The sequence below is a fragment of the Electrona antarctica genome (assembly GCF_951216825.1).
Source record: "Electrona antarctica genome assembly, chromosome: 22".
Lineage (NCBI taxonomy): Eukaryota > Metazoa > Chordata > Actinopteri > Myctophiformes > Myctophidae > Electrona > Electrona antarctica.
The window spans coordinates 30,094,166-30,207,048 of NC_136805.1; the positions used below are offsets into that span (position 1 = coordinate 30,094,166).

General features: G+C 43.9%; 2 protein-coding genes across 4 annotated transcripts; both read left to right on the forward strand.

Annotated features, from left to right (window-relative positions):
* The first annotated feature begins 3,260 nt into the window (after positions 1 to 3,260).
* Positions 3,261 to 98,905, forward strand: dnmbp (dynamin binding protein). Of its 3 annotated transcripts, XM_079492966.1 has the most exons (21): positions 3,261 to 3,527; positions 25,648 to 25,701; positions 37,087 to 37,253; positions 40,613 to 40,735; positions 45,970 to 47,665; positions 47,972 to 48,209; positions 48,744 to 49,077; positions 57,321 to 57,350; positions 83,469 to 83,704; positions 86,279 to 86,378; positions 87,427 to 87,574; positions 89,471 to 89,488; positions 91,001 to 91,200; positions 91,957 to 92,087; positions 92,520 to 92,624; positions 92,776 to 92,904; positions 93,373 to 93,708; positions 94,289 to 94,480; positions 95,579 to 95,777; positions 96,058 to 96,752; positions 97,980 to 98,905. In XM_079492966.1, exons 3-21 carry the CDS (start codon positions 37,109 to 37,111, stop codon positions 98,163 to 98,165), a joined length of 5,241 nt encoding a protein of 1,746 aa, XP_079349092.1. In that variant the 5' UTR covers positions 3,261 to 3,527; positions 25,648 to 25,701; positions 37,087 to 37,108; the 3' UTR covers positions 98,166 to 98,905. The 3 variants fall into 3 exon arrangements, with proteins under 3 accessions (XP_079349092.1, XP_079349093.1, XP_079349094.1); XM_079492967.1 differs by lacking the exon at positions 57,321 to 57,350 and having other exon boundaries at positions 3,262 to 3,527; XM_079492968.1 differs by lacking the exons at positions 3,261 to 3,527; positions 25,648 to 25,701; positions 37,087 to 37,253; ... (3 more) ...; positions 48,744 to 49,077; positions 57,321 to 57,350 and adding an exon at positions 59,109 to 61,054.
* Positions 98,906 to 101,392: 2,487 nt separating this feature from the next.
* On the forward strand, positions 101,393 to 111,133 carry habp2 (hyaluronan binding protein 2; the record flags this gene model as incomplete). Its single annotated transcript, XM_079492330.1, has 11 exons — positions 101,393 to 101,455; positions 103,247 to 103,343; positions 105,023 to 105,139; positions 105,398 to 105,514; positions 105,941 to 106,112; positions 106,696 to 106,787; positions 107,209 to 107,455; positions 107,897 to 108,039; positions 108,485 to 108,622; positions 109,943 to 110,088; positions 110,925 to 111,133. 11 exons carry the CDS (start codon positions 101,393 to 101,395, stop codon positions 111,081 to 111,083), a joined length of 1,491 nt encoding a protein of 496 aa, XP_079348456.1. The 3' UTR covers positions 111,084 to 111,133.
* Positions 111,134 to 112,883: the final 1,750 nt, after the last annotated feature.

Genomic DNA, 112,883 nt, shown 5'->3' on the forward strand with positions numbered 1-112,883 from the left:
CCTTCTACTGCGCCAGTTGTACATTTGAGGATACTCCATCCTGTCTGATGTTAATCCCTTTGTCCTCTGATCTCGTCTGATCTGTGATTATGACCTTGAGCCATTTCAAAGCAAACACTATGACTTACGTGTACTGTATGCTTCATATTTCCAATAGAGAAAACATTCCTGTAAGATCCTGAGAGGATTCTTATAGAAATTACTGTAAAATCCTCAGTGTTAATATATCCATGTGTACAATATACCCTTTCCTGGTCCATTTGGTTCCATCTGTACTCTCACCGAGTTAAATTAACACTGACATTTTTTGTGTAGTTCCTCTTAAAGATTCTGTAGGCCACACGCCTAGTAAACTACTTGACCACTTCATTATATAGTTAATTATACACTTAATTATAATATTAGTTGATAGCCTATGCTCTTTCTTTCCCTTCCACAACAAATCTCGGCTCATGTCTGTGTGATTGTTCTCTCCAGAATAGGGATGCTAGGGTTCAGCCAGGTGGTTCATCCTCATCCTATAAGATCCGGTAGCTATACTGTTGTATTCTGAGAACTTTAGCCCAAAATAGCCGATCTACAAGCTCACAAGGCATTGTGTATTGTATTTTTTAGCAAAGAGGTTAGGTGTAGAGGGAAAAAGAGTACAAAATGAAAGGTAACATTAGTCCAATACACTGATGCACTGTCAAACAAGTCTATGAAGCTATGAAATCTATGACAAAGTTTAATCTGCAGCACAATTTGATACAATAATGTAGTGTGTGTGTGTGTGTGTGTGTGCACGTGCGTGCGTGCGTGCGTGCGAGCGTGCGTGTGTGTGTGTCCCAGTTTCATCTCTGATAATAATAAGGCCCCTGGTAAAATGTAGTATCAAAACAGCTAATGTGTGATGATATAAGCCTATAAGTACCTGAGGGAATGGACAGACACTCCTAACATGTGCTGACCTGCAGGTAAGCTGTTAGTAACTATTTCAACATTCTGACAAGTCTTTCTTTGACCTTTCTTTGGAGAACTAAACATGGAGAAGCAGCATTCTGTTTTCTGTTTGTTGATAACTTGCTACCTTTTACTGAGATTTTTGATTAATTGTGCTGAACTTATTATCATATTTGGTCTGTTTTATTTTATCTCCTTGTTTTTATTTTCAAGTCTCTTTAAGGACCCTGTTGTAAACAAGTGTAATGCTTTATGGTGTCCTCCACATGCAGTAACAGTTTTTGTATTGAGTTGTGCTTTCGTTTGAAATGTACCCATTCTGCATACTGTTAATAAATTAATTCAATCAATCAATCAATCAATCAATCAATCAATCAATCAATCAATCAATCAATCAATCAATCAATCAAAGCTTTTAATAACTTTGCTCTTTTATAATAAAGTGTTTCTTTCACTTTTTTTCCACTTTTTACAGCACTTTGAATTGGTTTCTTGTAGAAGTATACTTTATAAACTTGCCTTTCCCTGTTTCCTGAAGCTACAGTGTTTTCACTCAGGCATTAGTCATGGCCACCACCACCACGGGGCTTTGGTTGATGTCAGCGTGGAGAATCCTAGAATCCCATAGCCCGGAAAGGCCAGGTGCTGCAAATGGCTGTTTGGTTGTCAGGCAACCGTGATTTCTTAATTCAGTGGTTATCAAACATTTTCATGTCAAGCACTGTCTGAAATGTGCCAGCCCAGCAGCCAGGGAGCCCATAAAAGAAGATTTTTCAAATATAGCAGATCTACAAGCTAACAACGTATACCATGGGAATTTGTTGTGAGCGCAGTTGTATGGGGCTTAACTAGTTAAACGCTATACACTTAAGTTAGCTCTGTAGGCCTACTTGGTCTGCTCTTGTTTGTTTCCTTCTTCACAAATCTGTTTTATTTTCATTCGCATTCGGCTCAAAAAGAAAAGCTTGGGGAAACCCATTGGAAGATCTGGTATAGGAAATGGGAGCCAACTTGTATTTCACTAACCAATAACAGTGTAGAGGGGCTTCGTTCCAAATTTGGTGATGTCAGTGTTCTCCGTTGTTTTCTACCGGGGAGGAGAGGGGTGGGGAGGAGGGGGGGCGGGCGCTCAGATCGGTGAACCAATAGGATCCACCACCTGTTCTCGACCGGCACCCGCCCCTCTAGACCAGAAACCACACAGGCTGGGCCAGGCTTTTGCTGCATGAGGAGTAGGGGACCCCCTGGGGGCCGGTGTCCAGGGGCTCTTGACAACCAGGGGCCTGTCAGCTGTCGCCCTACTTTAGAATGTAAATAGACAACCAGATGCTCACCGTAGACGTATTAGTCAATAAAGTGAAAATAGTAAAAGGTGCTCCTGGATCAGATGGGATAAGACATCAGATTAAAAAAGGGAGGATCCGGGCACTCAGTGTTAAAAAGAGGGAACAGCCTTTATTTAAACCAACAACCTAAATGGTCTTCATCAGGGAAAGCGGACATGGCAACATAGTGACAACTAAAGATACAATTTAATTTAAAGATATATTATATTATATTTATTTATTTGCGACCGAAGGTGGCAGTTAACTATGAAACCTTGCGTTTTTGACACCTAACCCACAATCCCCGTCACTCTGTCACGACACCTAACTCAAAGTGGTTATATTAAATTATATTAGGCCTATATTATATTATATTAGCCTATATCTATATTATATTATTATTAACCTCGTGTCACCAGGCTTTCCCCCTCAGAGGATCGATCACATTTCCACATTTCTTGACCCACACATGCCTCCCCCACAACTGCCAATTCTGGGAAGCGTGGAGTCAGGGTAAGACCTGGCCTTTGGCAGGCTAGATTAGAAGATGCGGCCAGGGGCCTCCTTTAGTCCTTGGCGGCTTGGCCCCTGAGGGGTCCCCGTGCTCCAATTTGAGAACCAGTCTAGTTTGAGTGTTGCTGTCTATGTGTGTAAGCTACAATGTGGAATCTGGTGCCTCTTTTATGCAACTGTTATAAATGTACGGTAAACTAATTTGATTTTAATCGATTATGTAAGAATTTTTGCATTAAATAAATATATCCCCCAAATCACGTATAAGACAATAATCAACAGTCGCTTGCTGAGATGCTGCCCTATTGATTATTACTAAATTAGATTTTATAGTGACGTTGCATTTTGCCGCCCAATTAAATCAATCGACTACAACCAAACGAACCAATCACAGCGCGAGCGTCCCTCCGAGCCATGGGAGCTGAAGTGCTGTAATGAGATGACAGCTGATGGTTCTCGGGGGCAGTTTCACTGACTGAGCTCTCCCGCTGCACTGCGTGACACTCTGGACACTAAACAACACTTTGACTTCATAACAGCTCAATAAAACAACGTTAACAATGAGATCCTGGCTGGAAAAATGAACGTGTTTACATCTGTATGGACTGGGATGAGTCTGACTTGATGCTGCGCACTCCAGAAAGGAAAGAAAAAGTCCCACATCACCACACGTAAAAAGTTGGATATGATTCATGGGTGCTTCTAACGGATCCATGCATTTGTTCCACTCTAAACGGCTCTAAACAGGTAAGAAACACATACGAAGAATGTCACATTTTGGTCTTTTGATGTTTTTTTTGCTTAGGGAAGGCGTAAAAAAAAGCACATTCCCATGACGGGGGGACTTCCATCCCGATCACTGGAAAGAGACACATTGGAAACTTCAGGTTTTTTCTTTGAACAAATGACTGTACCTATACTAGTTAACAGACTGTTAAACAAGACAGCACTAGTTTCCTCTCCCCCACCTGTTGTTTACACATGAAATATGTGTATAGCTCTTTTTAGAAAGCCAAACGGTGAAGGACTGACAGCAATAGACTACTGACAGTGGTTTTGGGGCGTATGTATATTTTCCAGAGTTTACTAACAGTTGCAACTAGAACCCAGTGAGGTGGACATTATGAATGGAACTCCACACATAATGTGATTGGAAAAGTAGATGATCATCACTTTATAGTAAATTTAATTTACACAAGGTCATTGAAATGTGTAGTTATGTCTGTCCTATACAGTACACATGATACACTTTATATGCACACAGCTTTGCTACACATAGGCCTACTTTCCTTATTAGCCGTAGAATGGCTGTGAACTGATATTACCGGTACCTACATTGCATTGGCCTTGGATAAAGAAGACGTGTGTTTTTTTTATCAAGTCTGACTTTTATCAGACTGGATTAATAAGTCAGACTCAATAAAAAAAAATACATCTATGATAGTTGATCCAAGGCTAACATTTCATGTATTCCATGAATTTAATGAAATATATTGAATATATCACTGCTGTGAGCAGTGATGCTCATTTCTTAAGCACCTTTTATATATTTTCAAGGACCCTTACATTACCCTGACTTTTTAATCTCTGTCTGGGACCCCAATCTAATTGCTAAGACATAATGCATAAGTCTGTCTGTCTGTCTGTCTGTCTGTCTGTCTGTCTGTCTGTCTGTCTGTCTGTCATGCATATTCTGGAGGGAACATTCCGCATTGCGACACTTTGTGCATTTGTACATGTGCTATTTGTGACACAGAGAATTGGTGTTGACAAAAAAAAGCGGTCCAAGAAGTAGAGAGATATTTTGGGGGACCACCTGGAACCCCCTCAAGGACTCCTGGGGGTCCCCACATTGAGAGCCACTGCATGAGAACTCAGGTTCAGGCACATTCTTTTTAGGGCTCAGTGCCTTGCTCAAGGGCAGAGTTGGTGCAGCCGGAAGGGGACTATAGATGTACTACCAGCCACCAGGTTTGTGGAATAAATTGACATGCACATTGGAACAACTTAGTGTCAGGCTGGAATCTGACTAGCGACCTTTCCACTCCAGTCACTGATCAGCCTCGCTAGTCGCTAGACGTACGTGAATCCATCATTTGTTTCATCTGTGAGCGTGGTGAGTTGTTTATCCATGCATTCCACTCAGGATGCTATGCACCATACTATGCTCAGTGTTATGACTATACGTAATTATACATTAGAGCATTTGGTTCTCAAACTGTACAGGCCAAAATAGTCATATTTGAACAAGCACTTGGAATTGTTGGCATTGCATTTTGTTTGACTCGGTTCCACAGATGAGGTGTAGCTTTTTTACCTCCTGGTGGTCCCAGTTTGAGAACCGCTGCATTAGAGGAGCAGTGGAGTTCACTGCTGTTCTTTAGTCTATATCAGGGGTGCCCAAAAGGTAGATCGCGATCTACCAGTAGATCACAAAGGCTGTGCAGGTAGATCACAAGACATGCCCCTAAAGAGTATTTCATTTAAATATATTGAAGAAAAAAACCGATAAAAAAAACAAACAAAACATTTCTCCCCCTCTATTTCCCATTCCAAGTGCATTTGTCTTATACTGTACAGAATGTAACACGAACTCTACTATTCCGAAGCCCCCTCAGGTACATATTTAAACTATTTTCAGCAATGGTATAATAATTGATTTGGTGGGTAGATCTTGCCGAGCTGGTCATTTTGAAAGTAGCTCTCAAGTCAAAAAGTGTGGGCAGTGGGCACCCCTGGTCTATATACTATAAACTATACCCTTACCAATCGGAGAACCCGTCGGCGGAATCTGTCTTGACTCTTGACAGATCATACAGTTACTATTCTTATACTAACAATTAACAAATGGGTTGCTTTCAAGTGTAGGCTACTGTCTCAAACAGTGTGTTCAATGACTCAACGGGGCATGTGTCTCCACTGATGGCTGGGTAGCGCTATACGTGACCTTCTGGGTCATGTGTTGTTGCGTCAAGGTCAAGGGTGATACTTAGTTGTCTCGACTGAAAATAGAGTAATCATAACGCACCTAGGGCTGTCACGATTACACATTTAAGTTGACGATTAATTGTCACACAATTAATTGCGATTAACGATTTAATTGTGTTTTGTTTTTGCATTGAACATTGGAACGTTACAATTTGTATTTCTGTTTGCGTTTTACGTAGGCTTCGTTGTCACAAATCCCGCAGGGCAGATATGAGAAATAACTGAAATCTAAAACTTTAAATCACTGACACATTTAATTTTAATTTAATTTGTTTCTTTCCAAAAGTTTGATCTACAAGCTTACAACACGTGTACAACACTAACTTTATGACGTGTTGTAAGCTTGTAGATCAAGTGACGTGTTGTAAGCTTGTAGATCTGCTATTTTTGAAAATGTATGGACATTTTTCAACCTGGAAAGTGGAAACGATTATGCAAAAATAATTGCGATTATGTCAAATAATCGCAATTAGGCCTGCCATTATGTAGTAATTGTGACAGGGGCCTAAACGCATCGCCCGGCGACGTGCTATGACTCCATTGTTTGACTTATATATGGACCGCAATGGTCCATAAATCCAGCTTCAGCAGCTGAATCCAGCTTCAGCTTTTTTGTGTTACCATCCTTGTTGATGTTTTAAAGGTATTTGTTAATGCTTGTCCATTAAGTATTCTGTTTAGAGCTGGGACTCGATTAAAAAAATTAATCTAATTAATCAGAGGCTTTGTAGTTAATTAATCTTGATTAATCGCATTTTAATCGCATATCAATATTCAACCCGAGAACAGTGAGAAACCTTTTTTTTCAAATGTTTTTTGGTATCCCAGTGAATAGTGACTGATTGATTGATTGATTGAAGAATGTATTAACAGTTTGCAGAATTACAGTACATTTCAAGCACAAACTCAATACAAAGGCTGTTAACTGTGAGTGGACGACCCAATTAAGCATTACACTTGACTACGGGATTCCACTCATTTTCAACATTTTACTGTCATTAATATACCTTAGAGTTGTTGTGTGGATATAATAAGAAAGTCCCCCCCCATTCTGTGTTGCCTAGAACTGGAGGTCTGAAAAAAAACAGTAACATTATGAAGTACATTTTTGTGATGTCACTGAGATGTACTAAATAATGTTACTGTCACAATTACTACATAATGGCAGGCCTAATTGCGATTATTTGACATAATCGCAATTATTTTTGCATAATCGTTTCCACTTTCCAGGTTGAAAAATGTCCATACATTTTCAAAAATAGCAGATCTACAAGCTTACAACACGTCACTTGATCTACAAGCTTACAACACGTCATAAAGTTAGTGTTGTACACGTGTTGTAAGCTTGTAGATCAAACTTTTGGAAAGAAACAAATTAAATTAAAATTAAATGTGTCAGTGATTTAAAGTTTTAGATTTCAGTTATTTCTCATATCTGCCCTGCGGGATTTGTGACAACGAAGCCTACGTAAAACGCAAACAGAAATACAAATTGTAGTCCACTTTTCATTTCATTTTATTCCTCATAAAAGATGCCATAACCTAGTCCTGTATCTCAAACTGTCAAATCAATATTTGATTAAAAAAAACGCTGCTTATCAACTAACCAGTTAATCGATCGATAAGGTTATCATCAATGATGTTTGTTTGAGGTTTGTAACGGCCAAGCCTCAGCAAAGACAAACAGCTGAGATTTGTCAGTCTTGACATTTCAACAGTGATTGAAAGGCTTTCTGTGGTTTTGGTGCAATCATTTGGCTGGTTGAAACTAATCTTTAGCAAGCATTTCAGTTCTCCTTTCTTGACATGTCTATTTTGACATGACTTTATTTTTGGTTGTGGTTAAAGAAGCATGCATTGCTCTTTCTTATGGCGGTTCTCTTATCAATCACACGGTAGTGCTACACGATTTTTGCTTAAATGTGAATTTTGATTTTCCTCCACAAGAATTGAGATCGCGATTCTCATTTTTTCCATGACAATATTTATTGTCTTCAGTCTGTAGTTGCTGAACATTACTAAATTCAAACTTTGGTACAAAACATAAGAGTAACTAAAATAAATTGGACAGCCAACTAGTGCTGCACGATTCTCGCTCAAATTTAGAAATGAGATCACATAGCTGTCTGAATCTAGATCGCGATCTTCTTTCGATTAATCGTGCAGCACTACCACACGGCGACGGTACGTACGGTACAGGATGGCAAAAAGTTCCAAATCTGAAGTAGACGCAGACGAACAAAGCCAACATTGTCGCGTTTAATCATTGAATACATACATTTCTTTCTCTGTTCAGCACCGCAGGCCTCTTTCCATTCTCTTTTGAGGTACTAGGAGAACTGTGACTCGCCTTGTGTTGAAGTCAGTCTCTGTCAACTGACCCTAGTTGAACTCCTCCCTGCTGGTCATGACATGCCATTAAAATATCCATTATCAGGGGTTGACACTAAGGTCTCAGACGCACTTAGTACAGGTCATGTTCTACTTGACCAAAGGTCATGCCCACTTGCCCGAAAAGTTAATCGCGATAGGTAAAAATTTAATTACCGTTCATTTTAACACGTATGTTTTTATTTTACTTGCATATTCTGGGGCTAGATATGAGATGTGAGATATGGATAAATATTTCAATATTACAATAAATATTTCAATAAATATTTCAATAGCTATTTTTATTTCAATAGCTATCGTTCAGCTTGTAGATCTGCTATTTTTGAATAGCCAGCATGTAAATGGATACAGTACGCACTACATGGTTAACAGTTTAAGGGCCCCAGACGGAGATCACCGAGTTCAAGTTCACGGTCAAGTTGCCCGAGACGGAGATTGATAAATAGGACGGTGATTAATGATATCAAAACCGGTCGCATCGCTCCACAGTCTAGGAGCGCTTGTTGCCCAATCCTCGGTGTTGCACAACAGTGACACGTCATCGAAAATGTTCCCTGCCTGTTTAGCGGACGACAACAAAAATCTTAAAACATTCATAACTCGCGATCTAAATCATCCCGTCTAATTATGAAAAAAGATCCTGTGTTAGACGGCGGTCCAGTCGCTAGTCGCTATAGATTTATTCTTACCTCCCGTTGTTGTCGATCGACTCTAGAGTGGTGTGGCTATTGTCACAACAACGTCCGGTCCCCCGGTAAAAGTGGTCCGGGCGCTATAAATGATGGGCACATTTTATTAATGGATTAAATAGGTCCGGGCACTCAAGGTGTTATTAAAATGATTGTGACGCTACAATGACTACTTTTAGTGGGAACCCCCTGGAACCCTCCAAGGATCTCTGGAGGGATTCGCTTCTAAAAACAAGGGTTTTCAGCAGGGACGGATTAACCCCCACGAGGGCCCCTTTGCCAGTAATTCTTTGGGAGGCCCCATAGCACACGTGCGTGTGAACATTTTGTGTTTTTTATCATTATTTTTACCTATATTTAACAAAATCAATGGCCAGTACCGTGCGGTCCAGTTTCCCCGAAGGGCCCCTGAGAGCCAAGGGCCTCTGGGCCACGGCCCCACTGGCCCAGTGGCTAATTTGGCCTTGGTTTTCAGGTTCCAATCAAGTCAGCCATTGTGGGGGCTGGCATATTACAAAGGATGCTAAACAACATTCTCTTGTCTCTCTCTCTCTTCCACGCTCTTTGTGATGTCGATTAAAAGGTCTATTGTTTAACCACGTGAACCCTAGCGTTCCTATCCTGGGGCAAACATTGGGCAACAACAGCACATAGTAAGCTCTTGGTTGATCTTGTAGATCGGTTTACGTTTTTGGGGTAGGCCAGGCTAATAATAATAATAATGAATTGCATTTTTATAGCGCTTTTCCAAGTGCTCAAAGCGCTTTACAATGGTTAATTCATTCATACATTGGGAGGTGAAGCGGCGAACAGTCGACGCCAGCATCCTCACTTCCCACATTCACACACCAATGGTGGCAAGCTCACACCAACCGACTCATTGGAGGCAATGTATGGTTCAGTGTCTTGCCCAAGGACACTGGACAGGAGGAGCCGGGATTCGAACCGCCGACCCAGGGATCATTGGACGACCTGGTCTACCTCCTGAGCCACAGCCGCCCTGATATATAGTAGTCTGCTGGGGGGGGGGGGGGGGGGGGGGGCTCCGGTCAATGAAGTATGCATGCCAAAACAGGATACTGATCATCAAACCGTTGCTGTACTGTACTGTAGTGTTGATTTCGTCAACTAAAACTATGACGAAAAATGTTTGTTGCCAGCTGACTAGACAGCTTGGGACACAATGCTGCTCAAAATAGACACATTTGGCTTCATAATGGCGTTTCACATTGTCACAGTTCACAATAGCTACTGTCTGACTGTAAACGTGACCCATTATAGTTCATTTGTGGTATGATGAGGAGAATGAATGCCAATGTTTCCATAAACATTACTTTTTTTTTTTTAAATTATCCCATCTTTTGTTGAAATTAGCTGTAGTATCTCGCTGATAGCAATTTGCTAGTGATGAAGAGTGTTGCCAAACTTGCCATATATTATCTGCTTATTATAAGTGACCTTGACCTTGTTTTTCTGTACAGCCGCTTGTACAGCTTGTGTTACTGTTGGTAGTTGCGGGTTGCGTTTTTTTGGGCTTGTTTCTAAAGTGTAGTTGCTTATTTGGGCTTGCTTCCTAATGCTGTTTAAACGAGTGGTTCTCAAACATTTTCATGTCAAGGAACCCCCAAAATAATATGTATTTCCCTGTGGACGCCCATCTAAACATATTATAAAGATCAAGATCTTTGGAAAATAGCAGCTTGTAAATCTGCTATTTTCAAATAGCCTGTCCATGTTTATTTAGGGATAAAGTGGTTTGCAGGGGAACCCCCTGTGTGAGTGATCACATGTGGCCTGGTAGTCTTCTTCTTTTAGACTTGTTTGTCAGCTGTCTGCTTGTTTCTCTCACAAAATGGCAACACTGCTCGTGACTGATGAACTGCTCATTGTGATTGGACAAAACAAAACAGGAGCTTGTCTGTGTCAGTTGAGGAGTGACGGTAAAAACAGAGGCGACAGTATACAGTAGAGCTGACATCCTCAGCTAAAGAAAACAAAGTCAAGGACTTTGTCAACTGAGCCACTTAACTACCTAACCACTAAAGCACAAAAAAGGTTAAATATCATGCGCGCTCACAGCACATTGTGTTACGCCGTGTTGTGAGATTGTAGATCTTTTGGCAGCAGTTTTGTAAAGATTTACAGAAAATGGGGATGCCAGGGTTTAAAGTGGTTAATTGGTTTAATTGACAAATCTGTGAGTTTCCCCGCAATGCAATGATGCAAACATACCTCATTATATCTCACAATTACCTGAGAGGTGCTGATGATGTTGAAATAATTGATTCAGAAAGGAAATAACAACAACAAACTATCAAGACAGGGTGTAATAACTTAAATTGAATTTCATCTATGACAGGGTGTAATTCGTTAGTTGCTGCGAGAGTGAGGTCTAGCCAACACCAACTCGGGATTCCTGGATCGCTGCCCTCCACAATTTCCTATCCAACATCAGGTTCTTGAGCTCTGCAGTGTTGTCAGCCAAGCTGTCGTGCCGCGGCACGTCTACATAGGTGGCACGCTTCTTTCCCCCCCTGGCAAGTTCTGGGTGTAATAACTTATATTGAATTTCATCTATGACATGTCTATGACATATGAATCAATACTTGAGCCAGGTTTCAGCCTGTTTCAACCCCATTCACTATTCCAGTTTCCACAAAGTTCTCAAAGTGGGATCCAGAGACCCTCAGGGTTCCTTAAGGGGTCCTAAATGGACCCTTACAGGTCTGTAACACAGAGGGCTTTGAAATGGGCCCTTATACGGGTCCATCTGTATACTCTCAGAGTTATGGGGGTGTTTAATAACCACTACACTATTCTATGAATATGATTTCTATTTCTTTTATGCTGCCACCACCACATTCTGTCATGCATTTTGACTGTAAAGATACACTCCTCTTCCCAGGACAGAGCAGTGCGCTTCGACTAAAACTATGACGAAAAATGTTGGTCGACTACTTTTTTTTCCACTGACGAAAACGAAATAAAAACCAAGCTACAGTATGATCACTAAAACTAAAAGACTAAAATATTGACAATTTCATTAACAAATAATAATAAAATAAAATTACTAAAATGTTATAGGGAAGGACTAGTGGAGAAGAGATCCAGTAGTGTGTCACTGAGCTTGTAGATCGGCTATTTTCTGCATGCAACCAAGTGTAAAATCAGCCATTACGACGCTATCAAGGCCCGCCAAAACACATTTTTATCGACAAAATCAACTGTACATTTATTCAACTAAAACTAGACTTACACTGAAACATTTCACTCAAACATTTCAAATGTGATTAAAACTAAATGACATTTCATTCAAAAGAGCTGAAACTGACTTGCTAAACTAAATTGTACAGCACCGAGCACTAGTCATCAATGTCATGTTTGATCTAGCCTGGAACTCACCTATGCTTTTTATGGCATAGGCAGCTCCCGGCAGGATCCGCCGGAAGAAACTATGCGCAGCTGCTAGACATGAGACTGATTAATTAGAGCGACAGAGAGAGAGAGGAGTGTGTGTGTGTCAATTTAACAAAGGTGCAGACGATCAGAAATCAGCAGAGAGTGAGTGATGTTTGTATATGCCGAATTGAAGTGGACTCGGACCCAGACTTTTTTTTCCTCCCTGGAAATAAAAACGTCTGTGTTTCCGAGGCTATGTTTGATCCTCCCGGCTGTGTGTGGCTGTGACAACCCAGTCATTTATGACCTGATGTTTACCATAGATAGAACTTGAGTTGGTCCGATACAGCACAGCTGCCGATACTGCTGATATTGGTATCGGCCAGTATTACAGTCTATGCCAGTCCCATACCAAATGGTATTCATCACATGATGACATTTCATTCACATTGAATATTTATTTTGAATGGTTCAGTTGACGTTGCACAGCACTACTGTTTTTATACCTTTTACAGTACTATTTACGGTATTATTGTACTAACTTGAAACTGCACTTTAACAATTCTTTATGGAATATTTATTTATTCCTATATCAGTGCAATTCTGGGTCCATTTGGTTCCATTTGTAGTGTACACTCTCAGAGTTACAGACCTGTAAGGGGTATTAAGTCCCTGGGCTACTCTTTTTTTTTTTTTTTTTTTTTGGCTTTCGCCTTTATTTTATATTTTTTATGGAGGGGCAGACAGTAGGCTGACAGGAAATGGGGAGAGAGATGGGGGGGATGACATGCAGTAAAGGCCGTCGGGATCGGGAGTCGAACCCGCGGCACACTGCCAGACTGGGTTACCAGCCCTGGGCTACTCTTTGAGATGTCTGGATTATACTGTCCTAGATGTGTTTAAATCACACACTGGTATGGCAGAGCTACTCGGAATCGACCGATACGCAAGTTATGGAATTGGTATCGAGAAGGAGGAAATGGTACATCTCTAGTAGAGCTGCTAGGCTATTTGTGTTAATGAAGCAGGTGACACAATGGTTATGCACAGCCACAGTTGATAGGTTCAAACGTTGCAGTCATCGGTAAATAAATGCTGCATGTGAGGCTTGTAAGGGCCGATTCATACTCCTATTTTAGAGCCGAATAAAAGTCGGTTCGGCTCTGTAGAGCCTACAATGTGACGTCATTTGAGGTCCGGGGGGCGGGTACCGTCCTAAAGTCGGCTCTTCGGTGCTACTGAAAATTTCTGACGAGCCGAAATCATTTCGGCACTACAGCGCCGAAACAGCGGTAAAATAGGAGTATGAATCGGCCCTAAGCACTCTGAACGCGATATATCCAAAGCGCTCCTCCACTCGTAAAAGGCTTTCTGTGAACAAAGACACTGCCCCCGTAACTCTCAAGTTAATTATGTTCATCAGCGGAGGGCGTTGGATATGAAATGCCTGCCAGAGAGAGACCCCAGATCACTGCCTGTCCATGTACACCTGTTGAATTATTGAGAGCCTGGTATCTCGTATCGGTGGTGATGATGATGGCGATATTTGACCCCGTTTGTGTGTCCCGTTTGCACACGTTACACGACACACAACACATCACCACCTGGTCCAAACACACACATTCATGTCTAAACAAGTAGACTCGTCAGGACTGTGATATCCATTGATTAGGCGTCACCTATTGCACTCACTCTAAGACCAGAGGAGATATAGGGTAAGATGAGATTAATCAAACTATATTCTTTGTTCCTTTTATTGTTTAAATTGCTAGATTAGGTTTTCACAGCAGTGATGATTGAATCACAATCACATACAACAGTATAGGGATGGGAATTTGAACATTTTTCTTTGTAACTTTTGGAATGTGGGCGGTTAAGCGTTTTATGACGTCATATCAATGAATAAACATTGATATGACACATACGTTAGGTCTGTGTGGCTGTCTTCTTCTCTCATCAAATGGTTATGATTTATTCCATCAATATTCTATTTCTATCTGTTCATATTTTGTAATTGTTTTGATATGACTTAATTTTGGGTAAGTAATTTGGTCCTAAACGGCCTTCAAAGTCCAGTTTTTGGTGAAGAAGTGACCACCGAAAACTACAACATGACGTCACGCTGCGGTGGTCACCCTCACACAACACATCTCTCTGGTCACCTCTTCACCGAAAACCTGACCATGACTACGCCTTTAGAGACACACATGGTTAAACCATGTAACCGTCCCGTCCCTACGTGTAGAATATACGCGTAGAATTTGTAGAAGATAGATCAGAGTATAGTAGATGATATAATATAGCAAATAATATAGCAATCAAATACAAATAAATAAACAAATCCACTAACAAGCCATGTTATGACATATTTAGTGCATAGTTGCATCACGATTCACGGCTAAAGTGAATTGTAGCTTGGATAAGTCTGAATTTATTCTCCTTTTTATGGCCTTATGTAATCTTCCAGAGAGTTCTTGGCAGGTCAAACAGAAAAAAAAGAACAGCAGCATTCTTGTCATTCTGCTGCGAGCCGAGCTTACGTTCAAGTGGATCCAAGCACAGGCAGCGAGGGACTGACTGAATGTGAACAGGGAAATGATAAGAATGAGACATAATACGCTCTGAGAAATCTGCTCCGTAGATACTCAATAACAACATAAACACTATAGTATGCCCATTCTGGGCATGGCGTTCAATGAGAAGTTCACACCGTGCCACACCACGATGCATTGTGAGCTCGTAGATCGCCTATTCTCGCTATTTCTGAAAGAGCGCTTAAATGGTTAACAACACAGGTTACAGGTAGGATATTTTGATAACGTAACAGGATGTCCCGTTCGACCTTGAGGCCTATTCATACTCCAGTTTTAGGCGATAAGGTGACCACCGAAAACTACAACATGACGTCACGCCGCCGTGGTAAGAGACTCACCGTTCACCCAAACACATCTCTCGGTTTTACTAACCATTCTATAAAATGTCTTCTACATCCTGACAGTTTTCTGAAAAAGCTGTTTCTATGTCAGTCGTTCTTCGATTTTTCAAAAATAGCAAACCTGCAAGCTCGTAGCGCGCCACTCGGTGGCGCGCTATAAGCTTGTAGATCTGCTATTTTTCAATAGCTAAAGCATAACATAATGCTGACACCAAAAGGGGTTCCTGCCCAAAATGGGTTAAGAGCAGTGGTTTACAGGTGTGCAGGGGTTGCATTGTTTTTGGCTATTATAAAAAAAACATGTCCCAAAACATGTCTAACATGGCGTGAAACGTTAGAAAAATGTTAGAAATGCAGTGCTGCAGCTGTGCTGCACGAGCTGCATGAGTGTGGGCCTAATCTATACAGGATGTCTGATGTCATGTGACAAAAATTATACCGGTAGATCTACAAGCTAACAACACATTGCACCATGGTAAGTTGTTGTTGTTGTTGTAGATCTGCTCTGTTTTTCACGTGACGCCTTCTCTCGACTCTGTCTTGGGACATTGGTAGCACACGTAAGAGCATCATTATTGCACCGTGTGAGAGTAGCCTGGCTTGGCCAGACTCATACCATGGATTCACTGATGCTTCCGCCCTGGTTATGACCCAGTCATAACTGGGGGTAACCGGGGGGTAACATACTTTGATGAAGTTTTGAAAATGCATTGCTCCTCCGGATTTTGTCCTTTCGTCAGTGTAGTTGTCCCATGTCCTGGTGGTTGTATATGCTTGTTACCTCTGGACGGATGCTGTAATAGCACAGGCTGACTATGTAGGTCAAACACACATCCTAAATAAAAGTGTCTTGTCGGTTTGCCGTCGTATGTATATACCGTCGCAGTGATCTGAGTGTGGTGGACTGGGATTTTTCTGTTCAAATTATGTATTTTTTTCTTTTGGCGGATCCATAGGATCATGTTGGGGGATCCCTGGTTTTTAATATGATCATTTTGGCCGTCCCCAGTTCAAATACGATTATTTTTTTGGGGGTCCCCAGTTCAAATATAATTTGGGGGTTCCCCAGTGCCCCCCCCCCCCCCCCCCCCCCCCCCCCCCCACTGAACAGGAGAGTGGTCACTGGTGCAGTGAGTTGTGTTGTGAGTCAGGGCGGATAGATTATCATACTGATGTTTCTTTTTTTCCCGTGAGTTCATGTGTTTTGGTGAAGTCTCACAGGAGAGAGACATGATGTGCTTACGTAACCACGGGGCTCATATGAGAGCTATTAGTCGTTCTCTTCCACGTTGTGTGGGTGTGGCGGTGGAGCTTCATCATCATCATCATCATCATCGGTGATTTGCAAGAGAAATAAGCAACCAGGTCTATGAAAACAAGCTCAAAACAAGCGACTACTAGGCCACATCGGACATTTGAAAATAGCCGATCTACTATTTATATTTTTAGATGGAGTGTTCGTGGACAGATCCATAAAAAACTCACTTTTAGATGTGGGGGGGGGGGGGGGGGGGGTCCTTTACATGAGAATGTTTGAGAACCACTTTTTTAAACAACTTTAGGAAGCAAGCCCAAATAAGCAACTACACTTTAGAAACAAGACCAACTACACTTTAGAAACAAGACCAACTACACTTTAGAAACAAGACCAACGACACTTTAGAAACAAGACCAACGACACTTTAGAAACAAGAAAGAAAAAAAAGGCAACGCTGATCTTCATCATTCATCACCTCATCATCATCATCCTCACCAGGCACCTCTGGGGTCCGTCTCAGGGAACCCCCCCCCCCCCCCCCTCCCTCCCCTCCGCCTCGCAAACACTTCCCAGTCTCCTTGGCGACGGAGGCGGGGCCAGCTCTGAGCAGGGACTCGGCCAGCTGGGGATTGGTCGTCCTCTCTGTGTGGAAATGTTGATACAAAAGAGCAGTGATGGAAGAAGTACTCTAAAAAGAAATACTCTGTTGAGTCTGTTACTCGTAAAAGTTTGGTATTCCTAAAATGTACTACGGCTAGTCATTATGCAGAATGTACCATTTCACAATCAAAACGTATACATATAATCTTTTGAAAATGGCCGATCTACAAGCTTATCTCACAACGCGTCGCAATGAGCTTGTAGATTGACCATTTTCAAGTGGGGCTGAAGTGGTTCATGCTTGTTTTGTAATACTATTCAAGATCTACAAAGTAACTATAGTTACTAAAGCTTTCAAATAATTATAGTGGAGTAAAAAGTAAAATATTTGCCTCTGAGAAGTAGTTGAGTAGATATAAAAGTATTGAAAATTGGAAATGTTCCACTAAAGTAAAAATTCTTCAAAACATAGGTACTTAAGCACTTGAGTAAATCTACTTAAGTTACTTTCTAGCACTACAAAAGAGCAGCTCCACCCTTTGTGAACGACATGTGAACCAACGGCATTAATATTCAATACATGCACGTCAGGGAGAGAGGAATGAGAAAACATTCTTTCTCTCTGTGTGTGTGTGTGTGTGTGTGTGTGTGTGTGTGTGTGTGTGTGTGTGTGTGTGTGTGTGTGTGTGTGTGTGTGTGTGTGTGTGTGTGTGTGTGTGTGTGTGTGTGTGTGTGTGTGTGTGTGTGTGTGTGTGTGTGTGTGACTGTGTGTGTGTGTGTGTGTGTGTGTGTTCACATTGGGACCACATTTTCCTCAGACTTTGTGAGCATGACCACATTTCACAAGTATTGAAAAGTGAGGAAAATCCAACAAATCAAGGACAATTTGCTGCTCTCAGGAATCAGGATCGAGCCTGTTTTTCCTTCCTTTCTTTTTTTGGCATTTCAGCTTCATTAGAGAGAGAGGGAGAGAGAGACACAGAGACAGAGATAGAGATAGAGAGCATTGCTGCATTGTATGCTTTGGCAATACTGTAGTTATTACATTCATGCCAATAAACTAAAGCGAATTGAATTGAATTGAATTGAATTGAATTGAATTGAATTGAATTGAATTGAATTGAATTGAATTGAATTGAATTGAATTGAATTGAATTGAATTGAGAGAAGAGGTTGACATGCATCAAAGGGCCTCGGGTTAAACTTGAACCTGGGCCAGCAGTTTAAGGACTACAGCATTATTCATGTGGTAACAGACAGTGGTATGCACTCTTAACACGCGTGAGCCACCTGGGGCTGTTCTTTTTTTTTTTAGGGTTATAGGGTTACAATTAAGTGAACTTTATTACTTTATTTATTCCCTGTGGGGAAATTGCACCTCTGCGTTTAACCCGATCCCTACCATTTGGAGCAGTATCTCCAACATGCAGATAGGCCTGTCAATTATTACATCATCCTAAAAGTCAGATATGTAATTTCTAATATATAAATGTTCCAACATTGTCCAACGACAGAATCACAATACAATTCAATCGTTAATCGTGACTATTTGAGTGACAATTAATCGTCAAGTAAAGATTCATCATCTTAACAGCCCTACGTACATGCAGGACATAGTAATAATCATTCTCAGTGGTTGTCAAACTCTTTCGCATCAAGGACCCCCAAATTGATTATGTACTTGGCCCTCCATCTCAAACATGTTTGGGCCAGGGACCTCCAGAAGCAAAGTTTGAGTTAAACATGTTTGCTTTAAAAAATATATATATACTGTACTGTATATGCAAAGATTTGCACAGACTTTCACAATTGTTCAGAAATAGCTGATCTACAAACTCATAGCGCAGCACGCTATGATCTTATATATCTGCTATAGAAACAAAAATGTGAGTTAAAAACGTTTGCTTTAAAAGAGATACTAGTGTATATTCAAAGATTTGCACAGACTTTCACGATTTTTCTTTAATAGCAGATCTACAAGCTCATAGTGCGGCACACTATGTTCTTGTTAGCTAGGGGCCGATCAAGGGGCACGATCAGTGTCATTTTCTATCGTGAGAGGCTAAACGTGTGATGGCTTTGTCGTTCATATCAGAAAGTGTGGGTTTTGGGAAATGTATAATACAGAACGGATGGTTGTGTGTGTGTGTGTGTGTGTGTGTGTGTGTGTGTGTGTGTGTGTGTGTGTGTGTGTGTGTGTGTGTGTGTGTGTGTGTGTGTGTGTGTGTGTGTGTGTGTGTGTGTGTGTGTGTGTGTGTGTGTGTGTGTGTGTGTGTGTGTGTGTGTGTGTGTGTGTGTGTGTGTGTGTGTGTGTGTGTGGACACACACACGGGCAGTGTGAGTGTGAATACGGGCAGAACATGCACACTCAGGAAGGCCCGGGTTGGTTCCACATCAAAACATTCTTTGTTTAGTTCAGTTCATTAGCACATTGTAATATAAAATAGAGACAATACATCAAAAGTAGACAAGTTATTGTGCAAGGAAAGGAAGAAGCCGATAGGCTTATTTGGAATCCTTTCCTTAACTAATTCACTGCCAACTCATAAATCATAAATTTCCACCTTTTTTATTATTTTTATTTTCCTTACCATTCAAGTAGTCACAGAATATTTATCTCCACTACGATCGCACTCTCGACTGCAGATCATCACAGAGCACCTGTGCGTTGTCCCCCAATGCAGTAGTAGAGTGTAAAATGGAAACATTAAAACTTTTAGTAGCTGAATAACCAGTAAGACGCCCTGAGGGTGCACACATCCGACTGGGTGACGGCAGACTGCTGGGTGAGCGCTGGCGCTTTGGCATGGGGGGTCAGATCAACATATGGAATGAATTCTGTACTGGCCATACTGTATATGGAGTGTGTCTTAAGTGTATAGGGTTTGATGAGGTCAGATCAACATATGGGATGTCAGAACGGGTCAGCTCCATATATGGAGATCTAAGGGTGGCAGCGGGGGCTGTGTCTTGAGTGTACAGGGTTTGAAGAGGTCAGATCAACATATGAAATGTCAAAACAGGTCAGCTCCATATAGGGAGACCTAAGGGTGGGAGTGGGAGCAGTGTCTTGAGTGTACAGGGTTTGATGAGGGCCCAGGTAGGGCCGGGTCATAATGTTCGGGCCTGTTGAGAACTAGTTTTTGCCGGCTGCCGGGCGCGGCTGCACTGACAACTTTGGGGTAGGCCCAAAGAGACATCGAAGAGGAAGGATGGGTGGGGAGGATCAACATATGGAATGTCAGAACAGGTAAGCTCCATATATGGAGATCTAAGGGTTTGAGGTCAGATGTAGAGCAGAGCGTGTCACGAGGCGTGATGGACTGATGGCCATTTTTGGCGTGTGTGACATGTCACAAGGCGTGATGTCATCTGAAACCTATGGTCGCAATAAACTGTGCTTCAAAATGTCAAGTGTTTTTTGAGTGGTGTAAACCACTCCTACAACTGGCTTTGTTAGTTTGTCTGTCTGTCTGTTCGTACCAAAAAATGATCATGGTTGCTATGGTCACCCAGTTCACACGGGTGTGATTTCATTACGTCAGACATTACGTCAGACCACAGCTGATCAGTCTATATAAGACCTTACACCACTCAGTTCACACGGGTGTGTTTTTTTATTGATTGATTGATTGATTGAATACTTTATTAGTTCATTTGGGCTGAAAGGATAACACAAATAAGTCCTGGATACTTGTTATCCTATGCATTCAATTAATCAACAGAGCATAGACATACTAAAATATGAATACATGTCATCAACAGATACAAATGGCTACAGTATATTGTCAGAGGAGAAAAAGAAGAAAAAACTGGCAGTGTATAACTCCTCATTTCAAGGGGATTTAATATCTATCTCCCCTTTAGTTTTCTGACAGATGCTTTTTCAGGCCAGTGTTGAAAGAAGCCAGTCTGATTCACTTCATTGAATTGATGGTATTGGTGTCAGGGCATTCCACATTTCGGTGGCAGAGTAGTAGAATGAATATTTTCCCACGTTTGTGCTGAATTTCATAACGGACAGTGAGCACTGTAGCTGAAGAAAGCATGTTTCCTACGTCTCTTGTGGAGTCAGGTGGTGTCTGGCTCCGCCATGGGAACACACAGCAGGCCTGCCCTACCTACTGACATCATGTGTGGGAGACTGTCTTTGCTTCTTCCTCTAAACCAGTGGTTCTCAGCCTTTTCAGGCTGTGACCCCCCAAAAAAGAATCTTTTATTTTAATAATAATCATTTATTTTGAACTGGGGACCCTCCAACTGACAAGCACTTGGAATGTAGGAGGTGAGGCATTCAATTTAGTTTGATTCTGTAACTTCCACAGATGAATATTGTGAAAATAGCCAATCTATAAACGGCTATTTTCACATTTTTCTTTTTCTTTATTTGTTTTATACTTTTGATGCAGTAAAGGTCTTTCTTTCTTTCTTTCTTTCTTTCTTTTTAAGGTCTTAAAAAGGGACTCGATGTTGAGAAGAACCAGTGGTTGCTCTAAATGCTTTCTGAAATGGTCTGTGTTTTTGTGCACATTGGGTTTGTTTGCAGTTTGCTCATCTGCGGTAGAACGGGACAGATTTAGGAAAGAAAGTGAAACAGCATTTGGCAATTAAAGGGGATTTTTACTTTGGTTGCTAAATGTGTTCTTTTTTGCCCAGCTGGCTGAGCAGCTGCTACGAACTCACTATAATAAAGCACACTTCTCTCTTTAACCGCTTCAGCAGTGCACTGTTTTATACCTCTGCTATTCAAAGTATAGCTAAGCCAACGTATAACTAATTGTAGAGCTTGTAGACCGGCTATTTTAGAATTATTTGTGAAAACTCTTGAAATAATGTGAATCATTTTCACCTATAATGACATGCCCAAAATGAGGGGACACCTGACCAGGGTTAATGTGGTTAATAATATTAATAATATTCTCTGGTCTGTTATGTATAATGTGGATGAATGACTTCATCACTCCACTGATATATGCTAGTATGTTTTGATTGATTGATTACTTTATTGGGCAAAAATATAAACAGTGGCGCTATAAAAACCATTGTGAAAAGGGTGCCATTTCTTCTTACACCTTGGATGGCAATTGGATGATGTGAGGCATTTTGTTACAAAAACCTGTTGGTGGCACTATAACAGGCCAATGTTAAAGGGGTGGGATATATTCCTCGGCCTAGTAGGAAAGTCTGTGAAAGATTTCACGAAAATTGCACGCTGCGTTCATGATTTGAGGCTTTTTGTTCAAAACGGGCCAATCCTGCAAATTCTGAAAGACAATGATGATCACTATAACAGGCCATTCTGGAGAATTTAGGGCAGATGTTCATCGTTGGCATCCAGGGAGTGTGTGTGGAAAATGTGGCATCGACCGGGTTAATGGTGCCGGAGATTAGCTGTACACAGACGGACGGAAACACACACACACACACACACATGGACACACGGATGGACACACAGACGGACACACGGACGGAGTGCAAAACATACTCTCTCCCCATGCCTTCGGCCTGGTGGAGACAACAAACTTGGACTAAAAAGGATTACACGAAAAAGTCCTGGGGGTTTCCATTGTGGTCTATTGTGGTCCTATTCAATTAATTATCACATGAGTATGGTACATGCTGGAAAATATATTAAATAGCTATATTTACAAAGGAGAAGGAAAAAAAGAAGAACAGGGAAAACGGGGAATCTTTCTGTATTTTGTCATAATTGTCTCCACCAGGCCGAAGGCATGGGGAGAGAGTATGTTTTGCACTCCGTCCGTGTGTGTGTCCGTCCGTCCGTGTGTCCGTCCTTCCTTCCGTCCGTCTGTGTACAGCTAATCTCCGGCACCGTTAACCCGGTCGATGCCAAACTTTGCACACACACTCCCTGGATGGCAACGATGAACCTCTGCCCCGCATTTTCCAGAACGGCCTGTTATAGCGCCACCATGAGGCAGCTTTTCACATTTTTACCTAAAACTGCACCGATCTGCGTGAAACGTTGCATGCACACTCCCTAGAGGCCAAGGACAAACCTTTGACCTGCAATTTCCGCATCTGCCTTTTATAGCGCCACCAGGAGGCCGACTTTTGTAAAACACATTTTTTTACATTACTCCTCCAGATTCTGTCCAAAAATCTCACAAATCGTTACACAGTATCTCTATGGTCATGTGCTCAAGTTGGATCTGTCCCATATTTCATATTCCATCCTAATTGGCTATAATTGGCTTTCACAGTTTGCAAGATTGCCCCGTTTTGAACAATAGCCTCAAATCATGAACGCAGCATGCAATTTACGTGAAATCTTTCACACATTTTCTTACTAGGCTGAGGAATATATCCCACCCTTTTCACATTGGCCTGTTATATCGCCACCAACAGGTTGATTTTTGCAAAACACATTTTTGGAACAAAATGCCTCAAATCATCCAATTTCCATCAAAGGCAAACATGTTTATATTACTCCTAAACATTTTGCCAAACATCTCACACAGTCCTATCCTCCTGGTGGAGACCTGTGCCCAGAAGGGCACTTCTTCTAGTTATGTATCATTTACCCATGATGCTGCATCTCAAGGGGATGTCCCTTCAATAAAATTCTGAATCTGAAATGATGGCACATCTGTGCAGTCGACCTACAAGCCTCACATCGGTGCAGAGTACAACACTCACTGTTGACATTACTGCCCACTATTTCCCAGAGCATGGTGGAAACAAATGGATCCACCCGAGTCTTAACATAAACATAACATAACGTAACATTTTATTCACTAACAAAGTTATGGAGTACAGCTTTATTGCTGTTCCACAGTCATTCACGCTAAGCATCCCATTTTGACATTTTCTAGTTTTACCCAAACATTGAAACTATAGCATACAGCATTTGGTTCTCAATGTAGGGGCCTAGCTGGCCAGGGGAGCCCCAGCCCTGCGCTCCTTGTGGGGGTACCAGGGGGTCGCCAGCAAAATCATTTTAACCACTTATCCATTTACACGTTGGCTATTCAAAAATAGCAGATCTACAAGCTCACGGTGCATTTCGTACCATGCTGCGAGCTTGTACATCTGCTATTTTTGAACATTTTTGATTTTTTTTTAACACATCTTCTCTTCTGAGGGTCCCTGGCACAAAACATTTTCAGATGGGGATTCAAGCAGTGTTGTTTTCGTCGACTAAAACTAAGACGAAAAATCTTCGTCGACTACCTTTTTTCACAGCAGAAAACTAAATGGAAACTAAATGAAAACTAAGCTATGGTGACAAAAACTGAGACTAAATGTATAGACAATTTCGTCAACAAATAAAAACTAGACTAAAATGTTAGGAAGGGACTAGTTGACAAGAGATCCAGTATAAGTCATTTTACACTTGGTTGCATGCTGAAAATAGCAGATCTACAAGATCACAACACGTCGCAGCGCGACGCGTGGTGAGCTTGTAGATCGGCTATTTTCAGCAAGTATAAAATCTGTCATTTCGACGGCATCAAGGCCCACCAAAACACATTTTAGTAGACTAAAACAACTGCAGATTTAGTCTACTAAAACTAGACTAAACACTAAAACATTCCAGGTGACTAAAATATGACTAAAACTAAATGGAGTTTCATTCCGAAGACTATGACTAAACTAAAATAGAGATTTGCTGCCGAAAACAACACTGGATTCAAGGCCAAAAAACGGTTGATAACCATTCACCGCAGTACTACAGCATGTGACAGGGTTATGTCATCATGACACAAAGCAAGTGTTGTCCCCTGGGAGAGATGATGTATACTTGAGCACGTACGTACGGTAGATGGGCTATTTTCGGCGTGCTTATGAATCACAGGCTCTGAACAAGCATGGCTGCTGTTGACAACTGTCAGCCAGACATGTGTGTGGAGGGAAAAAAAAGACCAGACAGTGAAGAGAAAAGCGGGACAAATGTTTCTGTTGTGTGCAACGTCCAGAACCATCCAGCCACCTGTTCTGGGCTGCGCTGCTCTGAGTCCAACCAACCAAAGCAGGGTTTATTTTTATTTTAGTGTTTTTTTTGTGGATGCAGCATTCTGACTAGAAAGGACACAACAATGAGCCATCGATCGGTTCAAACAATCAGGAATATCAAAACCTCCGTCCGCCCAACCCCCCCCAGCGCACTCCAGAAGATTCCACCCACCTGCGCGTGTGTGTGTGTGTCTGGCAGTCTGAATGTGATGGAATGTATGTGTGTGTGTGTGTGTGTGTGTGTGTGTGTGTGTGTGTGTGTGTGTGTGTGTGTGTGTGTGTGTGTGTGTGTGTGTGTGTGTGTGTGTGTGTGTGTGTGTGTGTGTGTGTGTGTGTGTGTGTGTGTGTGTGTGTGTGTGTGTGTGTGTGTGTGTTGGGGGGTGGGGGTGGGGTCCTGGCTACACTATATTGGCATCAGATGTCCTGCCACCCGTTCAATAAAAACAAAGGCAGTCAGCAAATGTCTCTGCCTCCCACACACAAATGCATGCATGCATGCATACACACACACACACACACACACACACACACACACACACAGTCACACGCGCGCACACACACGTTGCCTCTGGTAGTTTACAGTGGATTCTATCAGATGCCAACTGTTGCTTGTTTTCTATCTTTTTTCAGTTGTGATGTCAGCCCGCATGGAACGACCTCTGAACCACATGAATACAGTGTAATGTGAGTATCATACACACACACACACACACACACACACACACACACACACACACACACACACACACACACACACACACACACACACACACACACCTTGGACAGATTAAGCCAGTGGTTGTCTAATTTATCAGGCCGCAAGCCCCCAAAATAATCCTATTTGAACTGGGGACCCCCCACCCTGACGAGCACTGTAGGAGTTAGTAGTACAGTACATTACATTTAGTTTGACTCGGTTCCACACATACTCTTTCTTAAATAATATTACACAATTTGGCCAATGTTTGACCATTTTATAGTACAGTTTGTTGATTTCTTTTATACATTTCTTTTCTTTTTAGAGGTATTAAGGTTGTTAATTGTCACTTTAGAAATGTGCCAATATCTTTTATACACTAACTTATGTTGGTTTGTTTACTGTTGAGAGAGAAAACAATGTTACACATTAATCAAGTCACCTGGGAGACCCCGTCCCCCAAAAAGAAAAGAAAAATAATAATAAAACAATAATAATTTGGGGAACCCCCTAGGGGTCCCGACCCACAGTTTGAAAACCACTGGCCTAATCTATACTCTGTTTACTTTCAGCTTGCCGAAAATAACTGATCTTTTTGGGAAGTGACACTCTCTAGCGGCGGTGTCTAAGTTCACACAAACCCTACCTACAGCATCCCTGTTCTGGAGCTCATAATCAGCAGAACATCTACAGGCTCACAACTTTGTTCACAGCTTTGTTCTGTATATCAGCTATTGTCAGTGAAGAGATCTGTCATCGAGGGAAATACTAAGTGGACCTACGTAGTATAGAGCCCTGGGAAGCTCTCCGGTCATCCCAAGTATATACTGTAGGGTCTAATACCAGTCAGGCAAGAGTGGTGCCCAGGCCAGGGGCAGACAGTTGGTGCTTTGTCCCACTGTCAGCTGTGTGTGTGTGCGCGTGCGTGTGTGCGTGTGCGCGTGACAGCTGTTGACTCAACCGTCTGTCATAATCCCACTACTTTCCCCAGGACAGTGTCAAGTGGTCCACACCTCTACGTTCATTGGTCCATGTGGCTGTCCGGTTTAATAGACGTGTTTTGATACATGTTGTTGATACACGTTTTGTCCAGTGACGTACAGAGCTGTTCTCAAACATTTTCTTCACGTCCAGGACCACCCATATTGTTAAGTACTGTATTAGGCCGCGATCCCCCCCATTTCAAAAGTTCTTATTGTGCTAGGGACCCCCAAACCAAAGGAAAATATTTTAGATGTTTAGTTTAGTTTAGTTGTCCAAAACTGTTACTTTGTAGAACATGGAAAGAAGAGCCTGTGTTCCAATGGATCCAATATTGTTTAGTCATAAGCTCTTGTTAATACTTGTCATTCATTGGTTCAATAAATAACACCCATAGAAACACTACGTGAAAAGAAAAAATAAGTGATATTTAGATTAAGTCAAATCACTGAATATACCTTAAAAAATAATAATAATAAAGAAATAGCCTATAGGCTGTTTTTTGCAACTTTTGTGTGACACTGTGGTATGACGAATCAGGGTATTATTTTCGGTTTGTTTTTATGCAATCAAAATTATGATTACTGTAAACAAAACATCATCATGTGATAAATTGCATGGTATGTGAATGGCATAGACTGGCATACTCGTCGATACCGGCATTTTAGTCAGTAACGGCAGCTTCTATACTATCAATATCAGTATCGGAACGACTTTAAAGATTGCCCACTGTGTTTGGGTGTGTTGTTGAGGGTGTGTCCACGACTTCCTGAAGCTGTGTTACTTATGAGTGCATCATAAATGTTTCTATTGTGTTAATAGTTTTATGTCTGTCTGTTCTTAGGCAGTTTGCCCACTGGACCCTGTACTTTGGCATGTAGACTTGTATGTGAGTTTTATGGCCTGGCTGTGAACATGCACAGTGAGCTTGTTAGTTCATGAGACACAAACTGGGTGTTATGGTTTTGATTGAGTGCTGTTGTACTGTCTCTTTCTTATAAGTCAGTTAGCAGAAACACGAACGCACGTTACAGTAGCCCCCCCCCCCCCTTAGTGTACTCCCCCTTAATATGAAGTATTTAAGGGGGGAATTCCCCTCCCCATTGCAAAGATTTTATGTCAGGCCCTGAAGTTCACCTACTGTAGGTAAGCTCTTGATCTCGGTCTTAAGGTGCGTTCAGACTTGGGTGGTTAGAGCGGCGCGATTACATACAAAGTCAATGCAAAAACGAGAAACGGGCCCGGCGCGACCTGGCGCGGTACAAACTGGACGAACCGAGGCGAATATATATCTATATATATATTCAGGTCTGAACGCAGCTTAAGAAGGTCCAGGAGGATAGCCTGGAATCCAGACTCTGATTCGCTCAAGAAAAACAAAATCCACTGAGCGGACTAAATCAGTCTGGATTCCAGGCTACCTGTAGGATGTGTAAATGCTTGTTAGGTTTCTACTTATAACTTCCCTGTCTAAACGGCCTTGTCGTTCGTTACGCCTTGGCTTCATCATAACCTACTGGAAAACCAAGCAAATACAACTCTCTGTCTGTAGGCAAGTATGCGGAAAGAAATGTGAATTTAAATCCCCTCCCCGCTGACTCTCTCTCTCTCTCTCTCTGTCTCTCTCTCTCTCTCTCTCTCTCTCTCCCACCCCCCTCTCTCTAGTTACACTAATTACACGTTAGTTCCAGGTGCGGTGCTGTCTGAGTTGAGCTCAGGTCAAGTGAACCGACATTGTTGTGTTTGTGCATTCGCCTGCTACTTGAAACCCCTTCCTTCCTGTTGTGTCCAACTGTCCATTAATCGTCCCCGTGTTGTCTTTCCTCTGTCAGAGGCTGTGCACGTTCGCCCTTCACTGTCTTCCTCTCAGCTGTTCACACTGTCTGTTAATAAAGCAGTGTTCAGCAGCACATATTTATTTAGTTTTAAGCCCTACCCACACCAGAGGGTCACCATGCAACTCCTTGCAACATGCAACTACTTGCAACCATTATTCCCAATGGCATGCAAGGAGTTGCATTGGTTTGTTTTGTTGCAAGGAGTTGCATTGGTGTGGTTTGTTTTGTTGCAAGGAGTTGCAGCTGTTGTGGTTTGGGCCTTAGTCAAAGTCTGAGTTTGAATAAAATTCCTATAGTTTTACTGTTTTCGACATCTGATATGTTTTAGTCTATTTTTTGTGGACTAAATATCACAAGATTTCAGTCGACTGAATCTGCAGTTGATCTTGTCCAGGGGTTCTCAACATGGGGGTCGCAACCCCTATGTACACATTTAGTACATGCATAAACTTTCCTTAATGATTATATCTGGTTTCAGTATTTATTGATGATGTATTTTCTCTATTATTAAGGTTATTGTAGCGGCCAACGTTGAGAACCCCTGATTTAGTTGACTAAAATGTATTTTGGCGGGCCGTGTTGGCAATGGCATCGTATGCCTGATTTACACCTAGCTGCATGGCGATAATAGCAGATCTACAAGCTCTACAACGCACCGGCAAATATCATCGTTTTTAGTCAACAACATTCCTCCTTGTGAGGAGTTAAACCCTTTGATGTTCTCCATAAGAAATATTGAAGATCTCTGATCTCTCAGAAAACACTGCCTGGTGGAGACCTTACAGTATATGTCCAAAACTGTTACCTTTCAGGAAACGGAAAAGAACCTGTGTTCCCAATGTAGTCATTTAGTCACTCGCTCTTATAAGTATTACATATTTCTAAAATAGACCAGATATTTGTGTTACTTCATACAACAAATATATGACATTAAAGGAGTTGTTCAAATCATTGTCTTGCCACGTGTAGAAAAACGTTGACCACAAACCAGCTGTTGCCACAGGCGGGCGTGAAACGGTGGGCGTGAAACGCGACAGTTTCACAGGGCCCGCTTGTTGCTCTGGCTGTCAGGTGGAGCAAAACAACGCATTACCGATGTGGGCTATTTTGGGGCGAGTGACACAAACATAGTGTCTGACATAGCATGATTCAGGCAGCAGTGTCAGAGTGTGCAGACAGAAGGTTCATCAGATTGGTTTCATGAAGTCTGACTCTGAAGTTGAACAGCATAAAACTACATAGAAACTCTTATGGGGAAATCAGATTTCAGTCACATTCCTTATGCTTAATGTTTTTCAGACTGCATGAAACCAATCTGACTCCAATCTGGATAGAGAAGACACGTCTTCAGAAATCTGATTAGAATCACATTTCAAAGCACCCAGGAATGGAGGAATGTGGTTCCCATCTGATTAGCAAACATCAGTTTCTTTCCATGTGTTTTTTTTTTGCTATTCAGACGTGATAAAACCTGATTCCAATCAATCGACCTAAAATCTATGTGAACATGACCTAACAGAGTGCAAGAAGGAACAGATTCTACGCTCATAGTTGTGGTAATGGTGTACACTCCATGACATTGTTTATTTTCACACAGTCAAGATGGCAAATTAATGAACTTTCTTTTTCATTATTTTAGTTACACACATACTGTTGGAAATGTATTTGAGACATTGAGTCATTAATGTCTCTTATGATTATATACCAGACACACGCCCATAGAAAAGATGATGCTGTTTATTATTATTATTATTTATACTGTATATATTTTTATTTTTTGCAATTGTTGCTTTTTGTTAGAAAACAGACTGTAGAAATATCACAGAGAGAAGGGAGACATGAAGGGAGTCGGATTCAAACTCTGATCCTGGCAACTCACAAGTGTGCTGTATGCAGTTTATACTTGAATGTGATTGCATTCATTCTGTTGCATCCATGTGGTCAAACTAAAAGTCAAAACAGGTGGTGGGGGGTTATAAAATCTCAAGAGACACCTGTGTATGCATACTAGTAATTTGCGGATGCACGATTTCCGTATCCGCTCTAGACCCAGACTGATCCCAGTCTAATGGTGCGTTCACACGGGCAAATGTAAAAGATGCAGTCTAGCATTCATTGTCAATGGAAGCCAGCGACATGATGTTGCAAAGACGCAATAATGCATGTAACTGCTCCAAATCAACTCACACCATTTGAACGCACCATTTGATCACCAGTGAGTTAAAAGGCCTGCAAATGCCTGCAAAGTGCAGACATGGCCTGCACCAGTGACACACTAGCAGAGCAGCCACACATGCCACTAATAGGCTTGTGTGTTCAATCTGGCGTAGTGGTGGATTAGCATCAACAGGTTGTAAAGTCCCTGGCTACAGTTCAGAGAGAACTGTGTCATTCTCACTGTTTGGTGGATGCTGTGGTGGCGGGCAGAGAGGGGGTAACACATCTAGCATCTGTAAACCTAACGTAATGTACGCCTTACTGTATGTACTTCAACGTACGCTGAAGAGCAAAAATAGGTGAACTACAAGCTCACATTTATTGGTCAGTGTTTGCCCATGGTGCCATACTGACCAAAACCAGGACGCCAGGTTGAAATGGTTAACCCATTCTGGGCGGGAACCCCTTTTGGTGTTTTAACTAAGCATTATGTTATACTTTAGCTATTGAAAAATAGCAGATCTACAAGCTTGTAGGTCTGCTATTTTTGAAAAATCGTAAAAATGCGGCACAAATCTTTGAATATATCTTCTTTCAGAAGACTTTTGATTCAGGCCTAAATGGGTTAAAAGACCATATTATAATAATAATAGAGCATTAATAGTTTAGTGCTACAAATCCATATTAATGTGTGCAAAAAACCCATCAGGATTTCCAAGGTTAAAGCTTCTGTTCATAAACATACTACTAAGCCCACAACAAAAAACATGTGTTTTTAAGGACTGTGTGTGGATGTGACACAGGATGTGATCTTAACTCTGTTAGATATTGGCTGTCCTGAACTCAAATGACTTCATGCATTCTTTACTGGAAATGGATTACTAGGTTTCTCTAAAAGAGTAGAGGCCTTTCACTGAATGCTTCCAATGCAATTACCTTCTGATTCCTGGCTCTTGTAAACTTGTAAATTGTGAATGCATGATTAGGGCTGTCACGAATTACACATTTAAGTTGACGATGACGTGCCACACAAATAATTGGCGATTCACGATTTCATTGTGTTTTTGGCATTGGAAATGCCAAAAGAACAACACCAAAAGTGCGCAGGGCAGATATGACAAATAACTGAAATATACCAAGAAATGACATTTCTTTTTCTAAATTGTATAGACCTTAAAAAAGGTAAAAATGCCCTGGACGGTTAGCTCAACCGCCTGGGCACCTAGGCCCTCATTTATCAACCGTGCGTACGCCAAAATATGGGTGTACGCCGAAATTACCGCAATTTTCGGCATTTACGATTTGCGCCAAAGTTTGAAAATGATCTTGTGCCAAGACAAAACTCACGTCTGGTCGGGAGCTGTCGTATGCTTTGTCCTCACCTTTTTTTCTGTCGTAGAACAGCGGAGCAGCATTGTTTGACCAGCTGAGAGGCTGCCACAGGCATCGAAACATATGTATTCACTCCTAAAATGTTTATATAAAACTGTGTAGGTATGTATATGGGCTAAATGTAAAAAAATAAATAAAAAGTAAAGGAATACATCAACGATGTGTCTTTGTGTCATAGGAAATTAGTAGGAGATTTCCAACTTTACAAGCAAGCAATTAAAATCGCGCATTTAAAAACAATGTTGCAAGTTAGATGCGTAAGCCATTTAAACAGTGTTTTGCATGATGAGCGCATACATGTGAGGATTTGGGCTGTCTGTGCTGAAATATTTCCATGACGGGACGTTGGAGAGTATATGGTGCAGACGTGCAGTGCTGCAGCGCGGAGAGTCCCAACATGGGTAGCCTACTGTAGCCTAATCTACAGCAGGCCGATGTCTTTCTGGAGTTACAGTATGCGCAATCTCCTCCTCGCGTCGCTCGAATGCCAAATGTGCCGTGCCAGCGCAAGTGGGAACGCATCGGAGATAGTAGGCTAAGCCAGCCTGCAGCCCAGTCACCACTACCACTGTCCAGTGCCACATGAGGCTACGGTTTTGGCTGCAATATTCATATAATTGACAGTTGACAGCGAGGCAATTTAAATAGACTGTCGTCGAACGTGCATGGTCAATTGGTCACGGTGTCACGGACGGACCACCGTGATAGAGAGAGACAGACAGGACAGGAGATGCACCTTGCAAAACTGCAGCGTGTGTGCGTGCCTATTTGTTATATAATTCATGGTTCACAGGTTCAGGTTTTCGTTCACTAATATATCTTGTTGTATATTAAATGAATAAAGACTTTAATAATTTAATATACAACTAACAACACAGTGACCGTTGCTTGCAAATTGCGATATGTGCGTGCATGCGTGCGTGCGGGGGGTGAGGCGGCAGCAAGGGAAGCGAAGCGAGAGGAGAAACAGACAGGGTAGTCCTACAGCTTTATTTAATTCATGCAGGTTTATTTATTTAAGATACAACAAGTTGCGTGCGTCTGTGTGTGTGTATGGGAGGGGGCAGCAAGGCAACTTAGGTGACATTCACACCAGAAAGCTTTGCTGCGATTAAAACGAATCCTGCTGCGCATTGTCAGAAAGTGCACTTCGTTTGGCAGGTGAAACTTTTTTTCCCCTGTAACCATGGTTTCCAGGTCGTATTGCAGTTGTTCATGTCGCAAAAACGAGGGCGAGGCTAGATTTTATAGGGCGTGCCAGATTGATTTCAGCCGTCACATTTATTACTGCTAGGAATGAAATTAGGAAGGAACAGCTGTCTGCGATCACTTTGTAAATGCCGACCCGACGTGGGTGTACTACGAATCCTACACTCGAATTTGGGGCAGAATTTCCACTCGATTGATAAATGAGGGCCCTAGGCTGCAAAACCAGTCGGACGGCGTGCCGCGGACTCGACTCCTGAGCCCGACGGCCTTTGCTGCGTGTCCCTCCCCATCTCTCTCCCCCTCTCCTATCTGACTACTGTTCCCTATCAATAAAGGCATAAAAACAAAACAACAAATCTTGAAGAAAAAATATAAAAATAGCAGAAATAGCTGATCTGCTATTTCTGCTTTTTTATGTATGAACATCTTTCAACATGGAAACGATTATGACACAATCATTGTGATTATCTCAAATTATTGCGGTTGGAGACGATTATGTAGTAAATTGTGACAGCCCTATGCATGATGCCAGCCCTCCCATTAGCCACATTTAATATAGGATTGTGATATTATTGCTGCTTATACCCAAGTAAAAAGCACTTCTTCCCCCACTGCACAGAAATAAGGCATTTTCTTTTGAAAGTGGTTACTATGGGTACAGGGCTACAGGGCATGCCGAAAGAAAACATTCAGTACAAGGCCTCTCTCTTAATTAAACCGTAGCCTGCAGGGCATCTGCATATGTGCATGTGTGCGAGTGTGCGCTCGTGTCACTGACTGGGCTGATTTAAAGGTGGCTGACTTTAAACGTTGAGAAGCGCTGCGGTGCAGTCTGCCTGGACCAAAACAGCTGCTGGACAACAGTTGGCAAGGCAGCGCTGTTGGTCACGCGCGCGCAGCCACACACACACACACACACACACACACACACACACACACACACACACACACACACACACACACACACACACACACACACACACACACACACACACACACCTGAAATACACACACACCTGCCATACAGACACACATCCTCTCTGTACACGCTTTGATTAGCCTCTCTGCACTCTCTACTGAGGCAAAATAGATGATTCTTAGAAAGGCAGTTATCTCCCTGTGGTTACATGATGGGATTAAATGTTTGCCCGAGACCCAAACTATAGTGAAAATATCAGATCTACAAGTTATGATCACATATATGAGATCACAATGCATTGTTTGGGAAACGGTAGAGGAACGCTGATCAACATAACTTGTATGAAGAATAAAATATTTTCAACCTGCCGTCCCTAAGGCTGGGGTAGCGTCAGGGAGTGTTCCCTTTTTAATCAATGAAGGTTGCTCCCAGCTGCCGACGTTGCGTTGCTGAAAACATTTGAAGCGAGAAATATACAATGCAGTAACCAACCAACACTTTGTGTGTTGAGCTGGCCAGACGGCCAGCACAACACTGATGGAATAGTTTCGTTGCCATACTTGAAGCAGTAACCTATATTGTTTGAATTTATATTATCTAGCGATGCCTTTTCCACAACAGAAATTGTAAATACAAGTGTAGTGTCATACAAAAATAAATGTACTTTAAAAAAAAAAAACCCACATACAATGTAGATAGGATTTACTTTTACCCATAATAAATCCATGAATGTTGCTGACGCACCGTTTTCCAAAAGCCCGCGGTTGAGCAGGTCTCTTTATGCTGTTACGTTTCTGCTGATATTATTGTCCACTCAGTTTGTATGTCCGTGGGGGAAAAAAAAATATATATTTTGACAAAAATGTCCACCACACAAGCCAGCATGGCAATGACCCCTGTACAGAAGCGCTGCGGTGGGCATTATACGCCAATAACCCCACTGTGGCTTGCATACATCTGCTAATAAGCTAGGATAGGATTTCACTGTGTGGTGTCGTGTTCACACCCTCACCCCCACTTAGAATTATTGTCACCGTCCGACAGAAACCTGAACCTCGTATATCTCTCAACGTTTCCTCCACACTTCATCATACTAAAGTGCCGAGACAAAATGTGTGAAAAGAGCAGATCTACAAGCTCACGTGTGCTTGTAGATCTAATATTTCACTCATTTCAAACGTTTTAAAAATAATAATGAATTAAAAAAAGGTGCAGATTTTTGGACATACAAGGTTTCCACCTGACGGCAACAAATTATACACACGGACACACACAACTCTGTGTGTACATTCTGTTCTACCTTGGAGACACATGGTAACCTGTCCGTCCATCCGTCCGTCTGTCCGTCCCCATGGACGGTAGCTCAGAGCGTAGCATCCCCCCCCTCCCCTTCCCTCCCTCCCTCCTCTGTCTCACCCTCCCACTCAAGACAGAGAGTCCATTGACTCAGCAGCCAAAGCAACCGTCCACACCTGTGGTCTGTCTCTGTAGATCATTAGGAAACAACCACTTCTGTCTCTTGCACAAGCAAGGCAGCTCCCGACCCTCGCTGCTAAAGGAACACAATAAAGGCTAACTATTTATTAGATTTAATCAATTTAATGGATTCTAAAATAAAGAGATGAAGACAATCAATCTTTTATTAAAATCATCTTGACTATTTTGTATGTATAGCATTTGAGCTTCCCTGAGAGCAGCATTCAAAAACTGCCGGTCATAATTTCACCCCCCTCCCTATCTAAAGATTGGATAGTAAATTAGGATGTTGATATTAATTTTGTATTTATCCTTCGGGCCCCAAATCATACCCTAGAAAGCACTATGTCTATTTCAAACACATAGGTTTTTTGTGACCATACAAACCAACCATCCACAGGTGTGGAATCTGTGGATGCTTGGTTTGGCTGCTGAGTCAATGGACTCTCTGTCTTGAGTGTTATGGGGGGTCCCCTGGCATATCTTTTCAAATGGGAGTCCGCCGGATAATTGGTGTCAATTTGGGGGTCCTTGACATGAAAACCACTGTGGGGTGGGACCATGTGTGGGATTCGTGGGAACCACTGACGTGTAGTGAATCATCAGAATGTTTTCACCTCCTCATCAATCAACTGTGTGGAGGGAAACACCTGCTGCTGGACCTCATTTCATATGAGCCGCCATGTGGTGAAAATACAGAAGTACACTAACATTGTGACAAATTCATAATTCATACTGAGCTGAGTATGTATAAAGGTATAAAACATACTACAGGAGTTGACACACTAAGGTCTCACTGTCTTTGAGGCCCTTGCCTATAGGAATCACCTGTAAAATGGCACCGTTAAGGAATCGTAGATAAAATCCTAACGGTTCTGAACCATATTTGGGAGATTAGCTCTGGACACTGTGTGTGTGTGTGTGTGTGTGTGTGTGTGTGTGTGTGTGTGTGTGTGTGTGTGTGTGTGTGTGTGTGTGTGTGTGTGTGTGTGTGTGTGTGTGTGTGTGTGTGTGTGTGTGTGTGTGTGTGTGTGTGTGTGTGTGTGTGTGTGTGTGTGTGTGTGTGTGTGTGTGTGTGTGTGTGTGTGTGTGTTCCGCGTGCGCCTGTCTGTCTGTCTGTCTGTCTGTCATCTAGACAACTCCTCTGAAGAGCTGTAAAACAAAAGTGCAAACTGAAGCATGATATGCTATCATTTGAACTCTTAATGCCTCCATTTATATATTTCACTCTCACTTTCTCCTCCTGTGTGTGTGTGTGTGTGTGTGTGTGTGTGTGTGTGTGTGTGTGTGTGTGTGTGTGTGTGTGTGTGTGTGTGTGTGTGTGTGTGTGTGTGTGTGTGTGTGTGTGTGTGTGTGTGTGTGTGTGTGTGTGTGTGTGCGCGTGTGCGTGTGTTGTGCAGTGTGTCCAGCAGGGTATGAGTGATGGAGGCGGGTGCGGTGGTCCGGGCGTTGTTCGAGTTCCTCCCCAGCGTCTCCGAGGAGCTCCCTCTCTTCACCGGTGATGTCATCGAGGTCCTCAACGTGGTGGACGACTTCTGGTTGCTGGGCAACAAGGATGGGGTCACAGGTGAGAGGTCACATGACATAATGTATGTGCATGGTGGTGTGGATCCCATTGGGAAGGAACCATGAGAGTCCGTGGACCGCACTTTGAGAACCACTGAATGCACAGAGAATAACTCTTCCTACTTCCTGGCCCCTTCCCTAACTAGAACTTCCTCAAACTTTTACATTTCAAGTAATCCCGTGGTTAAAAGGTTTGAGAACCACTGTACACTAAACAGAACCAAGCCTTAATTAGTATCATCGGTAATACGTGCGAAGGACATCGGAAAAGAGGCCCGGAAGTAGTAAGAGTTATTTCCGAAATGGCGTATGTGCGATTGTGCATAGAGCCTATTCAGAACACAAAACACAGATTGACCCTTTTTATAGATGGCTACAGTAGCCTGCTGCTGATCCACACTGTAATAAAAGTAAACAAACAAACAAAACATGATGCTACTACAGTAGTTATGTTGCATACTGTACCATCATCCCACCTGTGTAGAGTGAGGCATAACACTAGAACACTTTCACAGGTAGTATAAAACCTCTTCACAAAACAAGTGTTATCATTCATTGCATCATTGCAGATATTTTTTTAATTGCATTTAAGGCCCAATACTTCTACAACTGCTATAAATTAATGCAAAACCTGTGATATCCAGTAATTCCAGTCATCGACACGCTACAAGCTTGCAGATCGTCTATTTTCGCCAAATATTCATCCCCCGAATACAGACGCTAGGGTTCATAATGGTGAACATTCAATATACACTGTATCACAAGTCTGTCAGGACTCTGTATGGCTTCCCCATCTCAACGTGAAAGTAGACTTGTGCCGTCATGTTTTATGGTGCTCTGATGACGATCCTATGTATGAGGAAACAGCCTAATTAAATGTGAGCTAAAGGTCACACATTTTTATTTTGTGTTGCAATTCTCTTTGTACATTTACTGGTCTTATTATGTTTGGTTTTTGGCCAACATTATTAATATAATTAATTATTCAAATATTGTTATTGAATTTTTCCAAAATTCCACAAACATCTAACAGCTATGAAACACCAGACACTAGTACTCAACACACAATGAAATGGGTACACATCCAATTACTGAATGGCCAAAATTGAAAAGAGAATCAGTACAAGACGTTGGCATGGAGAGCGGCATTGGTATTCCAAATTTAAAGTCGATAGTCGATCTCCTTACCCCCCCTCTCTTCTCCCGCCTTCTTTGTTCTCCCTTTTTACCTGTAAAATAACACTGATTCTGATTCTAGTGGTGGCATGAGTTTTAAGATCACATACGTTCTTTCTTCTTTAATAAACTGCATGCAGGTAGAATGGACACGGACTGGATCCCAAAGCAGGACTTTGCTATTCGCCTTTTTCTATCCTAGTTGTTTTTATCCTAGTGTTTTTAAGCTTTCGTGGAAATAGTAAAAATAAATAGATGATGGAATTCTACATCCAGTCAAAATATGCGTAATTCACACATGAATACAGAACGTAATCAAAACAATAACACATTTTTACGGCAATTCTAACGTTATCCAGGAGCTTGTGGAATGTGACAAACCCAAACAGACATCATGTTTAGTCCAATAGGAGACCTTCACACAGCCTGGCTGCCGCTGTAGAGCTCTGTTAAAATGTCATTTATTTTAGTGAAAAGGCATCTTTATGCAGTGGTGGAAAAGGTAGTCATGTTTTTTACTTATGTAAAAGTACCAATATTGCGATATAGAGATACTCTGTTACAAGTAAAAGTCTGTAATTCAAAAATTACTTAAATTACTCAAAAGTACCAAAGTATTGGAATCAAAATGTACTTAAAAGTACCAAAAGTAAAAGTACTCGTGCAGAATGTCCCATTTCAAGTTTTCAAATGTATAAACATCTTTTGAAAGTAGCAAATTTAAAAACTCACAATGCGTGTCATCGTGACACATTGTGAGCTTGTAGATCGGCTATTTTCAAATGGCCGAAATGTACAGTATATAGGACTGAAGTGGTTAATGCCTGTTTTTGTAACAATAATTAAAATCTACAAAGTAAGTAACTAAAGTTTTAAAATACATGTAGTGGAGTAAAAGTACAATATTTGGATCTGAGACGTAGTGGAGTAGAAGTAAAAGTATTAGAAATTGGAAATACTCAAGTGCAAATACCTCAAAATTGGTCTTAACCCATTTTGGGCGGGAACCCCTTTTGGTTTTAGCATTATGTTATGCTTTAGCTATTGAAAAATAGCAGATCTACAAGCTCATAGCGCGCCACCGAGTGGCGCGCTACGAGCTTGTAGGTCTGCTATTTTTGAAAAATCGAAGAACGACTGACATAGAAACATAGCTTTTTCAGAAAACTGTCAGGATGTAGAAGACATTTTTAGAATCTGATCTCAGGTCAGAATGGGTTAATTACAGTACTTGAGTAAGTGTACTTAGTTACTTTCCACCACTGTACGTCTGTTCTCAATTAGTTTTGCCTGGTTAAATAAGGCGTCTTCAATGAATGCTCCTGTTTGATGTCTGTGTAACTAGGTTACTAGGTCACCACTCAGACCATCGTCTTTTATGGTTCAGGTTTGATGACACAGCTACAGTATTTATTGTTCCTTATAAAATCCTGAGTGGTAATTTGAACACAACCCAAGGCGTGCAGATAAGGTCGAACAACAGTGGAGTTTTGCTTAATAAGCTTATATTTTACAGCATAGTCTCATCACAGATTCACAGCTAGACGAATGCGAATGAAAATAAAAGCCTGGGTACAGAGGCTATATCACAGCTGAATGACAGGATGTGCCACTCACTAGCAGTGTTGATGTTGACAGCAGATTTAGATTTTAGTTTAGTCATAGTCTTTAAAAAAATAATCATTTAGTGTTATTCATCTGAAATTCTTCATTTTAACACTAAAACGCTACCCAACATTATAGAGGGTGCACATGCATAAAGTGAATGTGAAATCGAAGTGACTTGGCAAAGTGAGTTTAATGTCGTTTAACATTGTTTAATGCAATCAGATAGGACTTTTCTGTTTGGATGTAGGGGCTATCAAGGTAGTAGTGTTTTGCCACTCAGTAGGCGTTCCCGCATAACTTCCGGGTATGATGATGATGATGTCACACGGATACCCTCTATACGACTTGTCTTTTTAGCCTAACATTTTAGTCTAGGTTTTATTTGTTGACCACACATTGTCCGTATATTTTGTCTTAGTTTTAGTCATCATGGCTTAGCTTTCATTTAGCTTTCATTTAGTTGAAAAGGTGAAAATAGTTAGTCGACGAACATTTATCGTCATAGTTTCAGTCGACAAAATCAACACTGATCACTTACGGTAGTCTTCCTACTCCCATGTGCTCGCTTCCCTCCAGGTCAGTTTCCCAGCACGTTTGTGGAAGCGGTCACCATTCCTGCTACCAAGCAGGGAGATGAGCTGTACGTGTGCATCAATGACTTCATCTCTACAGAAGCAGGCAGCCTGTCTCTCAAGAAAGGTACTGTGTACACTTATTAACACACCAGTTACACAATACACACACAATACGCAATCAATTTGATCATTTTAGGGACAAGGCCACGTGGTGTTGTACATTTTTGACAACATAACAAATGCCAGGACAGCAAAGGCTATGAAATAATACGAAACAATGATTTGAACCCATTTAGACCCAGTATGTAACTATACTGTACCTTTCAACCCAGGAACTAATTTTGGGGTTCTTGTTGCTATGTACAGTATATAGCAACAACTTATAGCAATATTTTTGAGGGGCGCTAGCCCCTCCAATACACTGCTTTTGAAGTTTACGTCATATGGCAGCCAAGTCTATGGGGATTTTAATGTTTGTTTAGGCCCTACATGACAACACATAAGACGTCATGTGGCCGATATAAATACATCTTGTAACTCATTTTGTTTCATTAAAAAGTCCATATTCTTGGCTGCCGTTTTTCTGAATCGTAGGTCAGGATTTAGAAGGCATGTTTAGAATCGGTGTAGGTCGAATAGGTCCTAACTCTCAGTGGAATAAATACAAGTAAACTGCATTTACAAATTACCAACATTATAGAAACTCCACAACCTGCTGGAGAAAATAATTAGTACATGAATTGATGACAAAATAGAGAGCTTTAATTTAGGGAGCACATGTTGTGTTCTGTAATGAAGTCAAAATTCTATATTCTACACAAACAATTGCCCCACTTTTTACGGTGTATTGGATGAACTGCAAGGATTTACTAGTTCACTGAGAAAAAAACACACGCATAAAAGAAACTTTAAATATATTCATTTCAAATCAGTTACTGTTTTTATTGGGCATATAGGAACGTTGAAGAAATACTTTCTTGTGTTACTGCATGATGCATGCTTGGGATATTTGGTATATTAGACAAAATAATGGACATAATTATCAATCGACATGAAATTGTGAATGTTGTGTTATTGGTGATATTACAGTATTTGTAACTCAAATGGATGTTTTCTCCCAATATTAGCCTAACGCTTGCTTGTTTGAAGGATCTTAATATCAGTGTACACAGGTAACTTTGTTGTGCTGTGTTCTAGTGCTGTGATTATCAGCCTTTTTTTCATTTCCAGGACTCCCCAGTTTGATAACCACGTTATCTCTGGGACCCCCAATATACACAATGAGTGTAAATTGTAGGTTATCTGTGTTGATTTAACTCTGATAATGTACAAACATTTGTACACTCTCTCAGTTACCCCATTAGGGTCCTAAACTATCAATCATTCAGCAGGGGACTCCCTAACAGCCACTCAAGGAGCCTTGGGGGTCCCCGGAACCCAATGTTGAGAACTGGTGTTCTAATACAGTGGTTCCCAAACCTTTTCATGTCAAGGACCCCCACATTAACACTAATTAGCCACCATAAGAGAACATTTTTACGGCTCTAGCAGTGATTCTCAACCCGTTTAATTTCAAGGACCCCCAGTTTGACATGTACTGTATATTAGTCTACAGACCCCCATTTAATGGCATTTCTATCTCTGGGTCCCCAATTTATATTGTAAAATCAATGTTAATTTAACTCTGAGAGTGTACAAATGGAACCAAATGGACCCTAACGGGTGCATTTGTAGTACACTCTCAGAGTTACAGACCCACAATGGTCCATTTGGTTCCAAACTATCATTTAGCTGGGGACCCCCTGTAACTCCCTTTGGGAACCACTGTTCTAATACACTGATGATGTGTTGCCTAGAGCTTTGTCTCTTTGAAGCTGTCTTCTTCAGACCGTGTTTCATGTCCACATCTGGCCTGGCCTGATATGCTGTACTGTAACTCATGAGGGGCAACAGAAAGATGTTTTTCTTCTTCGGAGAATGATGTTTATATGATTTAAAAATCATATAAATAAATAAATAGCATAAAATAGCACCAATTCCCCCCCAATGAGTCACATGCACAGTGTGTGCACATTAACCCATTTAGGCCTGACGTCGAAATAAAAAAAACGTTCGCTCTGAAAGAATATATATTCAAAGATTTGTGCCGCATTTTCATGATTTTTCAAAAATAGCAGACCTACAAGCTCGTAGCGCGCCACTCGGTGGCGCGCTATGAGCTTGTAGATCTGCTATTTTTAAATAGCTAAAGTATAACATAATGCTTAGTAAAACACCAAAAGGGGTTCCCGATCCAGAATGGGTTAAGCAATACGATGCACATAAATGTGGCTTATGTTGCATGGTTTTGTGGATGTATCATGAGCAGAGTTTCATAGCGTCTCTGTCGGGGGGAAAGTTGGAAACCTCATACTGTATGTCCAAATCAGGTTCTGTTTGCATTGATTATTCCTGAAAAGTACGCCTCTACTTTTATATTGTTGTACATCAGTATTATGCTCATAGACTGAAGATAACACTGTAAATTGCCCCTTTTAACTGTAGCTTTCTTAGACAGGATCCACCACTAGATGTCCCCATATACAGTATAGTCCACTCCAAAGTCTCAATAATATTCTAGAGTAGACTCAAATGAACCAGATGATGTTTTTATTTCATATTCCTCCAACACCAACGTTCCCTCTATAGCAGGGGTTTTCAACAGGTGGTCCGTGGACCACTGGTGGCCCGTGAAGGTATTGCATGTGGCTCCTGACCATGACCTTAATAATTTAGTATTTTCTTCCACGGAACAATGCACTACTTTGGAAGTGCATCAATGTTATCAGTTATACTGGGAAGTCTTGAGGTTAAGAAATTCCACAGAAAAGGGAGTTCTCAAGGAGGGTGCAGTCTACCAGCTTACCTGATTGAGTCATCATTATTAGGCAATGCGTGTCATCATGTGTCTGCTCTATCAGTACTGCATATCAGTTAAGCTGAGTTTAACCCATTTAGGCCTGACGTCGAAATTTTAAAAAAATCTTCAAAATCCTGACAGTTTTCTGAAAAATGTTTCTGTATCAGTGGTGCTCAATATTTCATGTCAAGGACTCCAAAAAATATACGTAATGTGCCTCCTCCCACCCATCTGAAAGTATGTTGTTCCAGGGACCTCCCCAGATAAGAAGCAAAGATTTGAGTTAAAACGTTCACTCTGTAATAATATATATTCAAAGATTTGAGGCACATTTTCATGATTTTTCAAAATTAGTAGACCTACAAGTTCATAGTGCGGCACTCGGTGCCGCGCTATGAGCTTGGGTTAAATGGGTTAATGTTAGGATGGATAAAGTAAGAGAAGGGTAACCGTGGGATAGGAATAGATCAGTTGTTCTCAAAATATATATTATCTTGTGGCTCTGGACCACTCGTATATTTCAGTTAAATAATGCCGTGGCTTGATATCATTATTTTGTTTTTATTAGCTATCAATTCAAATATTTTCTTACATTTGATGGACTTTTGAAATACAGTATTATTTAAACACATTTTAATACATCTAACAAAGACATTTTATTATATTTTAAAACATTTTCTCATGGACCACCTGCAGGCCTATTATGCCATGGACCACTAGTAGTCAGTAGAAACAGTGGTATGCATATTGCATAGCATTAGCAAGTGTTACGAAACCACTCATCTTAGCCCATATCCCATCACAACACAACAGTGGTCCCTAGCTTGATTCTTAATCAGGGTGGTGTACTGGTCCCTGGTTCACAATCAGTTGAAAACCCCATGCTTTATATATAGCTATATTCATCTATTCAGCAACACTCTGTGGCGTGATACATTTCTGGAGGTACTACGACTCCACTGCTGCTTAGTCTGAAGTTCTGAACTACAAGCTTGTAGATCTGCTCTTTTAAAATGTTACTCAACTTTTTAGTTTTTTTCAGATCTACAAGCTCACTATATGTGTCACGCTGTAAGGGCCGATTCATACTCCTATTTTACCGCTGTTTCGGCGCTGTAGTGCCGAAATGATTTCGGCTCGTCAGAAATTTTCAGTAGCACCGAAGAGCCGACTTTAGGACGGTACCCGCCCCCCCGAACCTCAAATGACGTCACATTGTAGGCTCTACAGAGCTGAACCGACTTTTATTCGGCTCTAAAATAGGAGTATGAATCGGGCCTAAGCCATTGCGAGCTTGTAGATCTGCTATTTTCAGCATCTAACCAAAATCTGTCACCGCCGAGATAACATTTCTTCCACTAAAACTAGACTAAACTAAAACATTTCTAATGACTAAAATATGACTACAACTAAATATAAATTTATTCCAAATCTCAAAATTCGCTGTCAAAACACAAACTTTTTACTTGTAACGGACAATTTATATAGTGATATAATCGGCTACTTCTACTTTAGGTAAAGCATCTGAGTAGTTGCTTGTCTCCTGTGTGCGGTGCTGTGTTGCTCCTCCTGACACACAATGGGAGGTGGAGACTCAGGTCTGTGGAATGTGTGACCTGTGTGACCTTGCTTTCTGGGACCAGCCAACATTCCAGCGCTCCTCGTATATCGCCACGCTATAAATCACTACACACTGACCCCAGGCCAGTTATTAGACTGCTGATGGTAAATGTTAGTGATCTACGGTACGTGCTTAACACACTTTCAACCTGCCTCTCCCTGTTTTGGCCACGTCATTATAGGTGAACATTTATTTCAGTCAGTATAGTATAGTAGTATTAGTAAGTATAGTAGATCTACAAGCTCACATGCAATGCGTTGTGAGCTAAACATGGTCTAGGAAACTTTTCAGGCTCTGACCCCCCAACATTATCACATTCAAACTGAGCGCACATAACATATAACGGCTAAGGTGCTCTTAACACATTAAGAGCCCATGCAAAACTGCCCAAAATCACTTTCACCTAGAAAATCCATTCACATTTTTTATAATTCAGCTGACTGTGGAGACACATGCTGGAACTTTTTACTTTGAAATGTTTTATAGTTTCTGAGTTATTTAATTTAAACGCCAAATGCATTCTCAATGGCGAAAACACAAACTTTGGCACCACGTATAAAAAAAATAAAAATAAAAATGGTTTAATAAAAAAATAGTAGTTAGTATCGGTGATAACCCTAACCTTGAATTTTCTTAACTCTTAACCTTTTAGAGGTTTTTGGATGGACACTAACTTTGTTTAGACGTAATCACTCTTATCCTGGCATCACTTCAAAATGTTCACAAATGGCAGATCTACAAGACTTTATAGATCAGCTATTTTAGCTATTCTTTGTGCAACAAAGTACATAGAGCTTAAGTGCTCATTGTAACCTGTGCGTATTCCATATCCTCCTAGGTGACGTGGTAGCCGGAGAGTCGGGCGGCTCCCTGAACCTGGGATCCGTGTGGCAGCGAGGCCGCAACGCCTGGGGCGCCCGGGGCCACTTCCCCACCTCCTGCGTCAAGGAGCTCCAGCTGTCGGGCCGCTCCAGGCAGCTGTCTGCGCGCTCGGCCCAGGCCCAGGCGTCCGAGTTGCCGCCCTACGCCCTGGGTCAAGCCCGCGCTCTCATGAGCCTCCACGCCCAGCTGCAGGAGGAGCTGGACTTCCGCGAGGGCGACCTGATCATCATCACGGGCCTGCCGGAGCCGGGCTGGTTCCAGGGCGAGCTAGAGGGCCGCCGGGGTGCCTTCCCCGAGGGCTTTGTGGAGCTGCTGAGCCCGCTGCGGTCCCCCGAGGACCCCGACGCCACGGGATACCCGGGTCTGATAAGCTACGAGGCCCAAACGGACAGCTACGAGGACGATGCTTTCGACCCGACCGCCGAAGGCACCGAGGAGGACGAGGAGGTGTTCGGGGTGGGAGGCGAGTACGGGATGGAGGGGGAGGAAGAGGATGCGGCGGTCGAAGAGGATGATGATGATGACGATGGCGTGTACGGAGTGGCTCTCTATGACTTCCGGGCCATGGAGCCGGGCGAGTTGGACTTCGACGTTGGGGACCGCATCCGCGTGTTGGGTACCACGGAGGACGGCTGGCTGGAGGGGCAGCTGAGAGGGAGGCAGGGCGTCTTCCCTCACCGCTTCGTCAAAATGGAGGACGACGGGCGGAAGCCGGAGACTGACGACGCGCATTTAGCCGAGAGAGACGACGACGGAGTCAAGGCGGAGAGCGGCTTGTCTCGGACGGACGTCAGTGGGACAGAGTTCAGCTCTGAGTTGTACGAGGACCACACGGTGTGGGACCTGGACTTCTTTGAGAGGGCCGATGAGCGCAGGTGGCAGCAGGAGGGGGGTCCTGGCGACAACACGCACCCCCAAAACACGGACCCCTCCAGGCCGTCGCCCGCCCGGGACAGAGCAGCGAGGGAGAGGGTCGGCAGGCCAGGCCCTCAGCCTCACAGACCCGCTGGCCCGGCCCACCGCGACACCCGGGCTCGCCCGGCTCGCCCCAGGCTCCCGCCGCGACCCAGCCTGCCCTCTTTCAGCCACAAGCGCCGCGGCAGCACGTCCGCTAACGCCAACACAAGCCCGCCCACTCCGCCACCCAATCACAGCCTGACACTTCCCGGCACCAAGGACGGCAGACACCACCAGAGGTCCACGGTGGACGGCGCCGCGGTTAAAACTCCCAGCCTCGGCAAGGCGTTGATCAGCCTCGTGGAAAGCCACCGGAAGTCGAGGAAGCTGACGCGCCACGCCAGCGCCGGCGACGCCGACACGGCGCTCAGCAACGGCGAGGGCCGTCCACGGTCGCGGGGGTGCGGCTCCTCCAACGGCCTGCTGAAGACCTCGCTCACCCTGGACGCCCTGGCGTCCTCCGCCATCGGCCTGGAGGCCAGACTGTCTCAGCAGCTCATGGAGTTCGAGAAGAGTCTGATGGGCGGCGACGAGCTCCTGGACGAGGGAGGCGACGGCGGCCCTCAGCCGCACGTCTCACGCCACTTCTCCATCATGGACTTCAGCAGCGAGAGCGACATCATCCGCGGCTCCTCCCACCTGCTGCAGCCACTGCCCTCTAACTCCGCCCCCTCGTCGTTGGAGAGGCGCAGCAGGTGTGTGTTTTGTTTGGATACAAGAAGAGTGGGCCGGCATGTAAAATTGGCTATTTTGTCCAAAATGCAAAAAATATATATATATAATTAACTATAGATTACCATTTTCCAAATGTGGGTCCACGGACCCACATCTGAAAATAGTTTGTGACCCATGGGGGTCTTTGGACCTCACTTTGAGTGTCTTCCACTTCCAGTACTTATTTGTTTAATTGTTTTACTCTGTATCTGTACTTTAACTGCTGTGCAGCCTCTGGCGACTGAATTTCCAGCATTAAAGGTCCATCTATCTATCTATCTATCTAGGACCCTGCGCCCGCCTCCGCCCCGGCCTGGCGCCCACCGTCCGCCGTACAAACCGGCCCGCCTGGCGCCTCGACCGCCCCCGCCCTGCCCGAGGCAAAGCTCCGCCCCTCAAGCGGCGCCCCTGGAGCCGCGCCGCACCAGCCCCGCCTTCTACACGTCCGAGGGGTCGGACCACTCGGAGGAGACCGTCGCCAACCTCAACGACCAATCAGAGGAAGACAGGGCTGGCGAAGCTGAGGTTTTTCTTTTATTATTATTATTATCATTATTGAATACTTTATTAACAAGATTGTTAACAGTACGAGTAGTACAGTCACACAAAAAGCCCATTTCCATCGTGGTCCATTGTACTCAATTCATCAGTAATACAATTCAACTCAGTTCAGGAGCTTTATTGTTCATTAATGGATTCAGGCACGTTCATGGACACTCTACAAGCGTACAACACGACGCTTCGCGCCGCGTTGCAAGCTTGTAGAACAGCTATTTTCACTACTTATTAATTCTTTTTTTTGTGTATTCATGGAATATCTTGTGTTTTAACATATAACAAATATTTCTAAAATAAATCTTTCGAAATGTTGAATCTTTATAGATTTTTCAAATGTCGGAAAATAAATTGTGTGTTATGGGGTGAGTTGTGCCCCATCAAAATTGGTCTGTGACCCACCAATGGGTCCTGAGTGACCCAAATGAAGTGTTTGGGAACCAGCACTCTCGATATATTCTATAATCTAACTCTATGGGCATCGATTCGTCACTCACGTTCTAGGAGGGCGACCTTGCATTGCTGCAGGAGCAGGAGATCAGCGCCCAGCTGGACGCGGAGCAGCGCCTGGAGCAGGAGCTGGAGCTGGAGAGACAGCGGGTGGAGAGGGAGGAGAGGGAGCGCGAGGAGGAGGAGGAGGAGTACCGGCTCCTGCTGCGGCTGCAGGAGGTGGAGCACGACATGGAGGCGTACGCGCACACGGCCGAGGAGCTACGCGCCATGCTGGAGGTGGAGGACGAGGAGGAGGACGAGACGGCCCGCCAGCAGGCCATGGAGAACCTGGAGTTCTGCACCTACACCCTGGAGACGCTGGCCCTGGAGCAGCAGCACATACAGGGTAAGAATGGAGTTCTGCACTCCTACTGTACTCGCTGGAGAGCCTGGTAAGACACGGGGACCACCCGTGTGAAGTGAGGGGCGCTCTTATCATCGCACATCATCCATTCATTGTCAATGGGAATTATTCTTTGCGTAGGACCAAAATAGCCGATAAGCTCGTCTACGTAGATGAAGATCTACACCAGGGTTCCCCAATAGGCGGCCCGCGGGCCATTTGCGGCCCGCGGAGCGCCCCCTTGTGGCCCCTGGAAGAATTTTTGTTTTGTTTTGGAGGGTGTCCCAGATATAAATGGCATTAAATGGGGGTCACTAGCCTATGCATGTCAAACTGGGCACCCACTCAAGGACCACTGGTTGAGAACAATTTTTAATTAATTAATGAAAAAAAAAAAAACCCAATTTTTTGCGCGTGCAGACTCGGCCCCCTACCTGGTTCCCTAGTCAAAATATGGCCCTTGAGGAAAATGAATTGGGGAACCCTGATCTACACTATAGCTGAATATAGGAGGGGCTAGCGCCCTCAAAAATATCAAAAATGATTCAATATTTTTCAAACACAAAAGTGATTTAGCCACATATACCATTCAATCCCGTACGACCTCAGCTGAACAACTAAGCACGTTTCCGTTTGTTTTTTGTTTCCTCCACGTTGTAGCAGCATCGGTAGTATATGCACATTAGTCATCATCATGATCAACATTGTTTTTTTTATCATCATCACCACCATGTCAGCTCTCCACCCCAGCCTCCACCTGAATCAGTATGAATGACTGTGACCTGAACTAGTCCCAACCCAAAGCAAAGCAAAGTTCTTTGTTTACCCAGGGTAAGTGGACTAAGCTCGAGATGCTTGTTTACAGCCACGCCCTGCTCATAGAACATTTCATGGTTGGGGTTCAATGCCTTGCTCAAGGGCAATTCAGCGGTGGTAATTTTAACGGTCCGGGGATTCGAACTGGCGACCTTCCGGTATCAAGACCGCTCCGCAAACCGTTCGGCCACCGCTGCCGCAAAGGAGGGACACAGCACTGGGCACAGCTGCCGTAAGCAGGTCATTTTAATGCTCCAAATTCAGGAAAGAAGTCCTAAAACAAATTGGTCACAGAGTGACTTCAACAGGAGCAGAAACAATATAAAGTAATAAAGTCAATAACATGGAAATAAGCAGTCACAGAGTGACACTGAACGTACAACCACATTGGAGTAATGGCCAGAGAATGTGGACTTGTGTTGTGTGTGGCTCTGGCCCTGCAGACCCAGCCTTCACTGCAACAGAAAGCACAGGCAGACACATTAGGTTGCTTATCAACAGCACCTGTGAGCTGGCAGTGCTAGACCTGTCACCCCACCCACAGGCGGCACCTACATCACCTCACCCACAGTGACTCATTGATGTGGCCTCATATTCACTATTATCACGTTTGACAATAGCCTCCAGACCTGGGTCTGCTCTACTCCACTGCAGTGCTCTTAAAACCCGGGTAGATAATCCTCCCAGTGGCTCTGTGCTCTCACTCCCTACTGAATCTGGTAACGTGCCTCTTATTTTGGCATTTAACCATACTAGTCCATACCCGTTTGATATCAACTCCAAATGATGTACAGAGTAAGGGTGATGCATTTTTTAATAGATCATATTATTGATGTATGTATTTTGAGGCAGGTGGTCCACGGACCCCCAAGTGGTCCGCAAAGCACTGTCTTTGTCTCTCTCTCACTCACACACACACACACACGCACGCACGCACACGTCGCTGTGTGTTACTGCAGCTGTGTGAAGTAGTGCGATTCTGTGACCTGCCTTATGGTTGCTAACTGAATTCGATAGGCAACCAACTGTGCTGTAACTTGACATACCGGGAAATGGTACAGTATGTGGTACACCAAATGTGTGTCGTCCGATGCTGTTACCCGTCTCCATTGCAGTTGGCAGGACGCGACCAGAAGTCAACCAAATTCAATAAGAAACTAATAATGGTGCAACCCAATGGTGAACACTGCGCTCATAGTTAAACAGACTTCCCAAAGAACGCTAATAAACGGCATACAATATATGTCTGCTTGTGTCAACCTGATGAGAAGCACTCATACCCCTATATGGATCTCCACAACATCTATGCCTAAATATGGTGTATACTGTATATGACATGCAATCTGTCTGAGTCTGTTCATGACACCTGCCTCTAATGAGTCGGTCCATGATGGCTGTCCCTAAAGCTTCTTGGATAAAGACGCTAAATGCACCATTTACCATTTATTTATTTACCGCAAGCGCACACACACAGGCACACACACACGCACGCACACGCGCACACACACACACACAGGCACACACACACACACGCACACGCGCACGCATGCGCACACACACGCGCAAACACACCCTGTACTTGGCAGACAGGTGTTATTGTTATTGTCTGAACCCTGACCCTTTACCCCATACATACATACAGGATGTTATATAATTCATCCGTCGCCACCCAAGTCTCTCCACGTGAAGCACAACTCGGTTAAAGATGGTTATTATTACAATAATATTGTTGAAGTACAGCCCAATGTACTGCATAGTTACACTTCTGGACTGGCCTCGGTAGTACGGTCTTGATGGAGGTGGTTGTTCTCAGTGACGGCTAATGATGTGTGAATTGGTTCTCTTGGCTGCAAAGTGCTCTGTGCGTGCTCTGTGCGTGTGTGCGTGCGTGCGTGCGCGCGTGCGTGCGTGTGCGGCAACTCAGCTTTGTGGCACATAGGTACGAGCTACATTCCTACACATACTAGTGAGAGGAGGTTAATCTGTGTGCGCGTGCGGGCCTCTGCTTTTCCATCTTCTCTGTCTCTCTCTCTCTCTCTCTCTCTCCCTCTCCCTCTCTCTCTCTCTCTCTCTCTTTCTCTCCTTAGTCCTTCCTCTACCTCCATCATTTGTTGAGACAGAGAGAGGGATATACCGTACATATAGCTCCAGTAGTTTATTCTGTGGTGTAGTACAGTGCGTGGATGAAAGAAAAACATGGTTCGTTTCGGAAGAAGACCCAAAGAGCGCTTGTGGCGAGCCGTGACCCGGCCCCTGTCGCGCCTCTCCACCTTGTGGGGACAGGTTCAGGGGAGCGGAATACCAGGTAGGCTTAAACGCTCTAACGGACATGAACTCTCTGGGTTTTAGACTGATGCTATCGTTTGATTTAGGTGCTTGTTCTCTCTGTTTGTGCGTGTACACAGATGCTAAGAAGTATTTAGATAGTTGGTTGACGTTAATGATGTTTTCCGTTACGTGTGCGCTGCAGTTCATAAGCCACTGGTTCTTAACGCATGGTCCCCAGCTAAACGATTGCTAGTTAGGAACCAAATGGACCCTTACAGTGCTAAGGTAGTAGCTAATGGGGATCCAAATAAACAATAAACTGGTCTGCAACACTTAGAGCAGTGGTTCCCAAACCTTTTAGAGAAACTAGACGTCTGCCCAGCACCCAAACTAGTGAAAATAGCAGATCTACAAGCTCACAACGTGTCGCCTGTAGATCGTAGGCCTACATAAATCTCATGATTACACAAGGGTTTGTCCATTAATGTAATGGATGAGTTTATCTTGGACTGACGTTTTCATGGTTTGATTTAAACTACATAAGGAAAAAAGAAAGCTGTACTTGATTAGCTTGAAGCTACAAACCAGGGTTTATTTTTTATCAACTTGTGTTCTACAGTGCCTGGTCACAAATGTCAATAGCAGTATTTATGGACTTTATGGGTGTCTCCACCCATGGTAAAGAGGCCATTCCCTGTGAGGTATTCTGACCCCTGCAGGGTTCAAATGGATGACTTTTTATTTGCAGAGAAGATCTGGGATAGTACAGTAGCTTTAACATGTAATGTTTAAGCCATTTCTCATGGGTTATTGTGAACAGTCAACGGCTGACTTCATAATCATTAACATACAATAAAAAGAAAAGTGAACCTTGTGACATTTTTAAACCAGGACATTGTGATTGTGCTGCACATGCACTGTCAGTTTAAACCCACTAGGGGGCCCCCCTTATTGAAGTACGGATAAATTGATCATCTTGTGATATTTGTTGTTCTCCCCAATTTGGCCGTTTTGCCAATTGATTCCTCCCCACACACGTTTCTGTGTGTTGTCACTGTTGTATCCTATACGGACTCATCAGCCAGTGAGGAGCCCCCACCGGGAGGACGTAGAGCCTTCGTCCTACTCCTCCCGCCCAACACTCCCTGCTGACAGGCTCCACCCCAGCCCATAGGAGTATGATACAATGACCAATATCACCCTCCCCTCCCGACTTCCCTCCACCGAACACTGGCCAATTGTGTTCGTGTACGGTAGACTCTCGACAAAGCCGGATGCACCACGGTGGATTTGAACCCACAACCTGTGTGTGTGTGTGTGTGTGTGTGTGTGTGTGTGTGTGTGTGTGTGTGTGTGTGTGTGTGTGTGTGTGTGTGTGTGTGTGTGTGTGTGTGTGTGTGTGTGTGTGTGTGTGTGTGTGTGTGTGTGTGTGTGTGTGTGTGTGTGTGTGTGTGTGTGTGTGTGTGTTCGCGTGTGTGTACTGACAGTTTAAGTCTCAGGATCAGTAAGGGTCGAGTGGGTGTCGTTTGTCTTTTCCAGTGAAAGTCATAGTCATTCCAGCACCGTGCACCTTCAGTAGTGACCAGTGATCGGTTTCACTACATGTCACCAGTGTCACCAGTACATTCATCATTCAAGTGCTCTAGTGAGTCACTCTCGACCAACTCCAGCTTATTGATACTCGCATAACTCAAAAGAATTTACGTCTAACTGCATACCAGCGACACCAAACTATTATCACACTTATCAACATCACACTTATGCAACATCTCGTTGCATTCCTACTGTACACAGACACACACACACACACACACACACACACACACACACACACACACACACACACACACACACACACACACACACACACACACACACACACACACACACACAGAGAGAGAGCGTTTGAGTGTTTTTCCATGCATTACTAGGGTGTGTACCTTGGTTTGAAGTGTGTGAGACAATGGTAGCTTATTGTGACAAGGCAAGGGAGTGGCTTCACACTGCTGCTGACCACTGACCAGTTCAAACACTAACTCTCTCTGAAGGAGTGAACCAACAGAACCAGATGGACTCTTGTGTGTGTGTGTGTGTGTGTGTGTGTGTGTGTGTGTGTGTGTGTGTGTGTGTGTGTGTGTGTGTGTGTGTGTGTGTGTGTGTGTGTGTGTGTGCGTGTGCGTGTGCGCAAACAAGTGCCAAATGCACACTATAGGCCAAAGGCCCCCGCCATTACCTCCACTGATTCTTTCTTAACCCATTTAGGCCTGACCTCGAAATTAAAAAAGAATCTTCAAAATCCTCCAGTTTTCTGAAATAAATATTTTCACGATTTTTCAAAAATAGCAGACCTACAAGCTTGTAGCGCGCCACTCGGTGGCGCGCTATGAGCTTGTAGATCTGCTATTTTTCAATAGCTAAATTATAACTTAATTATAACACGCCCAAAATGGGTTAACATGACGTTGAATCCTTTTTTTGTTGAAATACGGTATAACTTACATGTTCTACTGGCAGTCAATAGGGCTGTGATGGGTCTGAAGGCTGCTTTCTACAACACTACCATCTGTCCTGCATCGACTGAAGCATTTAGTCTCTCAGTTGAGAACTTGTAGAGTTACTGTGAACATCTTGTGATCCGCTAATTGACAGGGTGTTTGCATTGCCTGACTGTTAAGGCCTAACGCAATTACATTGATGGATGGCCCTCCTGATGTTCCTGGCACACGCACGCACACACACACGCACGCACGCACGCACACACTCACTCAGAGTTTCAGTCATGTCCATCTATTGAAAGCTGAGATGTTCTTGGCTCATAATAAAAGACAATTACGTAAGTTGTGATCACACTTGGGTTCCAACCCATGGTATAGCTTTATATAGTGTGTGTGTGTGTGTGTGTGTGTGTGTGTGTGTGTGTGTGTGTGTGTGTGTGTGTGTGTGTGTGTGTGTGTGTGTGTGTGTGTGTGTGTGTGTGTGTGTGTGTGTGTGTGTGTGTGTGTGTGTGTGTGTGTGTGTGTGTGTGTGCGTGAGACAACGTATCACGTACATGTGTTCGTGCATGTGTCTCTATTTTGGGCATGTGGTTTATACGAGGCAGAAATTTGATCAAACTGTTCTATGACAAAATATACACTAGGCATAGGGCTTAAGTGGTTAACAGTGATTGGTTGGTTATGTGGTTGATAAAAATGTGTGTGATAATAGTTGATCTACAAAGCTTGTAGATCTGTTATTTCTGTTTTTTTCTTTTTTTTAATGTTTTTATTATGCATTTTGCATTTCTGACATAACTAACAGGAAACACTGTTATAACTAGGCACGCCTCAACAATTCCCAATCCACACACACACTGCCTCTGCCTGTTCCCTCACAAAAGGCTGGGATATCCCTTCTTGTTTTGCATTCATGCAAAACTAGTGGGCAAATAACTTCCACAGAAAGAAACAAAACACAAAACAATTAAACAAACAGTGACAGATGGTAATAGACAAACAAAACAAAGACAACAGGACATACACTCTTGCTCTCAAACTCTCCCAACATTTGTGTTACACATATTTTAACATGGAAATGATTGACGGTTATTATGTAATATTGGGACATTCCTATAGAAGCCCAAACCACACCAATGGGTCGCCATGCAACTCCTCGCAACCCATTGGTGTGGTTTGGGCCATTGAATTCAACCAGTTGAATCACTTGGGTCGACATGGGTCAGCGTACAACAGGACATACACACCGCTGGGACGAACGTTAAAACCATCTCGTCCTGTCTCAACCCTTTGGTGTGGTTTGGGCTTTAGAGTACAATGATTTAGCCAGTCAGACCTCTTTGCTCACATAGTAGTAGAATCATCTTGAACCACCGAGCTCTCCCAGGGATCTGTATGCCTTTTTTCCCTCTACACAAAATCTCTTTGCCGACCTTGTGAGTGTGAGTGTGTAGACCGGCTATTTTCCCACCAAAATGTTTCGCCTATTCATGACATGCACTTTAACTATATATTAATGGCGTTTTTCATGTATTCCTAGATCAGTGGGTCTCAAACGTTTTAATTTCACTGCAAGAGTGTATTTTGTTCATCCCACTTTGAGAACCAGCATCCTAGATTTATTTTTTAAATTACACAATGGTATCGGATCGTTACTCGGTATGGACCGATATGCATAGTGGGTAGGTATCGGATCGTTACTCGGTATCGACCGATATGCATAGTGGGTAGGTATCGGATCGTTACTCGGTATGGACCGATATGCATAGTGGGTAGGTATCGGATCGTTACTCGGTATGGACCGATATGCATAGTGGGTAGGTATCGGATCGTTACTCGGTATGGACCGATATGCATAGTGGGTAGGTATCGGATCGTTACTCGGTATGGACCGATATGCATAGTGGGTAGGTATCGGATCGTTACTCGGTATGGACCGATATGCATAGTGGGTAGGTATCGGATCGTTACTCGGTATGGACCGATATGCATAGTGGGTAGGTATCGGATCGTTACTCGGTATGGACCGATATGCATAGTGGGTAGGTATCGGATCGTTACTCGGTATGGACCGATATGCATAGTGGGTAGGTATCGGATCGTTACTCGGTATCGACCGATATGCATAGTGGGTAGGTATCGGATCGTTACTCGGTATCGACCGATATGCATAGTGGGTAGGTATCGGATCGTTACTCGGTATGGACCGATATGCATAGTGGGTAGGTATCGGATCGTTACTCGGTATCGACCGATATGCATAGTGGGTAGGTATCGGATCGTTACTCGGTATGGACCGATATGCATAGTGGGTAGGTATCGGATCGTTACTCGGTATGGACCGATATGCATAGTGGGTAGGTATCGGATCGTTACTCAGTATGGACCGATATGCATAGTGGGTAGGTATCGGATCGTTACTCGGTATGGACCGATATGCATAGTGGGTAGGTATCGGATCGTTACTCGGTATGGACCGATATGCATAGTGGGTAGGTATCGGATCGTTACTCGGTATGGACCGATATGCATAGTGGGTAGGTATCGGATCGTTACTCAGTATGGACCGATATGCATAGTGGGTAGGTATCGGAAAGGAGACAATGGTATATCGGTACATCTCTACTTGTTTTGTGATTGTTTTGTTTTGTCCACGTCTCTTTTCAGTGACACTGGTGGAAGGTAGACCACCGACAGGTAATTACAACGTTAAGCTGTGCCGTATCTCTTCCTACTGTATCTGTTCACCGATTCCATCCATTATAATAACATCCACTTCATTCCATTTGGTGCACCAATCACCGGTTCATTTTCCTTCCTGATTTGGGGCTGTTGGTAAAGTTGGCCAAGGGTTCACGCTTAAGCGCAATACATACTACTTCTGGCGTCCGAATGTCTCCTCAGAAAGGGAGGCGATAATATAACCACAAATCTACGCGATTCCCAACTTCTGCTGGGCGGTCTCAGAACCCCTATGTTCATAACTTTATGAATAGTTCGGAAAAGCTGTCAGAACTCGGATATCGGAAGGATGATCTATTGCACTTTACTCAGCTTGATCTCACATCGAATTATTCTGCTAAGTGTGTGGGTGTGTGTATGTGTGTGTGTGTGTGTGTAGGAGGGATTTTATTCACTTTCACTCATTTACTTAGGACTTTAAATTCCAGTCCTGTGCACTCTCACTTATTTGCTTTGACTTAAATCCACTTTTCTGCACTTTCTGCACACACACACACACACACACACACACACACACACACACACACACACACACACACACACACACACACACACACACACACACAACAACACTTTTATTCTCACAGCTTCAGTATCAGAAGTCAGTGTGACATGGACAATGTTTTGAAACAAACAAACACACACACACACGAAAAAAATAAACTAGAAAGAATTATTGTCTGTGGATAGGGGTGCTTTAAACCTCGTCCATTTAATAGTAGAGTCTTTGATGGAGAATGAGGGGTGGGGAGGGGGGGGGGGGGGGCAGAGATACCCAATCCTGTGGTTTTATGAATAGGCCAGAGTATTTTCTCACACTAGAAGATAGCGGCCTTTCCAGAGAGAGGGGACGGCCTCCAACAATAGCTCATTGTGCTGCTCAGCGGCTACTATTCCCCCAGAGCCTCTGTACACGGACGCATAATCAGGACACACTGTGTGTCTGTCTGTCTGTCTATCTGTCCCTCTCTATCAATCTGTGCCTTTAATGCTCTGTGTGCACATAGTAAACTTGACCATGTTTCATTATTTGAAATGCTCCTTTCTTTCTTTCTTTCATTCTTTCTTTCTTTATTTGAGTCCCCCCCCCTCCCCCCCCTCTCTCTCTCTCTCTCTCTCTCTCTCTCTGTCATAAAGTAAAAATCGTGTTATTTTGCTCGTGCTATCAGTGAGATAACACCATCCTGGTACCCGGGTTTAGTGACCAAAAATAAGAGAATGTTAGTAAGTAGGTGAACAGGAGTTGCTACAGCTGTAAAACTCTTTTCAGTACGACAGGAGAGTCAGCAGTGCTTTATACTCGAACAGTGTGAAAGGGGGAACACATTAGCTTAGGATGTTGTGGAAAATGAAAGTTGATGGTTGCATGGAAAGGGCGCACTGCCCAGTCAGTGTGTCTCACCTCAAAGGCAGACCGGGTGCACACTTTCTGTCCTTCCTCTGTCGAAGGAAATCCTCAGGCAGACTGTTTTCCTGCAAACAAGTGTCACCAGCCAATCCCTGCGCTGGGAGGGGCGGGCTGGGGCTAATCCTCCACTCATGTGACTACTCCACTGAATCATTAACCCACACGTGGCCCCTCCTTCCCCCCCGCCCTGACCTTCCCAGTCCCTCCTTCGATTGGCCGGGGCTGCTTGAGGGGGGAGGGTGGGAGTGGTAGCACAGCGCTGGGAGGCGTAGGGGCCAGACAGTCTTGTTGAAGCAGCTGAGAGAGAGAGAGACAAACAAGCAGAACAACTTCCAGGAGAGAGTACTGTATGTGTGACAGGTGGAGTCTCACCCACCAGTGCCTTGTTATGGAACGCGAGAGTTCAGAGACGCTTTGAATAAGGGAGTTCTTCATACTGACGGGGCCCCCATGAAGGGACAAGTGGTTTTTGGTCACCCCCCTCCTGCTGGGTTCGGACCTGTTGACTGGAGCTATGGGAACACCGTCCCGGTACGGAGAGGCAAGAGTGTGGAGGAGCTGGGAGACGCGGGCTGGGCCAAGGAGAGGGAGAGGCTGGCCCGAATCCAGCAGCTGCAACACATACACCAGCTTCAACTGCAGCAGCAACAGGTTGGATATCCAGGGTACGGACTACCGCCACAGGGTCCTTTGATGATGGCACCTCCCGGCGGGCCGGTTCCTCCTCTAGGCTACCCGATGCCAGTTCACCCTGGGATGGTTCCGGGTCACGGCGGGCCGATGGTGGCTATGGGAGCGCCGGGGTCGCCGCCGGTGCCCGTGCCGGTTCAGTGGCCGGTGCAGTGGCAGAACCAGACGCAGGTCAGACAGGGGAACGTCTGCCAACAGCAGCCGACGAGCTGGGAGTACGAGGACCGAGACAGGCTGGCCACGAAGGAGAGCAGGCCTCTGAGCCGGGACCGCTACTTCCGCCCTGGGTCAGAGGACGGCTACTTGGAACTGAAAATCTCCCAAAAGAGAAGCAAACATTGCTTCTACCAAGGTCCAGAGGACATCCCAGAACACGGCCGGGAGACACAACAACCACAACAACATCATCAACAACAACAACTACAACAACAACAACAACATCATCAACAACTACAACAACAGCAACATCATCAACAACTACAACAGCAGCAACAACAACTACAACATCAACAACCAGCACAGCACTACAGCGATGACCCCCGGGGTCAGGACAGGTACCAACCACCGTTAGATGGGGACAGACAGGACTCCTGGGAGAGTCGGGAAAAGCAGCGTGATTACGAACGCTACGATCACAAGGGTCGCAGCGACTCGGACCAGTACGATCACAGGGACGGGTATAGCCAGCCGGATCGTTACGACCGCAAAGAGCAGCAAGGTCACGGACACAGGATATGCGATCCGTACCGTGGCCAGCGCAGGGACTCCTACGACCGCGTGGACAAAGACCACCGCGTCGACAGGGAGGATTACTACGACGAACGGGACAGAGACCACCGGTACGACGAGCGCAGAGACGGGGACTATTACGAGCGAAAAGAGACCGGCCGCGGCAGAGGGAAGGACCAAGATCACGACGAGAGCAGGTCTAGAGACCCTCGCTCTGACCGCCGCGCAGAAGACGCATACGAACGCAGGGAGTACGACCGCTACAACGACGGGGAGGCTTACGACCACCGGGATCGGGAGCGCCGCGACGTCGGGCCCGATGACCGCTACAAGGAAAGGGACCAGTACTACGATGACAGGGAGAGCTGTGACTATAGGAAAGATGATTATTACAGTCCGAGTAGGAGGGACAGGTACGCAGAGCAGGACCAATATACTGACCACAGAACGACGGACCGCTACGACCCCGACGCGCACGATGACCGCCGCGAGGATGGCAGGGAGGCGGAATACTACCGCCGCAAGGCGCGGGACCTCTACCAGGACGTGCGCTCGGTGTCGGCGGAGCCGGCGTGCGACGTTGTACCCGCCAAGGGGAGAAAGGTGGAGGAGTGGGTGGAGGAGCAAAACCAGGAGCTGAAATGCAGGGATATTCACTCCTACGAAGAGCGAGGCCGCGGCGAGGACCCGGAGAGGGGCTACGAGTCGAGCTCCTCGGGCAGGACGGGCCCCAGGCGGGGGGGCCGCAGGCCCGTGTACGTGGGCTCCCTGGACCGTAAAAGCTTCTACAGGAGGCCGGCGCCCGCCTCGCCCGACCGCAAGCAGACCCCAGGTAAGCGTCAGCCTGCCGCACGTGAGCGGAGCTGTGTTTACACAGTGTAAGTCCTGAGAGTTGGTTGAGCTCTCGTTGAGTGTAAAAACACACCTAGTGAGTTTTCAGAGTTAAAGGGACACACTGAGGGTTTTTGCTGTGTGCCACGTACTGCCACTCTGAATGTGGCTTCGACAGAGACCGAGCATGGCCGATGATGCTTGTATTGTCTCCGACTCCGAGGATGACAGGTCTCGAGACGGTGGGGTCATTTGGTGCAGAAAGGATCACAGCTGTTGTTTTCACCATCCCCAGTTTGTTCAAAACGGAAAGCGAAACTGGCAGATCTACAAGCTCACGACGTGCCATGACGCAAGTCACGCAACACACCGTGAACCTTGCAGATCTGTTATTTTCACTACCCGTCGTATACCACGTATAGCATATTAGGGCTTAAGTGGCTGAGCGGTGACTTCACTGAGGTCTTAACTACCGCAGAGACAGGTTGCAATCCATTCGACAAGCTTATTGGATAAGACCACCCTGCTCTCCTACGGTATCCATCATATGTGATATTACATTACCAGTGACCTCCAGTGGTACCAAGGGTGTCTCCAATCGATACCGACTGGAAGGTTCAAAGCGCTGACTGGCGAGGTCTCTAGGCAGACACAACCTCTGTGTGTGTGTGTGTGTGTGTGTGTGTGTGTGTGTGTGTGTGTGTGTGTGTGTGTGTGTGTGTGTGTGTGTGTGTGTGTGTGTGTGTGTGTGTGTGTGTGTGTGTGTGTGTGTGTGTGTGTGCGTGCGTGCGTGCGTGCGTGCGTGCGTGCGTGTTTGTGTGTTACAAAAACGTATGAGGGCCGCATTTGAGGAATAGACGTTGTGAGGACAACTTTTCTGGTCCGCGCAAGATAAATTGTTGTTTTAAGATCATAATAAAATATGTTTAGTGTTATTATTCTTACATTTAGGAAAATATACTATAGGGTTATACGGGGCACTGGGTTAGGTTTAGTGGTTGGGGTTGGCGTTATACCCGACTTAATTGTGTGCCTTTGTCATGCAGAGAAAATAGCTTATCTACAAGCGTAGATCATAAAATCTGCATCCTAAAATGGTAATGTTTGGTATTATGTGTGTGTGTGTGTGTGTGTGTGTGTGTCAGTATCGCCTCCCAGCACTGCAGGCTGAAGGTGCAACAACAGGTTGTGTGAGTTCTCTTGTTGTCTCTGTCATTCTTTCCATCTCGGCTTTCTCTCTCCCTCTCCTGTGTTTTTCTTGCACATGTTCTTGCCAAGTCGAGGCCTTGTGAAGGAAGAGAGCCAGAACTCTTGTCAGTCAAAAAAATAACCGGCGGTTCATCTCGGTTGTCTTCAAAATCGAACACGGTTATCTGTAGCCGAATGCTCCGTTTGAACAAAAGTGTCACTTTATAGGAATGCTCGACAGCTCAGAATCTACAGCCGGTCATCGAGTGTCATCTAAGGACTCTGCCTGTAATAGATCTCTTCTTTACACACTAAACCCCCAGAGTGTTAATGTAACTCTGACAGTGTTCAACCAAAACACTGGTTGAAAATGGATAAATGAACACTGAGGACTTAACTGTGTGTGTATCCGATCAGCCGTATGAATGCAACAGACAATTGGAAGCCTTTGTGTTTTGGAGGGGAAGGTTGATTAGACTATAAGGTTTTGTGTTGAGACATTTTATTGGCAAAAGAACAACTGCCACAATAGTTAACATTTCAACTGGAAGTGCACTACATTCTAGTGAGACCTCACGTAGAAATAGTGAGATTAACCTATATTCCTCACCCCTGATTTTACTGTGTGTGTGTGTGTGTGTGTGTGTGCGTGCACGTGTGCGTGCGTGTGTGCACGCGCACATGCGTGTGTATGTGTGTGTGTGCACACGTATGCGTGTGTGTGCGGTGTCTCCGCGAGGTCCAGTCTCAGAGACAGAGCCTCCCTTCCAAAGTTCATTGTGTCCGAGAAGAAGCAGGTGGTGGCCCTCAACTCTTACAACCCTTCCCCCTAGCTACCTACACACACACACACACACGCGCAGTCGCGCACACACACACACACACACACACACACACACACTTTGAGGAGGGGGAGACCAAGTATTAATCCCTAGCGTCAGCATGGAGGGGGTCTGTCTGGTGCCAGGCTGTAGCTAGCACCTCCCTGACTCTGTCACTGATAGACTAGATGTGTGTGTGCGTGTGTGCGTGTGTGCGTGCGTGCGTGCGTGCGTGCGTGCGTGCGTGCGTGCGTGCGTGCGCGCGCGTGTGTCTACGTGTGCGGGTTGACTTAAGGAAAGCTTTACGTGTGGGAGGATGCATGCCATTTCTTTTTTACAACCATCAGGCGCATACGGACACACTGACTGCCCGCACGTCTCCTTGTTAATCCTGTTAAGGGGTTTGGCTAGCTCAGGACTCTGTGCGCCACCGAGCCCTTTGATTGGCCCTGGCCTCCCGCGGAGCAGCCGTTTGATTGCACTCGGCCGCTCCACTTATCGAGTTAGCGTCGTGATTGCGAAGAGATGATTGCCGAAAGGCGAGCGGACCGCATCCATACAGCGAGCGTCATGCCTCTGTTAAACATAATTGTCTGTGACTGTAACATTTCTAAAAGCCAATTCTCACAACCTCTAACTAGTTTTATGTGGATAGTGCTGTGTCAACTTGCATTGTAGCCGGCAAACGTGTGCACATGCTTCTATACTTGCAACAAAGTTGTATGTTACTTGATACATAGGAAGTGGTGGAAAGTAACTAAGTACATTTACTTACCGTAAGTACAATTTTGACAGGTGTCCTAGCTGTCTTGTGACTGTTGTTGTCCAAGCATGGGTGTCCAAGCAAAGACCTCTAATCCTGCCGTCATGGGTGGGTGGGCACACGCACGCACACACACACACACACACACACACACACACACACGCACGCACACACACACGGCGGGTGGTCGAGCTTCAAACCAACCAGGCTGTAAAGAAATCTCACCATGGATGAGCAGTCAAATGTAGGTCACAATGTTGTTGACATCTGTACCAGACGCCAGACATCCCCCCCGACCCCCTTCAAAGACACGCGCTTAATCACTGAAACCCCCTAGACTTAGTAAAATGGGCCTTAATTGGCTCTGTACTTGCCTAATTGGAGCACTTTTCCCCCCCATCTATGGTTGGCTAATGTCCTCCCCCAGAATGGTTCAAGTGGTTAAATGTTTTTACAATTCATCAAGTAATGGACCTAGATATGGAGCAGAAGGTCCCAGGTTTGATTCCCGGCCGCGGCAATGTGTCCAATGACCATGAGCAAGACACTTAAAGGGCCACTTCACCCTTTTTGCAACCAGAAAGGGTGAAGGTAGAGCAGGTCGTCCAATGATCCCTGGGTCGGCGGTTCGAATCCCGGCTCCTCCTGTCCACATGCCGAAGTGTCCTTGGGCAAGACACTGAACCCTACATTCCCTCCAATGAGTTGGTCGGTGGGAGCTTGCCACCATTGGTGTGTGCATGTGGGAAGTGAGGACGCTGGCGTCGACTGTTCGCCGCTTCACCTCCCACTGTTGAATCAACCATTGTAAATCGCTTTGAGCACTTGGAAAAGCGCTATAAAAATGCAATTCATTATAATGAGTTTGGGAGACAAGAAACACTTTCCTGGGGTTTGTAATGTATGTGTGTAGTACGTGTTTTTAGATATTTTAGTATTGCAAAGTGCCAATGATGTCATGGATACTGGTCTCATTTCCTTCCTGGACAGTAAGACAGCCCTCTGCCTCTCCACAAGGTGGGGTGAGTGCAGCAAAGCATTATGGTCATTGTAGTAATCCAGCAGTGAGACCAGTGTCTATGACATCACAGACACTTTGAAATACTCAAATATCTAAAAACACAAATTACCCACATAAAACCCCCCAGTAAAGTGTTTCTTGTGTCCTAAACATCATTAAAATAAGATCTGGTTGTAAAATGGGTGAAGTGGCCCTTTAACCCCTAACTCCCAAATGTACTTGTTGTTGGTTTATCCCAGTTTTACCGTTTTTTGGAGCAACAGAATATATTCAAACGATCTCTCCACCCATGAGGTAGTTTATGTTATGCACATTTAATCCTGCAATAGGTCAAACGTGGCACCGTCTCTATTTCTAGCTCCTGATAATAGATTTATATGTTGTCAACTTGTTGTGTTAACAACTTAAGCCCCACAGTGTCCTGTGCCATAAATAGCAGATCTACAAGCTCACAACGCGTCAAGTGTAAGCGTGTACATCTATTTTCATTTTTGCTTATGGTCAAATCGGCATGCCAGGTTGACATTAGTTCAGGAGATTCAAGATAATAGTCCATGCTTGTCCCAAAAATCACAGATCTGTATTGTTGCCAGTAACCTACTGGTGATTAGGGGTTGATAAAATTCGAAGCGGGTGATTGTTGGTATGGAAAACTGACAGCATAAGCATATTACTGCAGTCCCACACACGCACATGCACACGCACACACGGTCGCGCACGCACACACACATACACACGCACACACACGCACACACATACACACTGCAGGTGTTCTACTAGCATCATGTTACCTCTATGTTCATGAAGAACTTGATGTTATCACTCGCAGATAACTAGAAGCGTGGGAAACACATTGCGCCACCTTCGACGTGCTGCTGTTTAGTGTTTTGTTTTGCCATCGAGAGTATAATATTGTCTGTAGATAAATAAGATAATACGTATTCATGCTCTGCAAACGTCCCATGGATACATGAAGGGACCAACAAACAACAGCTGTAAATGTACACAAAGCACCTGCATGTGTAGTTGAACAGTACCATATGAGAGACCCTGGAAGCCCCGTGGAGGCATGCAGGAAGCCTGACAGAAGTCCGCTTTGTTGCTGCGTCACACACTTGTATATTTCTTATCAGGTTTTTTCGAGGCAGAGATGGAAGAACACACATGCCCTTTTAACCAGTGTTTCTGCTCCACCGAGTGAGTCACGACCCAGAGGTGTGTGCGTGCGTGTGTGTGTGTGCGTGCGTGTGTGTGTGTGTGTGTGTGTGTGTGTGCGCGCGGCACAGTGTTCTGCTAGCTGGCAGCAGCCACAAACAAAGGACACCTTCTGTGGAGGAATGTTGTTGTATTTAACCACTTGAGCCCTTTTTTGGTCTGCTTTGTGCAAAAAATACAATTGAAGAGGGAGACCACTGTACAATGCAAAATAATAGTTTTAATGCCTTCTTTTTTCTATACGCCTGTGAGTTTGTGAAGACAAGGAGTCTTCATAATGTCAAAAAGATGGACAGAGGCCAACAGACAAACAATCGGCTTAAGATATTACAGACTACTCATCAAAGAGTTTCTTCCTCAAGGCAGCAATGAGTGATTCATTGCTGCATTGGTTTCGCTACTCGAAAACTTGTGTTTTCCTTTATTTATTTTTATTTTGATTATTATAATTTTGCACCTTAACCATTAGGCCACCCTTTGTGTCGGATTTGTGCCTCCTTGGGAACCCTAGCACTCTCCGTTTTTTGTGCGATACTTTGTTGTACGACAGTGTTGCGTGAAAAGAGCCGATCTACAAGCTCAGAACCTGACGCTTCATGACACATTGTGAGCTCGTAGAGCGGCTATTTTGGTGTTCAAGGCCAGGTTGAAAGTGGTTAGATTGCATCCCTCCCTGACTTCAGTTCATGTCAAATTGAACCATAGAACCATTGTCTAAAACAATGAAAGGTTGGTGGTGTTGAACAACAGGAAATGGAAATGACATCCCATCTTGGTTATTGTTGCGTTGACGTGCGGCGTGCAAACCAATACATACAGAGGTTGTTTTAGGTGCGTTGTCATTTTTCATCTGCCTCATGGAAGTCACTCTCCTTGTGTCGTGTTTGAAAAGGATTTGAAAACATGATTTTCAAAAAATGCAATAGTGTTTGCGTTACCTTATCGTCCATAACGTTATTATTGTTCAAACACTTATGGACCTGTCAGGGTCCATTTGTTTCCATTTGTACACTCAGAGTTATTAAATGTTTGAGTACCACTGTACACTAAATGGAACAGAGCCTAAATTAGTATCATTGGTAACACCTGTGAAGGAAGTAGGGAAGCGGCCTGGAAGTAGGAAAGGTTATTCTGTCTGCATTGAGCCTATTCACATTTCCATGTGTCTTCTGTCCGCAGAAGACACATGGAAACCTGAATTACGCGACCCGGTATGGTTTAGCAGGCTACCAAATCCCTTCGCTGAATCTAGCAGATTTGACGGGGATGGGAAGCGAGGGTTCATGTGGGTAGTGTTTCACAAAAATACAGCAAGGCTGACTTGTATTAACTTTGATTCAGCAGTAATAACAAGTCATTCTGCCCGGGGGCAGAACTGGCGAGCCTGTCTCAACAGAGCATGCAGTACAACTGTTGCAGGCACAGCACAGCGCGCCGACCAAACCCTGTTGCAGGCACAGCGCGCCGACCAAACCCAAACCACTCCAGCAAAGAGGTTTTTTTTTCCCATGGCGAGGCACTGCCGCCAGCCGTCGTGGAGGCAACACTAACACACGACAGGACATGAAAACATGACAATTATATCAACATTATAGCGTCCATGTATCGCCGCTGTCAGGTGGAAAAACCTTGTATGTCCAAAACCGTTACTTTTCAGGAAACAGAACGGCATTTTTCAGTGAAAACAGCCGATCTACAAGCTCACAATACGTTGCGGCGCATTCATTGTGAGATTGTGCTCGGCTATTTTCGCTACTTTTCCTCGACACTCTTGTATGATGATGATGAAGTATTAGGGCTTAAAAGGTTGAAAAAGCAAAAACAGTTGACATTTGGAGATGCCAGGTTTCTGCCTGACAGCAACGACTATGTAGACAAGTAGGTCTGTAATGGTTGTATTCATTCTTAACAGCCAACTCCATATCCACAAGCTAGAAATCGGTGCATGAAGACCTCTATTTATCATATCATCAGGTGACACTTCTTTTAGAGTTCCTCCATTGACAATGAACCACTTTCAAACCTGCCGTCCTTATTTTGGGCATGTCATTGTAGGAAAACATTGTCGAAACGGTCTTCAGAAAGAGACAATCTGCAAGCTCACAACGCTTCGCAATGCGGCGCCAAATGCCAATAGGGCTTAAGACTTAAGTGGTGAATTATTGACTGACTTTATGGGCTGTTTTGTTAACAGCTGATGACAGTGTGGGTGTTAGTTTCACCGTGCTGTATGAGTCTGTTGCTTACTGTGGGCCTACTGTACATACAGTACTGTGTGTCTGTCTGTGTGGACAGATATTGTCACCGCGATAGTGTCACAACCGCACAAGATAAAACCACAAAACTTCACAGGTGTGCATTTCAGATCACAACTAGAAAAAGTGCCCTTCTGGGCACAGGTCTCCACCAGGAGGATAGGACTGTGTGAGATGTTTGGCAAAATGTTTAGGAGTAATATAAACATGTTTGCCTTTGATGGCAATTGGATGATTTGAGGCATTTTGTTCCAAAAATGTGTTTTGCAAAAATCAACCTGTTGGTGGCGCTATAACAGGCCAATGTGAAAAGGGTGGGATATATTCCTCAGCCTAGTAAGAAAATGTGTGAAAGATTTCACGTAAATTGCATGCTGCGTTCATGATTTGAGGCTTTTGTTCAAAACGGGGCAATCTTGCAAACTGTGAAAGCCAATTATAGCCAATTAGGATGGAATATGAAATCTCTGACAGATCCGACTTGAGCACATGACCATAGAGATACTGTGTAATGATTTGTGAGATTTTTGGACAGAATCTGGAGGAGTAATATCAAAGAATGTGTTTTACAAAAGTCGGCCTCCTGGTGGCGCTATAAAAGGCAGATGCGGAAAATGAGGGTCAAAGGTTTGTCCTTGGACTCTAGGGAGTGTGCATGCAACATTTCACACAGATCGGTGCAGTTTTAGGTAAAAAATGTGAAAAGCTGCCTCATGGTGGCGCTATAACAGGCCGTTCTGGAAAATGTGGGGCAGAGGTTCATCGTTGGCATCCAGGGAGTGTGTGTGCGAAGTTTGGCATCGACCGGGTTAACGGTGCCGGAGATTAGCTGGTAACGGACGGACGGAAGGACACACGGACACACGGACACACACACACACGGACGGAGTGCAAAACATACTCTCTCCCCATGCCTTCGGCCTGGTGGAGACAATGAAGGCTGAGAGTTTGACGATGGGTGTGGTCAGAGCAAGTAGGCGGACAACAGATACTGGCTAGCCTGATACCACTCATTGCCATTAGCATTTCTCCAACATGTTAACAACCTTCCAGTGAACAGTATTTGACAGTACCTGGAAATGAGGATCAGATTTCTCCAAATCCTCAATTTAAAACTGAGTAGTACAGTAGTACAGTATTGAAATAAATTACTACCAATTCATATATTTCCTGACGTTACTATATATTAATGTTATGTCTTTTAGAACGTTTCCTTGAATCAGTGAGACCAGATTTCAGTGGTTCCATTACTTGTTGGGTGCATCACTGCACATAATTACGCACGCGCGTGCACACACACACACACACACACACACACACACACACACACACACACACACACACACACACACACACACACACTCAAACACACTCGCACACACACTCGCACTCACACTCACACACAGAGGCACGTGCACACTCCTATTGTGCTCTGCTGGAGTAGAAGTCTTGGAAGGAGTCTCCCAAGGCTTTTTGGCTGAATAGGGTCTTGAATGAATGGCGTTTGGATGGTGGTTCATGTCCATGTACATATGCAAAGCAGATGGCCTCTTGAGCCAATGAGACGTCTCCTTCATCACGGAGATGAGAAGAGATGGAGCGTCTTATTAAGGAAGACCTAACCTTCACAGACCTGTTCCCATTTGCATTCCATCCCGCTAATGGAATCCTCATAGAGGAGACGGTAGCTTTGTGCAGCTGCAAACAGTCCATACACAAAGTTTACAATACCATTTACAATTTAACCTATTCAGGCCTGACGTCGAAATTAAAAAAAAAAAAGTTTTCTAAATCATGACAATTTTCAAGATTTGAGGCACATTTTAACGATTTTTCAAAAATAGCAGACCTACAAGTTCATAGCGCGCCACTCGGTGGCGCGCTATGAGCTTGTAGATCTGCTATTTTTCAATAGCTAAATTATAACAATGTTTAAAACACCAAAACGGGTTCCCGCCCCAAAATGGGTTAATGGTTAATGTGGTTAAACGCTAACGTGACATGGATGCGTTCCAGGTCTCAATGGATTAAGCATTTAGAGCAGACGCTCTTATCCGGCGCGACTCACAATAAGCAAGGTAATTGCATACATAGAATGCAGAGAGACCGTGTAGTGTCTCAATAATCTAGGATTCAATTAAAACCAAGTTGTGCTCATTGAAACGATAGGATACCAGGTGAACAATGAACCTACAGTATAGCATCTGTTTCAGTATCATGCTATCTAAAAACGATGTTCTTAACATTGTTGTCAAGCACAAGAAACCTGGGAACATTATGGGAACAAGTGACCAAGATATAAAATACCGCCAAAGTGCAAAAAGCAGCACTCATAAAGGATGCAAGACTGGCTCAGATAAACATTCGTAATTATTGATAACGCTCGGCGTGTTTCAGCCTCAGCCTTCCTCAGAGCAGATTGTTTTGAGGGGCGCCAGTCCCTCCTATGCCCAGCATTGTCTGTTTGTGTGAACACAAACATGATGATTTGATTGGCTGATCACCCCATAGCGATGATTTGATTGGCTGATATGAGCAAAGTACATATTGAGGATAAAAGCTGAGCACCCACTGCCTAAACAAAAAAACAGTGCACCTGCTTTATTTCTTACGTGACCAAGCTATGTCTGCATGGTAGGTAGCCATAACCAAGTCAATTGCTAGCAAACAACTCTGCAAGTTGTATGTCCTATCCAGGATTTAAATGTGAGACCTTGTCTATTGGTCCCTGGTAGAGTGACCCCTGTGTCCTGGGTGTGATGGTTGTGCAGGGTATAGTGTACACATGACGGCACATGAAGTTTGTGTAGAGATCCTGCAAGGATACGGAATGTGACCCTATGTGCCCTTTGACCTTTAATGATGGTTAAGAGGTCATTTAACCCAAGGAGCGTCCTCATCTCAATATATGAAACTGACCTTTTGACCCCTTGACCCGGTCCAGCTGTGAACGGCACAAACGTTGACAAAAGGCAACATTATAGTCTAATGAAATCCCCATGAAAAAGGTCCCGTGAGGTGACATTGCATTGCATTGTTCAGTAAGACATGTGAATATTACAGTTTGCTCTATGTGTTCAAATTAAAAAATAATCATTCAGCTTTGTCTTTTTGGAGTTTTGTGCAAGTTAACGTGCAACGGTATTGTTAGTGTGAGCCCTCCCTCGCCACGTTCATCTATGGCTGTGGTTTTCACCGTTAGTGACATGAGGTTTGAAATGTAACGTTTGTAGTACGTCTCAGTGTCTCAGACACACTGATACTAGAGCTGGCGTCTTCCTCACAAGCAACAGCATAGATATGAACTTACAGTAATACATTAACCTCTTTCAACCTGGTATCCCTCTTTTGGGCATGACAAGGTTTACAAAAATAGTTTACAAATTGCCTTTTTTTAATATCCCAAAAAAATATAATATATATTCCCGGTAATGTATTTATTTATTTATTTATTTTAAAGATATTTTTTTGCGGCTTACGCCTTTTATTGGTTTTTGAAGGGACAGACAGTAGGCTGACAGGAAACGGGAGAGAGATGGGGGAAGACATGCAGTAAAGGCCGTGTCGGGCTCGGGAGTCGAACCCGCGGCACACTGCGACTGGATTACCAGTCGGGTGCCCAGACGGTTACGCCACCGCCTGGGCATGTATTTATTTTCTTACGTTCTGTAGTGCTGGGAGTGACTTTGGTCAAATGAGCTGTGTGTGTGTGTGTGTGTGTGTGTGTGTGTGTGTGTGTGTGTGTGTGTGTGTGTGTGTGTGTGTGTGTGTGTGTGTGTGTGTGTGTGTGTGTGTGTGTGTGTGTGTGTGTGTGTGTGTGTGTGTGTGTGTGTGTGTGTGTGTGTGTGTGTGTGTGTGTGTGTGTGTGTGTGTGTGCGCAGTAAGTGTCTATCTTGGCATGAATTCTCTATCACACTCTCTCTCACACACACACACACACTCCCCCTGTGCGCTCATTTGACCAAAGTCACTCCCAGGCAGCACTACAGAACTTGGCTTGATATGAAGAGCACCCCCCCCACCCTTCACTACTAACGTTACCAAGGCGACAGGGCATTCTTGTGTGGACTTTGGAGCAGAACACACAACACAGCAGTGATTGTGTGGAGCGTGTACTTTACTTTTAAACTTTACCACAGGCTTTCTGCACACGCTCACTAGTCATTGCAGAAACGTGACTGTGTGTGTGTGTGTGTGTGTGTGTGTGTGTGTGTGTGTGTGTGCGCGCAAATTCTATAATCTTTCTCGCTACTACTGTTGTGATCAAAGCATCGAAACTAGCTATTGTGGGATTGTGGATTATAACAATAAGTAAATGTAATAATATACAATATAAAAAGTCAAATTTATTCTAAAAGTCACAATGCGACAAGTTGTGAGCTTGTAAATTGGCTATTGTCACTACTTCTTAAGTGTAAAGTAAAGTGTAAAGAACAACCTTGAACCTTGCCCTAATTTAGACCTCAATTCAGGAGTGTCAGGCTGCAGCCTACGAGTTGTTTGAACCCTCGTACAGGTGTCTTCACCTACCCTGTGGGGTGTGTATACTGTATAACTAGCTCTGATTGACAGAGCGGAACGAATGACCTTATTAACATTCTTATTGGCCCATAGGTTTTAGTGTCATTTTGAAATTGTCAGCATAGCTCCGCCTCCGCACAGATTCAGAGAGACGTAAACAACAGTATGTGAAAACGCCTGATAGAATGTTGTTCAGCGCTTTGAGTAGAAAACAAGCGGGAGTTTGGTTTCCTCAGAAGTCGGTCTGAGAAGCCAAACATGAGCTTATTTTTTTTATTTTATTTTTTTTAATATAAGGAAAATCTGTTGAAAAGGTTATATGGTCATCCAAACCCTGCCCATAGTAAGTAACTACATTTTAGAGGATATCATCATTTTGTTAGCTTAGGTGCTATTATGGTGCAATGTTGAGTACAGGCCTACCAAAGGGTGCCTGCATTATTGGTATTGATGGTAATGGTATCTGCTATCATTAGCCTGATTGAAGCAACATTTATGTGGATGGATAACGGAATACAATTTTTTTATAGTAATTGAATTTCATTTTGGACACTTTGGAGGAAGAGAGAATTTCAGAGAAGCCAAAACTTTAAAAAAAGATTAAAAATACTTAACGGCATCGGCGGTTAATCCAGTTTCTCCCACGTTTCCGTTGTCTCCTATAGCCGCTTTATGCATCTTTGAAACATCTCACCAACACTCAAGTGGCGGCACGGCTCTCCGTGAATGGAGGGTATGCACATCTGCATCCCATGGAGAGTGGAATAACCACTCAGGGACCCTGGGCTACCGTCGGCCAACATTCAGAAACGGTAACCGAGGGTCCCGAAAGGGGCTAGGTGGATGTGTACTGTAGAACGTTTACTCTCAATGATTCATGGCAGTCATTTCTGCCAACCAGTGCTATAAAACTATACCCGACAAGTGATGAGGGTAGACATTTAGTAAATCACTGCTCCACACTGTGGCAAAGGTATTCAGATGTCAAAGCCGGTTGCAAGTCATTCACATGCTTTGATATATTGCAGCAGAGTGAGCGTTCAGGGTACAGTAACGTACAAAGGCAATTAAGTTCATTAGTATGGCACATTTATTTTCAACAACAAGGCAAGCCAAAGTTGCTCACACAAAACATTAAGACCTATAGTATATACTTCATTATACAAGGAAGAGCGAAGATAGCAGATCTACAAGCGACTGTACAATGCGCGTTGCTTGCTTGTAAATCTGTTTTTGAAGATTCTTAGAAAGATAATTGTTTTTAAATGTTTGAAAGTTGGGAGAGTATACAGAATATAAAAGGACATGACACAGCCTCGATAGAATGAATGGTTTTTTGTCCAATTGTCCATGTGGACACAGGGATGCAGAAGAAAGTTACCCTCCGAGCCAGCAGTGGTGGAGCAGGAGTACAAGTACAATTTTGAGGTACATTTACTTTACTAAGTAGCAGTGGCTTCGGGGTAGAGAGTGGCTGATAGAGCAGCGGGATGAGAACCGCAAGGTTCCCAGTTCGATCCCTGAGTTAGTGTCAAAGTGTCCTTGAGCAAGACTCTGAACCCCTAATTGCTCCTGGTGTGCAGGTTTCCTCTGCCATCGGTGTATGAATGTGTGTGTGTGAACTGTGAATGGGTGAATGTAATGCACAATCTATGTAAAGCACCTTGGATTTACCATTTACTGGAGTATTTCCAATTTGTTATACTTTTACTTTTACTCCACTACATCTCAGAATCAAATATTGTAGTTTTTACTCCACTATTGTAAAAAAAAAAAAAAAAACTTTAGTTACTTTTTATATTTGGATTATTATTACAAAACATACATTAACCACTTCATTTAAACTGGCGATGCAATGCCTTGTAGATCTGCTATTTTCAAAAGATTTTTATACATTTGAAAAACATTCTGCATAATGAGTTCTTTTATTTGTGTTACTTTAATCTATTTTGATGCCAATACTTTTGTACTTTTCCTCAAGTACATTATGAATACTGGACTTTTACTTGTAACTACAGTATTTCTTCATTTTGAAGTAAAACATTTTGAGACACTTTTTACACCACTGCGAGTGCGAGCCATAGAATCTGGCTCCAGGTTTTAGCGTGTGCCACCATGATAGTCCACATTGGGGTTTGTGTGAGAGAGAGAGAGCGTGTGTGTGTGTGTGTGTGTGTGTGTGTGTGTGTGTGTGTGTGTGTGTGTGTGTGTGTGTGTGTAACCATGGTGGCTTCCCATTCATGCTCATGGTGATTGGGGTTGTGGAATGGAGTGTGTGTGTGTGAGAGTGTGGACCAGCTCAGGATGAGTGATCGTGTGTGAACGTATGCAGGGCTGTTTCTGGTGCACCATGGAATGAGATATGCAGGTGAGTTGAAGCCCTGTTCACATTTTGACCTGCTCTCCATTATGTCTCGTTTCTTTTCTTCCTCCGTGAACCAGTTTTTTAAATGCACGTGTATCTGGAGCACCCGTGTCGCAAGGCTGTGAATTGTTCACTGTGCATGTTCTGTGTGATATTTAAGGTTTCGAGTGCGTCTGCATTCGGCAGACATTGTGTTTTCTTTTGTTTGAGCAGAGCTTGTGAGATGTGAATTTTATATTTGGGATTCATAGAGACATGACTTTAACTTGACACTTGAATACCAGTATACAAAATAGACTGTAGTAGGAAGTCAATTCTTAAGTGCAACATTTAATGTGTTTTCTATGAAAAATGCCGATGCTCTCTGTCACATGGAAAGTTATAATAACATGGAAAGTTACTGCAGTTTTTCGTGGAAAATGAAATTGTAATGAACTTGAATGTCACCAGAATCAAACCGGCTGCATTGTCATATCATCACAGCTTTACATGTGGAAAACAGTGGGTGAAATTTGTTGTCATAGTAGCCTACAGGAGGTGAAGATTCTGCAGAAATAGCAGATCTATAAGCCCACAGTGCCTTGTGTTGTGAGCCTGTAGATCTGCTACTTCCACGATTTGATGTACAACAGAGTGTAGTGTATAGGGTTTGAGTGGTTAAGGGACATGCATGCTCTTTCTCAACGGCGTAGGAGCTGCAAGAAGGCACCCGGAATTGTGAGTGCGGTGAGATTTGTTCCATTTCATTGGCATCTACTTGTTTGTTTTCTGACTAATTCTTCTGATGTATGCATCGGTGTCTTTTCTTTGCTGAGCAGTGTGCACTGTTTTGACAATTCTCTACTACGGGTTCAGTCTGGCAGTCAGTGTCGGTAACCTGATGCAAAGCATTCAGTCTTAACTCCAGTCCTAGGGACCCATGTGATTCCTGTGCTGGTTTTCTATTCAGTCGGCTGGTCAACTGCATTCACCTGGTTTTCCAGGTGTCAATTTGTCCCTAATTAGACGAGCTAGAATGAAAACCAGGAGTGTTGTAATAATTTTATCTTAAAGCAGTGACTCTCAAAGTAAGGTTCAGGGCTCCACAGGGGTTCTAAATGGATCTTTTCAGGTCTGTAACTCTGAAATGTACAAGTTTGAGAACCACTGATCTAAACTAAGCAATCCCATTGTGAAAGTGTCAGTCAGCCTATGTGTTTGTTACGTGAGTCTTCCAAAAAATGAGAGAATGATTTCTATGTGGAGAGCAGCAGCCATTCCTGGCATCTTGTTGACGAGCATCAGTAGCATTATAGGCAGAAGACTCCTGACCTCGTTTTCCAGGGTCTCCACAAGCCCACAGCACCCACCCTAACACCGGGTGTTCCCATAAAAACAGTGCCACAAGCTATTACTTCCACTCCACCCTGGCCCCTTTGTGTGTGTGCGTGCGCACGTGCGTGTGCTCCATCATCACCAGTATACTTGGGCGCATATTTGTGTTTGACCGATATGGATGATCTTTCAGCCGATATGATATGATGAAGTAACCTGGCTGATAATACATCGTCATTGTGTGAGTGAGCTTGTGGATTGGCCATTATTATCTATTTTTGAAAACTTTTGAAACATTTGTAACATTTCTGAAAATCTACCTGCACAGTTACCCTGCATGCATTGCTAACTGACACTTGTTATACGGTGTATGTGTTCTTTTCTTTGCTTGATGCAATCCAATATTCCCATTGGATGTGTGCTCCTTGAAGTGATGTGATTGGCTGTGTTGTTGGACAGGGTACACTCAGATTGTTATCTTGGCCGTCAGACAACACTGTGGAATCTGACCCCATCCGTTTGTACAGCATTCACACGACAACACCTGATTATCATCACACTACTTTGGAAAATTAGAAATCGTGTAAAGTGAAGCTACGCACAATTTACTAATGATGTAATTTCTAGGCTGTCATTCCTTAACCACTTACGCCCTATTTTATGCGTCGGCAAATATCCAAAAGACTTTTGAATTACATGATGAAAAAATTATAGAAACATATTGAAAAGGTCAAATAATGACATGCCAAAAGTATGGACGCCAGGGTTGATGTGGTTAAAATATCAGCTGAGCAACAGAAGGACAGACAGACAGACACGTCTTGGTTGAAAGGAGTGCCTTGCTCGTAAACGGGCCTTTGTGTTGAGTGTTGTTTAATGGTTGAAAAGCTGACTAATTGTTGCTATCGGTAATAGTTCATGCATTCTTGTCAGTCCGTTTCCTGTTGGCGTGGGTGACAGCGATGCGTACCTTGTACCAACTCACACTTTCAGTCACTGTTACGAAACCCCTGGTGTTGTCTTTTGAATTGTGTGTGTGTGTGTGTGTGTGTGTGTGTGTGTGTGTGTGTGTGTGTGTGTGTGTGTGTGTGTGTGTGTGTGTGTGTGTGTGTGTGTGTGTGTGTGTGTGTGTGTGTGTGTGTGTGTGTGTGTGTGTGTGTGTGTGTGTGTGTGTGTGTGTGTGTGTGTGTGTGTGTGTGTGTGTGTGTGTGTGTCAGAACATCAAATCAACATAGAAACTGAGCCTAGTCATTATATCGTTGCTGTCGAGTGGAAACCTATCTCCATATTTTAACTTTTTTCCCCATAAATTAACACCGTTGCGTTAACGTGTCTGTGTGTGTAAACAGCTTGTCGTGTGAGGCGCTGTAGTATGATCAAGTAGGAGTGGGGCGTTAGATGTACGGGGGGGTGGACAAAAACTTAAAGATAAGAAGTTTCTGCAGCAATGATATACTTTATGTATATCACCGGGGGCAGTAGCTCAGGAGGTACAGCGGCTGCTTGGACATTGCAAGGTTCCCGGTTCGATCCCGCTCTCCCCTGCAGGGTTTACTGTCAAAGTGTCCTTGAGCAAGACACTGAACCCCCGGCCCAAACTTCTCCTGATGAGCAGGTCGGTGCCTTTTATGGTTTCCTCTGCCATCAGTGTGCAAATGAGTGAATGTAATACACATTGTAAAGCACTTTGCGTGCGTGCGTGCGTGCGTGCGTGCGTGCGTGCGTGCGTGCGTGCGCGCATTTTGTGTGTGACTGTGCACAGTGTGCACTGTGCAGCTCTTGATTATGCTGCTAGGAACAAAAGAAAAGTGGATTTCCAATCAAGAGAAGTGGGTCGGAATCTGGTATTGTTTTTGTTTTTGATGCTGAAAATATCTCCGTAGTTTATGTATGTGAAACTTGTGAAGTGGGGCATATGATGCATGGATGTGTGGGATGCTTGTGCACACAATGCTTGGGAGTGAGGGGATTTGTGCCAATTAAGCATGGAGTCTATTGTTTTAAATATCTTTCTCTTCTGCATTCCTGTGTGTGTGTGTGTGTGTGTGTGTGTGTGTGTGTGTGTGTGTGTGTGTGTGTGTGTGTGTGTGTGTGTGTGTGTGTGTGTGTGTGTGTGTGTGTGTGTGTGTGTGTGTGTGTGTGTGTGTGTGTGTGTGTGTGTGTGTGTGTGTGTGTGTGTGTGTGTGTGTGTGTGTGTAAAATTATAACTAGAGCTACTGTACAACTATCAACTCTTTGTGAGGGACATTCTTTTGATTACTTTTTTCATTAATCAAATAATACAGATTTGTGATTGGCCGGTGTGATTGGGTGGGAGATGTGCCATTGGTTGAGAATGAGAGGATGTATGCATGATAAGAGCACCCCTCACTTCACACGAGAGTGATTATCATCAAATTGACACAGAGATGGTCAAATAGATTTTTTTCCCCCGACTAAATCAATTAGTCTGATTAACCACTTACGCCTTATTTGATGTGTTGTACAACAGTGTTGCACAATAGCACATTTGTGAGCTTGTACATCTGCTATTTTCTTCTGTTTTAGAACTCATTTAAAACAAAAAATATTATAATATTTTATAATCGGTTGGAACCAATTAGTTTGATTATCCGTGGCACCCTTACTATAACCGTTGCACAACGTTGCATTTCGTAAATGCTTGATAGGGGGGATGGGCAGAACACCAGCAATCAGCAATCGAACACAAATGTTTGGTCAAACCATGTGACTCCCATTGGAAAAGCATTGTGGTGGCCTAAAAAAACTAAAAAACGACCAAACATTTGCTTGATTGGTGTTTGATACGTGTGAATGAGGCCTCAGAAACGGCTCCATGGCTGCTGTTAAAACAGAGACAGAGATAAAGGACATCTCTCTGGGTCTTATCTGAGTCACGTGGAGTCGTGGACAATGTTTGGGTTGAGGGTGGGTGAGGTGAGAGTGAGTGAGTGGGGGAGAGGTAATGATGATGGAAGCAGGACAGAGAATCACAGTGACAGACTGTCCTGGTTCTGAAACCTTTTCATGTCTTGGTCTTGGACCCCCAAATTGACACTCATTAGCCCGCAGACCTAGCCTGGTTAGGGCAGTGGTTAACCAGGCTACCGTGGACACCCATTTGAAAAGATATGCCAGGGACCCCCATAAGACAAGATTTTTTCTTTTCCTTTTTTACAGCTCTACAATTTACAATTTAGGCATTTAGCAGACGCTCTTAATCCAGAGCGACTTACATTAAGCAAGAACAAAAAAGCATAGGAATACATCACATATATAAAACGCATTTATCATGAAACATGCGTAAGCTAAGAACGTGCTAGCAGTGATTTTCAACCGTTTTCATTTAAGGACTCCCAGTTTGCCATGCATTAACACAGACACCCATTTAATGGCATTTCTATCTCTGGGACCTCGTAAAACCAATGCTAATTTAGCTCTGAGAGTTACCAGTTTTGGTTCTATTTGTATACTTTTACAGACCCATAAAGGTCCATTAGGTTCCTAACTATCATTTAGCCGGGGACCCCCTGGAACTCCCTCAAGGACCCTTGTGGTTCCCCGGACCCCACTTTGAGTCCCTCTTTTGGACATGGCATTATAGGCGGACGTTAAACGTTTTCAAAATGATCAGAAAGAAAGAAACATAGATCTAGTACAAGCTTATCTGCTGTTTTTGGCATTTGTCATAGAATGTAAAATATGATGACAAATAATAGATCAGTAAGAGTCAAGAACCAAACCAAGATAAACGAGAATTAATATCAATACTTCTGCCGGCCTCTAAAAGTCTGTAATTCTGACAGTATACAAATGGAACCAAATGGACCATAACAGGTCAATTTGGTTCCATGTGTACTGTATATACACTCAGAGTTAAGGGGAAACCTTGAAATGTAAAAGTTTGAGAACCATTGCCCTGGCCTAGATACCTACACTGGTGAACAAACATTGTACAGTCTTATCAATAAATCTCAGCTATTGCTGTACTACATGTATCGCCAATGAATACATGAATGAATACATCCACATAAGATGTCAACCATGGCCTGTGGGTGTGTGCGTGCGCGAGGGGGTGGGGGGTAGGTCTGTGGAGCAAATTGCAGTTAAGCATAATTAATGTCATTAGCCAGTGACAGCATCTGTTGAAGGAGCAGTGGGGTGATGTCACCCTACAGTAAGTCACCAGCACCTAAGGCACTAAATCTGAGCCACCGGGCAGTGCTTACAGAACTACATGGCCAAGCTGTCACACCCCCACCTCCCCCCCAATCTTTTACAGGTCATATGCCCAAATATAGGCAAGATTGAAAGTAGTTAAAAATCGAGACACATCGGCTGCATAACTGTTGTTACCGATGTCCAAAAATATCAGCCTGGCTGGCATGCGTTTCTGGATGACCTTCTGGATGACACAAACTTGACTGAAGAGCAGTAGCAGCGCTGCTGCTTGTCCTTACTGCCTGGCCACCCGCACTGCATTCATTGTGACATATGTGGCCATTCACGTGAACTAAAAGCTGCAATCCGAAAACTTTATTTTGAACTCATTAAGACCTGAGGCAGATTATTATCCTGACAGTTTTCTGAAAGACTTAGTGTCTATGTAAGTAGTTCTCAAACCTTCTCATGTCAAGAACCACCATAATTATAGGATCTTGCCGCCGACCCACATGTCAAAATATTTCCGTTACAGGGATATATATATATAATTATATATTTTCAAAGATTTGCACAAATTCTCAAAATCTTTCAAAAATGGCAGATTTACAAGCTTGTAGATGGCACCTACTGCTCGACAAGTAGTACTGCCTGGAGGTAGAGCGGACGCTTGGTGAAACTGAAGGTTCCCGGTTTGACCCCGGGCTCCCCCAGAGTTGGTGCCGAAGTGTCCTTGAGCAAGACACGGAAGCCCTAATTGCTCCCGATGAGCAGGTTGGTCCTCCACACCGTCGCTGTGTGAATGTGTGTGCTGTGAATACTATGCACATTGTTAAGTGCTTTAGATAAAGACGCTATACAAATGTAACATTTACCAATATCTCTCCTAGCCAACCGGGATTCCCTCTTGATTGACCATAGATTGATGTTTTCCTCTCCCCCGCGGGAGACCCCGGGTTCAAATGCCCGGTTGTTTTGACCCCTCTCCGCCAGGAGACGACATCAAACTTAGGGACGGCATCTTTAAGCACTAATAATAGTATCATGATGACTATTAGACAATGTGGACATCGGCATGACATCACTCAGTTGACTAGACGACAGTTACTGTTCTTTATTCCACTCCGTTCTTGTTAGTGTGAGGCGGCGCACGGTCTCTACCCCTCCTGTCAATCTCTTTGTCGCGCGAGCCTGATTTACACTTCGTCGTACAAAAGCGGTGCACGCCGAAAATAGCCAATTTACAACGTCGTACAACGGAGCATAAATTTAGGCATCCCTTTCTCTCTATCTTCCTCTGTCTCTCTCCCCTGTCCTCCCTCTCTCTCCCCTGTCTCTCCCTCTCTCTCCCCTGTCTCTCCCTCTCTCAACCCTGTCTCAGGGGGTCCATATGTCTCTAGTCGCTGTCACAGTCCATTGTGACGGGAGACAAAAGAGCCCCCGAGTCGCTCTCCATGTTTCAGTCCCATTCATACGAGGCAGCGGTGCGTTAAAAACACCCCGGGCTCTCCCTCCAGTCCCTGGCAGCCCAGATAAGCGGCCCTGCTCCGAGCGCGCGCGCGCACACACACACACACACACACACACACACACACACATCAAAGGCTGAGGAGAGACTGGTAGTTTGTGGTTTGGGTAAACAGCTAGGAGTGATGGGATGGGAACTTTCTCTCGCGTGGTTTTTTTTCCCTTCCGTTTCTCCGTTTCCCATGTTCAGTTGAAGTTGTACCGTTTTTCTTCTTCTTAGTCACGTTTTAGATTCATTATTTCATGCATGTTTATTAATACTAGTGTTGTCATGGGTTTGTGCTATATGATATAGCCGTACCTGTTAATTCACGGCGTGTCATTCGCGTGTGATTTCTCATGTGTTTGTGTCTTTGCGTTGACATGGCTTCTAATTGTGGGGCACGCATGTCTCTTCTGGGAAGCCGTTGGTCTGACCACACTGGGACCTCCGCTCCCATCGGAAAAACACACGTCAGATGTGAAGGCGATTGGTTGGACGGTTCGCCAGATATGCAAAGGACAGATACACATACACACACATAAAGACATGTAGAAGGAAGGCACTGGAGCAAACTCGGACAGGTAAAGACTTTATTCAGCATGGAGCAAGTAAAAAGGACTTGCACCCTTCTAAATAAACTGTTACCAGTCCTGCTCCTGAGATGCACCGAACCAGCCTATGAGGCGCGGTGGAAACCCCTTGTGATTACACATACAGTTGGGTGCCACCGATATTGTCCCTTATTATTTGACCCATTTAGGCCTGACCTCAAAATTTAAAAAAATCCTTCTAAATGCTCCAGTTTTCTGAAATAAATATTTTCACGATTTTTCAAAAATAGCAGACCTACAAGCTCGTAGCGCGCCACTCGGTGGCGCGCTACGAGCTCCCCGTGCTCCCCGGGCGTTGCCCCCATAGCACCCACTGCTCCTGATACTTAGGACGGGTTAAAAGCAATGGACATGCCCAGGCGGTGGCGTAACCGTCTGGGCACCCGACTGGTAATCCAGTCGCAGTGTGCCGCGGGTTCGACTCCCGAGCCCGACACGGCCTTTACTGCATGTCTTCCCCCATCTCTCTCCCGTTTCCTGTCAGCCTACTGTCTGTCCCTTCAAAAAACAATAAAAGGCGTAAGCCGCAAAAAAATATCTTGGACATACAAAAAGCAATGGACATATGGCTTAACCATAATGTGTAACAACATATACAGTGACCAATACCAGAAAGGAGTGGGGAACCAAATGACTATTCTAAATATTTCTTCTCCCTGTGTGTTTCCAGAGCTGACGCTGCTGTCCCAGCCCAAGGCCTTAGAGTCCAGCCCCGTGTCCAGCATGCCTCCGGTCACCAGCAGCACTACCGGTGCGTCCAGCAACGCCACGGCGGAGGACGCCGAGCTGCGCATGCAGGAGAAGAGGCTGAAGGTCATAGATGAGCTGCTGCAGACGGAGAAGGACTACATCAAAGACCTGCAGATGTGCGTGAAGGAGATCATCCTGCCTCTGCAGCGCAAACAGGTGAGCGACCGTGCATGTTCTGATTCTGTTTTTTTGGCTTTTTGCCTTTTATTGATAGATTTTTACAGTATTACGACAGGAAAGGGGGAGAGAGATGGGGGGTTGGGGGGAAGACATGCGGCAGGCAAAGGTCGTTGGGATCGGGACTCAAACCCGCGACACGCCGTCAGGCCAACCTAGGTGCCTGAACCGCTCGACCTTCTGATTCTGCCACCAAACGTCTAATCTCTCTTTTGGGTCTCTGGACCTGAAAGGTTTGGGAGCGACTGGGATAGGGTGTCTGGGATGGGAGGGTCTGTGCCACAATGACCCTTTGCCCTCTGAGTGGCTCTGACTTGATAGCCATTGATAGCATTATTTATAGAGCCCATTTAACCACAACAAAGTTGACCAAAGTGATTTACAGAAAATGTCAAAGAGACATTAATCAAGAGTACAAGAAACTCATTAAACCGGAGAGAATCATAAGTGAGAACATTTAAACACAGATAAGCTAAATAATATAGCAGCTCATGAAACCCAACACATAAAAATGAAAACTCAAACTGTATTAAAAGCTTGGGAATAATAAAGTGTTTTACTTAAAGACGACCATGGCGGAGATCCTTCAAGTTGATGCCAATGGGTCTTTTGGCAAAGTTTAACACATTTTCCCGTCTGTTTTTACTAACCACAGTAACCCGGACGTCCTTATTTTGGCCATGTCATTACAGGCCAATGTTTAGATGTTTAAATGTAATAATTATTATTTTAATATGTTGTGAGCTTGTAGATTTTTATTTTTTACACATTTTTTTATACATCACCTTTCCAAAATATTTAAATATCATGGAAAAGTTGCTTTATTTCCATAATTCCATTCAAAAAGTTTAACTTTCATAGATTATAGATTCAGTGCACACAACGTAAATGATTTTAAGTATTTATTTGTTTATCTTTACACAAGTTTGACTTCCAGCTCATAAAACACACTAAAACAGAATTTCCAAAAAAAAATGGAATACTGTGAAGAAATCACCATTTACTCATTACTCACTACATCAAATCAATCAAAATATGGTACTTTCAGACAGAAAAACAGAAATGTCAATCTTCAATACTTGGTTGGGAATCCCTTTGCCTTCATCACTGTCTCGATACGCTGTGGCATTGAGGCAATCAGCCTGTGGCATTGAGGCAATCAGCCTGTGGCATTGAGGCAATCAGCCTGTGGCATTGCCCCCCGGGAGTTATGGAAGCCCAGGTTTCCTTTGTTCCTGGGTCTGGTGCCCCTCATTTTCCTCTTGACAATACCCCATATATGCTCAATGGGGATTAGGTCCGGCGAGTTGGTTGGCCAGTCAAGCACTGTGATGGCATGGGCATCAAAACCAGGTTGTGGTGCTTCTGGCGGTATGGGCAGGGTCCTCTTTTCCGATGAAAGTACTATAAAGTGTGCATTTCGTTTGGGAATCAAGGTCCAAGGGTTTTGAGGAAGACGGGTGAGGAACAGAATCCAAGCTGCGTGATGTCCAGTGTGAAATATCAGTCATGATGTGGCGTGCAATGTCCAGTGCAGGTGTTGGTAAACTGGTTTAACTTTCTTAAATCCAAGGTCACCGCAACAGTCTACCAGAATGTTTTAGAGGACTTCATGATTCCTTCCGCTGAGGATCTGTATCAGCAGGACCCAAGACCCCCTGCCCATACCGCCAGAAGCACCACAACCTGGTTCGATGCCCATGCCATCACAGGCCATGACTGGCCAGCCAACTCGCCGGACCTAAACCCCATTGAGCATATATGGGGTGTTGTCAAGAGGAAAATGAGGGGCACCAGACCCAGAAACAAAGAAGAGCTGATAGCAAGCTCCAAGGAAACCTGGGCTTCCATGACTCCCGGGGGGCAATGCCACAGGCTGATTGCCTCAATGCCACAGCGCATCGAGGCTGTGATGAAGGCAAAGGGATTCCCAACCAAGTATTGAAGATTGACATTTCCGTTTTGAAAGTACCATATTTTGATTGATTTTGATGTGATCCTAATTTCTTAATGTGGCATTCAGATTAAAACATCCATGCTCTGCAAAAACTGAGGAGTAAATGGTGATTTCTTCACAGTATTCAATTATTTTTTTTAAAATTCTGTTTTAGTGGGTTTTATGAGCTGGAAGCCAAAATGGTGTAAAGATAAACAAATAAATGCTTGGAATCATTTACGTTGTGTGCACTGAATCTATAATCTATGAAAGTTTAACTTTTTGAATGGAATTATGGAAATAAACCAACTTTTCCATGATATTATTTTTTTTTGTAAAGGTGCTGTATAGGTCTGTGGTTAACCATGCTAGGTTACCAAACCAACACATTATTGCAAATGTAAAATCTTGACTCATTAAAATATGAATAAAATATCTTCATGACACTTTTGACTTTTGTGCGACAAACCACCGTGCCCAAATATTTGTTCCTCTTTCCAAAATTGTGTTTTATTTGTTTTAATGACGACTAAAATGAGAATGAGAATGCCTTGGGGGTTGTTGACAGTGAACCCAGTGATGTCTAACACTAGTCTGTCTGTCTGTCTGTCTTAAAGGTGCAGAACGTGGATTATGAAGGTCTGTTCGGAAACCTCTGCTCTGTCATCGACCTGTCCCAACGTCTCTACCAGACCCTGGAGGACACAGACTCTATTGGTAACCCCATCCCCCTTTTCATTTAACTATTGAAAAATAGCAGATCTACAAGCTCGTAGCGCGGCACTCGGTGCCGCGCTACGAGCTTGTAGATCTGCTATTTCTTTTTTTTATTGTGCAAATGTGTGCACATTTTTTAATATACTCTTTCACAGCAAACGTTTTTAACTCAAATGTGCTTCTGGGCAGGTCCCTGGAACAAAATGTTTTCAGATGGGGGGGTCTACGGCCAAATTCAGAATGTTCTGTTGGGTCCTTGACATGAATAAGTTTGAGCATGTTGTTCAGAAAACTGTCAGGATTTAGAAGACATTTTGTAGAATCTGGTCTCTGGTAGAATTCAGGCCTTAATGGGTTAAGAGATAAGGCCCATCTATCTATAAATTCACCACATCTCTGTATGTCTGTACGTACGTCTGTACGTCTGTAAGTCTGTAATGCACATAACTCGAGAACCGTTGGCCCACCAACTTCAAATTCGACACACACGTTCCCCACCCCCGCAGGGAGTGCAGTGCCCGGTGTCGAGTCGGTCGGACCCTCGGTTGTCCAGAACCCCCACAAAAGGCCTCTGCCCGGGCTCTGGACAGGGACCCTGCCTAGGCTCTATATATGGAGCGGGCCTGTTCTGACATCACAACACTCCATATTTGGGCATGCCTGACACAGAACTCCATATATCGGAATATAGGGGCACTGAGAGACAGATACAGAAATCTCCATATATGGGTATAAAAGGGACGCAGACAGATGGGTGGAACGGGTACTCTGACACGGGTACAGCGGCTATCGCATAGCCGGGTGGGAATGGATCTCCAACTTCCATCGTTACCGACTCTGTGCTCAACAGCCGGGCACCAGTCTAGTTCTACAAATGCCTTCTAATTCAGTAGTTCTCAAACTTTTTCGTGCCAAGGACCCACAAAACTATGAATTTGGCCACGGACTCCCACCTGATAATGTTTTGTGCCAGTGACCACTTACATACAGTGGTTTTAACTGCATTTAAAATGGGTCAACATCTCTCTTTTCTCTCCGTCGTCCTCAGGCAAGGTGTTCCTGGACTTCAAGTCGGAGCTGGAGGAGGTCTACCGCATCTACTGTCAGAATCACGACGACGCCATCTCCCTCCTGGAAATGTACGAGAAGGACGACAGCATCCAACGCCACGTCCTGGAGTGTCTGGAGAAACTCAGGTGACTTAATGGACTTGAGCGAGAACGTGGCTCTGAACCGAGTGCGAGTTGGAAAAGACGTCGGCCACTTAACGAGTCAGTCAGCAAGACACGGCATGCGTGTGTGAAATGTTTGAAAGCATGATAATAATTAATGAACAGCGTTTTCTAACAAAGTGTTTACACGGTTTTGTGAGGTTAAACATTAACTGGAATGACATGCTTTAGGTTTCACCATTTTAGTTTTTAGTTTTAGGAGACATGGTTGAAACGTGTTCACTTGTGATACATATACTACTTCACTTTTGCAAAACAAGTGTGTGGGTGGTAAACTTTGGACTTGTGTTTAAATGATAAGTGGGCAGTTGTGGAGTGGTTTTCTATTGAATGGCAGGAGGTTTGAGAGACCAGCCCTCAAATGTAAGCTCTGAGGTTTGACCCTAGGTAGAACACACCTGTCTACTGTTGAAGTGACTTAAATGGAGTAGTCGCCCAAAACATGACTTATTTTCTATCAATTACACACCCCACGAAGCCTTGAATTCATGGAGATTTTTTTGTTGCGATCCTAAGACAATAATTTGATGACCGTGGATGGTCGTAAATCCATAACTGCTCACATTTGTTTATTAGAACACTTGCCACATTTCTATGCATATTCTAAAAGTATTGTACTTTTCTGACTGAAGTGGACATTTTAACAGACGCTATACCAGTTACTAGTATGTAACTTCTCCCTTCAAATTGCATGACACACACACACACACACACACACACACACACACACACACACACACACACACACACACACACACACACACACACACACACACACACACACACACACACACACACACACACACACACACACACACACACACACACACCACAGTGACACTTGGTCATGGTTGCCTGTCAATTGGTGTTGCTGTAATGTGTGGCAGCCAAAGAATGTGCTCTACCCGGGCGAACCTGTTTGGTTTCACTGTCTCTCTGTCTCAACTGAGTGTGACTTGAGGCACGTTGAACCTTAGGGATGGTGTTTTGTCATCTAGTGGGACGTAAAATACAGTCCTCCAGCATTTAGTTTCAAGATAAACAAAACGCTTTGGTAAACAGGAAGGTGACAAACGAGTTCTGGTTCTAAGAACAAAAGACACCTTAGTCACACCGACTTAGCTAACGGAACACACCTCTCGTCGACGTGGAGTTGATTATAGTCGTCGAGTTTCCCCTTAATCTTTTGAACTCGTTTTCATGTCTTTGTCGTGTAAATGTACATGAGATGTGTGTTGTTCAAGCCCTCTTACTACTTAGTAAGACAGACATTCCAGATTCCAGTGCGACTACTGCTGATCAGTTTTATTAACTCCACGGAGGTCTCACCGCATTCTTTTGGCTTTAGTTGGTGTCCCGCCTGAGGGGTGTTTGTGTACGGGCAATATACAGTATCTTTAACAAGCACACAAAGCTCCCCCAGACCGCAATTGTCCTTTTGAACCACTTTCAGCCTGGCCTGCCTATTTTGGGCCATGTCCTTGTAGGTGAACGTTTTCAAACATTTTCAAAATGTCCAGACGTTGGCAAGAACAGCAGCTCTACAAGCTCACGACCCATCTTATTGCGAGGAGTTGTGAGCTTGTGGATCTCCTATTTTTCCACTATTTGCCGTACGATGACGTATACAGGGCTTTTTAAGTGGTTCATGCAAGTGAGGATAGAATTCTCTGGTACAAGTTTAAATCATTACTTAGGGGGGTTTTTTATGTCCGAGTCAAAAGGTGATATCTGTTGTTATCGTTTGAGGCACAGAAAGTTCTTTGTGATGATGAACGGTGAACAGTCGGGTCACACACAGGCTTAAGTTATAACGTCTGTTTGTGTTTTCTTTATCCTCTGTTTCCTTCCTTTACACAGGGCTGTGTACCGAGAGTGGTAAGTTTCCTTGAGGACTGACGCCGTGGGTTTTCCTGCTTGAAAGTCGCACGGCACGACCGCATGCTATGGCTCACTAACCCTGCCAAAATGATGTGTGCGCAACGCATGCGTGTGTGTGTGTGTGTGTGTGTGTGTGTGTGTGTGTTTACTTTCTGTTATAATAAGCTAACATTTATGTGGGAGAGTGAGTGACTGCCAGCGAGGCAGGCGCCGCTGGTTTTATGTTCTCTGTGCCCTGCACTCCCTGGGCTGATCTGGACGCCAGTCTCTGCTGTAATAAATGTGGGTGGTGTTTGTGTCTGCACTTGCATGTGTGTGATGGTGATGATGATGTGCCCTGATTATCAACCAAACTCCCTTCAAACCAGGTCTATTATTACTGTGGGTGGAGGAAAAGGTTGTTCCTACTGCCATCTAGTGGAGCTATGCAGCAAGAGCAACGCTGCAGTAAACTAATACTTTTCTTGTAACGTTTAATACCTAAAAGTTCACTGTAAACACATGCCATGTGTAGTTATTACTACCTGAACAGTCCTTTAACGATTATTAAATCTAAGATTAAATCTAATTCAAATTGTCCAGTTTCGGCCCAGGCGGTGGCGTAACCGTCTGGGCACCCGACTGGTAATCCAGTCGCAGTGTGCCGCGGGTTCGACTCCCGAGCCCGACACGGCCTTTACTGCATGTCTTCCCCCATCTCTCTCCCGTTTCCTGTCAGCCTACTGTCTGTCCCTTCAAAAAACCAATAAAAGGCGTAAGCCGCAAAAAAAAAAAAAAAATGTCCAGTTTCAATCAGATCAATCATTGGTTTCATGCTGTTTGAGCTGCTCTGCCCTCCAGATTGCATTAAAACTAAGCAAATCAATTCTTTTGTGAAATCCATGTCCGATTTCTTCCCTAAAATGTGACCAGAAACTGCTTGTGTTGGACTTGTACAATGTACAGACATCTTGCTTTAGTGCTGTCCTACACAGAGGGCTGGGGATGTTAAAATGAAGGGCTTTTATCTGCACTGGAACATGAACTACACGGTACCACAAGCCTGTAGAGAGGAGCTGAGTTGGTACCATGAAAAGCTGTTGCCATTAGCTGGTGCAACAGTTAATTGAACTAGTCGGTTTAATCGATTTATATATAAAAAAAAAAAATGTTAATTTAATACATATAATTGATTTGGGGGTAATGGGGCTTAAGAGCTTGAACAGACTAATTGATTTAGTCGATTGTTAAAAAATATATATATTCTTTGATTAATTTATATAAATGCAACAACATATGAAAGAACCTGGTACTCGGTAGAGTAATCAATAGTCGGCAGCACTAAGGTTTCCAACTGGTGCCTTTCAAGCTCTTATTTTCCCGTCTTTCTCTCAATCTGTTTGTCATCTTTCACGCTCTCTGTTGCTTTTTCCCTAAATTTAACACCTGCTTCTCTCTCTCTCTCTCTCTCTCTCTCTCTCTCTCTCTCTCTCTCTCTCTCTCTCTCTCTCTCTCTCCCCCTCCCTCCAGGGGGAAGACCAACTACATCAACCTGGGTTCGTTCCTGATCAAGCCGGTGCAGAGGGTGATGCGCTACCCCCTCCTGATGATGGAGCTCCTGGGAGCCACTCCGGAGGGCCACCACGACCGGCCCCAGCTCACACTGGCCCTGCAGGCCGTCAAGGAGATCAACGTCAACATCAACGAGTTCAAGCGCCGGAAGGACCTGGGTATGCCTTCACTGCAACATAACCCCCCCCCTCCCCCAACTCAAACAAAATGTAATGACAAACTGAAATGGGTCAGAGGAGTGTGTGCAGGGCAGGCCCAGATCCCAAAGTCCAACTGAAGTTTAAAACCCTGTAGGGAGCCCCAAACTTCACAACTAACCAAGCTCTCTCTTGTGCTCGGGTGGCAGACCTCTGCTCTGCCTATAAGGAGTTTTAATAATAATAATAATAATAATACACACAACGAATACACTTTATTTGTATAGCACCTTTCATGACATGAAATGCAGCTCAAAGGGTTTTACAGAGCCAGAATAAAGCACAAGTGCTTTACAGAAAAAAGTACAAATAATTTAACAATGAAGCAAAGAGAAGCAAAAGCATAGAACATTAATATAGCGAAAAAGGCAGTGAATCGTGCAACACAGTACAGTGAGGACATGAATAACAGAGAATTAAAAAATCTACCAAAAGGCAAGAGTGAAGAAATGGGTCTTGAGCCTTTTCCTTAACCCATTCTAGGCGGGAACCCCTTTTGGTGTTAGCATTATATTATGCTTTAGCTATTGAAAAATAGCAGATCTACAAGCTACGAGCTTGTAGGTCTGCTATTTTTGAAAAATCAAAGAACGACTGACATGGAAACATAGCTTTTTCAGAAAACTGTCAGGACGTAGAAGACATTTTTAGAATCTGATCTCTGGTCAAAATGGGTTAAACGCTCTCTGACTCATGATCTCCCTCTACTGTCCGCAGTGGTGAAGTACAGGAAAGGGGACGAGAACACGCTGCTAGAGAAGATGTCCAAGCTGAGCATGCACTCCATCATCAAGAAGTCCAACCGCGTCAGCAGCCACATCAAACACCTGACCGGAATCTCACCGCAGGTGCAGCACTACAACCTTTGGCCTCTTGACCTTTTCTTTTCAGTTTTTTGTAGTGGTGTAAAGTAAAAAGTTTTCCTACGTACTGTACTTTTACAATGTTGAGGTATTTGTACTTGTACTTGATTATTTGCTATTTCCAATACTTCTACTCCACTGCAAAAACTTTAGTTACTGGTTGCTTTGTAGATTTTGATTATTATTACAAAACATACATTGGACACTTAAGCCCTATACACATTTTGGCCCTTTGAAAATAGCCGATCTACAATGCAACAGATTGTGAGCTTGTAGATCTGCTATTTTCAAAATATGTGTATACATTAGAAAACTTCAAATGGGACATTCTGCATAGTGAGTACTTTCTACCTTTGGTACTTTAATATAGTGTCTGATAATTTTCTCTTTCTCGCTTTTTTTCTTTTTTATCCTCAGATCAAAGACGAGGCATTTGATGAAACTGAGAAGAGGTTCCGGCTGCAAGAAAGACTGATCAAGTCATTCATCAGGGACATTTCTATGTACCTGCAACACATCAGGGTAGGAGGAACACATTTCTATGCACACACACACACACACACACACACACACACACACACACACACACACACACACACACACACACACACACACACACACACACACACACACACACACTTATTTCTCCTCATTGTGATGTGTTCTTGTGCAGGAGTCTGCGTCGGTGAAGGTTCTGGCTGCCATCAGTTTCTGTGACATCTACTCAGAGCGAAGCCCCTTCGACCCGGAGCGCTTCCAGAGAGCCCACCGCTCCATCAGCGACAAGCAGTTCACACAATTTGTACGACTTTCTATTATTCTGCTCATAGTTACCTGACGTCGCTTCAGTTTTTTGTTATTTTTTTATTGTGTATTTGAGTTGACTACACTGACTAAACAAGTACCTCCCGTAACCCATTAAGACCTGAGGCCCATTCTACAAAATGTCTTCTGAATCCAAACCGTTTTCTGAAAAAGCTTTGGTGCTCAATATGTATTTGGCCACGGACCCCCATCTCAAAAGGTTTCGTTCCAGGGACCCCCAGAAGCAAAGACTTGAGTTAAAAATGTCTGCTTTAAAAACATATGAATCATGAACTTGTACAGTAGATCTACAATTATTTTGAAAAAAATCATGATTTTATTTACATATAATAGCTAAATAAAAAAGATTGTGTCTTCCCGGTTTTTAATGGGATAACTCTCTCGTCTCTCCTCTCTCATCTCCTACTCTTCCTCTTCCTCCTCCTCTTGCCCTTCCACTGAGCAGAAGGAGCGCACGGAGAAGCTGGTCATCGAGCCTCTCTCGCAGCTCCTCCTCATGTTCGCCGGCCCCCACAAGCTGATCCAGAAGCGCTTCGACAAGCTGCTGGACTACGACAGCTGCAAGGAGCGCGCCGAGCTGCGCGGGAAGGACCGCCGCGTGCAGGACGAGCTGACGGCCGCGCGCAACAACTACGAGGCCCTGAACGCGCAGCTGCTGGACGAGCTGCCCAAGTTCCACACGGCGGCCGAGGAGCTGCTGACGGGCTGCGTGCGCGCCTTCGCCACGTCCCAGAAGGACTTCATGAAGAGGACGCTGGGCGAGCTGCAGCCCCTGATGCAGGTAGCGTAGCATTTAGCACAGTGGTTCCCAAGTTTTTAACCTGTGACCCAAAAGAGAAACTTGATTTCTCCCCGGGACCCAAACTAATAACTATAGTGAAAATAGCAGATCTGCAAGTTTACAATGTGGATAATTGGATGAATTAACACGATACGATTCAAATCACGATATTAGGTTCATGATATGAATTTTCACACGTTTTTGAACACATTTATTTTCCAGAGAAATTACCGAAAAATCTTTTTAAATTATTTCTCTTACACAAATCCAGTATTTTCTTCTTTTTTTCCTCTTTGTTTTCAATACTGTAGCAAATGACATGAAACTTTTGAATCATTTCTCTTCCACAAATCTCAAATCCTGTTTTTTTTAACAAAACTTTTAACTTACCCTCGTTTCATTCCTGAGGTAGATAAGCCAAGTACTATCCTCTTTTCAATACTGTGTAGCAACTAGCAAGCAAATGACAAGAACCTTTTACACAAATCTCAAATCCTTGGATCGCGATACATGTTTTTATATACGTAATATCGCTACATGCCTAATGAACGTCTCTCTCTCTCTCCCCATGTGTCTCCAGTTCGCTGCGAGCGGCAACACGGAGGGCAACCTGGTGTCTCTGTTCCAGGAGGAGTACGGCCGCGTCCTGCAGCTCCTGCAGAGCTTCAGCTTCTGTCCCGAGAGCCTGCCTCCTCCCGCCACGGCCGCCGCCCCGCGGAAAGACAAGAAGACCATGGAGAAACAGACCTCCAAGAAGAGCCTGCAAGGACCTGTGAGTGTCTGGACCACCCGTCACGTTTTTCAACCATCGACTGTATAAAAAAAAAAAAACTGGACAAAGTGACGCTATTGCTTTCTACAGAGCGTACATGAAGCCTATTTTGCAGCGATTTCAAATCCGCCGTCTTTCTATATCCGGTCTAGAAATGCAACCGGATGCTAATGCTATTGGCTGCAAATGCAGCGATTATCATTAATTTTAAAATGAATGGGACCACAATTTACTAAACACATATGATGATTTTAAAAAGACTAAACTAGTGATTGAAAACAAAGTGTTTATGAAAAGGTTTACTAATGTACTAAAACCAGTAAGACACCCTGGTGGGGAAGGAAGGACGGGTGGGGAGGGATCAACATATGGAAGGAGGTCAACAGGTCAGCTCCATATATGGAGATCTAAGGTGTAGAGGTGCTGGCCGGCTCCATATACATAAGATCTAGGTGATGATCCAGTCTTCTCCATGTATGGTTATCCAGAGTTAGATGAGGTCAGTGTCGTGATTTTCATATATGGAGATGGCCATATATGGTGTCACAGGGTGTGATGTCACAAGGCGTGACCATATATGGAGGCGTGATGTCACGAGGCATGACCATATATGGAGGCGTGGGAGACTAACTACAGTAACTGACGGACGGGAGAGATGCAGGTTTTCATAGTAAATGCGACCTATGGTCGCAATCAAGTGTAAAGTTCACCCAAAATCTCGATCTCATTAACAGTAGACAGTGAAATAGCGATAATAGCTGAACGAGAACCCAGAAGTGAGCTTCAATAGGCTCTGTTCCATTTAGTGTGCAGTGGTTCTCAACTTTTTCATTTCAAGCACCCCCACGACAAATGGAACCAAATGGACCCGTAAGGGAGTTTCACACCTGTATGTGGCCATTTGGAACCCACTCAAGGACACTTTGAGACCCACTGGTGTAGCAGAGTGTTTCCAAACGTGCACAATAGCAGCACCCTGACTCTGTTTGACCAGAATGGAACAGAGCCTTCATTAGTATCATTAATAACACTGCATAGAGCCCATTCCAGCCCCTTGGTCAGCCCAACCTCATTCATGTGTTTTTGTCCTGCCTTCAGCCCAACCTCAGCCTGCAGACGGACGCGCAGCGTGCGGGGCTTCTGGCGCGCTTCAGCCCTGACAAGCTGTTCCAGGCGGAGAGGAACTTCAACGCGGCGCAGGACCTGGACGTGTCGGTGCAGGAGGGGGACATGGTGGGAGTCATCAAGCAGCAGGACCCCATGGGTAGCCACAACCGCTGGCTCATCGATAACGGAGGTAAGGTTTGACCCCATGGGCAGCCACAACCGCTGGCTCATCGATACCGGAGGTACGGTCACTAAGCTGCTCTATGGGAGATGATGAGCAGCCGCTATGGAGCCTCAAAGTACAGAGACAAAACACTCTTGACAAATAAATTATACACAGATTTAAAAAAATAACGTTTTAGCTCGAGACCCAAAAGAGAGATTAAACATTTGCCTGGGACCCAAACTAGTGAAAATAGCAGATCCACAAACCACGGCTCTAATCGTTTTCCTCTTTCGTCCTCCTGCAGCGACCAAGGGCTTCGTGTACAGCTCCTTCCTCAAGCCCTACAACCCTCGCCGGAGCCACTCGGATGTGTCCATCGAGAGCCAGTCGTCCAACGAGTCTGGCTACGGCGGCTCGTCGCCCGTGTTCTCGCGCCAGAACAGCAACAGCACTCTGACCTTCAACCAGGAGACGGCCACCGTCAGCTTCTCCACGGCGGCTCAGCCGCCGCAGCCCGAGAGCCACTCGTCCCCTCGCCCCTCCCACAAGAGCCACCACAGGGACGCTCCCGCCCCGGCCTCCTCCACCAATCACAGCTCCTCCTCGGTGAACTCCTCGTCTCAGAATCCTCCTAATCACCACCGGGAGGTTTCGGAGCACGCGCATCACCATCACCGCACCACCGCCTCCTCCAATCACAGAGACACAGTGGACGGCAGGCGCTGGCACTCGGACGGTCGCAGGGACGCGCCGCAAGACGCAAGTCGCGCGAGAGGCCACAGGGAGACGGACACGTCGGAGACGGACTCTTGTTCGTCGCTGAGAGACGCTGACGCCTCGCTGAGGCATGGCGTCCAAACGGACAAGGGCTTCGGTTCACTTCGTCGACAGAACGGAGGAGAGGACGACGCCGGTGGCGGCGGTCGCAGGAAGTCTCGTTACCCTCCCGACGAATACGTGGAGCCAGAGCCGGAACCGGAAGACATAGATGGACACCAGGTGAGATAGTTGGTCCCGTATACTGTGTATATCTGTGTTGTCTAAGAACATAGTGTTTGTGGATTATGTTTAACCACTTGAACCCTAGAGTGAACCTTTTCTGGGCACGTCACAATAGGCAAATATTTGGTGGAAATAGACGACAATATCGCAACACGTTGGAATGTAAGCTTGTAGATCAGCTGTTTTTTGGCAAATACTATTGTACCTTAGTTGGGCTTTCTGTAGTCGCATTTGCAGTCTCTAGTCATGGAGCGGTGAGGGAACGGAGGAGAGGAGAGCGGGCTTAGTGGCCGTGGGGCTTAATGTCCCATTTGCCGTGGGGCTTAGTGTCCCATTGGCCGTGGGGCTTATTGTCCCATTGGCCGTGGGGCTTAATGTCCCATTGGCCGTGGGGCTTAGTGTCCCATTGGCCGTGGGGCTTAATGTCCCATTGGCCGTGGGGCTTAATGTCCCATTTGCCGTGGGGCTTAGTGTCCCATTGGCCGTGGAGCTTATTGTCCCATTGGCCGTGGGGCTTAGTGTCCCAGCAGAAGGTTGAAATCCAAGCCCCCAGTAAGGCTATCCAACGTTGAAGCTGCCACTACCTACTGGCGAAAAGTGGAACTGCAGCACATTCATGGAGGTGGACGGACGTTCAGTGACGTCATGTGCGTAACGTGTGTCATCCCAACTTCCACTCGCTCGAGCCACTGAGTTAGAATTGTACTTCCGGCAGTCTTCCGGGAGCTTCAAAACGCCACTGAGCAACTTCCATTGAATTGAATAGCAGGGGGTGGGGCTGTCGCTCCGGTCTCCTTTATTACTCTATGGTGAAACCATCCGTCAAGGTCTTCTGCCAAAAATATCCCATTGGCCATATAGTGCTAGTCTCCCATTAGCTTAGAGGCCAGCCAATCATGAACATCTCGCCAATACAATACATATGCTACTAAACCACGTGACTAAGACTACAAAGTCTGATCATTGATCAGCTCTGCAAACTGATTAAAAAGTACTGGGCCTGCCGCCTACTATACTGCCCTACAAAGCCAAAGTGCAGTAACTATGTTTTTGGAAACACTGACTTATTTGTGTATTCCAAAGGTCAAATTTAGACTTTGTGATTTTGGGGGATAAACAGTTACCTCAAGAACATATTTACAGGTAGTGTAATATCACTTATTTGCCGATATCTCATTTGGCTGACAATTTGAAACACTTTGCAAACTGGTCTTTCTCTTCCAGATCTACTACGCTCTCTACTCCTTCACCGCCCGCTGTGCCAACGAGCTGAGCATCTCGGCCAATCAACGCGTCCGCATCCTGGAGTTCAAGGACATGAACGGCAACGGCGAGTGGTGGCTTGGCGAGACGGAGGGCCAGCGGGGCTACGTCCCCTCCAACTACATCCGCAAGTCTGAATACACATGAGCTAACGAGGGTGGAGGACAGCACCACCACTGCCTTCAGTCAGTCAGACAGACAGACAGACAGACAGACAGACAGTCAGACAACACAGACAGAGAGTCCCTGTCCTTTATGGTCCCTTTTCCACCAAAAGAACTTTGTTCTAGAACTGGTTCCGTTCTAGATTCTTGGAACCTTGGTGCTTTCACGGAACCGCAGTGGCCATGTTTTGGTTCCAGTTTTGAACCAACTTTTAGGGTTCTGAACCAACTCATTTTCAGTGGAAACACTCTGGACTGGTTCAATATTAGGCAGGGGAAAATATCTGAACCGGTTCAACCTCGGTGGGAAAGGGCCAGAGAACTGTAGGAACGGACATTACTGCAGGACTAAACATGGAGTCTCCCGGCAAAAATGGAACAAGCGGAGAAAGCAGCCGGACGGACACCTGGCCACTCATTTTGGATCTGTTGTGGGATTTTTGCTAGTGAGAGGAACTTACCGGCTTGCTACTCTGGAAGCCGGTGTTATACGCCTATATTTATAGACCCTTTTTTTTTTTTTTTTTTTTACTTGCTGGGACCTTTATAATGATATACTGTTTTCCTTATAATACTGTATTATCGTAGCATACCCGCTCCCTAGGTATTCATTCCACATAGACTCTGGATGAGAACAGTATTGGGAGATCGCACGTTGGAGGTTTGCAATGGAAATGCGAATGTATTTTTTTTTGGGGGGGGGGGGGTTCGGACATTTGAAGATCTACACAGTACATCCGATGGCGTGCACTGGGTGTGTGGAGAACATGTTTGTGGCATGCGGGAGTTGCAGTAGCACTAATCAAGAATGTACGTTGAGATAAGTTTACAGCGCACGCCCATACGCGAGGCACTAGAAGACGATCCGTGGGTGTGGAGGTTTTTGAGCGAATGCGGAGCTGTGAAAAGCCAGTTGAGCTTGGAAAGGCATAAAGGTTTAAAGCTAATGCGTGGCATATATGGACATAAAACTGAGGTCCAGAACAGCACTCTCAATGATCATCTGAACTGACCGCGATGTTTGGGGCAAGACGGCCTTCTTCAATAGCACAAGTAGGCCGTCTCGTTCGAAATGTTTGTGCAGTTATGTGCCCAAGAAGGACACTAGTCTTTTTATGAAATGCTTTTCCAAGTCCAGAATTATTCCAAGTCCATGATACAAAACGAATCCTGAACAATTCCAGAATGGCAGAGGACTTCATCTGTGTTGTTTAGTAACACTCCTTTTGGACGTTTAACACAGTCACTATCAGCTGGGTGAAACCAACAGGGTGATGACCCTGATATGCTCTTTGAGAGGAGGTTCAAAAAAAGAAGATAGAGAGAGAGATAAGGAAAAACAGGTATGTATCTTAATGCAGAATTGTGACCTCCTCCCTCTCCTCACTTGACATGATATATAAAACAATGCTGTATATTGAGAATGTATTGATGCACTCCAGTGTAAAAGTGATCACTGTTTTCATTTGAAATAAAACAAAACGGCTGAGAGGTGCAAATGGACGTCTGTGATCTTTTCATGTTTTGTTTGTAGACCGCTTGGTTCCCAAACCTTTTAGCCTGAGACCAAAGAGAGAAATGTTCTCCCTATCTCCCTAGTGAAAATAATGATTTAAATAATTATGTAATTTATTTGATTTTCTATTTATTCATGAAATTATTTAGAAATCTATTAAATGTAGGAAACACAAAAAAATCACACGTGTGAACTGAGTGGTGCAACTCCCCTCTCCCCCTGCCTCTCTCTCTCTCTGTAATTAGCAGGCAACAGTGCAACACTATCTCTCTCTCTGTTTCTGGCACAACAGCGCCACTTTTGCCCCTACTGGTACTCCAAACATTGGGACATAGTCCCATAGTCCGTCCCATAGGGACATTGCTGTTCCTTGGAGTGGTTGCACCACTCAAAAAAATCAGACCAGTCTGAAGTGAGTCCTGTTGGTACTCTAAACATAGGGACATAGGTTGGGACCTTTACAGTCTATGGTTGGGACATAGGGACATTGCTGTTCATTGGAGTGGTTGCACCACTCAAAAAAGTGGATATTTACTGCGACCCATGTAAATGTGTCCGTGACCCAGAAATAGGCCCCGGCCCGCTGTTTTGTGAAACACTGACATCGATGACTGCTGATGATGAAACACTATTGATAACGTCTCCTAATGTAGAATGCTGAGACTGCATTCTAACAACACTTTTCTATAACCATTTCGGTCTGAGGCCGATTCTAAAAACGCCTTCTAAAGGGGTTCCCGTCCAGAAGGGCTAAAACCTGTAGGCAATTTGTGAAAATGACAGCTCTACAACCTCACAATGTGTTACCTGGCAATGTATTATGGGGTTATAGATCAGCAATTTCATTTGAGCTATTATTCATATAGAGGGTATGCGCGTGACATCATCAAACCAGGAAGTTATGCAGGAACGCCTACTGACTAGTGGCAAAAAACTACTTTCTGGCCTTGACAGCCCAGACATCCACACAGAAAAGTCCTATCTGATTGCATTAAACAACATTAAACAATGTTAAACTCACTTTGCATGTTGCTTTGCCACTCGATTTGCCACTTGATGTGCCATTCACTTTAAGCATGCGCATACCCTCTATAAGATCACATATGAGATAATATATTTCAGCTAGGGCTAAGATTCCGTCCATTAATGTGTTCATAGCTTCACCATTCAGATTGATTGCATTGCGTACCTAATAATAAAGCACAATTAAATAGGAACACTGAATTACAGTACAATATTTCTCATAATACAAACATTTCCAGTTGTTGTGAATGTGTCTTATGTCACGCGTCTGTCCGTTACGCTTGCACAGCAATCTCTGGCGCATTGGGAAACCCACGCTCGGCAAACAAACAAGAGTTAGACCATCAGCATGTATTGATTGTAGAAACATTTAACCGCTTAAAACCTCAATACTTGACCTTTGGCTCCCTATGGCACAAAGTCCCCTGTTAAGTTGTTGTCCTACGGACATAACCATAAGAAGAGTGCAGATTTTCCCCCCTTTTTTTTCTTTCTTTTCTTTTTGTTTAAGTTGAAATCTCTTGAGTGGAGTCTCCTGTGGGAAATCAATGCTTGGTAGCTGATTAACAGGTAGGTGGATCTGTGTGCTTTCCAAAGTGAGTATTTAAGGTGACAGAGTCCCAATGAACAGATTTACTTCTGGACTGGTCAGTGGCATCGTCGGCAACAGCATGGGTTTCTCTCTGACCCTGATGAGCCTGTGTGTTCTCTCAGCCCTGGGACACGGCATTCATGTGAGTAACGGCCAATAAATACCAAAATGTTATATTGCATTAGTTTTACATTTGGGGCCTTTACATAGAGCAGTTGCTAGTCACAGCCAACACATCAAATAAGTTCATTGACTTTTAGATTTTTACCATTCTACTTTTTCCAGGGTCTTAAATTGACACCTCATGTGGCCATAGAAATAATTCAACTTCAATGTAAAAATGGGTTGTGAGGCTCATCTTTTAAGCTTGATCTATGTTTGACCTACTGTTTCTTTTTGCGCAACATCATATCCATGCAGTTGTGTAGTTTCAAACATTTGCAATGCAAGGCTACAGTGCAACCACTGTCTGTTCAAGTGCCACTTTAACCCAATGAAACCAGACAAGCATCGGTGTCATTTTAGTGTTGGCTATTAAAAAATAGCATATTTACAAGCTTTTTAAAATTTAACTCTTCTGGGGGGCCCTGGCACAAAACATTTTCAGATGGGGGTCCGCGGCCATACGGAAAAGTTTGAGAACTACTGATTTTGAATGCATTTGTGGGTTTTAATAATTGGTTAATACATTTTTCCTTCTGATGAACCTTGCTGTAGGTCATTGATGAAACAGCCGACGCAGGTGGTAAGAGCGATTTTAAGTTGCATTTCTCTCCTAAATTTAAACTGCTTTATTTGTACAGAAAGAGGTAAAGGTAACAGTGTGTTGTTGTTGTTGTTATTGTTTCCCCCGTCGACAGCTTATGAATCTGATTATTCAGCCGACACTGGGGGGCCAGGTGGTAAGAGCGATTTTAAGTTGCATTTCTCTCCTAAAATTGAAACTTCTTTATTTGTACAGAAAGAGGTAATGTTGTAATTGTTTCCCTCTGCCGACAGCTTATGAATATGAATACTATGATTACGAGGTTGTGCCAGAAGAAGAGACTACTTATGATGATCATGACTGGCTGTATGACCTTATAGACTCCTTCTCAACAAGTAAGTCAGATAACTGTTACACCATACCATGAGTGCAAGTCAATTCTGGAACATTATTTGTATTCGTAAAAATAATGTGTGCATCCGTAAAATCTTTTTACGAATGCACACATTATTTTTACGTATGCACACATTTATTATTATACTTTTATTATATTATTTGTATGAATAAAAATAATATTGGAATAAAAATGACCCCATATCTAACCTTTTTTTATTTTTTGTAAAACAAATTATAATCTTGATCCTATAAGAAGTGGTGTAAATTACATTTACTCAGGTAATTTTCTTTTTAGGAAAATGTTTAGGTACTTTTGCTTCCACTCCACTACATCTCAGAGGCAAATATTATACATTTAGCCTACTCCACTACACTTATTTGAAAACTTTAGCTACTAATTACTTTGTAGATTTCGATTATTATTACCATACACACAAACTCCTTCAGCCCTATATGCATTTCGGCCATTTGAATATAGCCAATCTACACATTGTGAGTAGCTTGTAGATCTGCTATTTTCAAAAGGTTTGTATACATTTGAAAACTGATGAGATGGGACATTCTGCATAATGAGTACTTTCTACTTTTGGTAGTACATTTTGATGCCACTACCGTCGATACGTTTTGACTTTTGAAGTCAATTTTTTAATTGCATACTTTTACTTGTAACAGAGGAGCATTTCTACATGGTATGGCATTGATACTTTTACATAAGCAAAAAAATGTAGTGCTTTTTTCCACCACTGGTGCGTATGAGTGGGTGTGGATGGGTCGGTGACAGTTGTGCGTTGACCATTATTATCAGATGAGTGTGATCCAAACCCGTGTCAGAACGGCGGCAGCTGTGACAATCAATCAAACACCACTGCTGACGGAGGCTTCGTGTGCATGTGTCCTGAGCGCTTCACTGGCAAGAAGTGTCAGACAGGTACGACAACTCCTTTTGTTTAACCCATTCAGGCCTGACGTCGAAATTTAAAAAAATATGTTTTCTAAATAATGACAATTTTCTGAAAGATTTGAGGCATATTTTAACGATTTTTCAAAAATAGCAGACCTACAAGCTCGTAGCGTGCCACTCGGTGGCTTGTAGATCTGCTATTTTTCAATAGCTAAATTACAACATAATGTTTAACCCATTTTGACCTGAGATCAGATTCTAAAAATGTCTTCTACATCCTGACAGTTTTCTGAAAAAGCTATGTTTCTATGTCAGTCGTTTTTCGATTTTTCAAAAATAGCAGACCTACAAGCTCGTAGCGCGCCACTCAGTGGCGCGCTATGAGCTTGTAGATCTGCTATTTTTCAATAGCTAAAGCATAACATGATGCTAACACCAAAAGGGGTTCCCGCCCAGAATGGGTTTTAATCTCCTACGCTCTTTGGCGTACAGTATGCAAGGCCATGCAAGTGCTGCTGTTGTACACTGTGCTGTTACCGTACGGCAAAAAGGTGATTTCAAAAGATTCAAAAAATAAAATAAAATATATACATTTTAAAACAAACAAACAAATCTAATAAATTCCATGAATATATCTATTTTTTTATAATGAAGAAGTAGTGAAAATTGCCGAGCTATGCGCGCTTGTAGATCTGCTATTTTCACTAGTTTGGGTCTCTTTTGGGTCTTTGACCTGAAAAGTTTGGGAACCACTGCTTTATTATAGCATACGTTATTATTATTATACGTTTTAATATCGTACCCAGTTCGTTCGAACCCATAACTCTGAGAGTGTACAAAATAAACGGGAACGGGTCCATTTGGTCCCAATGGGTTCCAGTTATACAGCTATAAATCTGTCCATGCAGAAGGTGAATGCACATTGTAGTCAAACAATTATTGGAGCAAGCAGTCTTTTCCTCGCAAGGCTTTTTCTCTCTCAGCCCATCTCCAATAGTCAATAGAGTCATGTCTTTCACAGCCCTTGTGACTCAGTGGTCTCATGACAAAGTAGACAGACACGGCCTGACAATAATTAATAATATCCTCTCTTTGGCAGAGCGAGATGGAGTTTAGTAAAATGGTTGGGAATGGTCTGATTCAGTCATTACAGTATCTCAACAATCTGCCTGATCAATGGCTCCTCAGCTCAATCAAAGACAGACATTCAGGGCTAAGGGCTTAACTGACAACCTGGCTGTAGAAAAGGCAACCAGTCAGGGCAGTGAAGCGTTACCATGGGACAGCATAACAAACATGTAATGAAATAAATACATGATATAGACATACTGTAATAGCAATTTCTATTAACCCATTTTGGGCGGGAACCCCTTTTGGTGTTAGTCTTTAGCTATTGAAAAATAGCAGATCTACAAGCTCATAGCGCGCCACCGAGTGGCGCGCTATGAGCTTGTAGGTCTGCTATTTTTGAAAACTGTCAGGATGTAGAAGACATTTTTAGAATCTGATCTCAGGTCAAAATGGGTTAAACACAGAATTTCACTCTTCCATCATATTGTAATTGCTTAATAATTATAAAGGCCTGACATATGAAGTTGATTATAAACTTCCATTCGACTGTACCAACTGTTCTCTATAATACTAGGTGTGTTCCATACTGACTGTACTGTATATGTGTTCCATACTGACTGTATATTGTTCTGCAGTGAGAGATGGTTGCAAGAATGTGAAATGTGGCCACGGACACTGTGTGGCAACAGCTGTTCCTCCATACCATGAGTGCAAGTGCAAAGTCCCCTACAAACTGCCCGACTGCAAGAAAGGTACGTTTTGAACCACATTATCTCTATCTCTAGAATAGATTTCATAGTCATTATGCATGACTTGTGAAAAAAACACTGAACTAGATAACTCCAATCTCCTCAAATTTACTTCACATTTGTATACTCGTTCCTGGTGAAATGCAAAACCTACAGAGAGACGATGAGGATAAGATAAATGCTCATACACCCACTGGAACAGTGATTGATTGATTGATTGATTGATTGATTGATTGATTGATTGATTTTCTATGTTTACAGTGGCCCCGTGCAATCCCAGCCCATGTGAAAATGGAGGTACTTGTATCAAGGGTCGCTCACGGCCATTCTACAGCTGTGGCTGTCCAAATGGATTCAGCGGGAAGTTCTGCCAACTTGGTAAATACATTGTTACAACCATCATTTGTTTGAGTGATACATGTAGATACCGCATTCCAAGATACAGTCGATTCCTCTGCAAAATAAGCAAGTCTTTGTCAAGGACTGTAGTCGCATCTTTCTCAACATCAGAAACTGCATATGATCAATACCCATCTACCCACCTGTAAAAAAAGAAAGAAAAGAAAATGCTGAAAAAGAAAGGGGAGAATTAAAAATAAACAAAGAAGAAAAGGAGAGTGAAGAAGAGAAAAGAAAAGAGAGAGACGAAAAAAAGAGAGAGTGAAAACAGCATTTTGACTGGTTGATGCGCCCCATGAGTTGTGCTCTAGGGTTAGGGAAAATCAAAAATCACACCCTCAAATGTCAGACACCACCTTCACTAATGACTATAAAAATCGTTGCATTAATTGTGCATGTTTCCAGGGCCTAATGACTGCTCTGAGGGAGACGGAGAGTCGTACAGAGGTAAGGTGAGCGTGACGGACGGGGGAGAAGAGTGCCTGTACTGGAACTCCCACATGATCACCAAGACGGGAAGCGATCCGCTCACCGAATACCAGGGCGACACCGGCATTGGACCACACAACTACTGCAGGTGATGGGGCCAATTGATTCATTATAGGTTTGTGTACAGTATGTGTTACAGTGAAATCCTCAGAGGCAATGCAACTCAGAGAGTGTACTCCTTCTGGAGTACAGCTACGCACAGAGCCTTCTAGTAACACTGAGGAGAAGTTCGAGAGTGTAAAATAGACCCGTAATGGTCCATTCGCAGGGTTAAATGGGGCGGCTGTGGCTTAAGGAGGTAGAGCAGGTCGTCCCATGATCCGTGGGTCGACGGTTCGAATCCCGGTTCCTCCTGTCCACATGTCGAAGTGTACTTGGGCAAGACACTGAAGCCCACATTGCCTCCAATGAGTTGGCCGGTGCCTCACATGGTAGCGCGCCACCATTGGTGTGTGAATGTGGGACGCTGGCGTTGACTGTTCGCCCCTTCACCTCCCAATGTATGAATGAATGAAACATTGTAATGCGTTTTGAGGGCTTATCAATTATTATAATTAAATTGACACTCAGTTTAGTTGTTAACTTACTTAATTACTTACTCAGGCCTCGGCCTAATGCGTATAAAACTGAGGGTCTGAGAAATTAACCCGTTTGAGAATCACTGCTTTCAGGAACCCGGATGGAGAGAGCAGTCCCTGGTGCTTCCTAGACAAGAACGGCACTCTGAAGTGGGACTTCTGTACAGTCAGGAAATGCTCTGCAGGTACACGCACGCACAGCTCTGCAGGTACACGCACGCACGCATGCATGCACGCACGCACGCACGCACGCACGCACGCACGCACGCACGCACGCACGCGCACACACACACACACACACAATTATATTGCATTATTATTTTGCAGATATGTTATGATTTTATTTGTTTGTGTTATTTACTGTCCTGTTTGAGATCAATTGCACAGGCCTTTATTGTTCTAAGCTTTCCTTTTTAATCTCACTGTATGTACTTTCTGTGTGAAGTGCTATAAATAAAATGTACTTACTGTTAATCACACTGACACACACACACACACACACACACACACACACACACACACACACACACACACACACACACACACATACACACACACACAGAGCCCTGCGCTCATGCTACCTCTTTCACTCCCCATCCCGTCCAGCTCCAGCCACGCAGCCGCCTCCAACCCCGGTCAAGCCGGACGTCATCGCGGGCCAGTTCTCCCAGTGCGGCCGGCCCCAGACGGTGCGCACGGGCAGGATCTACGGGGGCAGGAAGCCCCTGGCCGGGGCTCACCCGTGGCAGGTGTCCCTGCAGTTCCGGCCCGCCCCTGGCGCCGGAGACTTCCACCACCTGTGTGGAGGGATCCTCATCGAGTCCTGCTGGGTGCTCACTGCCGCTCACTGCATGTAAGGATAGCTGCGCCAAACACTCACTCATCTGTCCCTGAGTGTGTACGCAGATAGGCCTATATCTATACCACTTTCAGACTGGCTTTCCCTACTTAACCCCCCCCCCCCCCCCCCCACACACACACACACACACACACACACACACACCCTTCTTGTTTGTCCATTTTGATTTTGTTTTCTAGTTTTTAACCTTTTAACCTTTTTAACTAGTTTTGTAATACAATTGTTTTTACTTCTGTTCTGTAAAGCGACTTTGGGTACCTTGAAAAGCGCTATATAAATCGTATATATTATTAATATTATTATGTTTACTTTTCAGGAAATTAAAAATATTACTTTTCTCAGGAAATGAATAATAATAAATCCAATAAATAATGGACCTTGATATGAAAAGGGCGGGAAAATCACTGTTGATTGACGGCTAGCTTGTTCTTCCAGTAAGCCGGGGGTGGACATGCAGGTGGTGATGGGGGGCGTGGACCTGGAGAGACGCGAGGAGAACGAGCAGGTGGTCCCCGTGCAGAGAGTCATCGTTCACGAGGACTACACGGCCACGCCCAGCGCGCTGCACAATGACATCGGTGAGCTCCACTGCTGGAAGAAAGGACTCACATTTTAACCCTATAGGACTGAGACAAGATTCTACAAATGTCTTTGTAGTGCTTCAATGTATTAACTTCTTGATAATTGAAAGTGGTCTACTGCAATTCTGGACTATTTTAAAACTATGAAAAGCCAATTGAAGAATGCCAAAAACAAGCAAAGATTTAACCAAAATTACACAAACATAATACTCCACAAGCTCACAACGTGCCACGGCATGGTCTTGTGACCTTATATACCAGATATTTTTGCTTTTTATTGTACAACAAAGTGTGTATGGCTTAAATGGGTGATAAATGAAAGGAATAGTAGTATTGGTGTTGTACTTAATTAGCAATATCCAGATAATAGTATCTAGTATACTATCACATATTGTACTGTAATAGGAATAATGTCATTAATGTGTCGACGGTGTCTCCTCAGCCTTACTGCAGCTCAAAGTCACAGACAGTCCATACTGTGCCAAGGAGAGTCGCTTTGTGAAGACAGCCTGTCTGCCCAACCAGCTGTTCTCGGATGGAAAGGAGTGTGTCATCTCTGGATGGGGAGCTACTGAAACTCGTATGTAATCCAACGACATATTACTACTGAAACTCGTATGTAATCCATCAACATATTACTACTAAAACTCGTATGTAATCCAACGACATATTACTACTAAAACTCGTATGTAATCCATCAACATATTACCACCATGGGGAATCCAACTACTGTAGGTTCAAGGTTCTTTATTATTTGTCTCCCGAGGAAGAAATGTGTCTTAGACAAAGGGCCCGCATGCAAGCGTAGCCCTTATGCCCATGTCGCCGCAGTGCAGCGCCAACAGTGCAACATCAGAAAAAGAAAACAGAAAAGAAGGGGGGGAGGGGGAGCATAGAGGGGGGGGGGGGGGGGGGGGTAAGAAGATGTCACATCACCTTACAATTATCATTGTATAGTGCAGGCACGGAATGTACTTGGGTGGGGGGATAGGGGCGGGGGGGGGGGGGGGGGGGGGGGTGGCGGGGGCTTGGGCCAGACACAAAAAAGGAAGGAAAAAAAGATAGGGTTTTATTTTGGAGCATTGACAGGTGGCACAGACCATCCAGAATGAGTTGGAGGAAAGCGGAAAGGTGACCTCTTTTTATTTCAAACTTGTAGGCGTGTTTGTTTTCACTCCTTTGACCGTTCTAGGAGCACAAGTCTGCATTTAAATTAAATAGACGATGTGAACAGGCAGACTCGCATGGTAGAAAATACCATTAAAAAAGGTACAAATTAAGTTCCTTTTGGCGTACGGGTGAGGCTTGAGGAAATGTCATGGGGTCAACAAAATCAGTAAGTTTCATAAAAATCCACACATTGCATTTTGAAATATCTTGTGTGCAAACAATCCACAAGCGGTCAGTCAATCCGCAGCATGGACAGGAGGTTATTCCTCTGTTTACAGTCCAAAGTCCAGAGTGCACCTGTCACTCCCCCAGTAACACAAATAGAGGAATGTCAGCAGTTCATTCACGTCCAACACATCAGTCAGCTGTTTGTATCTGTGCAGGGGTAAAAAACAGTGATACTCTTTTAATTATTTGAACAAATATTGCACGCGCCGCTCCTGGCACGAAACCTTTTCAGATGGGGGATACATTCATGTGCGAAAATGAGAACTAGTGAAGTAAAAGAACAAAACAATATATATATATACTGTGTGTTCTTTGTGTCTTTTGCAGTGTTCATTTTGTCTAAGACCAAAAGACTAAGGTTTTTCGACTAAGACTAGACTAAGACTAAACAATTTCAGATGACTAAATAGGACAAAAACCAAAAGGTGTGTTATTCATAACTTAAGACTAAATCAATATTTGCTGTCAGAATTAACACTGTTGTGCTGGTTGTGTCCCTCAGAGGAATACGGTAGCAGTCAGCTGCTGAGTGCCCGTGTCCTGCTCATCTCCCAGAACCGCTGCACGGCTCCTCACGTCTATGGAAACACTCTGGATGACTCCATGTTCTGTGCTGGATACATGGGAGGCAAAGTGGACTCCTGCCAGGTACTGTGCGTGCGTGCGTTCGCGCGCACGTGAGTATGTGTGTGTGTGTGTGTGTGTGTGTGTGCGTGCGTGAGTGCGTGTGCACCATTGTACCACAGTTGATTGTGATTCCAAGGACTGAGCACTCCGTCTTATTAAGTTAATCTGTATGATTTTCTGCACTCGCCAACACTTCAAAGGCATATATTTTAGATATATTTTGCAGAGAACCTAAGAATACAACTGGGACCAAGTGGCATGTTACAAACCATGTAGATATTTTTGTATTTAGCTCTTTCTTGTTTGATCTCCTTGCCCCCCCTCCCCCCTCCCCTTCTTCTTCCGTTTCTTACTTCTACGAAATAACGATACGATGGGAACGATGCACAAAAACGAATTTCACCAACTTCTTCACTTCTGTAAACCTGTGATGTGACAATAAAGCTGATTCTGTATTGATTAAGACTTTACCCTGACTTTGTCAAAACCAGATGATGGTGTTTACATGAAAATGTCAATGTATTGCCTCAACCGGCGTAAGGTCAGAGTATTAGGGACCTATCTTGCCCTAAGGTGAAAATAGCTGTTCATCGACAATTCGACATGTTGTGAGCTTAAAGTTCGGCTATTTTAACTATTTTAAAATCGTTTTCAAAATACTAAAAGAAAATGCCAAAAACGTTTAGGCATAAGGGGTAAGACGGGGCCCATTGTGTGCCAGTAAACAACAGGATAAATGATCGAGGACAGCTGAGGAACGAGAAAAGCCATTCAAGGAGTGTTGGAGTTTAGGCTGTACTCATCTCCGATAATGACCCCTAAATGGCCCTATACTGACTCTTTCTTTGTCTTTACAGGGTGATTCGGGAGGTCCCCTGGTGTGTGAGCGTGATGGAGCTCACTATGTGAGTGGCGTGGTGAGCTGGGGCAAGGGCTGTGGCGAGAAGAACAAGCCTGGCGTCTACGCCAATGTTCACAAATATGTGGATTGGATTGCTGCCAAAATCATCTCTTAGAGACACCATTTGTGTGTGTGTGTGTGCGTGTGCGTGTGCGTGTGCGTGTGCGTGTGCGCGCGTGCGTGCGTGTGTGTGTGTGCGTGCGTGCGTGCGCGCGTGTGTGTGTGTGACTCGTGAACACACCAAGAAAGACCTTCCACTTTAAAAAAAATGTTTTGCCTTTTTTCAACATCTTCACTAATGCCCAATATGGAATGCTAATTCCGTCTACTCTACATACTCTGCGTCGCAGAGGTAGACTGTGGCTGGTTTCAAAATGTGCCTAGCAATATTCTATTAGCTCACTCCATCGATGATGTCACTGGTAGGCAGGTTTAACTGTCCACAGAGTGAGTAGACAGAAATGGTATCATCTTATAATGAGCATGAGTGAGGACCAATGATATGAAGATAAGACTGGAAATGGTTGAATTGCTCCTTTAAGCCTTAGTTCTCATCAAATGTGTTTGTTGTGTTTGCACACTGCATTAGTACATGTTATACAGTATGTCTACACAAAGACATGCCTAGAAGTAATTAGGGATAATCTGCGACTGAGTATGCTGCCAATGTTACTAGAGGTACTACATTGCCCCATAATGCATTGAGGGGAGCTTTTCCTTGCCAACATCAACATGTTGTGTGCTCCTCAGGAATTGTTGGGTGTAAATGAAAGTGTTGTAAAGACCTATGACATAATGTCTGTTCTGTTGAAATATGGCCCTATATGAATAAAATAGATTTGACGACTGTTGTAGTATTTCCTTATGATTGTTCACCTGTAATGGCATACCGAATAGAGTGGAGCCAGGGTAAACGAGATTTAAAAAAAGATGTAATGTACCGTAACTTGTTTTTACACTAGAACAAAAATACATCGCATGGATGCACCTGGGACGTATCCTCAGTGATGTATCCTAAGGTCATCAGGGTTTCGGGTCTCTCAACATCATACCCCTCACTCAGGTGACCCAGCCTGGGGGTGATCAAGTCCCGACTTACGTCCCAGTATAGCTACCCTCGATCAGTCCCTGTAAGGGAAAGACAGGGCCACACAATCCGATGCTCTGGAACTACTCTGTCGGAACTGGGAGTGAGAGGAACTGGCACGTGGACGGACTAGGCTCTGTGGGTTGACTCCTGTCCGGGCCCCTCCTACGTCTCAGCAGGTCCATTCCTGCTCTCACCAGGTCCAGGACCTGTGCGTTGCACCAGTCTCCTAGCACCAGGCACGTCATTCAGGAGATTCTCGAGCCGCAATGGTTCTGCATGGTGGTGCTGCAGGCTCCGCGTGCGGCTTGAATGACCCTCCTAAAGGCCTCACCGTGGGTTTGTTGGGCTTCCTCCTCACGGAAGACACAGCCTGGGGCGCCAACCCAAAGTACCATGATGTCACAACATTGTAGATTCATATATGTTTTCTAATGATAAAGCAAAGTTGCGTGTGTAATTACAATAATGTATTTCTACATGAAGAGAAATGCATTAACATATAGTCCATATGAGTATTCTATGATATGACATGACTTAATTATTTGGCATGCAAATCAGAATCAAAGAAACTCTTTTAGTTACAAGATAAGTGTGATTAATATCCCCATGGATAGATTCAGTAATTTAGTTCTCAATGGACTAGATTGCTCTGATAAATTGTCCACCCAGCAGTAAGGAGGGTTCAGCATTTATTATTTGTATTTATTTATAAAGCTGTTTTACAATTTTTCCCCTCAGCCCTGCTTTCTTGGAATGTTGGTATTATAGCTCCCCCTGCAGGTTACAGAAATCCATACACTGGAGTCCTAAAACACTATAAAACAT

Bases quoted from the DNA above. Each gene is read 5' to 3' on its own strand.
- dnmbp (XM_079492966.1), top strand. From the start codon at position 37,109: ATGGAGGCGGGTGCGGTGGTCCGGGCGTTGTTCGAGTTCCTCCCCAGC. The intron at 49,078-57,320 runs GTAAGAATGGAG...GTCTCTTTTCAG, and splicing joins GGAGCAGCAGCACATACAGG to TGACACTGGTGGAAGGTAGA. The intron at 92,625-92,775 runs GTAGGAGGAACA...GTTCTTGTGCAG, and splicing joins TGTACCTGCAACACATCAGG to GAGTCTGCGTCGGTGAAGGT.